The following is a 140000-nucleotide window of genomic DNA, read 5'->3' as shown; positions in this document are numbered from 1 at the left end:
GTCTATCTCATAGCCCGGAAGGACATTTGTATACGTATTTCTGTTTTTTAGGTGGTGGGTGTGGTTATGGTTAAGGTTAAGGTAAAGGGGTAGGTTTATGAACAACTCTAGCTGAAAATTACGATGAGTTATGGCTTTAAAGCTATAGGTAAAAAAGTGACAATTTCCATGGAAACGACCTTCTGGGGCTAAGGGAGACACTACCTTTTTGAACGGACTGAATGACTTGTATAATTTTTAACAAAATGAGATCCTAGAATGGGCGTTAAGATGTGACGAGGTGGTCTTTGTCTTGTGACAGGAGGCAGGTATACCAGAACCTGCGGAGTATCTACCCCAGTGTGGCCTGCAGCCAGTACCTAGACTCTCTGCAGCAGCTGGAGACAGAGTGCGGCTACGGAGAGGACAGCATCCCCCAGCTGAGAGACGTGTCTGCCTTCCTCAAAGGTGAGAGAGAGAGAGAGAGAGAGAGAGAGAGAGAGAGAGAGAGGCTGTCTATTGCCATTCTCTAAGACAAACTCTAACCTTAACCAGCTCCTTAACAGCGCCTAAACTTAACCCTTCTAACCTTAACCAACTCCGAAACAATGCCTAACCTTAACCTTAACCATGCCTAACCTTAACCTTAACCAACTCCGAAAGAATATTGCCATTCTCTAAGACAAACTCTAACCTTAACCAGCTCCTTAACAGCGCCTAAACTTAACCCTTCTAACCTTAACCAACTCCGAAACAATGCCTAACCTTAACCAACTCCGAAACAATGCCTAACCTTAACCTCAACAACCTTAAGTTAACATGCCTAAACTTAACCGGCGAAAGAATGCACGTTAAAAAAAAAAAAAAAAAATTGAAGGGATTCGAACTTGTCACCAACGGACCGCAGGACCGCAGCGCTGCCAGTTGAGCTAAGCGTCAAATGAAAAACATCAGGGATTACGGCTACATAATGCCGCAAGCTCTGCCGCTCCGCGGCGCTCTGTGGCTGCCGCGCTGCCGCGGGGCGTGTCGCAGCCAATCAGGGAAAACGCGGAAGCACTCGGCAGCACTCTTCCGCTGGGTATAAGCTATAGGCGACCAGGTCTGTCACTTGTGTGTGTGGTTGTGTCTGATCAGAGTAGGGTCTTGACAACGCTGCTTCCCTCTCTCTCTCTCTCTCCCTCTCTTTGTGCCCCCCCCCCCAGAGAAAACAGGCTTCCAGCTGCGTCCAGTGGCAGGACTGTTGTCATCCAGAGACTTCCTGGCTAGCCTGGCCTTCCGGGTCTTCCAGTGTACCCAGTACATCCGTCACAGCTCTGCGCCCATGCACTCCCCAGAACCGTAAGGCCTCTTCAATCTCAACCGCATGTAATTTCCCCTGTTCTGTCTGTCTTCCTGAAATTGTGACCCTGTCTTTTACTTACTGTACCTTTCCTACCAACAGGGATTGCTGTCATGAGCTACTCGGCCATATTCCAATGCTTGCAGACAAAGAATTTGCCCAGTTTTCCCAGGTATATATATATATACCCCCCCCCCCCCCATTTAATTTCAACCTTTATTTAAAATTGTAAGTGTCGATAAAGCAGCAATATTTTTTTTTAAACAATATGTTTATTGTTTTTTTTTAGTTTAGTTTTGTTTTACAGCATCAGTCAACAGTTCAACAACCATACAAAAGGAAATGCTGCCAACTGCCCCCCCCTCCCCCCCTCCCCGAGTTACAGAAAAATAGATACAAAATAAAAATCAATATAAAAAAAAGAAAAAAAACTCTAGGCCAGACCCCCCTCCCCTCCCCCAGACTAGGACCTCAACTAGACTAGGACCTTTTTTTTTTTTTTCTCACATTTTGAGAATTTAGTAAACCCAGTTACACCCGTCTAACAGGTGCCCATACTTCTACACCAAACAAATAAATATCTACCGTTACATCTTTTCTCTTCAAAGAGCAACTAATAACATTTTACAGTATCATTCATTGCAATATATACCCATCAGAAAGACAAAAGGGAGCTTCAATAATAGCCTACATCGTCAACCTACTAATCTGTTCTAAGTATTGCCTAAACCCAGCCCAGCATTTGATAAAGCAGCAATATTCACAGACAATTAAACAACACAAAAAAGAGGTAGTCACACAACGGTCAGAAAGCATAATGCTTAAACATTCCAAGGGAAGAGAGAACCTCCAACTTCAGAGAGAGTTGGAGGACATTCCAACCCTATGAACCATCCAGTCATTAGACCAGAACATACTAAGAACCATCCAGTCATTAGATCAGAACATACTGGAGAAACCCTAAGAACCATCCAGTCATCAGAACATACTGGAGGAACCCTAAGAACCATCCAGTCATTAGATAGAATGGAATATTGGAACCTATTCGACTCAAACAGTGGACGGCTTTAAAAAATAAACAAAAACCAGTGTTTGTTGCGCCTTTTTTTTTTACTAATCAGAGGATATACACAGTATATGTATAGTTATTGAATACATTTATTTATATAACATTTATTCTTTAATTGATCTATTGATCAATTTCAGGAGATTGGACTTGCATCTCTTGGGGTCTCAGATGAGGATATTGAGAAACTCTCTACGGTAAGAGACTCATTTCTACTGTCAATATTAGCTCCACTGAGCTATCAATCAGGCTTTGTGAAAATTCCTAGCACAAGTTTAATTAAAATGGAATTCAAGTAAAAATTAATTAATTTAAAAAAGGTTGATTTGGATTAACATTGGAATTCCAGACAGAACTGATCTGATATCTAAGGGAAATACATGCGGTTGCTCGGTTTGTGAAAACAATGGGTCTTTGGTGCCATCTAGTGGCGAGCGTGAGTATCTGTTCATTGTGATGAACTACTTCATACTCTTTGTGAATAGAGTAGAACGTTGAACCTGATCACCCCCTTCCTGTCCTCCTCACAGTTGTACTGGTTCACCATTGAGTTTGGACTCTGTAAGCAAAATGGAACAGTGAAAGCCTACGGCGCCGGCCTCCTATCCTCTTATGGAGAACTGGTTGTACGTTTATTTCCTCTCTCTATTTTCTCCACTTCATACAACAGACAAATACTTTTCTTCTGTAGGCTATAGATCCTTTTCTTCTCCCCCATCAACATATCTCTGCTTCCGAATGTGAAAATGCATGTGTATCTTTCGATTTGTAATCCTCTCGAGAGGTGAACCGATCACGTGATTCAGTGTCATCTCCACGTGGTTCTCGTTCTCCGCTGCGGTGAGCGTTAGGGCTGGTCAGGATCTTTGGCGTTTAATGCCCTCGCATACCTGGTTTAGACCATCATTGCGCTCTACCGTCTTTCCGTGGGAGAGACTCCAGGGACATTCTGCGTGAAAGCTTTTGTCCAATGTGTTCGGCTACTCGAAGGTAGCCAAACGCACCGGAAAGGTCATCGGACGTTACGTTTCATCCAGACCATCTTGATGAATTGAAAATGGAGGACCCTGATGTAAACGAGACGAAAGTCTTTTTCTGGTCTGCATCCTCTTAGTTAGCAGTTGTGTGTATTGAGCCGTACTGTATTGTACCCATTCTGCAATCTGTTAATAAAGTTTTCAATCAATCAATCAATCAATCAAACCATCTTCCAGGGCCAAAATTACATCATTGTTTACAAACGGTAAAAAGAGTCTACATAAAGTTTACGCATATCTGGGTCTGATAATGACAATGGATCTGACCTTTTCTTTCAGTACGCTCTTTCCAATGAGCCGGAGTACAAGCCATTCAACCCAGAGGAGACCGCGGTCCAGCCCTACCAGGACCAAACCTACCAGCCGGTTTACTTTGTGTCTGAGAGTTTTGAGGATGCCAAGAATAAGTTGAGGTATAAACTTACCTCAACTTACCCCCCCCCCCCGTTAAAAAATATGAAAGATATGCGGAATAACTTTTTTGCTTGAGCACCTGCCAACCCAAAACCCCTGTGTGTGTGCGGCAGTCTCACATCTCTCGGTGTCCATATTATTCCATTACATCACAGTCATCATTATGGCATCTTGGTAGGCAAACAATAGGCGATTGTCATTGGGGTGATTGGAGGCGACAGGAGGTAGAGCAGCCATCCCGGTTCAATTCCCGCTCCTCCCGGGCAGCATGTCGAAGTGTCCTTGATCAAGACACACTTAACCCCTAACTGCTCCCGATGAGCAGGTTGGCACCTTGCATGGTGCCACACCTCTGCCGTCGGTGTGGAACAGAATTGTAAAGCGGTTTGGATAAAAGTCCATCAAATAACAGGTGATACTCATTCAATAACAACCATGTTGTGTTTGTGGCATTGCACCATATTGGTAGGAAGGGCATGACATGCTACGCTTGTGTGTGTGTGTGTGTGTGTGTGTGTGTGTGTGTGTGTGTGTGTGTGTGTGTAAACTAAGTAACCTACTGTGCATTCATGTGCTCCTCCCAGGATATACTCGGCGACCATCAAGCGTCCGTTCTCGGTGCGTTACGACCCGTTCACCTGCAGCATGGAGGTTCTGGACCGGCCCAGTAAGATCCAGAACATCCTGGGCCAGATGAAAGAGGACCTGAAGGTCGTTCAGGGCGCTCTGGAGAAGCTGGCCTTGTGACTCGTGTTCAGAGTGGAAGTTTGGATCAATTCACTTTCGGTTCAACCATTTGAAATGTAAACAAGTTGTTTTACTTTCTGATGATAGGATATCGCTTTCTACTTAGGTTGGGTGGTGCGACATTTTCACGCAAAAAGTGATTCAGTCATTCAATTAGAAAGGAAAGCCACTTCCTGAATGAATTGCATTGAAAGTGTATCGAACCCAACCCTGGATCAAAGACATGGAAGCCAGTTAAAGTGAAATACTTGCAACAAGCACAGTTGACCATATTATTCATACAACGGCCATTTTGCTCTTATGTCATGCTTGAGTGGGAACAGGGTGGAAAGGAACCCAACCTGAGCATGACATACTATAAGAGCAAAATGGCCACTGCGTGAATATGGTGAATACAGCTCGATAATGGAAATACACTTTGTAAAATGCACTATGAAAGTCACATGACTACTGTAATTATGAATGAGTTTCAAAGTGGAGTATTGGGGGCATTTGTTGGGTTTGTATAATGCAGATGAAATGTGAATGGAATGTAAAAAAAATATATATATATTTATTTTCCAAAACTATCTTCCAAGAGTATCAATATTAAACAGAGCCTTATTGTATAATTGTGGGGAATACCACCCAATTGTATGTTATTCCTATGGTCTGCGAGTGCGACCATTAATCAAATAAATATTTGCAAACTTGAATGTCAAGAAATCAGATCCAAGTCTTGAGTCTGTGATGGAATTGAAGTGTAAAATCTGGAGCTACTTCATAGGTAATGAAATTCCGTCAGAAGCAACGGTTGTAATTGGAGGATCAAGAAAAGAGGGCAGGGGTTGAGATTAGGTAAATTCTCCCTGGAGAAAGGTTATTCTTGACAATTGATGTGTTGACCAAAGACAATGGAAACTCAATCACTCACCAATTTAGGTTGTGTGGTCTGCGCAAAAAAAAAACGGGATGCAAGTTCCTTTTTTATGATGCATTTCGGGGGGAAATAAGAAAAACAGACAGATGTTTTGGCACCAGACTATCATCGAGAGAGGGTAGTGAGGTTTGAAAGTGAGCTTGTTACATCAAAAAGGAATCAGGTGTGCCGTTGAACTGTGTCGAACACAAGAAATAACACGTGACGTGTCAATCAATCATCCTCCATCTGTTAAGCCGTAAGGTCCCCCAATTGGGGGACCCTGCTTTTCTTTATCATAAATCGATCAATGGAGACCGTATTAGATCCCCAATTATCATACCATTGGAAAGCCACACTCATTTGCTACAACCCTGTCCAAGATTTTTCGAGATCACCAAATGATTGACGGAGCTAGAGCCCCCGGAAGTCGGGGGTGGTAATGTGTACTTTGGCGCACACCTCACATATCGGCATGTAACTCGAGAACCGCTGAACGAATTTTGTCACCTGAAGGGGCAATTGACAGGCAACAAATAGGGCTTTAATTTCATCCATATATTGTATTAAAAGAAATGCACCCCCGAGCCGCTAGAGGTCGGCAAAGTGGCGCGTCGTGAATCGTCCTCATGAGGGCCCACATGTGGGCCCTTGCATGTTAAGAGTTTTTTTTTCTTCTTTTTTTGCCAAGAGTAAAGACCATAACCCTATCAAAATAGCAGTCAAAGTGTATGTCAAGATATTACATATATATATTTTTTTAAAGTAGATTCAGGGCTTTTCAGAAAACATTCTGGGCTTGAGCCCAAGTAGCCACCCCCTAGCCCCGCCCCTGATACCAAGAACATGCTAATTGCCTTGTAGAAGTGGAGCAATCTTCCATTTACTTAGGCATGTACATTTGGGCGAAATTTCTGAAAATAGGGCTACAGCTTAACAGGTTAATGACTCGAATCCCATCCACCACTGTGGGCAGAGCAGCTAACCGCGGGAAGTACCGGCTACAGGCTTTCCGGTAATACTTCCTCGTTTAAGCCACTGCAACGGCTTTGCCTGAAGAATTTACTACATGACCGGAACGTTTGGTCCGTTCAGAGGCAGCTTCCAGGGGAAGTACATACACGGTAAATTCACACTTTCGGCCGTAGTGCTTTACCAGTCTTTATCTCACGGAGGAGATACAACTGGGAACGAGGTTAGTGAGTAAGGTGCTCCCAAACCAATATTTCCAATATTTCGAAATAAAACTGGTGTTTTTACTTCATGCAATGCGTGTTTGTCATTTCAGCACCACGCGCTGTCCACCTCATGAGCAAGCCTATACGGTACATTGCGTTACTTTTTCATGTTTATGTTACTACTATTTAAAAACGGAGCTCACTTTTGCTTGTACACACCTGTTGGTTGTCCCCTAAACTAAGATGGCGGCGGTCTTGTGACGTCAGAGAGTGTCCTTTTTTTTTTTAAGGTTTCTTTTTTGGTGTTTTATCGCTTTATTTCTACTGGGCAGTCCAGTAGATAGAGATAGAGGAGGAATGGGAGACAGAGTGGGGGGAAGACATTCGGCAAATAACGACGGGTTCGGGAATCGAACCCGGGTCGGCCGTGTCGCGGCTGAGCGTGCTATGTGGTTCGCCACTGGGGCGCCCCGTCAGAGAGTGTCTTTGAGAATTTAAGCACATTTCCAATAATGTTGGCGTGTTCCTGGTTAGAAGCCACTTGAATGCAAAAGTTGTAAGACTTATTATATACACAAAGTTAAACAATATAAGACACACCAATGAAATACTTCCCGAAGGTCAGTGAATTCCAAGACCACAACACCAGAGGGAGTTCCACAAATCATGTTCAACCCAGATTCGGCTCAAACAAGGGACTAAACACGTTTCGCAATTATGCCACAACAATGTGGAACGCCCTACCCACAGCCGTAAAATAACGTGAATCCCTACCCTCCTTCAAAACCGCTCTCAAAGAGCACCTACGGTTGGCTACAATTAGAAACTGGCCCCGGTAAATGTCCAAACCCCTCCCACCCAACACCCTCCAATGTACAGTTTCTTCCCCTTTAAATGTATATATTTTTTCTTATGATCTCTTTCTCTTAAACAGTACTGTATATTTGTATGTCTTGTATGTCATAAATGTCTTGATGAATTGAAAATGGGGGACCCTGATGTAAACAAGATTTTATTGTACCCATTCTGCATGTTAATAAAGTTTTCTTTCATTCAATCAATCAATCAAACCAGAGGCAAAAGCACTATAGGCTTTTATCCGTGCAGCTGGACATGCGTAGACAAAAGCAAAAAAAGAGGTACCAGCTGTTGCCACTCAGGCAGCATCAAGAGTGTCAATGTGGATTTGACCTACTGTATTTCAAACCCCGCCCTCTTTTCTTGATCCTCCAATCACAACTGTTGTTTTCGGGAAGCAACAGTTCTGATTCGAGGAACAAGAAAAGAGGGCAGGGTTGGAGATAGGTAAATAGGAAAAAGGGAAGAAATAAACCCTAGAAGATTTACTTTATTATCAATTTACAAAAGGCAATACATTTGTCTTTCCGCATTAACCCTCCGACTTATAAACACAGTTCACACATAATGTTTCTCAAGAGAGGTCACCGTGCAGGTCGATCGCAGCCCTTGCTCAAGGGCATGTTGGCAGAGCTGGTGGGCACTGTCTATATAATACCAGCCACCCTCCAGTTGGTGGGCACTGTCTATATAATACCAGCCACCCTCCAGCTGGTGGGCACTGTCTATATAATACCAGCCACCCTCTAGCTGGTGGGCACTGTCTATATAATACCAGCCACCCTCCAGTTGGTGGGCACTGTCTATATAATACCAGCCACCCTCCAGCTGGTGGGCACTGTCTATATAATACCAGCCACCCTCCAGTTGGTGGGCACTGTCTATATAATACCAGCCACCCTCCAGCTGGTGGGCACTGTCTATATAATACCAGCCACCCTCCAGTTGCTAGCTCGCTTCAGGAATACATCCTCCTGACGGGACCAGGGATCGAACCAGCAAACTGTTCTCTCATCCTGCTGCCACCCCGCCAAGTGATTATCGCATCCTGCGTTAAGTGAATTAACATATTTATTATTAAACAGAGTTGTATTCCTCCTTACGTGGACAGAAAGGTAGATCATCTGATGTTTGCACATTTATGAGGGGGTTCAGGGAGGGGGGGTCGGACCGCTACAATACAGGCCTATTGTAAGCCATCTCTCCCAGCTTCGTCTTATTCAAAATCAGCGATTTCCATTTGGAAAAATTCTTGGAACCCAACATTTGTCTTCACGTGTTATTAAGCAAAGGGAAGAAGCTAATTATGAATGATTTAAGTATCGTGTTCCCCCTGATCGGTGCCAGCGCTGAGGTCCAGCGGATCAGCTGGGCCAAGTCACTGTGACCTCACACTAGACCACGGCGGGTAGCGCTCCCTCAGTAGAGGTTATTTTGCTGGCAGATGCCCCCCCGCTCCCACCCCTCCCGTCTCTCCTCGTGTGGCACGTCCCATGTGGGTTTTTCGGCCATATGTTTTGAGGGATACGCCTGGCGCTCGATTTCCATTATGTGCGATGATCCTATTGCTACCCCGGTGCCATGGTTCACCTTCCACAGGCCGGACGCAAATCCCCCCCCCCCGCCCACCCCATCTGTAGGGCTCATAAAACATCAGGATGTACACGGTGGCTGGTGAAGGCCTCCGGTTGGCCACCTTGCGTGTGGGAAGCCTTCCCTTCCCCATAATTCCACTGTACAGTAAATCAAGCCTCCTTTGGCCTCTCAGGGAAACCCAAGCCTCTCCGTTTGCAGAGCAGAGAAAATGGTGCGTAGATAGAGAGAGGGAGGGAGGGAGAAAAGAGGGAGAGAGAAAGAGCGAGAGAGAAAAAAAAAAGAGCGAGGTGGTGGTTGAAGAGTGATCTACCACTTGACTGGAGTGAAGAAGTGCACACACACATCCACTTCCTGCCACCGAGAGTCAAACACTTAATAATTTCTAGCATCTCGTTCTACGTCCAGCACACTCAAGATTCATAAATCCCGGCTAAACCGCCGCTGGGATCCAAATCTGCTGAGCCCCTATAACAAAAGCGGGTTGCCACGGCAACAAGATGACTACTAAGGTCTCCAGCTGAATTCTTGTGCAGAGCGTACTCGCCGCAAATCCCAAACGCTGTATCATCCTGCCTCTAACCATAAGTGTTTCCTTTGTCGATGTCATGGCCATCATTACCGTGGCTTTGGATGCCCCCGCGCCAAGATGGAAAACAGGGTCAGGGGGTTCACTGTGTCCTCTGGGCTGAAGACGAACATGCGAGGGAAGATGCCATCAGTGGGTCCTAATTAAAACAGTAGGAACTGGCACAGATGAAGAGATTATTAATGTATTGTTTATCTAGCTACTGTAGAGCGATATTTTTTTTTTCTTTTTTTTCGGTCTTTTTCCCCCTCCTTTTTCCTCTGATTTTCTCCCATCCCAATGTTAGTCGTTATGCCAATTCCCAGTCCCTTCCTGGTCGCTGCGCACTTACCCCCCCACAGTCAGATCATCTGGGAGAGTGGAGGCTACCATGTGCTTCCTCCGACACACGTCCAGCCAATCACCGCTTCTTTTCACCTGGCAGCGCGGATTCTCATTGAGAGGGCGTAGCGTGTGGAAGGATCACACTATCCCCCTCACGTCCAATCCGCGCTTAGCAGGCGCCCCGACCGAACTGTAGGAGTCGCTGTTTACAACGACCCGGACCCACCCCGCCAGCTTCTCCCACCCTCTGATACAGCCAATTGTATCAGTGCAGACGGCCAGCCAAGCTGGTGACAACCCCGGAGCTGTGAGCTGGATTCGAACAGGCAAATCCAGCTCAGCTCCGGGGCTGGTGACGAACGCAATCTCCGCTCGGCCACCTAACCACCCTAGAGCGATATTTTTTTAAACTATGGGTCAGGACCCAGAAACGGGTCATGGGTTTGATTCCAACGGGGGTGACCCATGTGACAATAATACCAACATATCATGTGACCTGGAACCTTTTCCAATTGAATGAACCACCGAGCTAGAGTAGGCTATATCGAATGTTCAGATCATCCGAAAATATTCTATCCATATTCAAGTCCTCGGGTTTTAACGGAATCATTTTTGACCCGACTCCCTGCATCGAGATGAATATACTGTACATTAACGACTTCAGTCTCGAGATCACATCACGAAACAACCGGGAGATTAAATCAAAGTCTGGCATCAAGGAGCACTAATCCCCCTTCGTTTCCGTTCACATTACACTCCTCATTATTTCTATTGGCCCCTCCTCATCTTGAGCCCCTGGGTTTAGTTGGCAGGGCCGCGGAAGAATTAGCTCAAAAGAAGAGATTAGTAGAAACTAGGTGAGGAGTTTTAAAAGACCGAAGCCTGATCTGCACTATGAATTGAGCCGTACTGTATTGTACCCATTCTGCAATCTGTTAAATAAAGTTTTCATTCATTCATCTCGCTTTGATCCATTTCCTAAGTTTGTTATCACAGCAGCACCACCAAGGATTGAAACCGTGCGCCGAGCGCTGGCTGCTCAGAGACTTGGCTTCATACCGTCTCCATAAAAGCTAAACATGAAAGAAAGTGAGGGAAAATCACATTCGGAGGGGGTTGTTTCCTAAACAAAACCCAAGAAAAAGGGTTAAAAGTTAAGTTAAAAGGTGAAGGAGATGGAAACTTCCACAAAGGTTTGATGAAGCAGTGACGCTGTTGTTTCCCCAGGTAGAACCATCCATTATTCTCATGCCATTTCGTTCATTGACCATCAGGTGGTGGCCTTGAGTCGTCTTGATTCATAGTCACTATTGATCAGGAGATTCATTCAGTTACATTTCTGAGAAAACCTTGTCTCACATAGCAATTAATGCCCAATTTATTCATTTGTAAGGGACCATGTACAATATTAAACAATATTGTATTAAACAATAAACAAAACAATATTAAACGCAGCAGACATTGCGCTTGTCACCAACGCATGAGACACCGGTATCGAATCCGGCTGTCAGCGTTGCCTCCGGCTTGGGCCGGCCGTCATACTAACTCAATTGGCAGTTAGCGGGTGGGAAGTCGATGGGTGGTAATCTGGACGTTGTAAACAGCGACTCCTACAGGTCGGTTGGGGCGCCTGCACAGCAGAGACAGGAAAATGGCGGGGGCAGTGTGAGCCTCCTACACATTACTCCTCGCCAAATGAGAGTCCACGCTGGCAGGTGAAAAGATGCGACTGGCTGCCTACACATGTATCGGAGGGGACATGCGATGGGCTTCTATCCTCCCTACAACCGGCCAGTGGGGGGCACATGCAAGCAACGATCAAGACAGGGGAGGGGAGAATTGGCACGGCTAAATTGGGATGGGAGAAAAATAGAAAGGAGAAAAGGTGGATTAAAAAAAAAAGTGTTTTGTGCAGCGTATGCGCAAATCTCATGGCTGCTCGCTTGAAACCTATATTATTGCCAGGTCAAAGGTAAACACATGACCTTGTTTCTTCACAAAGCCGGGAGGGGGGGGGGTCGTATATCCGACGCTGTGTTCATATAAACGCATGTTTTATGATGGAGTTTCGGTAAAGTACACGTAAAATAGATGTTACCTTTGGTTTAGAAGTACTCCATTTCTCACCTCGAGTCCAAAAGTGTCCAATCAGAACAGGCTCAATACATATAACGTTAGGTAGCCCTCATCCGTCTTCTTCATCTGCTCGGGCCAGACTATAGACGGAGCCGAATAGGTTTCCTCATCGGTCCGTTTGATTATAGTTGTTTTAAGTTTTACCAGTAGTGCTTAGTCCAACAAACGCACCTTATCGTCCATAATCATCATCCATATAATCCATTTAGTCTTTTTCATAATATCCAACAGTTCGCTCTAGGCGATTGCGATTGTCGAACGTGTCCTGCTCACTGCTGCTCACAACAACTACCTAGTTGTTTGGGGGCTGGTACTAACACACTAATAGCTGGCCCATGATGTTCATAAGGTAGGCAATACTGCCACCTGGTGGATTTTAATCGTCATTGCAATTCCAACGTTGTGCCAGGGAGCTCTGGCTGGATGTTTAGAAAGGGGATCAAAGGAAAAATATCAAAGGATCCAAAAATGAGTATACTCGTTATTGGCACTCAACGCTTGGCGGTGAAACACGAGTATACTCGTTAATGGCACCCAATGAGTTAATAGATTATACTTCTTCAGTATATTACAGTGATGATACTGAGTGAGCTTTTTGTTCAGAATCTTTAAAGCATCTTTATATTGTGACTGCAGTGGCTTGATACCAGTTTATCCAGCAGTTGTACAGTATGCCATATTATGCCATAAAACCACAGCATGCATATAGATTTTGGGGGCATCAGTGGAAAAACAGTTTCGTATTAAGTTGTATTTGATTGTATTTGGGTGGTTGACGTGACATGGCCTTTTTGGAGTCCTTAGTGTCAAAGATAAGTAAATAATGAAAACATATATGAGAACTTTTTGTTATATTGCACAGAACATTTAGTATTATATGAATGCACAGAGCATTTTTGTGAATATTGTTCCAGTTATTAAAAAATGTCAGCCAAATGAATAAAAGCTCATATGGTGACTGTCCCACGAACATTTTACAAAGTTTGATTTTGAATAAAAACAAGAACATTTATGCATTTGTTATTTATGGACAACTTGGATGTCTACTTGTTAGTGTGATCTTCTAAAAGTCCAGGCATAATATTTGGAATGCTCCAGAAACAAAAAGATTTTGTCCCAAAATTGGATATCATATGGTGTGACACCATTTTCATATTTTTCAGTGGGCAATTGTTTGGAAACCTTTGGGGTGGAGTGGTCCTTCATCTTTTCAGGAAGTAGGACAACATCTTTGAAAAGTCATTACAAGGTTAGAAGGTGAGTTACCCCTCTTAGTTTTCTCAATATATAAGGTATATTTTGGCACTTCCACTTTTAGACCTTTCACACTGTCTTTTGGTGTGATGCATTTTACGCAAAAATGCCAAAAATAAGATACTTTTGAGTCAATACTAAACTTAAGGAAAACGCCAACATTTTGGGAAATTAGCTTATTTGCCATCTTCCCTGGAGTTAGACAAGAAGATACATACCCTTTTCTTCTCTGTGCGTGCAGTAGGCTTAGGGAACGCCCGCACCGTTAGCGTAGCTTAGCTTCATCACTGGAAGTGGGGCAGTCCTTTAGCCTGAAGTTCCCTACAGTCCCCTACAGTCACGAAATACACTCCAAATACAACTCCAAAACGTTCCTGTAACCATGTGACCTGTGTATTTACCACGTGGAGAAATAAAAAATTATTGAATTAGACAATTACGTTTTCTAAGCAGATATACCCGGATTTCTTTTTTGCCGAACCACTCCTCTCTGGGCTCAGTCAGTGATTTCACGCAACGCAGTGATACTTTCTAACGTGACGCCGTGTTTGTTTACATTCTCATTTCATTCAAAGGATCCGAACCGATTGAAGTTTAAGGATACCATGCCTTCAAATCCTCTTACCTTGATGATTAAAAGCCTCCACAATTTAGAAAACAGTATTCCCATGGCTGGTGTTGATATGCTGCTAGCTAACGAAAACCAACAACCGGACACTAAAGCAGATAACGAGGCATCATTTTTACTTCCGGTCGGGGGGTTTCAAAATAAAAGAGCGACGTCTAAACCACCGGAAATACGTTTATTTTATACATTATCTAATGTTAACACGAACCTAAACTAACTTTAGGTTAGTTGTAACGTTAGTTTAGGTTCGTGTTTCGTATTTCCGGTGCTTTAGACGTCGCTCTTTTATTTTCTGGTGCCCAAGAAATCGGGAGGTGTCAGACCTATACTGGACCTGTCTGCGTTCAATCGGCTGATTGTGGCGAGAAGGTTCAGAATGTTGACCGTCAAACACCTGTTAAGCGCCGTCAGAGTGGGAGACTGGTTCACCTCCATAGACCTGAAGGATGCATATTTTCACATCCCGATCTTCCCTCCTCACAGGAAGTTCCTACGGTTCCTGTTTTAGGGCGTAGCGTATGAGTACCAGAGGCTGCCGTTCGGCTACTCTCTGGCTCCCTGCACATTCACCAAGTGCGTGGAGACCACGCCGCTGGGACCTCTGCGTCGTCAGGGGATACGAATTTTATTCTACCTCGATGACATTCGGGTCCTCAGCCGGTCAGAGGAGATCGCCAGGTCTCATACCAGGCAGGTGGTGGAATTCCTCACCAGTCTGGGTTTTGCTGTGAACTGGAAGAAGAGTACCCCTCTTCCCAGTCAACAGATGGAGTACTTGGGCTTGGTTCTAAGCTCAAGGTCTATGAGGGCAACCCTCTCAGAGCGGCGGCGGGAGGATATTCTTGGTGCGCTCAGGAGGTTCCGTCCTGGCAGGACGGTTACGGCGCTGTCCATGATGCGCCTGCTCGGTATGATGGAATCTGCTCAACCTGTGGTCCCTCTTAGCCTCCTCTTCATGAGGACGTTACAGAGGTGGTTTTTCAGTATGAAAATAGACCCTGTGAGAGACAAGTGGAAGCGGCTGAAGGTTCCCGTGTCTGTACTGGGGGATCTCAACCACTGGGGGGGGCCTGGGGCCCTCTCCAGCGGGGTCCCCATGGGCAGCAGGTTATCACACGTCACGGTCTTCACCGATGCCTCCCTCGCGGGATGGGGGGGGACGTGTCGGGCCAACGCTGTAGGGGGCAGCTGGCAGGACCATGCTGCCCGGTCTGCACTACATATCAATGTGTTGGAATTGAAGGCGGTGCTTCTAGTCCTCAAGCGGCTCGGCCACCTTGTGGTGGGCGAGCATGTTTTGATCAGGATGGACAACACGACGTCAGCACCGGGCGGCGGTCGAGCTCTGGCTATTTGCGCAGCCTGAGGGCTCTCCACATCCCGGGCAGGGAGAATGTGGGTGCAGATGTGATGTCGCGGGGTGGTCCTCACCCCGACGAGTGGGGACTACGTCCAGACATAGTCAGACAGGTCTGGGACCGATTCGGGGAGGCACGGTGGACCCGTTTGCGAGCAGACAGTCCCACCAGTGCCCCTTGTGGTTCTCGGTCAGTCGGAGGGACAACCCCTCTCTGGGGGTGGATGCCTTCTCGATGTATCCGTGGCCGCCCGGGATTCTGTACGCGTTCCCCCCCATACACCCGATAGCTCAGCTGTTGGATCCTGATCGCGCCGGACCGGGGCACGGCTGTGTGGTTCCCGGCCCTGATTCAGCTCTTGGTGGCCCCGCCGTGGCCTGTTCCGTGGTCACCGCGGGCCCTCTCTCAGGCACACGGAACGATGTTTCTGAGTCCTGTTCTGGGGCAGCCATTGATGGTTTGGCTGCTGAAAGGGTGAATCTGGAGGGGATGTGTCTTAACCCTACTGTGGTTAACACCATCCGGAACACCCACGCTCCGTCCACTACCGCGGTTTACGCTGGGAAGTGGCGTATGTTTCAGGAGTGGTGTGAGGTTGGGGGCCTGGACCCAGTCATGCCCCTGGTTCTTTCCTTCCTCCAGTCTATCCTGGATAGGGTGTCGGCCTCGACAGTGAGGGTATACGCCGCGGCTATATATTCTTATCACGTGGGCTTTGAGGGCGGTACGCTGTTCAGCCACCCTCTCATGAAATGTTTCCTGCTTGGCGCTCGGCATCTCAAGCCTGTGGAATGTTCTCCGTCTCCGAGTTGGAACCTCCAACTGGTCCTGGGACGGTTGTCGGAGGCCCCGTTTGAGCCTCTTGAGCAGGCGCCATTGGATCAGCTGTCTTTTAAGACCGCGTTCCTTTTGGCCATCACCTCCGCTAAGCGCGTGGGTGAGCTGTGGGTGAGCTGTGTGCTCTCTCGGTGCGGCCTGAGTACCTGTCTATTCGGGCCGATAGCGGTGCGACTCTGAGGCCTAATCCGGTCTTCGTGCCAAAGAATATCCGGAGCTCTTTTCGCTCCAGGGATATTGTGATTCAGGCGTTTCACCCTCCTCCTCACACTAGTGGGTTGGAGGCGAGCCTTCACCGGTCGTGTCCTGTCCGTGCACTGAAGGTTTACCTTAGTCGCACGCGGGAACTCAGGGCTTCCGATCAACCGTTTGTTTGTTACGGTGGCCCTCGTGCGGGTAAGGCGCTGTCCAAGCAGCGCCTGTCACATTGGTTGTGCGAGGGCATTGCCCTTTGCTACACGTTGGCTGGACGGGTTCCCCCCGGGGGCGTCGAGGGGCACTCCACTCGTGGTGTGGCGGCCTCTGCTGCCCTGTTGGGGGGGTGGCTCGGTGGAGGACATCTGCGCTGCGGCCTCCTGGTCCTCCCAGAGTCCTTTTGTTAGGTTTTACCTCGTGGACATGACTGGGGGTTCTGTCTCCCAGGCGGTCCTGAGGTCCGGGACCTCTCCTGCATCCCGCCATCAGGTGAGCTAGCAGGAGTGTGTGGGTGTGGACCGCGGAGTGCTGTGTCACACGTGGTCCCGCTTGCGCTGTGCGTTCTGGGGTACCTGGTTCCCCTTTTTCGCACATTGGTTGTAGTTGACTGCCTCCCCCCCTTCGTTAGGACGGGCGGGTGGACGGGACTCCCCTCCTCCCTGGCAGGGGCTTACGGGCCCTCAGGGGGTGCATTTGACGTGGCCACGCGTCCACTCTGCCCTCCTCTACTCCCTGTACACACATGACTGCGTAGCACAGCGGAACAACAACACCATCATCAAATTTGCTGATGACACAGTAGTGGTGGGCCTGATCTCTGCCAACGACGAAAGGGCCTACCTGGAAGAGGTAGAGAACCTGTCACAGTGGTGTCAGGAGAACTGCCTCTCCCTGAACGTCAGCAAAACAAAAGAGATGATTGTGGACTTCAGGAGGTCGGGGGTCAAGGACTACAGCCCCCTCAGCATCGACGGGGCACCAGTTGAGAGAGTGAACAGTTTCAAGTACCTCGGAGCCCACATATCCGAGGACTTGACATGGACCACACACATTGACAGTGTTGTGAAGAAGGCACGACAACGCCTCTACTTCCTCAGGCGCCTAAGGAAGTTCCAAGTCAGTCAGAAGATCCTTAGGAACTTCTACTCATGTACAATAGAGAGCATCCTGACCGGCAACATCACCTCCTGGTTTGGGAATAGCACTGCACAAGACCGTAGCAGACTACAAAGAGTGACACGTTCAGCCGAACGCACAATTAGAGGGGGGCTTCCCACCCTCCAGAACATTTACAACAAGCGGTGCAAGGGGAAGGCTAAGAGAATTATTAAGGACTCGAGCCACCCGAACAACTGCCTCTTTGAACTGCTGCCGTCAGGCAAGCGATACCGGAGTCTTATGGCGAGCACAGAAAGACTCAGAAGGAGCTTCTATCCCCAGGCCATCAGGCTGCTAAACGAAAATAATCGCTAAACAAACAATAATCACTATGCAACAACCATCAAATGCACACAGCACACACACACACACGCACACACTCACTCAAACAAACAACACACTGCAGCACCCACTCTCCACACTTTAGATCACACAAACACACTTACACTTTATATTTATTGATAAAGGATTTGCACTACAACTCGTACACCTACTGTGAATTGTACCTAAACTGCACCTCGTCCATTTATGCCTTGCACTATATTGTATTGTATATTAGTACACTGCACAGTATTGTATATTGTATGGTAACTACGTCTACGAACATTGTACATATGTCAAAACTGAACACTGTGACCTCTTTTTTTACTTCTAATTTTTACTATGTTTTTATTTCATACTTATCTTGTCATGCACAGTCTCTGGAGCGCAACAGTAAGAAGCATTTTGTACAAAAGTATTCTGTACTTCTGTATGACAACTATTAAAGAAACTTGAAACTTGAAACTTGATCTCAGAAGGCAGAGCGAGACGCGATTGCCAGTATGAGATATAACGTAAGGTTATCCTATAACCCTAGTTATATGAATACTGGCTGAGCGTCTCGCTCTTCAGCACCCTGAGGTCCCTTGGATGTTTTCCGCATATGGAATTCGAACTTGGAAGGGTGTAAGCGTGACCACTTCCTGCCTATTGTAGAGGCACGCATGAGAGTGGCGTGGTCACGTGCAGGTGGGTGCATGTGTTTAGTTTCCACGGGCACAGTAGGTGCTGGAGATTATGATATCTCAGTAGGCAGAGCGAGACGCGTAGCCAGTATTCATATAACTAGGGTTATAGGATAACCTTACGTTATAGCTCTACAAACAAGGTGACGCACTCCTATCTTTTAAAGCGTAAGCATTGCTACGACGGGCCCCGTCTAATAGCTGGCAGTCAATGAGTTAAAAGATGGAGGCAGTAGTGTAGCCATCTTCAGCTAATTCCCCTAATACCCTAAGCTGTAGAGGTCATCATTAAATGGGGGTTATTATGCTCTCTGACAAATGCTTGGTGTGGTGCAGGGAACATGGCAGCTTCTCGCTGACGTCTCCGTGTTTTAATGCAGCTGTTCCAGCACCACTTGCTCCTCTCCTCAGCACAGCGAACACAGAGTGGAGAACCACATTGGACTCCTTCAAACCGAGTGGACCAGGAGAGCGGCAGCGTGTTATGCTTGCGGATGGTGGTTTGCGTGGCCCGTCCAAGAAATATACAGGGTTGTCGGGACGGGTTTTGAAAGAGTGGAGGTCCCTACACCCCTATACCTGCCCCCCAGTCCATCGTATACAGAGCAATCATCGCACAATAAAACCTAGTGTTTCAGTCCTCACATATACATTAATGGAGTACAATAAACAGCTGTGTTACGGTGCTGGACACACACACGCATATCTATTCAGCGCCGCGGCCTTCCAAGAGGAAGTCCATCTGTGGGAACAAGCGATCCGCTGTCACCTGGAATGATTCATGATCAAGTTAATTAAATGTGTTCCTTTTATAGTATGTTTGAGAGTGTAAACCCCGTTCGGAGATGGTTTTCTCATACGTGGGAAGTACAGCGAGTCCTTGTTTTTGGCATCGGGTCTTACGACCGTCTGAGCTCTCGCCAAGCGGTTCCTCGCTTTCGACGCTCCGCCCGCGGACCACCGGCGAGAACTCAAAACCTGCTGTAATGTGATGAGCAGCTCCTCTCTCGCGGTGTCCGCTTATTCTATTTAAAGGGGAATGCCACCCATTTTTTCTTCTTCTTCTTTAGAATCCATGTTATTCCCGTGCCAGTTCAGTCAATAGGTGTTTACACTTACAGATAGAAATGAGAGAGGACCCTCAAGTTTGTGATGTCAAAATGGGACAATGGGCTTTGTGGGTCTGTAAAACACCCCGAGGTTCACAGACTGCCTCCGACCCGTTTAATAGTAGTATGTTATAGGGGGCTGGGTGTGGCACAGTGCATATGATCAGATGTACCTCAGTAACAATACATTTAATTATAAAAAAAAAAAATCTCCTTTTATATATAAACATCAGCACACAAATACCACATTCTCAATCATGTTGATGCTCAACATGTTTAAAATGTTCGCCAACAGGTTTGTCTTTCAACATCGTGCGATATATACATTCAGTTGAATAGGTGTTTTTCAGTGGCATACTTTGCCATGCCAACGCAGGGTAAACATAGGCGTAGTTAATACGAGTCATTAGGGTTCCGTTCCATTCAGGTGTGCCAGAGCCACTTCAGTGAGACAAAAAGAGAGCACTTTTCAAAAAGAAACTCAAAGGAGCCATAATCCGGAAGGAAATTAATATATGTCATGCATGAGTGTAGCTGCAGCCATGTTATCCAAAACTTCTTCTGATTACTTTGTGTGTTTTTTTCTTTTCTTTTTAAAGGTATGGTGAAATTGATGTTTTAGTAACATTGATGAGCATTCTAAAAGCAATTCTTAAAAATATTCAATTTGAAAAACAATCTTAAATTGTATTTAACACTTTCAGTGCCACTCACGAGATTTCTCTGTTTTTTTTTTAGGTGGTTGCATGCCACTCATGAGATTTCTCTGAATTATTTATTATAATTTTTTTTTTGCGATCTGAAATTTTTTTGCATCACCCGAGCCTACCCGAGTATAGCCGAGGGGCGCCGGCGATCACTGTGGAAAAAAGCGCCCCCTGTCGTCTCCCAGATGACATAAGTGATTTTGGAATGGACTCAATGAAAATGAAATGGGGAAAAAAATCCGGTACTCCACATTTTCCAGTTCACTGATCCAGCCGGGGTTACTAGAGTTCATTCTGGAGCCTCAGATCCCCGCGGATCATGGAGTTCTACTGTATCGCGTTGGATCCATACACGTATCGATTTTTTCGAATGGTGATCAGGAATTGGAATATACCAGTTGGATACCATCTGATGTCAGGTAAGGACTCTATGTTATCAGTGGTAGGATAATCAGAGTAAGTTTGATGAAGTTATAAGCTGTTTTGTGAAATGTCCTCTTTCGGTTTCTATGTAAAAGTCCGTGAGGAAATCAACGGAGCGATCATCAGTGCGCGGCTGTAATGTGCGTGCGTGCACGTATAATATTGATCATCTAGCGTTTATTTGAAAACGATTCATAAAAAGGCAGACGAATATCAACGTTGTGGAATATTCCACTAAAAGACGATTTTCATAGAATGCTCCAGAATGAGCCGTTTTTTATATCAAAACGGGGGCTTTTCTAACTGCTCTGAAACGGCAACGACGCGATAAAAAAACAATCTGCCTTCACAGCACTGACTGGAAAATAGTATTTGATAATGCGATGGGCAGATTAGACACATAGCCATAATTTAAAACATAGATTAGGCGATATTAACGTTAACATTGGCGCCGATGGTGGCATTCAAGCGGTAAAATGGAAAACCAGGCGTGGCGCTGAAAGTGTTAACACTGTATTTTGTATTTTGTTTTGTTTTTTTGTTTTCCGTTTCTTTGCTTGCATGTAATTTTAGCCATCTTAATTGTTAGTTTCATTGTGTATTGTATGTTGAGTACTGGCTTTTAATAATAATTCTGTTTTGCAACAATTGTTTTTGTATGTTTTTTTGTGTGGACCCCAGGAAGACTAGCTGGTTGCCATGGCACCAGCTAATGGGGATCCGTAATAAAATAAAATCAAACATCATGCTGCACAACACCAGGGTGCAGAGGCTCCAGAGCCACTTCAGTGAGACATCATGCTGCACAACACCAGGGTGCAGAGGCTCCAGAGCCACTTCAGTGAGACATCATGCTGCACAACACCAGGGTGCAGAGGCTCCAGAGCCACTTCAGTGAGACATCATGCTGCACACAACACCAGGGTGCAGAGGCTCCAGAGCCACTTCAGTGAGACATCATGCTGCAGACAACACCAGGGTGCAGAGGCTCCAGAGCCACTTCAGTGAGACATCATGCTGCACAACACCAGGGTGCAGAGGCTCCAGAGCCACTTCAGTGAGACATCATGCACTTCAGTGTGAGAGTTTGGGCTTCGAACTTCGTCAGGGTTTTTCGAATGGACGTTCGAACCTTCGTTTTTAACAATAAAAAATAATCCAACGTTTTTTTTTTTTCATATCCTCAAACTAAATCCTCAATTTGAATAAAGTCATTAATCTGATTAAATTAGTCTTTAAATATTTTTTTTTTATCAATTAATGGATATAACTCATCAGTTTTAATACTATAATATTAGTGTAGCCTAATCTTTATCTGCAACTGTGAAGAAAAACCCCATTGGTTTAAACAGAATGAATAGACACAAAAAAAAAAATATATATAATTTTTTTTATTCTAATGTTGATTTAGAATTCGAATGCCAACGTAAGACTCACTTCTTCAACCATTATCTGAAATGATAATAATTAAAAAAAAATCTAACCCTGACTAACCTTACTGTCATGCACTTGTCCTAATAAACTAACCTACACTGTAACACTCAACACTTTGATGAACATTGTTACTCAGCTGAGTTGTACCCTTCTTGCTGTCTTGTTGTACAGAACTTGTAAGTCGCTTTGGATAAAAGCGTCAGCTAAATGACTAAATGTAAATGTAAATGTAAAGCACTTTTGATAAAAGCGCTATATAAAATGCACCATTTATACACATTGACCTGGGGGCACATGAATAATACGGGGTGGCACCCATAAAAAAATGGGTGGCATTCCCCTTTGAAAAATAAAAATAAAGGACTTAACTCCTTTCTGATGCAACCCGTTCCCAGAGCCCTTCCTATAATCACAACACAGCACTTCCTCTGCTCCCTGTCCTTCCCGCCGCCTGCTGCTCTCGTCTCGGGTGTTTATCCGGTAGCTGGAGCGGGTTCAGGCGCGGGGCTGCGAGTGTCTCTTTACCCCGAGCACTTCTGCTGAGTCTTCACTGACACACACACACACACACACACACACACACACACACACACACACACGCACACGCACACACACACGCACACACACACGTAAAGTATCTGTTGTGAACAGTGAGGAGGTAGAGGTAGCGTAGGGCTGGGCAGGGATAAATAAATACAAATATATGAAAACCAATGTTGATAATGCCGACACATGGTAAACTATAGATCGATAGATTGCCCTCCAATGCTGTGTGTGTGTGTGTGTGTGTGACACCTGTAGGGTGATGTTCGTGTTGACCAGCAGAGTGCTGCGCTGGCACCTGAGCTCACACATTCCCGTGAACTGTAGCTCACCCCGGAATCTCTTGGCAGGACATCACAACGGACTACGGATACGACCGGCACTTTTCTGAGAAAAACTGGGGGCTGGTTCACACAGAAGGCAAAGGCTGACCACTTGTTTATTATCCGCAATCTGACCCAGAGGGCCGGTCAAACAGAAGAGAACAAAAGTCAAGGATCAATGTGACCGATTTTCATTCATTTCAAGTCCACACAAACTTTTATTGGCGAAAAATACTTTATTGAAAGTTATCGGAACAGAAATAGGAGGGCCCTGCGTCAAAATATATTTACAATAAAATAAAAAATTTCTCATTTGCAGTGTAAAGTGCTGCAAGGAGCTACATTTCGGTCATCCAAAAGGAAAGCTTCCGGTCTCCACCAATCACACAGAGTGGGAGGGTCCTGTGCCAGCTTAGCCCCGCCCCCACCGTGGCCGATCCAATCATCACCGGCTGTAACGACATCAGTATATTACATGAGTATGATATATGGTGTTTAAGATGATCCGACGATTAGGGATGGGTACCGAATTCGGTACTTTTGAGGCACCGAACCGAAACACGTCGGTACTACCGAGTATCGATTCAAGAGATAGAAAAAAAAAAAAAAAAAAAAAACATTTTTTTTTTACTTTTTTCTTTTCATGTCAACGTTCACACGCACAATATATGCTTACCTAGGATTTGACTTGATTCAACAACAAAGCAGTCGGAGCAATGACGAGCCGAAAACTGTCGAAATTGTAGTTATTTGAAGTTTGGATTTGGATTTTTTTTTCACGACTGAGGTAGGTAAATAAAATTTCTTGAGACTAAAGTACCGAAAAAAGGTACCGTTGGGTACCGGTATCGATTCACAGGTACCGGTACCGTATCGGTTCAAATGTGAAAGGTACCCATCCCTACCGACGATGAGTCATGCCCATCTAACTATAAAGAAAGGAATCTCTCGTCTGTATGTGCGTGTCTGTCCTTATCTGCATATCTCCAGAACCGCTCCACTGATCGACTCCACTCTCGGCAGGTGTATAGCGAACAGGTCTGTTGCCGTGTACCAAAGAAAGTGCAGATGTGTGAAGTTGATCGGATAAGCGGCTCTCCAAAACACTGCAAGCAGCCATACCGTGGTTCTTGTCGAGAAGCACTTCTGGGGCGCAATCACGCCCCTCTGAACAGGCAATGCACTAGTTAATATAATGTTTAAGGTCATAACAAGGCTTAAGGAGATTTAGGCTTTCATTATGCATTAAAAAAAGAAGCAATTATCAACTTTCTCCTCCTATTTTTCTGTATTTTCCTCCCATCCCAATTTTGTCGTTATGCCAATTCCCTCCTCCCCTTCCTGGTCGTTGTGCGCATGTGCCCCCCCACTGGTCGGTCTAGGGAGCCCTGAAGTCTATCACATGCTTCCTCCGATACATAGGAGACAGCCAGCAGCCTCTTTTCACCTGGCAGCGAGGACTGTCATTGGTGAAGTGTAACGCGTGGCAGGTCACACTACCCTCACCATCTCCCTCCCTCCCTCGCTGTGCAGGCGCCCTGACCGACCTGTAGGAGTCGCTGTTTACAACGACCAGATTACCACCCACCGGCTTCCCTCCCGCTGACGCCGCCAATTGTGCCAGTATGCCGACCGGCCAAGCCGGAGGCACCGCTGACAGCCGGATTCGATACCAGTGTCTCTGCGGTGGTAGACAGACGCTTAGTCCGCTGTGCTACCCGGCCGCCCTCATTATGCATTTTCATATGCCTTCTACCATTGTGCCCATATATATATATCATCATGGAAAACGGAACTCAAACAGACCGCAAAACCAAGCCATAAACGGGATAAGGTGTTTACATGCCTCAGTGTCCCGGCTAGTATCGACACATCCCAGAAGCAATCATAATCAGGTTTCTCAGAGTCGGAAGCAGGATATGGCCTTTACATCGACCATATAAGCTCCTTACAGTCTTGGAATGATCTCCAGCTCATCATGCTAAGAATCAATACTCCACATCCTATGGACAGTTTGAAAACATGACTACATCTCTCTGCTTCAGTTTGTAACTGTTTTTATTTTATTTGGATATTTCTTTGTTTCTTCATCGGTTTCTGTCCTACTTATTTAATGTTTAATTATTTAAATACAGATTTTCTTTTCCATTATAATTTTTATAATTATAATTTTTGTACCCGTTTTTATACGACTAATCAAATGAGGGTAACCTCAATGCATTTTCAAGAGTAAATAAAGGTTAGTTTGAATTAACGAATGAATGAATACGCCAACTCATAGGGAACACACAAGTATCTCAAATAATATTGTGAATATGAATGTAAATGTGACTGACGTTATGCAGTACTGTAGAACCTCATTCATCCAAACCGAGAGAGTTCCCTCCAGAGGGGTTCGGATAAATGAGGCGGTACCGTCCTGATGTTGTATGGCTGAAGATATACGGCTTATTTACCTGTGGATGACCGAGGTGGTGAACCAGCAACTGAGTGCTGATCTTCCCGGGACATCCTGTGGTGGAGAAGAGGTTCTCATTGGCTCGAGACCACCTGCGGGGGAACATGACATCACAACATTCCTTAAAGCCATAATGTGAACGGTATAGCCTCTGTGTTTTCAATACATTTCCTGTGAGCAGAAATGTTTACTCTGCTGTGTAGATGTGTGCTTTCTTTATCTGTGTGCTTTCTTTATCTGTGTGCCTTCTTTATCTGTGTGCTTTCTTTATCTGTGTGCTTTCTTTATCTGGTCGCACAAATTTGTTGTGCAAATTTGTTCTGTGAATATAATTAATCAATAGGAACATTACACATTGTCACTTTAAACTTTGAGTAAAGTTTAAGTAACTAGTTAACAACTAATTAAAAACGCAGAACTTAATTGTCAGTAAAGGAAGGAAACACAAAAAAAACCTATATATAAAATTATATTTAGTAGAGCCTGAGGCGCATTAGTGTACTGCAGAATGGTAGCACGCTTATTTAAAGTTTCCGAAAGTCTGTATTTCAGGATTTGCTTAGTCTAAATGACATCGTCAGTCCTCGGGAAAACAGTTAGGGGATGGTACTCTGTTGGCTTGCAGCCTACTCACCCCAGGATTGATCACATGTCATTTTAAAGCTGTGAATCCTGATATCCACTTATATAATATGTGCAGCGTTGCTTCTTCCAATTCCATAGTGCTGTATACACAATCTGTATACTGTGCATGTGTCTAAAACCCTATTCACATGGGATTAGTATTACGTGGGGACCCATGGTAATAGAATGACCCCTGACCTCCGATTTCTAGATGTGCATTCGCACAGGATAAGCTTTTACCGAGGTGTCCACGAGATTTAACTCGACACGCCCATAGTTGACTGTTGAGGTGCGTGATCAAACATTATCGTCTCAAATGGCACCTCAGACTAATTCATAACAACGCTAAATCACAGACTAATGCTAAATAATTAAATTGATCACGGTTACAGTATGTGAGCGCCTACTCAGGATGGAAATATATTTTTCAAGAAGGCACTGTGGGCCTATCGGTCTGCAGGCTGTGGTGAAGCAAATAGATTTTCAGTTTGCACTGAAAATGCATTTAAAACCTTCCACTATTGATTCTACTACCACCAAAAACAAATCACGACCCCCAAATTACCGAGATGCAGATTCGCGTGGGACTAATATTATTGGATGACCTCTGTGTTTGCCGAAATATGTAATGTGCGCTGGAATTCTTTTTTTATTTAAAGACACCATGTGACTCAATGAGACCTTCCGATAGCAGATGGTCACGAGACATTTTTGAAAGATTTGGAAAAATACTGCTACAGTAACTAGTTAACAGCTCGTTATAATCATCAGAAGTAGTCGTCGTATTAATCGTCTTACTTGAACAGTCGAGCTTTGTCAGCGTGGGCCGGCCTTTTCTCTTGTGGGTAACTGCAGAAGATGAACACACACACACACAGCGTTAGTGAATCCCTTTCAATTGACCATATTCTAGGGCTGACCCCTATTAATCGATTAGTCGACTAATCGGTCGAAAGGGGCCGTAGTCGACTGGCCAACCTCTTAGTCGAATATAATAAAAAAAAAAAAAATAGATTTTTTTAACTTTTTTTTTTATAATTTTTTTCAAAAGAAAAGAGGCATAGAAGCGTGGCTAACGCTGATGGCACGCATACCAGAGGCTAACTGCCTACGAAAACAGGCACAGAGGCACTGAAAGAGGATTTCACCCATTTAATGAACACACTATACTAGACAAATATCAAGATGTATCCATCAGTGGACCAATTGCATGCTTTTGCAGAGGACAAGAAGCCTTCAGTCGACTCCTTCAGACATTAAGCACCCCCCACAGCCCAAATGGAATGATAAAAAAAAAAAAAAAAAATTTAAATTAAAAATATTATATATCTTTTTTTTTAGGTCGACCAATATTCGACTAACGGCACATTTTTGCCAATCCTAGTCGACCATCCAAGTCCTTAGTCGGGGACAGCCCTACCATATTCACACGGTGGCCATTTTGCCCTTATGTCGTGCTCAGATCGTGATTCCTTTCCGCCCTGTTCCCTCCCATAGGGTGGAAAGGAATCCCAACCCGAGCGTGACATAAGGCGCAAAAAACGACCGCCATTTGAATACGGTCACTAGTAGTCTCCCTTCATTGACACACATCAATACACAGTTAGTATCACGAGACAGGGCGGCATCACAAACTTCACAGCAAGAAGGTCCTGGTTCCCACTTGGGGCACCAGGTTGCTGGGCCTTTCTGTGGGGAGTTTGCATGTTCTCTCTCGGTGCTCCCCATCATGGAAACAGAACAGATCGCTAACGCTGTCGCGTCCCTGGCAAAGATGGACAGGAGCACTTGGATTGGTCCTCGGGGCGTGGCCCACGCCGCAGCCCATGTCTATTCCCGGCTTCCCTTGGGGTGAAGGATGATGGGATGGGTCAAGTGCACAATGCATGTGTGTGTGTGTGTGTGTGTGTGTGTGTGTGTGTGACGCCCATCTTGCATGTGTGTGTTCATCTGCATGACAAATAAAGACTTCTCTTCTCTTAAATCAAGCCACAAAGCACGTCTCCACTGCAGTAAAATCTATTTGTGTGACGAAAGGAGACGAGCCATACGCTCAGAATCACCTCACACAACAGTGTGTCATTACTCATTTGACAGATTAATTCATAGTAACGCGTATCAAAACACAAAGTGGCCTTGCTTGCGCTCAGCAGTGGGGAAAGAGACATTTGCAAACTCAATTGCGCCGGTATGAATATTTCAGAATCTATTCACTTTTCTTCTCATGTTTTCTTTCTCTTTGAATATAATATAATACAATAGACTTTATTGTCATTATACAACGTCATATAACGGGATTAGGGACTCGAACTTAAGATGCCGGTTCACACAAGTAATAACAAAGAAACACAACATCACAATACTATACAGATAAAAAAGAAACAATGTCACAATAGTGACAATACTATACAATAATGTATTGGATTATATAGAGATACAGCGTTTATACATATAATTAACAATAGAATAAAATATTATAATTTGTGATGAATAGTTAAAAAAGGGTAGGAATAAAAAATAAAAAATAAAGCGTATACTTCTTCCTACTCCTTTTTTGATGATTTGTTATATCAGTTTCTCTTCTTGTTGTCTTTTTTATTATCTTTTGTATATATACGTATATATATGTCAAATGAACAGATATATTTTAGTTTTTATACTTGTTCGAAAATACACATTTTATTTCATTCATTCATCATCATACTATACAATACAGAATAATATACAACAATACAACAAGCACAGTGTCAAACCGTAGTGGTGGTCTATATGGCACAGTGTGGGAGGAGGGAGGGGGGAGAGGGGGTGGTACTGTGGACCCACCTGGAGCGGGTTATGTCCCAGATGAGCCAGTCGCTGCCGGCCACAGCGCCCACCTTGATGGTGTTGGTGAGGCACCAGTCTGCCGACATGAGGGGCGCCTGGCCGCAGTCCAGAGACAGGATGGCCTGCTGGGTCACCAGGTCGTAGAAGCGGATAGTGCCCCTCTTCTCCGCCACCATCAACTGGACGAGGAAAACAGTCTTTATTAGGGATGAAGGCCGTCAAAGGGTTAACGCTTTTAGAGAGAGAGAGAGAGAGAGACAGAGAGAGAGAGAGAGAGAGAGAGAGAGAGAGAGAGAGAGAGGGGATGAGAGAGAGAGAGGGGGGGATGAGAGAGAGAGAGAGAGGGGATGAGAGAGAGAGATAGAGAGAGAGGGGGGGGATGAGAGAGAGAGAGAGAGAGAGAGAGAGATAGAGAGGGGATGAGAGAGAGAGAGAGAGAGAGGATGAGAGAGAGATAGAGAGAGGGGGGGGGGATGAGAGAGGGAGAGAGATAGAGAGAGAGAGAGAGAGGGGGGGATGAGAGAGAGAGAGGAGAGAGAGAGGAGAGAGATAGAGAGAGAGAGAGAGAGAGAGAGAGAGAGGGGGATGAGATAGAGAGAGAGAGAGGGGGGGGATGAGAGAGAGAGAGAGAGAGAGGGGGGGATGAGAGAGAGAAAGAGAGAGGGGGGGATGAGAGAGAGAGAGGGGGGGATGAGAGAGAGAGAGAGAGAGAGGGGGGGGTGAGAGAGAGAGAGGGGGGGGATGAGAGAGAGAGAGATAGAGAGGGGGATGAGAGAGAGAGAGATAAAAAAAATGTGTTTTGGAAAATAGCTCTTTATTTGATTATCATAAAAAAGTGTTTTCTATACAGAGATATCGACATCGGTAAATATCGGTATCGGCCAGAACAGCAATATTAATATCGGTTATCGGTATCGGCCACAATTTTCACATCGGTGCATCACTACCTAGGTTCCAGTATATTGGCAACGTTTTAACACCTTAGCTACAGCACAGGGTGGATCCCACCTCCTAACATGGTCCCGTCTTATTATCCACATTTTTTTAAGTCTGCCGTTTTCATTTAAAACACAACCCGGGTGGATCGCAGCAGTGAACAGAGAGAGAGAGCTGGACCACTGTCGGCAAACTCCGGGCTCTGTAGCACATATTTCATCCATACCCGTGTCATAGCGGCTGTTTCCAAGGACCGAGTCATGCACGCCCATTATTATATTGTGTAATTGTTTGGAGACGACATTGAAAAGGTGGAGGTGATGAGGGACAACCTTGAACACCTCCTCTGGATGCCAGCACACACTGATGCCGGGGGAGCGCAGGCGGAGCGTGATGCTGGTGGTCTCACTGCCCTCCAGGTCCCAGACCCTGTAGAGAGGTGTGGGTGGAGATGAGAACAGACAATAATTAGTAACAAACGAAGACGAGACACGTGGGAGCAGAGTAATTGTTCAGGCAGGTGAACATTGTTATAATTTCAGTTCGGATATAAAAAAAAAAAAAAAAAAAAAGTGCTATATATTTTTATGTAGAATAAACTTTTTTTTTCTATTTTTACATTTTCTATAAATAATACATCCACAGAGCTTTACTCATTTTGTCATTTCTAAGGGTTGTGCTGGGCGTTTGAACGTGGGGGGAGCGGGGCAAAGTTGATGAAAACAGAAAGGGTACAATCAAAAGTGTACATCCTGTGAGATCTGTCATTACGCCGGTTATTTAGTAGGAAGAGTGCACAGAAGAGAACAAGGTCTGTTCTCAATGCATCAGCTTTATTGGGAAACTCATGGATGATTGAAATGATAATTTATTATGAAATATCCAAGATCAGGGAAGACCAACTTTCATATAAGCTTAAAAGTGTTGAGAGTGTGCTACACTAAAAACTATGTTTCTGTGAAAACCTCGAGATAGATTATTAGTTATTGTGAGCGGTTAACACATTGGGCGCCGGGGATTGTGCCCATCATTATACCCAGTCTGCCAGCACTGTAACCCTATGGAGATGTTTACCTTCTTTGCAGGGCTATAACTTTTTAAATATTATAGCTATATTGACATTACTATGGCCCATTCAACATAGATTATCTATCGTTCAGGATGTGGGAACGTTATATTTTTTCATTCATACATTGTTGTGTTAATACCTTCGAGAATATAAGTATGTTTTTAAGCTTTTCTGCTGTAATTCCAAAAACGCTAGTTATAGGCCCTGACGCATATGATAGCTTATCGGTTGGCGTTTCTTTCCTATACACGCTATATTAAAAAATTCAAATGTATATGATCGGTATACATTATGCTTCATCATGCGTGAAGGAAAGGGGGGGGGGGGGGTCGTTTATAATTCCTTGATCGTCAGTAACGGCTTTATTTAGTATGGGTTGATATATTGATCAGACTGATTGCAAACAAGGAAATGGACAATCGGGCTGAAAATAACGTTAGTGTCCTCTTACCGTTCGCCGATGAGACTGGAGGAAAAATATCCCAATTATTTGACGCCGATCTCCTAGATCCATTTCCGGTTTGTATGGCGCAATAAACGCCGAAATCATATCGATTATTGCGTTTCGAAAGCGATCCAAATGCACTTGAGTGTTTGTCTGGATCCACGTAACAAGATATGACTGCCGGAGGGATTTCCTCGATGCACCGAACGCCACTTCCGGTTTGAGTGTAACTCGCCCGACCATCCACCAGGCGGCGGTATTGAGGCATTGCAATCTCAGACAGGGTGCCGCTGCAGTCCGGAGGGAGGCTGGATGAATTATGAATGCCATGGCAAAAAAATGAAATATTGATCCCAAAAACGATTTACGCCATTGTTGGCGTTCAACACATGGCGGGCAATAACGACTTACGCCGTTTATGGTGCACAATGTGTTAACAGTGCTCACGTGTGCAGACCAAGAAGTTAGGACCAGTTCTCATAACAACAACAACAACAAGGTGATCTAGACTGATCCATCTTAACCCATTCACGGCCACTAGCTTTCGCCATCTGCACTGTTTGGGGCCAGCGTTAATGACCATTTTAGCTATGTTTGCAGACCCATCGTGTGTTCTGTATTATAGCTATGGAGACAATAGTATGGCTCATTTTACAGGCATTGTTCATTGCTCATTACTGACTAATCAGCTCATTTCTACACACTGTAGTTTGTTACATGCTACACAGCGCCCCATTTCCGGAATAATCCAGTCTTTTTCCATAGATCGCGAGATAGGACTCATTATATGCAATAGGCCTGAATCGTTGTGGTTAATTCCCTGAAACCCCAAATAAAAAAGGTATATAACATGTACATGTGTACCTTCACAAAATCATAAAGGGGCGGGGGGTTATCTTACCCGGAAAATATGATCGTTACAAACCGCTTGGTTTATGTCCGGTAAAGTAATACACTGTGATCGTTACATAAACAAGTTTCAGGTTCGGTAAAATAGACATAGGGGGTCCTTACCTTAGCCAGAAGGTAATCCAAAAAGAATAATTCCAATGATCCCATCGGCGATCGCAATTACTTGTTTATATGTAATTACACGTGTTTACGAGACACTATAGGTTTTGAGGCGAGCAGATCTGCTAGCGATTGCTTTGGAAGAGCTCCTCCCCCTCAGAGCGAGTCTCGATAGTCCGGTTCATTCATTGCATCTCGCCATGGGACTCATTTGTTGTATACCGTGTTCGAGTCAATCAGCAATACCAACTGAGTCACGTGACTAAGTTGCCTGAGACCTGCACGAGCTGCTGCGCTAGAGGAATAGAGGGGGCTCTATGGAGAAACCATGGCACTCCCCTGACTAAAAGTAGTTTCAAAACGAAAACGGCTGGATGTCATTTAGCCAAATGAGCATGGCTGTGAATGCGAGTCTTTCACCTTTACATATCTAGCTTTGGCATGGATTGATTGTTTAGCATGGCTAAACTCCCTTTTTTTTTTTTTATCCACTTTTTCTTCTTATTTTCTATTTTTCTCCCATCCCAATTTCGTGTTTCCAATTCTCCCCTCCCCTGTCTTGAACGTTGCTCGACTATGCCCCCCCCCCACTGGTCGGTTGTTGAGAGGATAGAAGCCTTGCATCACGTGTCCCCTCCGGTACACAAGGAGGCAGCCGGTCACATCTTTTCACCTGCCAGCGCGGACTCTGTGGCGAGGTGTAACGCATGGGAGGCTCACACTACCCCCGCTACTTCCTGTCTCTGCTGTGCAGGTGTCCCCCAACCGACCCACCCACCGGCTTCCCTCCCGCTGACTCTGCCAATTGAGCCAGTATGACGGCCGGCCCAAGCCGGAGGCAACGCCGACACCCGGATTCGATACCGGAGTCTCTTGCATTGGTGACGAGCGCAATATCCGCTGCGCCACCCAGCCGCCTCCGCTCTACTCCTTTTTTGAACACGACAACTAACTAACTAACTACATTGCTCTCGACTTTTTTTTGTTTATAATTTCTTTTTCATTATGATTGTTCCGTTTGACGGAGCTTTATATTGTGATTTGTTTGGAGGAACGTGGAGAATACATGTTCAAAAAGAAACTTTTTCATTCATTCATTCATTCATTCATGGCTAACAAATGCAAATATATTGTAGTCTGCCCCGCTGTCCTGACCAGGATTACGTTCCTTCCTGCCCTGGTGATGCGCGCCCTGAGTCTGACGTATACAGCGGACAGGTCTAGAGACGCGAAAACACAGGAGCGGCTGACCTCTGACAAAGCGCTGTAAATTGCGTAAACCCTACGTCAAGCAATAACACTCCGCTTCCAAGCACAACAGAGTCGAGAGGGGAGAGGAGGGCCTTGTGGAGGAGTCGCCCCGTATTGTAAAATCCCAGGCGAGAAAACAGCGGACTCGAGCGTTACGGTTTTGTCAATGTTTGGGAAACGTGGTTTAGAACCGTGTGATCCAACTTATTGCAGAGTCAATAATCACGGCGACTCTCCTGAGGAGCGGGAGCCACATGATGCAAGGGGGGGGAGGGGCTGAGGAGGGGGGGACGTGTGTGCTGAGGAGGGGGGGACGTCTGGGCTGAGGAGGGGGGACTTGTGGGCTGCGTTTATCCCACCACCTCCACCCATATCACCACCTCCACCCACATCAGCACCACCTCCACCACCCACATCAGCACCACCACCTCCACCCACATCACCACCACCACCTCCACCCACATCAGCACCACCACAACCTCCACCCACATCAGCACCACCACCACCACCTCCACCCACATCAGCACCACCTCCACCACCCACATCAGCACCACCACCACAACCTCCACCCACATCAGCACCACCACAACCTCCACCCACATCAGCACCACCACCACCACCTCCACCATCCACATCAGCACCACCACCACAACCTCCACCCACATCAGCACCACCACCACCACCTCCACCCACATCAGCACCACCACAACCTCCACCCACATCAGCACCACCACCACCACCTCCACCCACATCAGCACCACCACAACCTCCACCCACATCAGCACCACCACCACCACCTCCACCCACATCAGCACCACCACAGCATCCCTCTCGATTGGACTTCGCTCCAAGTGACCTCTTGAAGGATAACATTATCTTTACAAATCAAGACATTTGGGCTGTTGAAATAATTATTGAGGCCATTTGTCATTTTTATTGGATTGGCTACTTCCCCCTTATTACTTCTAGCCCGTGGGGGAAGGGGGGGGGGGGGGGTCTCCTCACACCGCTTAGAAAGAGAAAAAAGAAAAGAGGATCGCAGCGGCTGTGCCACGACTGGCTTCTTCTCTTCCAAAACATTACAAACATGTTTTAAAAGGAAGAGCCCTCTGTGGATTACATATAGCGGATTAACACCGAGGTGAGGACCAACATGTCCCCAGTATGTTGCCTCCCTAGTACACACAGGTCCCACGCGGAGGCGGGAGCAGGGGCACGCTTCTACCCGAGGTCACCGGAAAACTCAGTGAACCCCGGATCCCTTAAGGGTAACCTGCAGTACCCTTTAGTGGTCTCTAGGTGGCATGTTTACTACACACACACATCACCCCGCTACTACATCTACACACCGGCCCTTCCGACATGAAAACCGGGAGCCCTGCTCTCTCGCACACACAGACACACACACAGAAACAGACACACATATATATAACTGAATCTCAAGAGTAGAAACGCATTAAACAAGGAAAAGGTGAAGCACCCCAGAAGATTTGACAATAAGAGAGACGGGGAGGGAGAGAGAGCGAGAGAGGCTGAGGTCCTCTGGCCAGAAGCGGCAGGTTTCGTTGGCAGGGTGGCGTTCCCACGGCCGCAAAGGGGACGACACTGACATAGAGCTGAGTAGAGTTATAGCAGAACAACCTGCCAAACAAGAAAAGGAGTGATGGAAAAGGTCATGGACGTACACATGTATGTCTCTCTCTCTCTCTCTCTCACTCTCTCTCACTCTCTCCCTCTCACTCTCTCCCTCTCCCTCTCCCTCTCCCCCCTCTCTCTCCCTCTCACTCTCTCACCCTCTCTCTCTCCCTCCCTCGTATCAGACAGTTTGTGTGGGCCGGCTGGAAGGGCCCGCTCTCTCTCTGTTAACTTGATCTATCTCTCGTTCCGCCTCCTTCTCTCTCCCGCGTCCCATACTTTCCTCAACACGACGACAGGGTTTAAACCTTCCAGCAGATGGGAGCGTGTGTATACTATACTCCTGCTGTTTTCTCTGGCCAGGCCGGCAGAGGGAGGAGGGTGAGAGGAGGCGAGCGGGACGCGGCTAAAGTGTGGAAGAGGCTCTCGAGGAGGAGGAGCCACGCCCCCTGCCACCACCACCCGAGGTCGTCTCGTGACGCTCGGAAGGCCGACCGGTCCGCTGCCCGTCGTCCCCCACGTTGTTGTGGCGGCAGGGGGGGCGTGGCATGGGATGGCGAGTGGAGTTTGCGTTGTTGTTTGAAGTGCAGAATCGCCCCGAAACCACAGACTTCTGAAAAGGATGCGTCCAGGTGTCAGGTTGGTTTGAGGTGACCACCGCTGAAGGATGGGTCACGGCAGAGGGGGGGGCTGCTCAAGCTAATGATTACTTTTATTAAATAGATAATAGGCCTAACGGATATAAAGTGCTCCACTGCAATATTCAACAACAAGCTGGGTAGTTTTTTTTTTTTTTTTTTTATATATATTTTTCTTCCTCCTTTTTCTCCCCTCCCAATGTTAGTCGTTATGCCAATTCCCAATCCCCTTCCTGGTCGCTGCGCACTTACCCCCCACAGTCGGTCTGGGAGAGTGGAGGCTATCACGTGCTTCCTCCGACACACGTCTAGCCAATCAACCGCTTCTTTTCACCTGGCAGCGCGGACTCTCATTGAGAGGGCGTAGCGTGTGGAAGGATCACACTATCCCACTTAGATCCTATCCGCGCTTAGCAGGCGCCCCGACCGAACTGTAGGAGTCGCTGTTTACAATGACCCGGACCCACCCCGCCAGCTTCTCCCACCCTCTAATACAGCCAATTGTATTAGTGTGAACGGCCAGCCAAGCTGGTGACAACCCCGGAGCTGTGAGCTGGATTCGAACAGGCGAACCCAGTGTCTCCGGGGTTGGTGACGAACGCAATCTCCGCTACGCCACCTGACCGCCCTCAAGCTGGGTAGTATTAATAGTATTAATAAAAATATATATATATATTATATTATATATAAATTATAGATATTATAGATATATTTTTTATGTCATTTTCTGCTTTATTGTGGATAGGACAGTTTGGAAATTGGGAGAGAGAGAGATGGGGAGGACATGCAGGCTGCACATGCCGGAGTCGAACCCAGGACGCTGAGGTTACGCTGAGCGTATATATACACGTGGTGCGCCACCGGGGGGCGCCCCAGCTGGGTAGTATTTTCTGGAGGAAATGCTCGTATCTGCCATTTTTTGTTTGTTTGTTGGTTTATGCGTCGATTGATTTTTGTGAGGTTACCACTGGAGAGAAGTAAGGGCATCAGTGCAGGTTACCACTAGAGAGAAGTAAGGGCATCAGTGCAGGTTACCACTGGAGAGAAGTAAGGGCATCAGTGCAGGTTACCACTAGAGAGAAGTTAGGGCATCAGTGCAGGTTACCACTAGAGAGAAGTAAGGGCATCAGTGCAGGTTACCACTAGAGAGAAGTAAGGGCATCAGTGCAGGTTACCACTAGAGAGAAGTAAGGGCATCAGTGCAGGTTACCACTAGAGAGAAGTAAGGGCATCAGTGCAGGTTACCACTCGAGAGAAGTAAGGGCATCAGTGCAGGTTACCACTAGAGAGAAGTAAGGGCATCAGTGCAGGTCACCACTAGAGAGAAGTAAGGGCATCAGTGCAGGTTACCACTCGAGAGAAGTAAGGGCATCAGTGCAGGTTACCACTAGAGAGAAGTAAGGGCATCAGTGCAGGTTACCACTGGAGAGAAGTAAGGGCATCAGTGCAGGTTACCACTAGAGAGAAGTAAGGGCATCAGTGCAGGTTACCACTGGAGAGAAGTAAGGGCATCAGTGCAGGTCACCACTCGAGAGAAGTAAGGGCATCAGTGCAGGTTACCACTCGAGAGAAGTAAGGGCATCAGTGCAGGTTACCACTAGAGAGAAGTAAGGGCATCAGTGCAGGTTACCACTCGAGAGAAGTAAGGGCATCAGTGGCAGGATGCGTAATATTTACTGCAGTCGTGACTTGATAAATGTCACACTCACTACTCTCAATGTTAGTTTCCCCGACTTAAAAATGGTGCCACCATTACAGAGAGCATAGGAGAGGAGAGAAACTAGTGTGACCATACTGACTGCAAAACACAGTAGAGGCTCGCACACCAAGCTGAAATGAACCGAGTGCACATAAATTAGCGCCAGGGATTAGCCGGGTCCCGTTCTAGCTATGCCACGCTTTAAAGATAGGTGCGTCACCTTGTTTGTAGAGCTATATCTATATTCTATATTATAGCTATGGAGACACTACTATAGTCATTTGACAGTGACTTTCTTCCGTCGAACATGCTAAAAAGAGATACGTTTTTTTTTTTATTCCCCGATCATCAGTAAATGCTTTATGTAGGTTGGGTGATATATTGATCAGACTGATTACAAACAAGGAAACTCACAATTGGGTTGAAAATAACGTTATATTCCTCTTACCGTGGGTCAAAGAGACTGGCGGTGAAAGATCCCAGGTATACGACGCCGATCGCCTAGGTCCATTTCCGGTTTGTATGTCGCAATAAACGCCAAAATCATATCGATTATTACGTTTAGAAAGCGATCCATTATGTACATTGTGTCTGTCGGGAGTCATGCAACGATATCCGACGGCCGGATGAGTTTAATCGACGCACATCAGCCATATCCTGTAAGCGAGTGTAACTCGCCCGACCATCCACCAGGCGGCGGTATTGAGCCGTCGTTGCCGTCACCTATAGGTTCCAGCTGCAGCGTCGGGGGTGTATATATGAATTATGAATGCCATGGCGAAAAAATTAAATATTGATCTCAATAACGCTGTACAGCGAGGTCTGGCGCTCAACGAATGGCGGCCAATAACGCTGTAAAGCGATTTTGGTGGTCAATGTGTTAAGGTCGAATGGATGGACCATGGGTCCACTAACTTCCAGACATTGGATGATTGAGGAATCGGGAAACGGAGCATTTTTCTAACGTTTTGAAATGGATTTGTGCATGAGTGGACTCTGGGACACGTTGTTTGGGTAAGTTATTGATTGATTGATTGAAAACTTTATTAACAGATTGCAGAATGGGTACAGTACAGTACAGCTCAATACATACAATTGTTAAGGGGATGCAGACCAGAGAAAGACTTTCGTCTTGTTTACATCAGGGTCCCCCATTTTCAATTCATCGTAACATATATGACATACATGACATACAGATAGACAGTACTGCTACATCTATACATTTATGACATACCAGATTTGCAATTACAGTACTGTTTGTGATACAAAAAGAGTCAAAAAAAAAAAAAAAAAAAAGAGTATATACATTTGACGTAGAAACTGTACATTGGATTGGGTAGGTGGGGGTGGGGGGGGACTGTACATTGGAGGTGGTTGGGTGGGTGGGGGGGGGGGGGGGGGGGGGTTGGGTAGGAGTGGGGGGGGGTTGGGTAGGAGGGGTGGGTGGGGGACACTGTACAACTGTACAAACAAAACTGTACATTGGATTATTGACAAGACCATACTTGGTAATTTACTGTACATTGGAGGGGGTTGTGTTCGGACATTTACAGGGGCCAGTTTCGAGTTGCTTGTATGTTTGGTAAACCGCTCCAGTTCGACTGTGTGTGTGTGCGTATTGGCTTCGCGATTCACTACATGGGTTTAACGGCTTAAGCTGGGTTTTGATTATCACTTAATCAATGCAGAATACATTTTATGCGTCAAATGTATAATCAAATGTATATAATAGGTATTATGTTTCATCATGTTTCATCATGAATGCATGAAAGGGGGGGGGGGGGGGGGGTTTTTTATGCTTTGATGGCCAGTAACGGCATTCGTTTTGAACACTACAGACGCTGATCTTGATGGATATGAAAACATTGTTGGATCAAGCTTAAATTTATGTCAGATAGTCCTTACCTGTGGTCGGGGGTATTCCAAAAAGAATATTCCAATTGTCTGATCGCGATTTCCAGTATTGGTGTCCATCTGGTCCCGGACATAATTTGGCACAACTTATGGATCAAGTGTGCCAGATGCATTTTGAAGTGGTCGGATGAAGCGATTTACTCGGCTCCGTCTAAATTCAGCGCCCGGAGGGATTTAAAACGTAACACGCGGTCTAGAACAGGGTTTACTGCACTCTTGATACTGCCACCTAGCCGGATCTGGCCGGTACTGCACCCTCGGGGTCCCAGTATGCCTTTTAACGGCAACATACAGGTCTGTGACATTGAATAGAATATTAAAAATCGAAAAAAAGAAAAACGGACCAAATAACGAGTTTACTCGTTGTTGGCGCAGAAAGTGTTAAGGTAAATTACATAAAATAAAATATTTTGTTTCTTTATTTCTTTTCTTTTCAGTCCCCCCCCCCCCCCCCCCCCCCCCATAAGGCAATGGTCGGGGGGGGAGAAACTGGGTACGGTCCCAGTAATACAAAACAGGTGTATGTAGCAGGAAAATGAGCCCAGTGTTATAGCGCGGGTTGTCCCTGAAGTGACCCTGGCTACTGACAAACTCTTTCCCTCCTCAACCCCTGATTGAAAAGACACATTTGGGGACCTCGTTATAAAGGGCAGCCCCTCAGGGTGGAAAATCCTCAGGCGGCTAATTGGATTTCCACATTTAACCAATTAGCTAGAAAAGCTGCGAAGCTGGCCGTGTGCTTACGGCCGCATGGCAACACCGGGGCGTGTTGCGCTTAGCGTCGGGTTTCACTGTGGAAACACGGTCGAAGACTTTCTGCACCATTAACAAAGAACAGAACTCAGAACTCGGAACACGCACACACACACACACACACACACGGACAAACACACACAGGCACACTGTATTTATTAACAGGAAGGGAGGTTTGAACCTGCAAGTGTGGTCATCGCTGACGGACGCCACTTGTCTCCCGTCCGTGGGCTCGAACACCAGCTGATTGATGTAGCTGGTGTGGCCCTCCAGCACCTGTGGACAGTGGGCACAGGTCCAACGTGTAAACACAAGAGCGAGAGGCACGTGGTCAACGTTTATTCAAGTGGTGACAGGGGGGGGGGGGGACAACGACCCACCATGAGTTAAACCCGGGGCTTATCACCCCCCCCCGGCCGGTGTGTGTTGCTCGACGCCGTGTTGCTCGGCTAACATTTCCCGCACCGCCGCCGCCTTGCACACAGAGTGTCAGTGTTGCGGAGCGGGGGGGGTCGACGCAGACTTGACGAGGGCGACGGCGGCTAATGTGGTCCAGATGTTCCACTTACCTTCACTTCGTGCTTCTCCTGGAGGTCGGACGTGAACAGCCGGAGTTTTCTGTCGGCGGCAGCGGTGCAGAACCTGGTAGGGAGGGAGGGAGAGAGGGAGAAAGAGAGAGAGAAAGAGAGACAGACAGACGTACATACAGAGAGAGAAAGACATAGAGAGAGAGAAAGACATAAAACATCTTATTATTTTGTCGTATTGACATTCATGCCAATAAAGCACCTTTTAATTTGAAACAGACATACAGAGACACAGACATAGAGATGGACAGATACAGAGAGATACATACAGCAAGAGATAGACAGATAGACATACAGAGAGACATATGGAGAGAGAGACAGACAGACAGAGAGAGAGAGAGACATATGGAGAGAGAGACATACAGACAGACAGAGAGAGACACACAGACAGACGTACCGTACATACAGAGAGACAGACAGACAGAGAGAGAGAGACATACAGAGACAGACAGAGAGAGACAGACAGACACAGACAGACAGATAAGGAGAGACAGACAGACAGAGATATATACAGAAAGAGATATACATACAGAGAGAGAGACAAATAGACACAGAGTGAGATAGACACACAGACAGATGTACATACAAAGAGATAGAGAGAGAGAAATCATCAAGGCCAGGCCACAGACAGACAGATGTAGCTGGTGTACATACAGAGAGAGAGAGAAAGAGAGAGAGAGAGAGAGAGAGACACACACACACACAGACGGATGTACATACAGAGAGAGACAGACAGATAGAGAGAGACAGACAGACTACAGAGAGTGAGACAGAGAGAAGTCATCAAGGCCAGGCCACAGACAGACAGACAGACAGATGTACAGACAAAGAGAGACAGACAGACAGAGAGAGAGAGAGAGGGACAGACAGACAGAGAGAGACAGACAGACAGACAGACAGACAGACAGACAGACAGACAGACAGACAGACAGACAGACAGACAGACAGACAGACAGACAGACAGACAGACAGACAGACAGACAGACAGACAGACAGACAGACAGACAGACAGACAGACAGACAGACAGGACAGACAGACAGACAGACAGACAGACAGAAATCATCAAGGCCAGACCATTAAAGCGATCAGCCCGGGGTTAGACCAATATGGGTTTTTCAGGTCCGATGCAGATCATTAGTAAATCAAGGAGGTATTGGTTTACCTGGCTGATATTCACAGCAGTAAATATGAACATTTTAGTGTACAGATTTACAGTAATACAAGCCCTAACATGATCCAAGAGTAATGACCCTTTTTGCTGCCCTTGTACTCAATATATCAATGCTGCTGCCTCGCCCCAATCTGTGATGTTAAGAGTACCTTTTTATTCCTAGACACAGCTGACCAAATACTGTACATACTAGGGGGCGAATTCACAAAGAATGGATTGCGGCCGGTAATAGCACCCTTAACTGCATGTGATTTGCGCCCGCTATGTGCTCCGTCTTAACACTTTCAGAGCCACCAGGGAGTGTCGTACTTACCTGGCTGAATGCCAGCACCCACTTCAATGATAGCGTTGTGAACGCATAATTCCTGTCTTAAATTATGGCTGTGTCTAATCTGCCCGTCGCTTATCAATGACTTGTTTGCAGTCAACATTGTCGAAACGGATTTTTTTTTTTTAATCGCTTCATTTCCGTTTTATAGCATTTTAAAAAGCCCTCGTTTTTCAGGAAAATATAAAGATTCTGTGATAAACGGCATTTACTGGCATACACAAAAACAGTAATTTTTCGGCCCATTTATGAATAGTTTTCAAATAAACGCTAGATTATCGATAGTATATGTGTACTTATGCACGCTATAGAAGCGGGCTGAAATATTGATTCTCTCATTTCCTGATCAGCGGCGCGGCAGACCGACCCCACCCACCCACCCACCCACCCCCACCCCCACACACACACACACACACACATCTGTGAAAAAAGCTCTGATTATCCCCAAGACTGGTAAAATAGATTCCTTACCTCAGATCAGATGTTACCCAAAAAGATTATTCCAATTCCTGATCGCCATTCCAAATATCGATTGCTTGACGGAAAAAGTAAAATGGAGGAAACTGGACCCCCCCCCCCCCCCCCACCAGTCTAAACTAATGGGGTGCAGTTACACAGAGAGAGACGATAGGGGGCGGTATCTTCCCAATTGAGCTCAGAGAGACTCTGCAGCACTAACCTGAGGCTCGATTGATGAAATATGAATTCAAATCGCCAAAAAAAAAGATACGACAAACAAACGCTATATAGCGTTGGTGGCATTCATAGGTCGGCATGAACTAACGACAAAACGCGTTGCTGGCATCCAAAGTGTTAAAGACCTATTCACTAAAGATATTGCGTGAATTATATACTAGCGCAAACACACCGCGGTGTTGCTCCGGATATCTGGCAGCGCAGTTGCCTCGTGGAGCAGCGGAGTGCAATTTGCTCCTGATATGGTCAAATAGTATAAATAATACTGCGCCTGCAACAAGTGTCCTAGGACAATGGCAGACAGAAAACTAAAGCTTCGATTCTCTGATCACGAATTGGAAGTCCTGTTGGACGAGGTCCGAAAGTATGTATCACAACTAAATGCAAAAAAAACATCACTTACAGCGAAAAACCATATTTGGGATTTAATAGCCCAGTCTGTGAGTGCAGTTCAGGTGTTTTCAAACGTTGAGGTATGGATTGCAAACGGAGGTGGGAATGATTTGAAAATAAACTCGAAATGAGGGAGAGGTAATCAATAGCTCTACGTTTCTATAGATAGACATACAGTATTTTTCACCATTTGTATTTAGTTTATTGCATAATGTATAGAGCTTTCTTAATTTGTATTTTCATGACACAATTGCATCCTGTTTTTGTCACCATCTTTTGTCATTGCATTCGTTTGTCATGTCATCCCAAAATAAATTAGTTTGAGCAGACCTGTCCATGGTGCTGAATCTTTAGGCCGAAATTAGGCACTGTGCCAGTGAAAATATTTTCTGATTTAGGAATATTTTTAGAGTGAGAAATTAAGTTTAGTTAAGAGAATAGAACCCGCATTCTCATATACTCCAGAATAAACTTTTCATTGACCGTGTTTCCCGTGTCTACTCCTCATGGACCTGACGAAAAGTTTTAAATTAAAAGTTTATTCTGGAGCATAATAGTGTACGGGTTCTATTCTCTTTATTGTGATAATTACCTAACCCACTGGATCACCGGAGACGCTGGCCATGCCACCCCTTAGAAATGTGCTTAGTTACCACAAGTGTTTTTGTAACAAGGCTCATTTGCATAGAAAAAGGCACAGTTCCCACCATATTACCCAATTTAAATACCCGCAAATAGCACGGACGCACAGAGACGCAATGATGATGGCAACGCAGTTAGCACTGTATTTCACCCTTTGCGAGTGCTTTGTGAATAGCAATGTTTGTTTTGGGGTTAGTTGCACAGGCATAGCATCAGAAAAAGCAGCGCAATCCCTTTGTGAATTCGCCCCTAATAGTGCTCACCAAACACTATTCTCAATAAACTCCAATATGTCCAAAACTCTGCTGCCCGCATGCTCACCTCCACCCATCGCTCTGATCACATCACCCCTGTCCTCCACGACCTCCACTGGCTTCCAATCAAATACAGGATACATTTTAAAATACTACCCATCACATTTAAAGCCCTCAACAACCTTGCCCCTCCCTACCTGTCCGACCTCCTCCACCGTCACACGCCCACCCGTCGCCTTAGGTCTGCAGATGCCAACCTCCTAACACCTCCCACGACCAAGCTCCGGACCTGGGGCGACAGGGCCTTTGCTGCTGCTGCCCCCTCCCTCTGGAATGCCCTCCCCAGCCATATCCGTGATGCAAACACCCTGACATCTTTTAAATCAGCCCTCAAAACTCACCTTTTCAATCTTGCTTTTGACCTCTAATTCTGTCGGTTTTATTTTATTTTGTCATGTATTATTTTTGTTCTGTTTTGTTCTGTTTTTTTGTTTCGCCATAGTTTGTCTCTCCTGCCCATGTGAAGCGTCTTTGAGCACCTGGAAAAGCGCTATATAAAATAGATGTATTATTATTATTATTATTATTATTTTCAGTATGTGTTCTTGTTATTGTGCGAAAGGTTAAAGATTTATATGGAGCAGGCGGCTGGGTGGCACAGCGGACATTGCGCTCGTCACCAACGCAAGAGACACCGGGTTCGACTCCGGCTGTCTGCGTTGCCTCCGGCTTGGGCCAGGCGTCATACTAACTCAATTGGCAGAGTTAGCGGGTGGAAGTCGATGGGTGGTAATCTGGACGTTGTGGACAGCGACTCCTACAGGTCGGTTGGGGGACACCTGCACAGCAGAGACAGGAAACGGCGGGGGTAGTGTGAGCCTCCCACACGTTACACCTCGCCACTGAGAGTCGGCACTGGCAGGTGAAAAGATGTGACAGGCTGCCTCCTCGTGTATCGGAGGGGACACGTGATGCAAGGCTTCCATCCTCCCTACAACCGGCCAGTGGGGGGCATATGCGAGCAACGTTCAAGACAGGGGAGGGGAGAATTGGCACAGCGGGTAATTGGGATGGGAGAAAAATAGAAAAAGAGGAGAAAAAGTGAAAAAAATATTTATATGGAGCAGACAGCAATCCCACAATTCCTTTGTGCTGGGTCATTTCCCAAAAAGTATCAAAAGTTTCCCAAAACAAACGTGAAAAACAACAACATGCCGGTCACTGAAGCACCATTTGTGTGTTCTCTTGGAAAAGTTTAACGTATAGCCTCCTGACTGCTGAACATATAACCTCCTGACCGCTGAACATATAACCTCCTGACTGCTGAACATATAACCTCCTGACCGCTGAACATATAACCTCCTGACCGCTGAACATATAACCTCCTGACCGCTGAACATATAACCTCCTGACTGCTGAACATATAACCTCCTGACCGCTGAACATATAACCTCCTGACTGCTGAACATATAACCTCCTGACTGCTGAACATATAACCTCCTGACTGCTGAACATATAACCTCCTGACTGCTGAACATATAACCTCCTGACTGCTGAACATATAACCTCCTGACTGCTGAACATATAACCTCCTGACCGCTGAACATATAACCTCCTGACCGCTGAACATATAACCTCCTGACTGCTGAACATATAACCTCCTGACCGCTGAACATATAACCTCCTGACTGCTGAACATATAACCTCCTTCCATTTGAATTCTCTTGCAAACAGAGGCCTCTTGCAGGTTCCAGCTGATAGGTATGACCTGGAAACCACAATGGGTCCATACTTAGCCTAAAGCCTTATCTAGTACAGGTTAAAAACGAGGCCAAAGTGCCGCAAGTGCAAAATGTCCCATATAGGTGCCGGTAACAGTTAAGTGGTTAGCTTAATTTACAAAACTTATTGGTTTGTTTTCTAGTTATATCAAGCTATTGGGGCTGTTGTGAAAAGACATAACTTTGCTTTCAAATAAATCTTCGGATCTCTACAATAGTTTTTGGACTGCAATTCGGAGCGTGTCTAACTGCAAACATCATGCCTGGAGCCTCAAGGCAACTTTGATCCATAGGATTGCCTATAATACACAATGCATTACCATGAGCGGAACAAATAGAAATTAAATGAAACGACTTACTGCTGTAGTGTATATGATGACCTCTAGAAAGCCTGCAACTTGAAATGCGTCATCATCATCATCATCATCATCATCATCAGTATTCAGCTGTGACTATGCTCGTCTGTAAATGACTCAGAGGTGGAATTAATATAATTAAATACCAGTTCAAACCAGCCTCAAATCATCGCGCTTGATGCAATTTCCTGATAGAGTTCAAGGAAAACGACCATTAAAGTTATTCATGTCAATCTCCAAGTGTCATAGCAGGTTCCTAATGATTCAGGGTTGTTTTGACAACTCAAGAGCCTTATTTATTTACACTCATTGAGCCAGACGTACTAATTACATACTGCCTCTTGAGTTGAATTCAAGGTCTAGTCTCACATAGTAAAACCTCTCTCCACACCATGTTTAAATGGTAAATGGCTGCATTTATATAGTGCTTTTATCCAAAGCGCTTTACAATTTGTTCCTCACATTTTACCCATTCACTCACACATTCACACACCGATGGCGGAGGCGACCATGCAAGATGCTGCCAACCTGCTCATCGGGAGCAGTTAGGGGTTAAGTGTCTTGCTCAAGGACACTTCGACACGCTGCCCGGGAGGAGTGGGAATCGAACCGGGAACCTCTGGATTACCAGACGACTGCTCTACCTCCTGAACCATTGTCGCCCCTTGTTCATATTTCCAACCACGTCGAAGGTCGGATATCCAAGATCATAGGTCAGGAGAAAAGACATCCAAATGAATGCAGCAGCAGCATAAGAACACAAACTACAGATGTGAACGACACGGTTTTTCCGCTAGTCAACATGTCGGGAGGCATTTATCAACAAGTAGTCTGTTTTTTGTGTGCGTTTTTTAAGATTCTATGGACTTAAAAAATTCACTATATGTTACACTATATATATTCACCACAAAATGTATCTCAATGAAAGGTTATTTTCCCATATCTTCAATCAACAAGGTACAGGCTTTTCCATTCCTTATTCTAGGGGAGCAGCTAGCAGTGACGGGCTGAACAGCAACCTCCATTACAGTGCTCCGTAAAATTGGTAAACTTCCACCTTGTTGTTTCAATGGTTTACTAAATGAAAAAACTACTTTGGAAAACAGTACAGTTAGTTTTTATTTAATTTTGAATGTTATGTACGATTTCCCATTACTACTATTACTGTCGACACGGAAAACAGGTCGAGGACAGGTCATTAAGTCGACACGTTATCACATCCTTAACACAGACCCATATATACGGTCTATTGATATTTTCTGCCCATATTGGATGGCTTAGAAGAAAAATGGTCCGACACATGGCATTCTACCAATTTGGTGTTGATAGGTCAAACCTTGACTAAGTAGTCCTAAATACATCAACAACAGTATATAAAGTTTATAAACAGGCTCGATCGGATAAAACAATATGCCCATAATTAATCAATGAGCTTCAGAAAAGGTATGGCTTGGGCGGCTAGGTGGTGTAGTGGGCAAGGCGCTCGCCACCAACGCAGGAGACGCTGGGTTCGAGCCCAGCTCTCCGCATTGCTATCTGCTTGGCTGGTCGTTCATACTAATACAATTGGCAGTATTAGGGGGTGGGAAGCTGGTGGGTGGGGATCAGATGTTGTGGACAGCGACTCCTACAGGTCGGTTGGTGCGCCTGCGCAGCAGAATCAGGAAGCGACGGGGGCGGCGTGTCCCTCCCACGCAGACCCCCGCCGCTGAGAGATCACACTGTTCAGGTGAACAGATGCGACGGCTGCCTCCTCGAGTACCGGAGGGGACACGTGAGGCTTCGTCCACATTGCAGCCGGCTTGTGGGAGGCAAGGTCTAGCAGCGTTCGAGACAGGGGAGGGGAGAATTGGACGATACGAAATTGGGGACGGGAGAAGAATTGAAAAATGGGAGAAAAAAGTAGATAAAAAAAAAAAAAAAAAAGTATGGCTTTGCAGAGAGGATGGCTATACCTACACGCTTTTTGGTTCAGTTAGTGTAAAACTAGGTATGCGTGTCGTCACATTGAGAGAGCGTGTGGCTTAACGAGAATATCCATACCTCCAAGTAGGGCTGGGCGATATAACGATAACGATAAATATCGTTTTTTTTTTTTTTTTACCTGCAACAGGGCAGTTTTAAAACCAGAGACAGTGGACAGACTTGTCTTTCTTGCCTGCAACTTAAAGTAATGGCTTTGCTTGTCCAAATGACAATACTGACCAAATTGAGATTTATTTTTCTCTTGTCCATTTATTTTGTTTGCTTTCTAATTTAAAATACAGTTTGATACCGTCTGTACACAGTAGGCTATGTGTGCTAGCAGAGCTAGACTCCAGTCACGAGTCACGGTGCACATGTGCGGTGGTTTGTCCACCAAAAAAGCGCCAAAAGATAGAAAATAAACGAGCAGAGCCAGAACTGTTCAACTCCCCTGGAGCCACAGCCAGCAGAGAAGCCGGTTTACTTTCGCTTTTAAACCAGCTGCAGCCTGAGAACTGGAGTGTGAGGGGATGTAACACTAAAGATGGCGGCAACAACAAAGAATTGCTGCAAAATAAACATACATCTGTTGTTTATATAAAAAAAAGAAAAAAAAATTATACTTATAACAATTCGATAATTATCGATAGAGAAATAAAATAAAATTATCATATCGTTATCGCGATATGATTTTTTTCCATATCGCCCAGCCCTACCTCCACGACTGTTGCTCCAATCACCATAGAACTGGGTGCCTATGTCACATAAAAGATTAGGAAACGCGCAAAATATTTAATGCTAATCCATCAAAGGGGGCCACCCGGCCACATGATGACACTTAACATGTTTCACTATTTACAATCAAGTTAATTAATCAATAGATGCATAAAGAGACTGGCTTTAACAGTACTATGTTTATATACCATGTATAAAAGCCAACAATGAGACTGGCTTTAACAGCGTGCTATGTTTATACCACATACAGGGTTTCCCATTAATTACCTAGACTGTGGCGGCCCGCCACAGTTGTATAATGAACCAAAAAAAATGTATAATTTTTTTTAAAGAACAATTAATTAATTTTCTTTTTTTTTTACAATTTTTTTTAATATAAAGTTTGCCAATAGGGATGTATCAGTAGTATTGGCAGTGGTAGTAGTTGTAATAGTAATCCACAATATTATTTTTTTTTCAAAAAAAAATAAACCAGTTCAACCAGGTAACCACTTTTGTTTCATTTCTTTGACGGCTCAAATGTATGGCCAGTGGTTCCCAATCCTCTCCTCGAGACACCCCAGCCGTTCCATGTATTTGTTAAATTCCACCACCAGCACACCTGATTCAACTAATAAAGGGCTAGTTAAGTTGAATCAGGTGTGCTGGTGGTGGAATTTAACAAATACATGGAACGACTGGGGTGCTTCGAGGAGAGAATTGGGAAGCACTAGTCTAGTCGATATTGTGTTTTGAGCACAAAGTTCATCATAGATCTAGCCTCTTTATTTTGCTCTCAAAGTGCACCAGATTGATGCATTTAACTTTAAAATGTACAAAAAAAAGAAAAAGTTACGGGGGGGCATTCCCCCGGACCGCCCTAGAGGGTCGGAGGTTCACCCCCCAGTCTCTGAAAATCCTGTGGGAAACACTGCACATATACAAGCCAAAAAGGAGGAAGAAGAAGAAGTAGTCTCCTTTAGTGCAGGCCACTCTATGTTTTTATTTATTTTTAACTACATAACTTACAATAACAACTTCATGAACATAATATTAAATCTGTCCCAATACTTTCGAGCAGCTTGAAACCAGGTGGCAGGCTGCGATTGTCGGCGACCGCAAATCAAAATAACCCGACCGTTATAACTATTATAACATCCGAGAATAGTACAGCCATTCAATATGTCTCAATCAGGGTGCAAACTCTGTGATGTCCATCAATCTGTGAACGTCTTAGTTCCCAGAGAGCTGGCGAGGGAGGCAGCACTGTGTTTACAGGGGAGGTATTTATACACTTTAGGAATGACATAATAGTTCTTTTTACCTCTGCAGCCCGGTCACACGAAATTAACACGAGCACCGTTGATTTGAGAGAGCAAAGAGACACGTGGTGAATTCACCGTGGCAACCATAACCATAATGCCATCAAGGCCTAACCCAGTGCCACGGTGGTTTCTAGGGATGCGTTGGTTAAGCGCAGAGACGAATCGCATCGGCGATCCTACAAGAGACAATGCATGCGTGTGTGTTCCGGTGTGTGTGTGTGTGCTAACCGCGTGTCCTAACCACTAAAACATTGAGGATAATTGCATTCCAATTAAAGACCTCTGAACAGGTCCTGCATTATTATCTATATTCTATACCGCTATTGGCATGGGATATGGGGTTTGATACCAGGCTACAATAGGTATCAGTTAGTGATGCACCAATGTGAAAATTGTGGCCGATACCGATAACCGATATTAATATTGCTGTTCTGGCCGATACCGATATTTACCGATGTCGATATCTCTGTATAGAAAACAATTTTTTATGATAATCAAATAAAGAGCTATTTTCATAAAAAAAAAAATTGTTTTTTTTACTTTTGTAACTTATTTTCAGAAATGACTGATATTTTTTTAACTATTTAAGGCCAAAACATGTTATTTTTTTAATCAGCCCAATCTTGATATCGGACCGATACCGATGTGTAGTCGGTCGATATATCGTGCATCACTAGTATCAGTATCGGATAATTTTCCCAATATTGAAATCTGATACCTGGAGCCAAATGTAACATGCCAGAAGTCACAGCAAATGTACTTGATTTGCCGCATTTATGACACATAGAAGCATGTTTTATCTCTCTTAATGGAGGAAAATGGATTATGTATCAATACATTTGCCCAATGACCCAAAACAGATTCTCTCTCAGGTCTATACTGTCGAGTTAAAAAAAAGAAAAAGAAAGGGGATCAGAACTTGGCATCAGCCGATACTTAAATTTTTTTTTTTTTATCCACTTTTTCTCCCATTTTCTATATTTTTCTCCCATCCCAATTTCGTATCATCCAATTCAACCCTCCCCTGTCACGGACACTGTTTCTTGCCTCCCACAAGCCGGCTGCAATGTGGACTAAGTCATACACAGCACAAGTCCCCTCCGGTACTTGAGGTAACAGCAGTCGCATCTTTTCACCTGCGCAGCTCGATCTCTCAGTGGTGAGCAGTAACGCGTGAGAGGCTCACGCTGCCCCCGACACTTCCTGATTCTACTGCGCAGGCGCACCAACCGACCTGTAGGAGTCGCTGTCCACAACGCCCGATCCCCACCCATCAGTTTCCCTCCCCGTAATACGGCCAATGTGTATTACTGTGGACGACCAGCTAAACTGAAAGCAAATGTGGAGCGCTGGGCTCGAACTGACGAGCCCAGCGTCTCCAGCATTTCGTGGCAAGTGCCTTGCCGACTACGCCACGTAGCCGCCCCCGATACTTAAATGTTAAGGACTCAGGTATCGGTGGTGAAAAAGCGCCATCGGTGCGGCGCTGGTGGTTTATTATGATGATGACCGATCGCAATCAGAATTCCATGATCGCCACACACGACACACCCAACGCAGCCCAACAGTCAAAAAAGGGTATGAAGCAGAACAACATCAAACAATGTGTTGCTGTACAAATACCTTTGGAGTTCCCACTGTTCATGTAAGCGCCTGGGCTGACACCTTTGTGTATGTGTGTGTGTGTGTGTGTGTGTGTGTGTGTGTGTGTGTGTGTGTGTGTGTGTGTGTGTGTGTGTGTGTGTTAGAAACTTGGAAATCAATCAACAGAAATGGTGCCTGGCTGATTCTAATTGCACACTAAGAAGATAATAAACATGGAGAAAAACAAGATTCCTCCTCACGCCATTCACGCCTCCCTCCGTTCAAAGCCCACGCGAAGCCAGGGACGGGCCTTTCCCCCCCTCTAATCAACCACTGCCTGCAATTATTCACACAATTTACACTAAGTCACTTATGACAAGAAAAACACACGCATATAACCAGGATAAACAGACAGCCGGGCTGCGAGTTTACAGTTGCAGGCACAGGCAGATTTGGCATGTCACTACAAACACCCTTATTAGTCTCCAGGGTATTACTGGTGCAGCAGTAGATTAGATTATATAAGCTAGCATGTCCAGTTCACCCGCACATTCACCTCTCACATCGGAGTGAGGCATGGGACAAATCTGTCTTTTTTCTTTTTGGTGGGGGAGCTCGTTGCCAAAGCTCTTACTGTGGCTCTTAAAAAGGTGCTGTAAGTGATATTGGCATTTTGGCTAACTTCCTGTCAAGCTAGGTGCTGCAGATAAAATATGAATTAAGATCCAGCAGTTGCATATATCCTATTTCTCCCCTAGAACGGTGCCAGAAACATATTTTAGTGAACCATTTAGTTGGAAAAAGAGAGTTTACGAGTGCAAGCCGCGGCCCTATACAACGCTGCAGTTGCCGCGCCCCGGCTCACGAAATTCAGATCAAGCTGTCAAACTAGGCGGCGTCGCAGGTCAAATATGAATTAAGATCCAGCAATTGCATATCCCATTTCTCGCCTAAAATGTTTGTCAGAAACATATTTCAGTGAACCGTTTAGGTGGAAAAAGAGAATGTTTACGATCAAGCCATCACGTTTTTCCTGCAACCTTGATCTTTCGTAGTCCTGAATGAGACCTAAGACTTGCTCTTAAAAAAGGGGGAAGATCCCGTGTCGGTCTCCCACGGCCATGAATGAGAAAAAGAGTTTATCTAGTGTTTCTTTTACATCGTGGTCAACGGAGTGGCAGCCAGCAGGTACATTTGCTTTCTTGACTTATTGTCAGTCAGAGATTGGAGACTAATTTCTCTAGTTTCTGGCCCTGAGCGAGAGAGAGAGAGGTATTCATGTCCTAGATCGGACTATGCTGAATAATGAGAATTCTTAAACTGAGTGATACTCCCCTTCAAACCTTGAATAGCTTTCAGCTAATATCTAGGCCACAGGTGCTAAGGAAAGCTCACTCTTCAAAAAGGTCCGCCTTTTAAAAAGTATATATTTAATATTTAATAACAATTTATATTAATAAAAAAAAATGTACCACTGAATTGTTCGATAAACTGCTGAAAATGGCGTCACAGCATTTATACACCTTTGCCCTCGTGAATATGCAAAATGGCAACAAGCAGCCATTGATATTTAGGAAGTCGGCAGCTTGTGTTCTTTTCAAGACGTGTCAATATCTACTCACCTTTCTATGTGTGCTCAAACTAAAGTTACGACATATTGGTCCATGACAGATTCTACCTCTTTTTTCTTTTTTATGTTTTTGGTTTATTTTTATATATTTTTTTACTACCGGGCAGTCCGGTAGAGAGAGAGAGAGAGGAATAACGGGAGATAGACGGGGAGAAAACATTCGGCAAAGGTCGCCGGGTCCGGGAGTCGAACCCGGGACGGCCGTGTTGCGACACAGTGCAGTACGTGGTGTGCTACTTGAGCACCCCCAGATTCTACCTCTTAGTGACCCAATCACACATGCAAATTTTTTTCCAATAATACATCAACAGAGCTTTTCGGAAATTTGCAGAATAGAAGTATTGCTTTTCCCCCCAAATTTTTTGGATTAAAGAATTTATCATTCAAAATATTTGTGCGGGTCCAAAATGAATGTTGTTGTTTACATGTTGCTGCATGTATCCCCTCCCTCCTACTTCCCATTTCCCGACGTGGAATGCACCCGATTGGATAAAAGACATGCTGGTGCTCTAGTGCGACATCTAGTGGCTGAATATAATCTATAGCCCCTTTAACCCTAAAAACAAAAACATGTTTTTGAGTGGAGGGGAACTTTACAGGACCAACAACCTGCACCGTTGTCGGCAAGACAAATTCTTGTATTTGGCAAAGTGTTCTACACAAGAATCTACAGTGAACCCAACAGCGATACCTGGTTTTTGGTCTGGCATCATCCTGATTCCCTTTAGCAGTATCAATACATGCAAGCAAACAAGCTATTGGTAGGGATGATGGAACGTTATGCACACGATGGGGTTCAGGATTTGACAAACCCACAATACGAAGAGGTTTGACGTCAACGTTTTTAATGTTACATTGAGCAAAGCGATCGCACCCTCTGCTGTACAAACGCCGTAATGGGCAACGGAGAGCTTGTAAAAGTCATCGGCAAGTCATCTAAATTCGTCATGACTAGATAGATACTACGCCAGAATAAAATGTAGCCGATAATTATTTTTGTATCGCGATATATTGAACTTTGATATAGTTTCCCCGTCCCCTTGTGTGAGTGGGTCTTACTCTTCCAAGCTCCTGAGCTGATGATGTTGGAAAGATGGGCAGAACTGCAGCATATAGGACAGACTTCCAGCTCACACACACTGCTGTGCTGACTGGGCATCGACACGCTGGCCTGGTAGAACATGGCAGACGACTCCCTTTGATTCTTTTCCCTTCCTCTCTCCCTCTCTCCCTCTCCTTCTCGGGGCCCCCCTCTCCCAGGCCTCGGCCTCCAGGCACGCCCGTGAGAACATTGTACTTTTCCTGGAAGGCACGACTACGTGCAAAACGAGGGGAGGAGGGATGGAACCCGAGCGGGCGAGCCATCAGCGCAATAACATGTGTGCACGTCACAGGGCTGCCCCTGGGGGCCAGCAGAGTTAACCACAGAAGGCCAGGAAGTATCGCTGCCTTTCCCTTTCAATTACAGCAAGTTGAAACACCTCCAGAGGGACCAGAGCGGCCTTCCCATCCACTATTCCAATTACGGAGGAAAGCCCTTTGCTTTCTAACAACCTACAGGCAAGGCTGCTTCCCTCCTGGCCAGCGCCACCTGAAATAACTTGGGTTCGTATTCTGGCAGCGGCGGTGTGTGCGACACACTGGTGTTGTACTTTCTTTACCACGGCCCCTTGTCTAGGTCACGGTGAGAATGTTATTAGACAATTATCCAGTTGTGTTCCAAAACGACGAATGACAGGTTACTAATGAAGGGATTAATTAAATGATGCTTTGATACCTTTCTAAATCCTATTTAAACAGCGGTGCCACCCATTGAGTTGTTGCAGGGAGGAGGAGTGGGACACTTTCGTATTAAATGGGAATGGGAACAAAAAGATCCATGAACATGTGTGTGTGCAGCCACCATTGAGCCACTGGCCCAAATAAATGATGTAAAACCATCTTCCTGGTCTCCAGGAATGAGAATGCAACACACTTGATGACATTCGCTTTCAATTGACCCATCTCTCAAACCCTGCTGCCCTCTTTTCTTGATCCTCCAATCACAACTGTCACATACCCTCGGAAAAACTAAAGTCTGTTGGAAAGCGACAGTTGCGTTTGGAGGATCAACAAAAGAGGGCAGGGTCTGAGATGGGTCAATGCACATGGACGGCAGCGCGACAGCCACTCCCAACTTCAGGCCAAATAGTGAAGGCGATTACTGACATCCCTGGTGATACCCTTACATAATAATTAGTGATGCACCGATGTGAAAATTGTGGCCGATACCGATAACCGATATTAATATTGCTGTTCTGGCCGATACCGATATTTACCGATGTCGATATCTCTGTATAGAAAACACTTTTTTATGATAATCAAATAAAGAGCTATTTTCCAAAACGCATAATTTTTTAACTTTTGTAACTTATTTTCAGAAATGACTGATATTTTGAAACTATTTAAGGCCAAAACATGTAAAAAAAAAAAAAAAAAATTATATGGCAGTTTTTTTTATTTTTATTTTTTTTAAATATCGGCCCTATCTTGATATCGGACCGATACCGATGTGTAAAAAAACTGCCATATCGGCCGATATTATATCGGCGGCCGATATATCGTGCATCACTAATAATAATACCATACAATAGGGTGTTGTTCACGTGGCAAAACCTAGTCGCTGTTGGCAAATGCCACAAGATAAAAGTTTAGAAAGAAAACCTATTCTGTGGCATGTCCTATCTTCGCAAAATTGACCGTTTCTGAGCCTCTGGTGAAGCTACACCTTATGATATGACACAATCAAATGTAAATCTGATCCTAACACCCTACATACGTTACTGGGTACAGTCAGGTACACGTTGAAACTAAGGTGCAAGTTGAAACTAAGCCTGTCCTAAATAACATTGTCTGGTATTCAAAGCTTCCGTAGTAATAATGAATAATCAAAGATGGGAATAATCAAATAATCAAAGACCACAACACAAATATGGGAAATGTAATATCTAACCCTGGCCGAAATGATATGAAAACGGTACCTGATTGTTGGTATCCTGTCCAGCCTAGACTCGGGGCTCCAGGCGAGAGCGTCGACGCGCAATTCATGATGGAAAGCACGAAGCACTGTGAACTCCACCCCCGTCACCTCCATGTCCTCGTCCTGTGGGGACAATGGTCACATAAGTCATCTGCAAGTCGTCTAGATTCGTGATGACTAGCTACTACGCCAGAATAAAATGTAGCCGATACCATTATACATTCTTCTGGGAACTCTTGGAATTCATTCTGGGAAGTAAGGCTGTTGATGGGGATGACATATCCCGTTCCTCTCAGCACAACGCTGTTTGAGTCAGACGGTCTTCTTCCACAACATGTGATTGACTGTTCTCTCATATATAATATATATATATATATATATATATATATATATATATATATATATCCCGTTTCTATATAATCATTGGAGATCTTCCCCCTTATATCACTTCATTATTGGATGGGACCTCTGGACCTTATCGTACTCGGCTCGCTCCCATTATTGGCTTCACACACACATCATTATGAATTGAAAATGAGGGACCCTGATGGCTGTGGCTCTCTTGGTCGTTTATTTTACTGAAAGGGAACATATTTGATTCAATCTACTTATTCTAAGGATATACCGATACCAGTGTTTTCACTGCCAATAGTGAACTACCGGTATATCGGCCGATACAGAGTACCGATCTGATCGATTACTTTTACTTATAATTATCTACTTGGACCATTTCATTGGGGGTAATTTTACTAAAATGATTGATATTATATAATCCATTTTTCTCTGTTAGAGAGAGCTAACATGCGTCCATGTGTCAAAGGTGCAACGGTGCAGCTTACTTTGCTTTGATTTCCGACATGTCAGACATGTTTCTTGGGATCATAATAACGACATGGTATCGGACAAATATCCAATACCAGTATCAGTGCATCTTTAATTTATTCCAGGTAAGCCTATCTGCCCAATATCCGACAGTATCGGTATCAGTACATCCCTAGTTGCTGAAGGTTGGTATGTGACGTCACGTCTCACCTGGAAGAGGCAGGTGGCCACCACCACCACGTACTGGTTCCCCCCGTAGGCCAGGAGGGAGCCAGGCGTAGGGCTGGGCGATATAACGATAACGATAGATATCGCAATATATTTTAATAATCGATATCGAATATCAAAATAAAAAAAATCAGAGACAGTGGACAGACTTGTCTTTCTTGCCTGCAACTTAAAAGTAATGGCTTTGCTTGTCCAAATGACAATACTGACCAAATTGAGATTTATTTTTCTCTTGTCCATTTATTTTGTTTGCTTTCTAATTTAAAATACAGTTTGAAACCGTCTGTACACAGTAGGCTATGTGTGCTAGCAGAACTAGACTCCAGTCACGAGTCACGGTGCACATGTGCGGTGGTTTGTCCACCGAAAAAGCGCCAAAAGATAGAAAATAAACTAGCAGAGCCAGAACTGTTCAACTCCCCTGGAGCCACAGCCAGCAGAGAAGCCGGTTTACTTTCGCTTTTAAACCAGCTGCAGCCTGAGAACTGGAGTGTGAGGGGATGTAACACTAAAGATGGCGGCAATGACAAAGAATTGCTGCAAAATAAACATACATCTGTTGTTTAAAAAGATTTTTTTTTATATACTTATAACAATTTCGATATGATTTTTTTCCATATCGCCCAGCCCTAGCCAGGCGCACCACAGTCATGTCTCACCTGGAAGAGGCAGGTGGCCACCACCACGTACTGGTTCCCCCCGTAGGCCAGCAGGGAGCCCGGCGCACCACAGTCAAAGGGGCTGAACTCCACCACGTTGACATAGTCCTCGCAGGCCACGGTGTACCTGGCACTTCGACTCACGTCCTCCAGCATTTCCTTTGGTAGAGCCGCGTTCACGTCAACTATCTGCGTTGGGGATGAAAGAGGAAGATGGCAGAGGACTATTGTTTATCTCGTGTTCCAATATGATCACACAATTAAAGCTGCACTGTGTGTAAGATTGCCACATAAAAAAAAGGTTGCTCACATTTTATGCTCTAAAAACTAAACCTTTTATAGATTATTTTGTGGCACTGGTCGTGACAGGCCGGAAGAGCTCGTATGGAAAATGTCACTGTGCTTCATGTATTTCAGTTGGGAGGCTTTTCACTTGTTCAGCCCATCTATGTGATTTTATACCTTTGTTAGGCTACAGAGAGTGCAGGTTTAATTAAGCAAGGCATCACCATCTGGGATAGTAAAAGTACAGTGTATACTATATTACATACATGGTATCATCAGATATTGTGAATAGTAGGCTATCAATAGGGATGGGTACCGAATTCGGTACTTTTAAGGTACCGAACCGAAACACGTCGGTACTACCGAGTATCGATTCAAGTGAGATACCGATTTTTTTTTTTTTTACCTTTTTTATTTTCATGTCAACATTCACACGAACAATATATGCTTACCTAGGATTTGACTTGATTCAACAACAAAGCAGTCGGAGCAATGGCAAGCCGAAAACTGTCGAAATTGTAGTTATTTGAAGTTTGGATAAAAAAAAATTACGACTGAGGTAGGTAAATAAAGATTTGAGACTAAAGTACCGAAAAAAGGTACCGTTGGGTACCGGTATCGATTCACAGGTACCGATACCGGTACCGATACCGGTACCGTATCGGTTCAAATGTGAAAGGTACCCATCCCTAGCTATCAATCATCTTATTTTGGTCCTTAGGTAATTATTGCAACCTGATTGATGGGTGCTGAATGTAACCAATAATCAGCTAAGATGAGCCGCCCATCTATTGGGATAGACCTACATTCAAAATAGAGAAAGGCCTAGGTAGCCTATAATCTCTGGATTTCAACTTGATGTAGCGTAGGCCAGACAGAAATGAAGAAAAACAAGTCCCGTTTCTTTCCAGACAGTTAGCCTACAGTGCAAGAAAACGTTCACTACCTAATCCCATAATAAGGATGCAAGCTTTATAAAACCTTAAAAACACCCTAAAGTTTATATATTTTTTTAACTATCCAAATAAGCTTTATTCTATAGTAGTGGTCTCAGTTCTGAACCAGAACATGTACCCATGAACTCAGAACATTCCCCTCTGTGTTATCTATACAATCATTCCCAATTCATTGTCTATGGGGCAGCTTCAGACTTTAATTTACACTTGACGACGTCACAAGTTTGAGTTTTAGCAATCTAGTTCTTTGGATTTGGGAGAGAGAGTTGCACATTTTCACTAATAACTTTGTACCGCCATAGACCAGAGGGATGACGCGTACGAGCTCGGAAATTGGGGCGTAGTTCCCCTGTAAGCTCATTTGCTTCAGTAGTGCCTGAGACACTGAATTGTTCCAGCTGATGAAATATCAGGAAGGCAGATCATTGTGAAGCTACAGGTTGCAGAGCATCCTACATCTAAACAGCCCATGGGTCCATCCATAGGACTATCTCAGGCAAGCTTAAGGACAGCTTTTACGATGCCCTCCATCTGTGAATCATATTGGTACGATAGTGATTTATGCATGGCCACCTTCCAATGTTAAATGGTGGAATTAAATGGAAAAACCATGAATGTGTATTTGTTCCAAGTGGATCGGTCTGTGACTTGTTTCACCACTATTTGGTTTAGGCTACCTAGTTCAACATTACATGACACAATACTATGCTGATAATGGCTTATCCAAGTTTCCTGGTGGCATCGCTCCCTATGTTGGGTACCGAACTCTGTACTTTTAAAAAGGTACCGACCGAATGACATCGGTACTACCGAGTATGGTATATCAATCTGTACCAACTTTCAGTACCTTTAGCCTACCTACATGTTTAGTATAGGAGTGTAATATTGTAAGAAGCTATCTAAATAAAAGACAACAATTTGTGACAATGAGAGATTATAAATCTGAATGTTTGGACATTGCTTGTGGTGTCCCCCAGGGGTCAGTGTTGGGTCCAAAACTGTTCATCTTGTACATTAACGAGATATGTAAAGTATCCAATATATTTAAATGTATTTTATTTGCGGATGACACTAATCTTTTTTTTTCTGGTGAGAATGTCCAGCAGCTTTTAGAGGTCATCACATCTGAAATGAAGAAATTGAAGGAATGGTTTGATAGAAACAAATTATCATTGAACTTGAGCAAAACTAAAATTATGTTGTTTGGAAACTGTAGATTGGATACTCAGGTACAAGTTAAAATAAATGATGTGATTATTGAAAGAGTTTATGAAAATAAATTCCTAGGTGTAATAATAGACCATAAAATCTGTTGGAAACCTCACATAAAACATGTCCAATCTAAACTCTCACGAAGCATTTCAGTCATGAGTAAAGTAAAGCACATCCTGGATAGAAAATCACTCTACATTCTCTACTGTTCACTAGTTTTACCATATTTAAATTACTGTGCTGAAGTCTGGGGAAACAATTATAAGTCTACACTACAACCACTTTTTATACTCCAAAAAAGGGCCATAAGGATAGTTCACATTGCAGGTTATCGTGATCACACTAACATATTGTTTCTGGAGTCAAAGACATTGAAGTTAAATGATCTTGTGGAATTTAAAACGGCACAATTAATGTATAAAGCAAAAAGTCATGCACTTCCAAGAAACATTCAAGAATTGTTCTTTGATAGGGAGGGGGGTTATAATCTGAGGGGAGAACACAATTTAAAGGTGCTAAACGTACGCACTACCATGAGAAAACACTGCATCTCAATATGTGGAGTGAAACTGTGGAACAGTCTTAATGTGGTGTTAAAGCAATGTCCAAACATGAGACAATTCAAACTGATGTATAAGTAAATTATGTTCACAAGGTACAGGGATGAAGAAGGGACTTGATATTCACAGGTGTTTACATTTTTATTTTGTTTCTATTTTATTTTATTTTATACATATATAGTTTTTGTTTTTTTGTTTTGCATATATATATATATATTTTTTTTTTCTTTTCTTTTCTTTTTTATGTTTAAAATAGTACACTCATTTGAGTAGTGGAAAAGGGGTAGGATTAAATAAGTGTATACTTCTTCCTACTCCTTTTCGAACATGCAGATTGAGTTGTTTTTCTTTTTTGTTATTGTTTGTTGTATTCATTGCATGTTCGAAATAAAGACTTCAAAAAATATTACTAGACAAGAGGGAGCCTTTTCCACAAATATATAATATCACTGTCCCGTCTCTTGGGTCTTTGGAAAGACCAGATGAGGTCAGAGGAGTTTGATCATATTTACTGAGGTTGGCCAGATTGATATTTAAACATTTAAAAACATAATACATGATCATTCGATTTATTTTGTGTGATGTGTTACAACAATAAATAACTAAATGTTCTAAATAAATAACAATGTTGAAATTGAGAAGTAATTTTTTTACAACTAAAATTACAACCTCTTTAGCCCGACGGACCGCAAATGACATCACGCCATAAAATGTCCATCTCTACAGACTGTATGAATTAATGTTGCGTTTTCGCCCCCAAATGTAGCCAGGAGTAAAGACCCTAACCCCGTCAAAACAGCAGTCAGTGTATTTTCAGCAATAAGTTTGTTTACCAATAGGTTAGTGTTATTAGTGAAATGAGTTTTGGAAATGTATTCAGAAACTAGCGAATATCGACGGAAAGAAATGCGCGCCGCCATTTTGTTTGTAGTCATTATGAGGAGAGGAGACCCAGGGCTTTCGAATGGCGTTGGAATTTCAAAAAACTACACTACCCAGCTCATTGAAGCCAGCTCCTGTCTATCAAATGACTTGTTGTGGATTCACTTTTTTATTTATCTTATTTTTCAGGATTATCTACCACAAAACTGAACGTTATTGGCATAAATTAGAACGCAGTTAGTTTATCTACCCTTCTGTGAACGTCTAGCAAAAACGGCATTGCAATCCGTTAAAAAATGGTGGAGGAATCTACATAATAAAAAAGTAACTGTACTTACGAGTAGATTTCATTCACGGTTATTGCTGCACGCCTGGTGATAATAAATCCAGATTGAACTCTGCCATTGGAAAGAGGAGATTTGGCCGGATCCATAGATGTGCGACTTGGCTATAATAAGGTCATTTATAGGACCTATATTGTATAATAATATTTCAAATTGCATGTGTCCGGATGGCAGAAATCAGTACTGTATCTACAAAACCTTCTGTTTAATCATCTTCCCTTTATTAATTTGCTTAGATTTCTTGTACATGTGATCTCAAGAAGGTGCCGTCTGGTCATTTTTAGCATGGTGTTATTCACCGTCAAAGATGAAACATTTAAATAAAGAAAATAGAATCGATATTCTCCTTTGGTTCACTATAATTTACTCAAGCCTAGTAACACACAATATTTCTGACACTGGGAATACATTCCCTGAGATCCATAGATGTCCCTAGATACCAAGAGCATGCAAATGGACCTTGTAGAAGTGGAGCAATCTTCCATTTACTTAGGTGTGTATTTTTAGGCGGATTTTCAGAAAATAGGGCTAGAGGTGCTAGGGCTCAAGAGTTTAAGTACCGAAAAAGGTACCAATACCGAATTCCAGGAACTGGTACCGGTATCGGTTCAAATGTGAACGGTACCCAACCCTAACAGGCACTCACGGAAGTCAGGATGCTTCAAAGAAAAAGCTCTACTCGGATGAGAGAGAAAAAACTGTGAGAGAGAATCGTGTATCAGACTCGATAACCCACCAAGCTTTTATTTTTTGACATTACGACATCTTGGTATTATGCCACAAAAGTTCCTATTGTGGAAAAACTAGACTATTAAATCGCCTAATTACAATTAAGCCGTAATAGTACACAAAGTAGTAGTCATTTCACAGCAGGTTAGAGCGACCCCTACAGACGCCGCAACGAACGGCCTAACGAGCGCCACATGTGAGCTAGCTAAATCAATGACAGTGGCACTGGCTTTGGAATATTAGCGTCTGTCCAAAAATACCCAAACACCATGTCCAAAGCCACGGTAAGGGATGACGGTGAGCCGGCATAGAGACAAGTCGGACAACTCTAACCATATTTCTTCATGAAGAAAACTTGTGGTAGAAAATCAAACCATAACGGTTATGAAATGTGCTTGTGAATAATAACATGAATACTCTGGTTTAATTAACTGATGATATGATATAGCCTAGTTACCCTAGTCTATGTGTAAATATACTGTAGGCTTGTTAATATGTGTTCATCTGTAACCACATCGCATCATCTGTTGGAGGAGGGTGGTGGTATGATTTGGTTAAAGTCATGATGTGTACATGCTACATGGTAAATAGGATGGGAGCCACCAACCAATGACAGAGAGGAAGGTAGCATTGTGACGTATTGTCACAGATTAGGGATGCACCGATCAAACTTTTTTAGTCCCGATGCAGATATAGAGTACCGATCCGATACATTACTTTTAATGAACAGTATAGACTTTGACTGTCATTTTGGGATCAATGAATGAAAACAATTATTGAGATGTGTTTTTTTTTTCTCAACAAAAAAATGCAGCAAATCAAGTCACTTTGCTTTGATTTCTGGCACATTGGACGTGTTTCTTGGTATGAAATTCTCTGATACCAATATTCTACTTTAGTATGGTACTGGACCGATATCCAATACCAGTATCGGTGCATCCCTCTCACAGATGATGTGTATAAAAGTTGTGATAATTCAGGGTGATTCTTGCCAGATATGACTTCAGTATGTATTGCATGTAATCAATAAAGTATTGTGTTCATTTTGGAAACCTTTCATCCATTTATTTCATTCTACTTATAGCTTTCCCCCCCCCCAATTTGACAGGCACTGCATTACTTCAAGACGATCAGTACTATTTTCATTAGGGTTTATCAATATATCGGCAGACGATATTAAAAGGCATTATAAAGCAATCTGTATTAGTCCAATTTTACTTTTACAGTCAATATTTAGCCAATTGTAGAATAGGGGTTTTATTTACCTTTATAGATCAACTCTGCCAATCAACTACAAAAAGAAATGTCTCCTATCCTATTTTATTTGGAATAAGGATTGGTCCTTTAAACATTTGCCATTTTGGGTTTAGCCCTAGATGACCTCCAACCAGATTATGTCTACAACAGATTTGAAATAGAAGCTGAAAAAAAGCTGTTACAATTATACCGTAAATTAAACTGGTTAAAGACTCTGGCAGGAGCACTCATTCAAGGGTACTACGACTATGCTTGCACCTCATGGTACCAAAGCACCTCAAAGGCGCTAAAAACAAGATTACAAACATCACAAAACAAACTGGTCAGACTACTGCTTGACCTTACCCCTAGAACCCACCTCACCCCTGCCCACTTTGACTACCTAGGATGGCTTAGAGTAGATGACAGAGTACAGCAACTTGCAATGGGCCTGGTCTACAAGATACACTACACGACTAAGTAAATTAAGGTGAATGAATTGGATTTGGATTGGGTTTGGACATTTACGGTGGCCAGTTTCGAATTGCAGCCTCCCGTAGGTGTTCTTTGAGAGCGGTTTTGAATGTGGGTAGGGATTCACATTCCTTTACAGCTTTGGGTAGGGCGTTCCACATTGATGTGGCATAATTGCGAAACGTGTTTAGTCCCTTGTTTGAGCCGAATCTAGGTTTAACATGATTGTTGAGCTTCCTCTGGTGTTGTGGTCGTGGTATTCACTGACCTTTGGTACCCATGGTACCCATGTACATGTCAAAATACTTCCCAAAGGTCAGTGAATACCATGATCACAACACCAGAGGGAGTTCCATAAATCATGTTAAACCCAGATTCGGCTCAAACAAGGGACTAAACACATTTAGCAATTATGCCACATCAATGTGGAACGCCCTACCCAAAGCTGTAAAGGAATGTGAATCACTACCCACTTTCAAAACCACTCTCAAGGAGCACCTACGGGAGACTGCAATTCAAAACTGGCCCCTGTAAATACCCTAACCCAACCCCCCCTCCAATGTACAGTAAATGTCCTAACCAAGTAATACACGAGACCCTCTTCTTGGACCTTAGTAAGGTTGTCGATAATCCAATAGTTACCCCCCCACCCAACCACCTCCAATGTACAGCCCCCCCCCCCCCCCCCCCACCTCCTACAATGTAGTTTCTTCATCAAATGTATATACTCTCTTCTTTTCTTTTTTACTCTTCTTGTATCACAAACAGTACTGTATCTGTAAATCTGGTATGTCATAATAAATGTATAGATGTAGCAGTACTGTCTATCTGTATGTCGTGTATGTCATATATGTTATGATGAATTGAAAATGGGGGACCCTGATGTAAACAAGACGAAAGTCTTTCTCTGGTCTGCATCCCCTTAAAAATTGTGTGTATTGAGCTGTACTGTATTGTACCCATACTGCAATCTGTTAATAAAAATGTTCTAATCAATCAAACTGATGTAGCTAAACGAAAACATCTATGCACAATTACGCAGAGGTGTGCTATAAAATAATGCCATCCAACTGCAGTCTAACGTTATTAAGACTCTAAAGTCACCAACTTCATACTGTGTGCTATTCAAAGGTTTATTGATTGATTGATTGATTGATTGAAAATGTTATTACCAGATTGCAGAATGGGTACAATACAGTAAGGCTCAATACACACAATTGTTATGGGGATGCAGACCAGAGAAAGACTTTCGTCTTGTTTACATCAGGGTCCCCCATTTTCAATTAATCATACATGACATACAGATAGACAGTACTGCTACATCTATACATGACATACCAGATCTACAAATACAGTACTGTTTGTGATACAATGCAGCAAATGCAACGCTATTACGCTAGTCAGTAATATCACATACAACTGTATGTCATGCGGTCGGGTAATACATTACTATCTCAGATACAGTAGACATCTGCGTGTTGTATATATTTACCAGATACAGATAGCTCCACACACAGCCCACGGTGCGCGCGCGCCTTTTCGATGTCTCCAATCTCTTCCGGGTAGGAAGTGGACCGGTCCATTTAGGGGAAACGGCCGGGGGTGCTCGCACACGACGTACGTGAGGAAATACAATTATATTTCAATATTATTACCAAGCGTCGTTGAGTTAATTATTTCACAATTATTACAAGTTAAAGTTACGTTTGTATATGTATGAAAGTTACATTTTATTGGCCGAAAGACACATTTTGGTTTTAGGGACGACGGCCCATGGTTTGGCTGTTGCGATAAATACTTCTCTCCTATTGGTCAGGGGAGTACACGTTACTTTTTCAAATCGTTTCAGCTGTGTTCCTGCTGGCTGCTGCTGCATTGTCGTGTTTTTTCCTGTGTTATTGATTCTAGGTTTGTTTTAAATGATTCGCGAATGTTTTCTGTGATACATTGTTGTAGCCATCGTAAGTACACTGTTGCATTTAAATGATGGCTAGTGTGTTCAGTCTAGTTGGTTGGGACTTGGGAGCTACAATGTTTTGTTTGATTGATTGATTGATTGAAAACTTTAACAGATTGCAGAATGGGTACAATACAGTGCGGCTCAATACATACAATTGTTAAGGGGATGCAGACCAGAGAAAGACTTCCGTCTTGTTTACATCAGGGTCCCCCATTTTCAATTAATCATGACACACACGACATACAGATAGACAGTACTGCTACATCTATACATGACATACCAGATTTGCAAATACAGTACTGTTTGTGATACAAAAAGAGTCCAGAAAAGAGAGTATATACTATTGTCTTTATACATGTATACGATTTAACCGTTGCCACTCTGCTTGAAATAAAACATTGTTCCTGTATATAGGAAGATGTCGACTTTAGAAGACAGTCTGAAGACAATGGTGAGGATCTTCCGAAGAGAATGCCACAGGGTTCTTCAGTCTGAGAGAACCACCATTCATGGGGCTGATGGCATGCTGATGGTTCTACAACTGGCCATAGCAGAAGTTAATAAACAGGTAACTATTGGAATTCCCACGGACTCAAATATTAGCCCCACTCCTAAAGAGCTTGGGGTCAAGGCATGGCCCACGTTGGGCCCCCTGATATTAAAATGGTGTCCCTACAAAAATAGATAATATCTAAAATTACTTAAAAATGATAATGCCATTCATTACTACACGGGAGCCACTGTGAAAGCCAGGCATGCAGCCATACAGCATAGCTACATTATATACAGTTAGTTCCCCCTTGGGCAATGGAACATGGTTAATTGGCTCATTATGACGTGAACACCTAATTCTCATGTTTCTTAAATGTAGTTGGGGGTCCCAGAAAGTATCTCGACTTCAATGTGGGGTCACCTGCCATAATAAAAGGTTGGGGGAAACCATTGCTCCTTCACGGCTGTATGTGTACTGCTATACGCTTTGCTTGCTTCATATCACAGCCGGGCAAATGAACATGGGCTGAAATGACCTTTTAGATCTCCCGGATGTGTGTCATTTTATTTTACATTTTATATGACAAATGTAAAGTGCCACTTATTTGTCAACACTTACCCCAAAGTTGTTGAAATGATTCAACATTTCAATGGAGAATTTCTGTTTACTGGAGGCTGACATCTTGATTATAACGTAAAATGAGTTATTTTCACTCATGTTTCATTCGATTCATTATGGCAGCATCCAGTAAACGGGACACTCTCAGAAGTTGAACCATTTTGAACAACTTCGGGGTAAGCGTTTGACAAATCAGTGGTTTGGATGTTATCTTTAGGTCGTATAAAATGCTTCTGAGTAAATAAAATTACATAACATGGTGTCGCCCAGGATATCGGAAGTTTATTTTGATCCATGTTCATTTGTCTGGCTGTGATATGAAGCGAGCAAAGCGTGGTGTAATTATACAGCCAGGTACCGGGGGAGAGGAGAGAGACCCTCCTGTGTCATCAAGACAACTCAAATACATGAGCTTTATTAGCCATATCCACATCACCGATTGGCTATATATTTCACTGAAGCATTTTTTTTTGGCTTTGGGGAGATCAGTAGGCCAACTGCCATGTTCATAACCAATTACATTACCACAGATTTCCTCTGGAGACTGCTCACGTCCCATAACACTGTGTAGGTGGAGAGGAAGAAGGGTCTTCCCTTGAGCTGCGATTGGTTCCAGGCAGCCAATAATTGTTGTCGCTGCCTCCGTCCTCTGCTTTCCCTCTCTTGTGCGACAGGAGAGAGGCGAGTTCAAAGTGGCTCTGAGTGATGTGCTGCTGGCCTGGAAACACCTACTGCTAGACAGACTTCACCTGCCCCTGAGCGACTCCCCGCGTCCGGACAATTATGACCTCATCCGCGAGGCGTACGGGTCCTTCCTGAAACGCTCCAACACCATGGACCTGGTCGATATCCACTCCATGTACAAACAGCTGAGAGTCGACCCAGACCCAGAGCAGCCCTTGAGCCCGGTGAGTAGTGGTGGTGGTAGTAGTAGGGGCCCTGATTGAACCCCCAGACTGATTACTTTGATTTGTGGATGATCAGATAAAGCTACTGTGTTTAAAGAGAGATGAGGCCAGCCGGTTTTATCGCCGGATCTGTGTTTTTATTCTGTTGCCAAGGTCCAGCTGTTTGAGTTTCTGTCAGGAAGCACGGAGGTCTCCAGGCTAAGTGACTCCCCAGTCCCCTCAACGCCGTCCAGCAAACCCAGCCCCTGCAGCTCCCAGGTAGTCCCATTTTCCAGTCTTCCATAAATTAATAAAACAGTATGAATAATTTCCTAATGGTCCATAAGAAACCATTTACCCTTTCTCCACTCATGAGTGGTTTGTTAGGAATATGAACTGCCTCATTGGCTCTCGCCATAGTACAACAGGACCCCTCTTGGTTCTTTTTTTCTCTTTTTTTTTCTCCCTCTGGCAAGAGTTTGTTACTTCTTTCTTCTTCTTCACAGCACTCATTTACTCTCTGGAATCCGCCTCGCTCATATTAACAGGACCTTTAAATCATATCACTCGGATTTAAGAGTGCAATGTGAATTCAATGACCAGGCTGATGTTTTAAAACACAACACAATGCGAGCCTGGAGGAAGGGCTCCTGTGACAGGGCCGTCTCCTGCAGCTGCTCTCGTCACACGCTGATGTGTTAGTGGTTGGTAGGTAGTGGCTCGCTACTGTTCTACCAGCTAGCCTGATGAGCGTCGTCATGACATGTGGGTTCAAACGCATATAAGCTGTTGACTATGTACACTGCAGTTTGCTGGCCATTTTCAATCATTTTAATTTTATTTGGTTATTGTGAGTAAATTAGTCTGAATATGGCCACCGCCGGTGATGTCATCGGGGACATTGAATCCTTGTGTTGTGTTGATTACAGGTGTAGAAGGAAAGAATGGCAAATACCTTGACTTTTAGTGGCTGCTACTTGATCACATTGGGCTGTAATTAACGCAACACAAGGATTCAATGTCCCCCCCCCCCCCTGATGACATCACTGGCGGCCAGCAGCCATATTCAAAGTAATTTACTCTTAACTGAAATTAACTTCTCCCGGGCGATGGTATGCAATTTTATTTTACTTACTCTGAAGCATTTCATATGACCTAAAAGTAATATCTGGGCCACTTTTTTTTTGTCAAATACTTACCCCAAAGTTATTGAAATGGTTCAACATCAACATTTCAATGGAGAATTTCTGTTTACTGGTGGCTGACATCTTGATTATATCGTAAAATAAATGAGTTATTTTCACTCTCATGTCTCATGTAAACGGACGGACTCTCAGAAGTGGAACCATTTGAACAACTTCGGGGTTGGCGTTGACGACATCAGTGGTTTGGATCTTGTGTTTAGGTCGTATAAAAGGCTTCAGAGTAAGTCAAATGAAATGACTTCGGAAGTTCATTTCTGTCTAGTTAATTTGCCCAGCTATGATATGAAGCGAGCAAAGCGTGGTGTAATTATACAGCTGGGGACCAGTGGGGGGGGAAACCCGTGTCATCATCGGACAACTCAAATACATGAGCTTTATTAGCCTTATCCACATCAAGTAACACACAGATTAAATGTCCCCCCCGATGACATCACTGCATGGTGGCCAGCCATATTCAACAACAAATGTATTCCTAATAACTGTCTAACTAAATTAACATGTGCAAAACTGTTTAGAGTGTTACACACTGTTGTGTGTGTGTGTGAGATTATGTGCAAAATATATCTGCATTGTTTTCTGGTGAAGTGCCCCTAGTGTTGGTTGAAGGTTGTGACTTATAGCCTCTAATGAAAGATTATATCGATCCATTGTTCTGTTTCTGTTCCACCCTGACTGACATGGTTATATATTGGATAATTCCATAACTTTTTTGAATAGGTAAAGAGGGCAGTGAGGAGGGTTTTCTGTTCCTATTTGGATTTGCTGGTGAACTCTAAGAACGACATGGCCCTAGCCCATACCCTCGACATGCCTAGTCGCTCTCTTGGACAAACTGCTTTCACTGACCTGAAGCATGCTGCTCGCAACAGTGGCACTTCACTTTTTCTGGTAAGAATGTATATACGCTTTCCTATTATGTAACATGAATATCAAAGTGATGGGATCTTGGCGTTTTGAAATGAAAGACCCCCCCTCCCCTCCCCATGTGTTTTGAACGCGTTAGAAATGTTGTATATTAAATAACAATTAGTTTTACACAAACATTTCAATGAAGTACCAAAAAAAATAAAAATCACAGCATCCCTAGCTTACACAAACTTGTTATAGCTAAGAGTTTTGCTGCGGGAAATCTTTTTTCCATGCGTAGATTCCCAGCTGTGCAATGGCGACCATGATGGGCTCACAGGATTAGTTGTGTCACACAGGCAGCTCAGATTTTGAGGAAGTACAGAGAAGCCCCTCCCCCTTCAGTAAAAAATAAATAAATAATAATAATACCAAAAATGTCCATCTTTTCTCCTCTCTTCCTAACAGGCCGTTACGTCGTTTGTGAGGGTCATCCACCTAGGAGGGAAAGGCTATGCACCCGCTCTGTCTGACCCCCTGAGGAAACATATCAAAGGCCTCTCTGACTTTGTCCAGTTTGTAGATGACCTGGAGGAGGTACTGGGAGAGACCCCTGACCCCAGGTACACGGTGCACGTTGAATCTGTGATCTGTGTAAAACTCTCCTTTTCCCCCCGTACCATAGCAGCTTATGATGTCACCACCTCAATCTCCTGGCAAAGAATTAACTACAAAGAATCAATGCATGTAGGCCAGCTGGTGGTAGCGATATTATACCTATTGTTTTGAAGGCCACGTCAAAATCCCAGATGAGTCGTGACCTGCTTAACCTTTGCATCAAATCCCACCTGCCTCAATCCCCATAGCGGTGTACAGATCTTTATCTCTCCGCCTTCAAACCCCACTAATGATGTCTCGACTCGGGGATCTCTCGATAGCATTTGGATTGCTAAAGCATGTTTATCCTTGCTACATCAAAGCCCATTTTTCTTCTATGTCAAATGATAAATTGCTCCTTCCTTGCTACGCTTACCAAGTTGAATTATCATCAAACTTTAAGCTTCTCAGATCACCATCCCAATCTGCTATTGCAGACAGTTTGGTATGTTCTCCATCATGCTTTTGGCAATGCAACAAAGTTGGTTATCGGAAACCGTTTGGCCATTCAATGATTTGAAGACTTGACAGCTTGGCTTTGATGTAAAGCTCGCGAAAAAGACGTCATCTTTTTCTATCGGCCACAGTAGCGACCATATTCTTTTTACTAAGTCGGAGCTGTAGCACATTGTTACGAGGCTGTATAATACAATGGATTTTGAGTTCTATTGTTGGGGGGTTTTCTCTGCAGCGGGGTGTTTACGGCCGAGGGTTTCCTCCCGGCGCCGCCCGCGACACGGTATGATCTGAACCAGAGCAGCCTGCGCCCTCCGCTTCCCCTTCTCTTTCCACCCTCAGCGCAGTTCTGTGTTTCCACACATAAACCCCCTGCTATGGAGGGTTCAGGGCCCCTTGTTCAGCTAACATCTGTTCTCCCAGATGATTCTGTTACAGAGCTAGGTCAGGGTTGGACTCATGCCTCCGCACCTTACTTTATATTCGCTGATATTCGCTTTTTCTTTTTTTTTTCTAACATTGAGCCTTGCAGTGCACTGCACGATCGGATAAAGTTCTCGGGTTAAGCAATCCAAAAGCGACTCAATTGAATTAGTTCTAGTTCTGTGGATGAGGAAGTAATTCGTTTTGCTAGGCATATGGTGGATTGACTTTTGGATTGCAACAATGACTTGACTAAATGTTTTTGAACGCGTTGGGACCCAGGGAGGTTTTTGTTATAGGGTCTTATAATCTCCCTGTTAATGGGGGTCTACATTATCGAGATCTAAGGGAGAATCCATTCTGAAACAAAAACTTGTGCTATTCCCATGACCGTGGAGTGTAGTCGGTAATTTGGGACATGGAACGGATTCCTCCCGAAGGTAGAATAGAACAGTGAAGACACTTTGTGGTCATGAGATCATTCCTGGAGACTCTCGTAGACCAACGTGGTGCATACAGCGACGGCGCTCGAGTTGATTTCACATTGTTATTATTGGGACATCTTCTGGTTAATTTTGAACGTGTTAGAGTAGTCTTCCCCCAACATTGTCTTTTTAAAAGATTAAACTCAAGTTTCAAGTTTCTTTAATAGTTGTCATACAGAAGTACAGAATACTTTTATACAAAATGCTTCTTACTGTTACGCTCCAGAGACTGTGCAAGACAAGATAAGATAAGTATGTAAATTAGAAGTAAAAAAAATGTGTACAATGTTCAATGCAGAATAGACGTAACTGAGTTACCATATAATATACAATACACAATACTATGCAGTGTACTAATATACAATACTATATAGTGCAAGGCAGAAATGGGATGAGGTGCAATTTAGGTACAATTTACAGTAGGTGTACGGACTCAGAGAAGTCTTTATTCGTAGGCTAGCACACATTGCAACGTAGTCATGTGCAGCGAACGCACACATGCAATGGGTGACACATGGGAACCCCCCCCCCATGTGCAGCCGGGAGCAGACATGGGTTGTGGCGTGGGGCCCCTGGGCCACACCCAGGGACCGATCCCAAGTGCTCCTGTCCATCTTCATCGTGGACGTGACTGCGCTATAGCGATCTGTTCCGCATGTTTTTCCATTGGATTTATCTTTTTCTGGAGGGGAAACCCTTACGAGCACGGGGAGAACATGCAGACTCCACACAGAAAGGCCCGGGAGATACCCCACCTGGTCCCCAAGTGGGACTCGGAGCCAGGACCTTCTTGCTGTGAGGCGACACCACCACCATGCCGCCTTTTACACAGCCAATATCCATTGTCCTACGTTTCACTACAGTTCTTTAACTTCTATGATCTCAATTTCAGTCACTCTTTTTGTGACCGACTGACGGGTCACGGGATTTAACTTATAGATGTTCTTCAGAGGAATCCCGTTGCCAGGGAAGGGAACGGCTTGAGCCCGTTTAGAATGTTTATGTTGTCAAGTTTGATATGATCTATTCTGGTTGCAGCTAGGGTTGGGTACCGTTCACATTTGAACCGATACCAGTACCAGTTCCTGTAAATCAGTATCTGTAAATCATTATATATTTTTCTTCTGTACTTTACTCTCTTCTGTTATAACCTTTTTCTCTTTTTTTTTTTTTTTTTACAACATTATTTATTTAGAACATTTTATTATTTATTGTTGTAACACACCACAAGATAAATCTCTCGATTTTGTTTAAATATCAACATTATCTGGCCTCACCTGGTCTTTCCAAAGACCCAAGAGATGGGACACTCAGTAATATATATATATAATTTGTGGAAAAGGCTCCCTCTTGTCTAGTATATTACACTCCTATACTAAACGTGTAAAGGTGCTGAAATTGGCTACAGACTGATCTAGCGTGAATCGGTACTCCGTAGTACTGATGTAATTTGGTCGGTACTCTGTACCCTTAAAAGTACAGAGTTTAGGGGCGCCCCCGAGTGGCGAACCACAACACGGCCGTCCCGGGTTCGACTCCCGGACCCGGCGACCTTTGCCGAATGTCTTCCCCCGTCTCTCTCTCTCTCTCTCTCTCTCTCTACCGGACTGCCCGGTAGTAAAAAAAAAAAAACGATCTACCAATTTTTTTTTAAGTACAGAGTTTGGTACCCAACCCTATTATATTCCAAAATGTGTAATTGTGCCTTTTCTGCAGCTCTGCTAAAGGCCTTGATCCAATCGTCCCTTTACGTTACCCGTCTTGTGTTCAGTGTGTGTGGAGCGCGGCTAGTGGCCAGCATCAGAGCAGCGCTGGTGAAGGGACGCGGCAGTCATGAGGAGGTGTGTGTAGCGGCCGGGGAAGCCACCAAAGACCTGAAGGAGAGGATCTCCCAGCTCCACCACAGCCTCAGCCACACTGCTGGTGGTACCGGGATCAGCCCAGCCAGGGTAATGTACCTCAGCCTTTTGGGTAAATTTAACCCTTTCACTACCACGCTACAGAAGGTTAACCCTTTCACTACCGCCCAGTGTGGTTTAGAGAAGGGGTTAACCTTCTGTAGTGTGGTTGTGAAAGGGTTAACCCTTTGTCGTGTGGCAGTGAAAAGGGTTACCCTTCTGTATTGTCGCAGTGAAAGGGTTAAGGAGCAATTCTGTTTCACAGTATCGTGTAGGTCGACCAGGGTTTGGCCAGCCAACGTGGCCGATCGGATTCAAATTTACCGGCCAAATGTAGAATGTTAACGCCCTGTATCGTGTAATACGCATTGCTGTCATAAATAAATGCATGAAAACATGGTTAGGGAAAGTAATCATAAGTGCTTATCGGTCACGGAGGTCTTCAATAACGTTGAATGGTTAACCATTTTGTGAATAAAATAATTCTCTGTAACAATATCTTTTGTTGGCACACGACTCCTTTTCAGACGATCCTTTCATTGACATAATTAGCAGGCGGCGCATTGTAGCTCATCCTGTGTACCTCGTACTTGTTGCCTCGCTGAAACATCGGTTTGTTTTAAGTGTAGCTGCTGGTACCGCCTCGACGCTTTCCACATGCTCCTCTTCATTGTTAACGTTAGTAGTGGGAATTTCATATAAAGGGACGTCTGTTGGCCGTTACTGTAGCCTACCGCGACGGAGGGCTTTGTGTGATTTGTTGTTTAACTTGCGAATACGTGTTGCCAGAAGTTGATGTCACTGCCAGATATCGGCTATCTGCCTTTTCCTACTCCCAACTATCGTTATTATATTGGCCTTTTTATCATCCATCAGTCAACCACTAGTAGTATCAAGTTTCTTTAATAGTTGTCATACAGAAGTACAGAATACTTTTATACAAAATGCTTCTTACTGTTACGCTCCAGAGACTGTGCAAGATAATATACAATACTATACTATATAATACTATCAAGTATCATGCTGCAAATGGTTATGTTCTGTATATAAAAGAAAATATATATATATTTGGGCCACACTATCTACAATTGAAAACAAATCGTTCCAATTTGTCTACAATGAAGTAAACTTTCGTTTTTCTGAGCAGTAGCACCTTTTAAGGAGTTATGCATGACAAGACCATATTAATGAATGTGCAAAACATATTTACCCTTACTATCTTCTATATATACACTTCTTTCCCCAGCCCAAAGCGCATACTATCAATCATGCTACTGCTTTGGGAGGTCGGGAGACCGTGAAGGTGTTGATGGCCTTGCTGGATGAGGAAGCCTTGACTCCGCCCTCCAGGAACAAGGCGGACCTTCTGTCCGAGGAGCAGCTCGTCCTCAGTGAGGCTGAGGGAACCTGCAGCCTCCTCACGCTGTTCAGGTCGGCACAGTCGCTCGCCTCTATACCAACCCAACTCTTTGTCATTGTCATACAACGCAACCTAATTTCCAACTCTTACTTTATATCTTATTTTGTATTTACATTTTTTTTCTTTACTTGTTAATGTGTTGGTCCTCTGTTTTAAGTTGTATATTTATATATTGTCTTTTTTCTCGGTTTTGTGTTTGTTTATATATTCCCATGTCTTTCTAAAATTCTATAAATGTCGACCGGAAAAAGAAAAAAAACATCCTCGCCTCCGTTTGTGGTTCCGTGTCCAGGTCCCCCGCGGTGCCCACTGGATCTTCTCCAGAACCCCTGAAGAACCGGGTCCAGAGCCGGCAAGAGCTGCCGAAACCCAAGGTAACGTGGGCCCCTTGGTCCGAGAGACCAAATCCAAAACATCAGTTTTCACCAAATTGAATCAGATGTACAAACATTGAAAAATAATGTCTTAACATCCTGTAATTTCTCCCCGGTATCGTATTATTTATTTACGTAGCCGAAAGCCCTCGTCTTAACTGCCTACACGCGGTTTACGTTTGCACAGCTGTGTTTTCTACCCCAGGTGTTAGTTTCAGTGTGTTGTTTGAATCCATGGTTTAAAGATACTCATCTATAGGGGATTCAAACCATCAACCTCCTGATGATGACAGAGCTCCACCACCCACGTACAGAGCTCCACCACCCACGTTACGCACAGCTCCACCACCCACGTACAGAGCTCCACCACCCACGCACAGAGCTCCACCACCCACGCACAGAGCTCCACCACCCACGCACAGAGCTCCACCACCCACGTACAGAGAGCTCCACCACCCTCGCACAGAGCTCCACCACCCACGTACAATGACTTGGCATGTCTGTGATTTACCCGCTTCCTCTTCTGGGTCCTGTCGTGTCCTGTCGCTATCTTGACGTTTGCATGGGTCAATATGAGATGCGGATGTGGTCACATTATGGTCGCGTGGGTTCGCTTACCAAATGGAGCGGGGTGTACGGCCTCGACTCTGCGAGCTCCACTGTAGCCTGTATCGGTGGAGGAGAATAATTTCATTTAAATCTGTGTTTTATAAAAACCCAAGTGCCACTAAAATGTTCTTTATCACACATACTATTCGTATAAATAACCATTAACGCCAGCGTTAGATTTAAGGTAAGGGCTGATCTTTAATAAACATGGAAGTAAACCGTTTGAACTCTTTTTCAAACGTGTATGCTAAACGCATTGTCTTGAAAATGGCTCCCTTTTATTTGATTGCCCTAGCAGATGGCGCTTCAGCTCCCCACACACAATCTGGCCGCCTTCCTGTTTGAGTGCGCCGTAATGGTCCCCGGGCAGTTCACCGCTTCCTGAACTCGGCGGGCGGAAGCGCTCCGCATCCATTTCACTTTGAAGAACGCCATGTCGGACGCGTAACTCGGGACGAGCGGGAGAAACTTGAAAGGTTATCGTTTCCTGTTGTCTGCCGAACGACTCCATCCCCGGGTCGCTCCTTCCAGCGGTGTCGTCATGCGCCGCCGACGTAAACTTGCACGGCGACGCGGACACACACGTTCGCCCCCCCCCCCCCCCCCCCCCCAACGCTTAGGAAAAACACGGCCAAAAAACTACAGACGCAAACTGTGTTTTGATGACGATATTTATGATCAGTGCTGGTGTGGCTCGATAACTGTATGATCTATATTGGTCTTCAAAGGAACATGCGCTGACATTATGGGGAATGCGCTTACCGGCGTCTTCCCCGGAGTCGGGAGTAAGGCCAGTGTTTTCCACGTGGGGTCTTTATTGGAAGAGTGGCTGCTTCTCCGGACACGGACATCTTGATCCAAACATTCAAATAGTTTTTCGCTCGGCCACGTCATCCTGAGAAGTAGACGGGACTCTCCCCGTGGGAAATCTTGGACAAGTTAGGTCATTTTAACAACTTTTGAGGTGACAAATAAGTGGCCAGAATTGTATATTTAGGTACTGTTATAGAATGCGTTGAGTTAGAGAAATGTAATTATGATATACCAATGTGAATCAATATGTGGGTCCTCGACACAGAAAAGGTTGAACTACTGTTTTTAGACTATCCTTCTAAGATGCCACACCATCTCCGGTCCATCGTCTGGCTTGGGTGTGCCGTGCGTGTGGACCCGCCCATATTCGCCCAGCGTTTTAAAACGCTGAATGGGAGAAACCTCTTGCCCCTACTGTTGGAAGTGTTATCCGTCTTAACAGGTGTCTCCGGCAGCATGGGGTTGAGCGCCGTGCAGAGGTTACGCCGGGACAGTCTCTCTCTCTCTCTCTCTCTTCTCCCTGGTGGAATGAGGCCCCTCTGACCACACGGTGCCACCTCCGGCGCTCCACCTGTTGTAATTGGATTAGATGTTCTCCCTCTGGGTCAGTCGTAGTTTGGCGATACCCCCCCACCCCACTCCCGTCCATTGTTAGAGGCCTTCCAGATATGTTTTATTAGCACGCGGCCCACATTTTAGCTCCCATTATTGTAGTACGCCTTTAGTCTCGGGGTTGGTGTTTTTCTAGGTGCTCTTTTTTTAAGAAGTTCTTTCTGAAAAGCCCCCTCTTCCCAGGCTTTGATCCCTTTGTGCCGTGCCGACCCACCCAGCTTTGCGCGCCGTGTTTTTTTCCCCCCATCGGATTCCTCTTCCCTACTGCGGCCCGGAAGGGTGAAATCCTCGAATCCTTGATAATCCGGAGCAGGCGTGGATCAAAACAAGGGATGAAAGCGGGTGGATCCCCAGTGGCCGCGGCTGAGGCCCACAGATATCACTGGCTTCATTAGATCTTCATTCCCACCCCATTCTAACCTTGGACTTTAAATTCTGTGATTGTAAGGATACTCCAAAGCAAAAAAGGTAGTTTTTAAAGGTTTTAATGGCTTTATTTAATTTTATTTTATTTTAATACTCCAGGCCAGAGAGCGTGGCGTCCGCTCCCAGTTTGCCTGCACGTACCAGGAGGACGACCTGCCCCTCAGCCGTGTGCTGGAGTTCCCGAGTGCCAGCCAGGTGCCCACCTGTGTGCATCCGGCCCCCAAACGCAACGCCGTCCCAGCCGCGGGCGAGGGCCCGGGGCCAGAGCGCGCCTCCCCTGTACAGGACCCGGACGCAGGTATGGACCTCTTAAGCTGCGTTACATCCAATTGCATGTACTCTGCTGCACGTCGCTTGAGAACGGCTCCAGATTTCATTACAAGTAGTGGAGTGTACGCAACTCTCCCAGAGCCCCCCCTTCTGCTGGGAAAAGGCTTCTTATTCCCTCTGTGACGCCACACAGCTGGGCCCGGTGCCCAGCCCCGCCTCCCTCGGCCCCGGCCTCGAACCCTGCCCAGTCCCAGCCCAGGGACTGGTACTTACCATCAACCTTTAAATGATTCCCCATTCTATAAAACCTCACCCCCACATCTGTAGTAAAAAACCTAAAGGCACGCACGCACACACATGCACTTTTCCCCTTGTTCTCCCATCACCCCCTCCCTTTCCCTCCCTTTCCCTCTCTTTCCGTGGGAATTCAGGCTCTACTCCATCAGGTTACATGACAAATGTTCAATTTCAAACTCTGTAGAATAAACACACTGGCTGTTAAACTGCAGGCGAACGTCAGCAATTTCATCATACCCCCCCCTCCCCCTCCCTCTCTCTTCTTCCTCACTTTTAATTTTTTAATATTATATTTTTTTTAGTGATTGTTAAGCCTACTGTTACACTCCGTTCCCATCTTCTCCAGCAGAACTGAACACGGAGTCGGAGAATCGGAGAGTTCCACACCCGGGAGCCGCTCTCGGGCCAAGATGTGGAAATGCCCCGAGCGGTGGAGCCGGTCATGGCACCAGGAGGAAGACCGGCATCCGGCCGGCGGTCAAGAGAAAGCAGGTGGATGAGGACCAACAACACGGTGGATCAGAAAACCAGCCCCCACACAAAAAGCCTCCTGCTACTAGTCTCTCAAGCAAAATGACTGGAAAAAAGGTCAAGGCCCAGAGTAAGAAGCTAATCGCCGGACAGGGCAAGCTAACCAGCTTCTTCAGAGTCTGATCACTCCCACTACATACGCATCTTATATTGGTGGTGAAAAGCAGTCATCACTTTTCAATCCTTTTTAACATTTTTATTATTATTATATTTTTTTTTAGTACGAGACATTCAGCGTTGAAGGACGCACTTTTCTAGTCATTGACAAAAATTGCATGAGTGAGATATATATATATACAGTTGTGTAAGAGCTGTAGTGTTACCCATGAGGCATTGTGGAAAATATGAGTGCAGAGTGCTTGAAATCTAAGTGGATCTGTTTGGTAGCAGATCAGTGGGAGTTTGGATTCAGTTCAGTGCAGTTTATCTTGCTCCAAGATGGGCTGCCAGCCACCTCTCTTTGCTGGGTTCAAACATATCTCATCACTTGGTCTCCTCTGGATCTATAGTTTAATCCTCTCAACCCATCAAATGACAACAAATTTGATCATTGCATGTCCTGTAGATTTTTCATTTTAATAAACTTTTATTGTTTAGTTTTTTTGTCTTGTTTAGTCTTTTTTTTTCCTACCGTACAACACATTTAGAATTGGAACACATTTATAGATGTTTTACAGCAGATGAGCGAGGCCGGTGGACTCTTCCTGTCATGCATCACAGCACTGTGCAGAGAGACCGCAAAGACGATGTGAGAAACACTGGAATAAATGCTTTTCTGGTAGAAGTCTCTTATGATCAACAGTGATCCTATGTACATTAAAGACCCCATATATAATTAAATTTGTTATTCCCTTCCCTGATTGAATACCACACAAAAAATATTTTACATAACTCTGCAGTTGATTAGTTCCTGACTCCAAAAAGGAACTATGATAGCGAATCAATTGGTATGACATCATAAAGTGAAATGCTGTACTTCTGATTGGCTTTTTTTAATTATGTGAAGGCATTCCACGTACTGACCCCGGCCAAACGCCAAGGAGTAGGGGAGAGTGGGGTAACTAGTGCCAATTTTTACTTAACACTTTGTATGCCACTCACGGCTTTTCTCGGGTTTACGCCCCGACCGTTGAATGCCACGTCACGAGTATTCTCGGGTATTTATTAGCGATCTGAAATCGTATTGCATCACGCGAGCCTACCGTTGGAGATCCAGGGACCGCCGGCGCTCGGATGTGAAAAAAGCGCCCCTATCATCTCTCAGATGGTAAATCACCCTTTTGGAATGGACTCAATGAAAGTGAATGGGAGAACGGCTTTCTGACTCCACATTTTACTTCTCACTGATGCAGCCGGGGTCTACCAAAGTTCATTCTGGAGCCTCTGAGCCACGCGGATCATGTGTTATACTGTACACACGATGGATAAATACATTTATCGGAAATTGGAATAAACCATTTGGATACCATCTGACCTCGGGTAAGGAATCTATGTTATCAGTGTTAGGATAATCAGACTAAAAAAGCATCCTGCTGATCTTCATCTCCTTTCCAACCTCATGTATAGTCTTCCCCTGGTGCACCTCTTTCACTGCTCTTTCCAACTTCTCAAAAGGAAACCCTGTCTGTCTTCCGTTTGTATCTCAGTTCAGAGTATTTATTTGCCACATGGAATCATACAATCAGAGTTTCTTCATTACACAATCATAAATATCATTCCATGGACAAAAGGAGCAGGAAGAAGAATAAATCTTATAGTTACCTGCCCCTTATTCCTAAACTAAACAAGTATTTACTTAATGGTCGGTGTACAACCTAATTTACACAAATAATCATTTATACCATTATACAAGAAACACCCAATCCACAGTTAAACAAGAAAAAATTAAATAATAAAGAATAGAAAAAAGAAAAGATCTCACTATTCAGATCACATGCGTGGCATGATCGATTTTGGTCTAAATCTGTCATGATATGCGAGAGGTACAATATTAGGACCTCTGTATACATCAACTAAACCGGCCACCAGTCTCATACCTTAATAAAAGCGTGGGGCAGCACGAATAACTTGGCTCTGCTAATATATCGTGCTTCCATTTAAACAGACGGCAACAAACATGAAGTCAAGTCTCACTCGCGTGAGACTTCCGTCTACACCCTGGCCAGGGTACTCCTGGGTCCTAGTGCCCACCCATGTTACACTATGTCATGCACATGTATTTTATGTTAATAAAAATGCATTTATCTATAGTCCTCCTAATTCTGTCACTGTTTGATGTCACAAAGAAGGGTGTATCCGAAAGCTGTCTACAACATTTGTAACGGGTGATGAAAAAGTAAACAAATTAACTATTAGACATTTGTTAACACTTTCACTGCCACACACGAGATATCTCGGGTTTCCGATAGTTATGTTGAAAGCCACTCACGAGATTTCTCTGATTTTTTATTTTTATTTTTTTTAGCGATCTGAAATCATATTTCATCACCCGAGTATACCTGAGCGCCGCCGGCGATCATATGTGGAAAAAAGCACCCCCTATCGTCTCCCAGATGACATAAGGGATTTTGGAATGGACTCAATGAAAATGGATGGGGAAAAAAATCCGGTACTCCACATTTTCCAGTCCACTGATCCAGCCGGGGTTACCACAGTTCATTCTGGAGCCTCTCAGCCCCGCGGAATCATGTGTACTACTGTATCACGTTGGATCCATACACTTATCGATTTTTTCGAATGGTGATCAGGAATTGGAATATACCAGTTGGATACCATCTGATGTCAGGTAAGGAATCTATGTTATCAGTGTTAGGATAATCAGACTAATTTTGATGAAGATATAGGCTGTTTTGTGAAATGGGCTCTTTCGGTTTCACTGTAAAAGTCCAAGAGGAAATGAACACAGCGATTATCCGTGCGCGACTCGAATGTGCTTGCGTGCACGTATAATATTGATGATCTAGCGTTTATTTGAAAACTATTCATAAATAGGCCGACGAATATCAACGTTCTGGAATATTCCAGTAAAAGACGATTATCATAGAATGGTCCAGAATGAACTGTTTTTACCTCAAAACGGGTGCTTTTCTAAATGCTCTCAAACGGAAATGAAGCGATAAAAAACCAATCTGCCTTGACAGCACTGACTGGAAAAGGATTCTTTGATAAGCGACGGGCAGATTAGACACATAGCCATAATTTAAAACATAGATTAGGCGATATTAAGCGTAACATTGGCGCCGATGGTGGCATTGAAGCGCTACCTCTGGCGCCACCTCGTGGCATTCAAAGTGTTAATGATGAATAGGCTTCACTTCAGATTAGGGCACACAATAGCATCTGCAAATGATTTATAGATGTTTTATTAATGTCTTAACAAATCATTTGTTGAACATGAACAAATAAATGGAGGTACAGTATAGTCGTTTTTCATATCCATTTTTCAAAGCATCTACAAATGTGTTACTACACATTAAACAACATTATTTAATGATGAACAAATCAAGTACAAACAATGTTGATAATGAGTTATAAATAATGTTGAACTAATTTGTAAATGTTATGCAAATATAGTTATAAATGATTTAATAATAATTTACGAATGTATATAAATGATTTGTTCATGATAAGTTCATTATCTACAAATACCTTATAAAGGGCTTATAACTGAGTGTTATTATAAAGTGTTACCAAAGTTGGTAGTAATTTGTAGAATAAATAAAATCCTAACAATTGAGCACCTCAGACGAACCATTCGACTGATGTTTTCGGAGGAACAATGGGTCTCATTCTCCAACATTTTCCAAAGACTTCTCTTAGGGTAACCATCTTGGAACCGACTGAGACAGAATCGATGACAAGTTCACTCTGAAACGCGTGGGGAAGATGTCTTAAGTGGCTCAAACGATCACAGCTGGGATACCGGCGATGAGGAATGTTGCCATTCAGAAACATGAACGCGCGTTCCTGTCTAGGTCATTTGCATACAAACCACACCTCCGAAGCTCCTTATAAGGCAGCCAATAGGGCAGTGTGCAACTGAAATTGCAAAAAGTCGAGACTTTAGACACACCTGTCCAGCTCATTAAATGCAACTGAAGCGATGCAGACATGTAAAAATGGTGGCGGAAGCGCTTTGCGACCGATCAAAATGAGATTATATTAATGTATTGTCGTCATATATACAGGCTACTACAGCTCGTGGCCACCTGCCGCAGTGCCCACGCAAACACACGCACGCTCGCAGTACTGTATAGTCTACGTGCGTAATGAATGAACGCAGTAGGCTTATATTATTCGAATGACTTGTTTTATTAGGAAATCACAGATACTGCGCTGCTTAGTAGTACAGTCCACCAGTCCGCTGCCAGACTCTGGCAGCCTTAACTCATTCCCTGCCAACAACGATTTTATACGTGTTTGTCCGCCAATCGTTGAACGCCAACCACAAACAAATGTCTGTCCTATTGTACCAAACAATGGGATATATTACATGTTGGCTATAATTCTTTAAGGAAGTATACATTCTTTCAAATGTATAATTAATCAATAAAACGGATATCTAACAAATAAGAAATACAAATGCCATGACAGAAGGCATTAAAGGTCCCATGTCTTGCTATTCCTTGCACTATTTGGGCAACTTTACACAATTCCTGTGAGTCTATGGAACACATCTATGGACCCAACTCTGACCACTAATAAAAACGTAACTACACTAGCGTTATAAGAGCTAACATTGCTGCCTACCGTACAAGTGCATTGGTTTAGTGCATTTCCTACTTCCGGTTGCTACTGAGCGGACATGTTTGTGCGGACCTGTTCTCCCAAACTGGTAAGCAAATGACTGTTTTCATGTTTTCATTTTTACGTTATTTTCATTTTTACGTTATTATTATTATTATTATTATTATTATTATTTTTTTAAACATTGATCTTAACTGATCACTGTGACTTTATTGCTTTTATCGTTATATATGCCTATGTTTGTGTACAGCACTTTGAGCTACATGACATGTATGAAAGGTGCTTTATAAATACTTACTTACATCTGTAAAGTATTTTTTCGAAAAAAGTCTGTTTTGTATTTCTAATGAAGTACTCAAAATCATAATTTTTCTACTTCAGGATTTCAGGCTGTTTTGACCTGGCTCCGCCCATAAGAGCTTTGAGTGACAGTCACCCACACAGCGTGATACATATGAGCGAGAGAGAGAACGAGAGAGAGGAGAGATGCGTCCCGAAAACACACACACGCAGTCGAGTTTGTGTGTAAATGCTCCCGTTGCTCCGTATCCCTCTCTCTGTCGGCACCCGCGCAACCCGTTTGGGGAAGTAATTCCACTCGCTCTGTTGTTGAACGAATTTGACAACTTGGCGGTGACCAGGGCTTGACATTAACTTTTCGGCTCACCAGCCACTGGCTAGTGGTTTTCCAAACTAGCCACTCAGCATTTTCACCAGCCAAAAATCCCCACACTCGCGCCCCACCCAAAAAGTGTCAGTAGTGTGGTGTGTGATAAAATAACATCTAATCCAATAACGTCTGTCCCCACTCGAACATCCCACCCACCCAGACAGTCACACTTTACATTCTCTGTTCCTGTGTAGCTAAAATTGTGTGTAATGACAGTATAACAAGTATTGTACTTAAGTCATTGTTGCAATGTACTTACTGCATTGAATTGACTCAATACCTATAGGAATAAGGTCAGGGTTAGGATTAGGAATATAGTTAGGGTTATTGTTAATGTTAAGGAAGTGTAATGCGGTAAGTACACTGTATAACAATGAGTATGTAATTACAAAAACTAAGTACAAACTTAATTAATTAAATTGTAGAGCACTGTGATATATTGTTACCAATATTTGCTTTGTCTAGTCCTCTATTCAGTGTGTGTGGGGGCAGAGAGAGAGGGGCAGCTGTCCATGGTGCTGAGAGATCAACTAAGCGACCAACAGTGGCTAGACCGCGCACAGTGATAATGTGCAGCATATTGCGAGTGCTCTCTTGACTGAGAGGGTGGCCAGTACAGTACCACGGGAATTTGTATAGTGTCCCATGTAGAGCCATATGGAATCCGCGATCACGGAATCGCGGAATTGAGCAATAAAAATGGAATAGACTATAAAAAAAAATTACATTATTTTTTTTTTACTTTTTTTTTATGTTGTGGGACTTGTACAGCACTTTGTTCAACTTTGTCAGTGCTGTAAAGTTTAAACCTTTTTTTATATCTTATATATGACAATTAACTAAAATGTGATCTCATTGGATGTGCTCTGACAATTAATGCTTGTATATCTTATCGTGTGTTGTCATGTTTGTTTATGTGTTTGTTTAAAAAATAATAAAAAAATAAAATACAAAAAAAAAAGTTTAAACCTTTTTAAATCTTAGACAAACAAAACACTTTGCTTTCATGAAATATTGTAAGCCGTCATTTGAGGCTTTATAAAAGCAGCACAATGAACACAAATCTGTCGGTGCCGAGTCCGACCTCATCTTAAATAACAAACAGCATTGCTTGTTGTAGTTAACAAAGAGAGGCAGAGTTGATTTTGCAAAAATATATATAATTTTTTTATTTTATTTTTAATAATCGAATTTTATTTTCATATTCAAATCCCATGCCCATCGAACGAAGCTTCGAAGTATTTAAGACAGCCCTATTAAATGGACTGTTATATCTTATTAAATTGTGGACATTTATTCATTCCCACTTATTAGACACTATTTCTGATGGTAAAATGAGCGTACAAAGCAAAATACAGAATTCTGAAATATTAAAACTGAAAAAACGGAATTTGGAAAAAAATAAAATGGAATTTGGAAAAAAATTAAACGGATTTCATATGGCTCTAGTCCCATGCCACTGTCAACTAAGATACAGTCGGCTCAATTGACATCTCCGCTTGCGTGCCAGGTAGGATTTCTGTTCGTCCCAAATACATATAGATGACGGGACACATCCACAAATAGTCGGTGAAGGGTCCGCCTTTCTTCCCGATTGCGTGAACGCTGCGGAACATTGTAACGTTAGCTAACTGTCTTGCTAGTGTAAACTATGGATGAGTCGGTCGCACTAACCAGTTGAGCTAACGGGTCCTCCTAGTCCAGGGGTCGGCAACCTGCGGCTCTTTAGCCAATCAGCTGCGGCTCCCTGGCCCAAGTATTTATTTTCTTTTCTTTTTAAAAATTGAAATTGTCCTTATTTTGGAGATCGATGTCATACTGTGACACTGAAATGAAAAAATATTTCATCAACTAAGATATTTAGTCAACAAAAATATTTCATCAACTAAAATATACAGTACGTCACACCCCACGCCTCTCCCTGCCGTCTGCAAGTGGCTAATCTTGAGTTTCCGACCCCCCAGTAAGCTAACCATGGATAAATCCAAAAAAAGGAAAATCTGAGGAAAATAGAGGGTTTAATTCAGCGTGGACAGATTAATTTGCTTTCACGACTAACGATGCAGGCTTACCTGTATCTATCTATCTATTACCTGCCTGATATGTGGTGCGAAATTTGCGAACAACGAAACATTTTCTTTTTATTTTATAGATTTTCCACAAATAAGGGAAGGACTCTAATAGAGCTGCATAGTTCAGGGTTTTATTTCAAAGTAGGTCTACACATGGTGGTCTTTTTTCAAAGTGGACTACTTTTTATTTTATAAATGTTCCACAAATAAGGGAAGGACTCAAATATACCTGAATAGTTCAGGGTTTTATTTCAAAGTCGGTCTACAGACACCAGTGTTTTGTCTCCTCTTCTGTGTTTTATTTAAAAATATGTCTACACAGCCAGTATTTTTTCTCTTTCATACGAGTTTGAGGGTTTCCTTTGTTATAACAGGTAAAAACGGAAAATAAAAAGTCAAAATTTTTCTTTTTGTTGCTTTATAATCCCATTAACACTTTGAGTGCCAGCAGGGTGCGCCAGAAATAGCGCTTGAGTGCCAGCGCTGTAGTCAATGGGAGGGTGAGCACATTTGCGAACGCATAAACTATATCTTAAATTATGCCTGTGTCTAATACGCCCATCGCTTATCAATGACTTGTTTGCAGTCAACATTGTCAAAACGGATAGTTTTTTAATCGTTACATTTTCGTTTTATACCATTTTGAAAAACGCTCGTTTTTTTAAACTTCCACGAAAAAAAAAGATTCTGCAGGGATCGCGCTTTACTGGAATACACAAAACACGTTGTCATTTTTCTGCCTATTTATGAATCGTTTTCAAATAAATGCTAGATTATCGATAGTATGTGTACTTATGCACGCTAGAGAAACGGGCTGAAAAATCGATTATCTTATTTCCTGATCAGCACACACACACTCACAGCCACACACACACATATGGACATGCTGAGTGTAACTGAGGGGTACAATTCCCTGACTGTATTAATCAAGTATTAGTATCATTAAACTACTACCGTCTATGTACATTACTGGCCAACACCGTACACAGGTGTATGATGAGAACTTCTCCACAATAACACGGTTTCCACTCAAATACTCGTTTAGAATATTTATTACATCAAAGGGTATAATTACATTTATCATTTGAATGCACTTGTAAGGCAAAGAATGTGCGTAGGCAAGTCAATACTGAATATTAGGAATTAGATCTGGTACTCTGGGGAGGGGGGGGTACTACCGGTTGTAAGCCAGCAGGGGGAGGCAATGCTCTATGAAGGTCAATGGGTCCACGGAGGCGATCTTGCTCCCTGGAGCAGCGGAGAAAGGCAGCCTCTGTACTCTCAACGTGCGCGCCGCGCAGATGAAATCCGTGGAGCCTCTGGTACGACAGAGACGGGCTCGAGTGATGTCGTCACGGGCATGTAGATCCCACAGCAGTGGGTGTAGACGGTTCTCTGCTCCGGCAGCTTGGTGAAGAATGAAGAATAATAATCCTTGCCGGAAAGTGGCTCTGCTGGTCCGGTGTAGGTATCCTCCGTGGTGCGCGGTGGTCCACGGTTGAACTTGACGTTACTATCCTTATTAGCACGCGGCAATAAGTGCTCTTATGTAGACACACAATTACCCACTTCACGTGGTCTTTGACTCGTAATGAAGGCTTTTACTAGTAAGGAGCGAACGATACGTTAAACAAACGTAGTAGAATAAACACGACTCTATTTGAGGCAATACGAGCCCTGCTGTACCGCACGTTGCGTAGTGGGTAAGGCTTTACTTGGTAACTGAACCAGACTGAACTGAAGGCGAACTGAAAGGGAAGTTCTGTATTCGCTGGTCATATTTATACGTACGGTGGACAAATAGTGCCGCTCTGCTTTCGGTAGCCGTATTCATGGGCAGAAGCGGGCATGTTAAGACAAGTCATGTCGGTAGCTTTCAAGTCAGCTCTAGGGGGTAAGTCACTGGCGCCTAGGGGATCGCTTCCAATAGGAGAACGAATATTATGGTCTGTCCTGTACCAGGTAAAGGGATATTCCGTGTATATGTACAAAGAATATACAAGGGATATCAAACGATATACAAATATTATACATGGGATCTCAGGCAATAAATATATATATTCGGTTTAATCTGACCCTTTGTAACACTGAGATATAGGTGAAAAGAGCTCTGATTATCCCAAGACTGGTAAAATAGATTCCTTACCTCAGATCAGATGTTCTACAAAAATATTATTCCAATTCCATTCCAAATATCGATCGCGTTTATTGATCCAACGCTGGGTACTGGAAACACTTATTCCACACTGTTCTGCGGCTCGGCAATGAATGGGATCGTCTCCGGTTACATGCCTGACGAGTAAAATGTGGATTCCGGACTCTTTTTTTCCCCATCCATTTCATTCAGTCCAATCCAATGGGTGCAATACCATCCGGAGAGACGATAGGGGGCGGTATTTTCCCTGTTCGAGCTCAGATGGATCCCCACTGGTAACGTGAGGCTAGATTGATTAAAAATGTATGGAAATCGATTATAAAAAAAAATAACAATTAAATAACGAGATTTCTCGTTCTTGGCACTCAACGCATGGCATGTACTAATGAGATTTTTCGTGGCTGGCACTCAAAGTGTTAATGCAAAAAACTGTGTGCTATAAGTATAAAGTATAATAAATCGCAAATTACTTTGGGTATGCAATTGTCAGGTGTTTTATGCTAAATATGGGGTATGCTTGGGGATATATAAAACGTTATACACTGTGGTATCTTCATTTTAAGGGTAAATAGGTTGTGCGGCTCCCTGAGCATTTTATTTTGTGGGACGGGGGAAAAGTTGCTCTTTTGATAGTAAAGGTTGCTGACCCCTGTCCTAGTCTAATGTGAGCTATTAACGTTAACAGCATTTGTTCAGCTGTCGGCTGTCACACACGGAGGCAACACGACACACGCAACAGAGCAAAGTGGATGGGCCAATGGAATGAGCACACTGTGCGCACCCAGTCCTCGTGGGAGTTGTAGTATTATGTAATATCACCTGGATTGACGTAATTATTGCAGATGCCTTTTGTAAACTACAATGATTCATAGAGAAAAAGTCACCCGCCACTTTAGAGTGACAGAGTTACCCGCCACTGCCGAATACTACCGAATTCCCTAACCAGTGCCTTATTCACATCAGCAAAACAGTCAAATCAGAACGGCTTAGTTGAGTGAGGGAGGATCTCGTGAACTCGAGACTAGACTGATGAGTCAAAATGAGGATTAGCGACACAGACCACATTGATATTAACCCACATTGCTAGGAAACAATGCTAAACACTGGAAAAGGCCATTTATAAGACACGGGACCTTTAAATAATTATTACTTTCAATAATTTCACAATAATTGCATAATTGTGTTTGAATATCTGAGTAATTAAGTAATTATACATTTGTCAAAAATAGCTGGTTCAGATATGGTTAATCCAGCTGCCCTGTGATCAGATGAAGCCATATTATAAATGTTTTCTTTATCGTACAAATATTGTCATATTTATTTAAATTATGATTCATTCCAAGGAGGCCTGTAGGGTTGACATGAAGGAAACACTATGATTCCTCCCAAATAAAGCCATTAACAACACGGAGCACACTAGTCTGTCAAGTTAAGTGTGCTCCTCAGCACTCGTAAATCCTGCTCTCAGTCACGGCCAAATCCAATCTTAGGGACGGTTGGGGAATCCCACAACCGGCCCTAAGATGTCTCAAATGGCCCTGAGAGCAAATTTCTCGTCGTAAGTCTGTTGGAGAATGAGACCCAATGTTTTCAAACTTTATTATCTGAAGATTGTAAGTTAGTGTTATGTTCATTCATTGTTAAAGACACTAGATGCTGATTACTTTCTGGTGATATATCACATTCAAGTGATTCACTGATTTTACAACTGCAAATTCGTGGCCTGTCCAAATCATGACTTCAAAACTGACATATGGTTCTTCAGTGCAAGAGTTCAATTAATGCATTATTATGATGCGTTCACTGAAGATGATCCGCAACTGCCTCAAACTGGATTGTTTTCTTTATGTAATAACTAACTATAGCCACTAAAAAAGCATGAACATTTGCATGGTGTACCTTTCTGTGCGTATTCATCCACAATATATAGCTCAACATGAAAATATTCGCAATTAATCGTAAAAGAAAATCGCCGAATTTTATTTCAACCAAAAATGCTTAAACAATAATGTTAGTGATGGAACTCATTTTGTGCAAAAATGGAAAGCTTTTCATGAGGCACAATTGTTACAATAGCCGATAATCCATTTTCCCTCGCGGGCGGTCCAAAGTGACGTCGGACTACGCCTCCCTATAAACACTGTCCACACTCAAGAAAATGAAGTTGAATCTTTCAATATAAAGCCACTTACTGAGAGGACGATGATCTTTTGGGTCCCGTCTTCATTGAGTTTGTTTTCCACAATGGGGCTTTGTCTGTACAACGCACCTGCCACGGTTTCACCGATCCCCTCGACGGCTCATATGGAACCCAGTCTTCCCTGCCCTGTCATGCCCTGGTCTAGTTTACCAGCAGCTATGGCCAGAGTGACGGATTGGCCGCAAAACTCCACTGATGTAAATAAGATGGAATACAAGGAGATCATGATACTATTTTTTTTTTTTTTTTTTATTATCTTTTCCCCCCTCCTTTTTCCTCCGACTTTTCTCCCATCCCAATGTTAGTCGTTATGCCAATTCCCAGTCCCTTCCTGGTCGCTGCGCACTTACCCCCCACAGTCGGTCTGGGAGAGTGGAGGCTACCACGTGCTTCCTCGGACACACGTCCAGCCAATCAACCGCTTCTTTTCACCTGGCAGTGTGGATTCTCACTGAGAGGGCGTAGCGTGTGGAAGGATCACACTATCCCACTTAGATCCTATCCGCGCTTAGCAGGCGCCCGACCGAACTGTAGGAGTCGCTGTTTACAACGACCCGGACCCACCCCGCCAGCTTCTCCCACCCTCTAATACTGCCAATTGTATTAGTGTGAACGGCCAGCCAAGCTGGTGACAACCTCCGAGCTGTGAGCTGGATTCGAACAGGCGAATCCAGCCGCTCCGGGGTTGGTGACGAACGCAATCTCTGTTACGCCACCTGACCGCCTTGATCATGATACTATTTTAAACTATTTAGACCTCTAGGTCTTGGAGATGGAAAAGGAATTGTGGATGGAGTGATGATCTCGGCTCGCCTGTTAACTGTTGTCGGCTTCGCGTCAGCCTTTTTTTTATATCGGTGCATTTTATGGACAATGTGTTCTTCTGACACCTTGAAGTGACTGGACATGGATACGTCATAAAGCCTCCAGCAGAGACGACATCGACTCTCATTGTCAAGGGGGGGGGGGGGGGGGGGGGGCACAGGTGAGTTCGGAGGTCAGATCAAATCCGTTGAGCGACTTCAGATTCCCCTCTGTGACTGTTTTCAATAGTGGGGGAAGTACTCTCTATAGAGGCGTAATGAATTCATGGGAATGAGGATAATAACATTGTCGGCAGTAATCCACGCTGTGCTACAGAGGAGGGTCTTCGGGGGCCCTGGGCAGGTCATAGGGCTGGGATTGAAGACATGTCATGTTCTCTCAAAATCCACACACTGAATAGAATCCAGCGGGGGAGACGGGGCGCAGGCCCCACTGTGCCACACATTGAAGGGACTTGTTTTCTCTCGGGTGAGCGGTATCAACAGCTGCACATGGTGGGGTCTTTGGCCAGAGCAAATACACAACTTACCACGCACCGACCCCTCTGTGTTGAGGCCGCTCACACCCATGGGTGATGTTTTACACCCTGAAACGCGTCCAATAAGAGGATTGACTAAGATTCAATGAAGCAGTGGTGATGAATGATGATAGTAGTGGTGGTGATGATGATGAGGGTGGTACTGATGATAGTGGTGATGAAGATGACGATGGATGGGTAAGTTGTATCAGAACCTGACGTGCTGAGCCACCATGGACCTGCTGCTGAGCAATTCTGTGACACGTGCTTGATCACCATGCGTCCACGGCTCACGCAGCAGGCATAGCGGTCATCAGTTGGGGCGGGAAATGAGGGCGTAGGAGTTTTACAAACGAAAGTGAAGGGCCTTGTTGACATAGCGTCTCCCCGGGCTTCGGCTCAGGAAAACAGAGGAGGGCTTACCTTATTAACATCACAGAAGCCACAGTAGTGCAGCGATGGAGAAACGTGGGACATGAATAATAGTCATTGAACCCTGCAGCTGAAGTGATTTTGCTTGGAGCGGTCATCCTTTTATTTTGTAAGTATTTTCGTTGGAGGGCGAGGACCTCGACTGAAGGACTGAACTGGTCCACAGGGGCACAACTGGACTTCTGAGCTCCGTGCTGTGTTGTTCTAACCTCTCTCGCTTTCTCTCACTCCGAGAATCTCCCTTCTCCCTCCCACAACTCTCTCCCTGTCCTCCCCTCATCTTTCAGTTTCCGTATGTCTACTCCATTTCGTGTGAATTGTGATTCTGTGCGACGCGATGTTATTGAGTTTGTATGTTTTTGTTCAAGTCTCCCGAAGGTGTTCCTGAAAAAAAAATGTCCCCCGGTGTGTCTCTCTTGTATCTGTGTTTTCTCCTCCGTTCAGATCTATTTCAAGTTTCAACCCCATCTCTGGTTCTCCGAGAGCCCGCAGCCCCCGGAGCAACGGGTTCTCCCGTTCCATGAGCTTTTCCTGAGATCCAATGAACTCCACGCCGGGGTGAAGGTCTTTATCTGGTAATTCTGTAATTTTCCCTGGTTTCAATTTCTTGGACTACATTTCCAATTCCTCTGAATACATTTCCATAATTTCTGCAACAAAGAACATTAGCATTAAGGCCAAGAGTCAATTAATCCTCAGGACGAGGAACCATGAGAGTCCGTTTTAAGTTTCGTAAGAGTGTTGTTTACGTTCGCTGTTACAGTCAGACAGTAGAGGTTGAGCAATTTTCGGCAGAAGCAAAGCAGATGTATGTGGTTCCTCAGTTCAAGGGTTCAAATAAACTTACAAGGATCAGATGTGTTTCCACGGGTGTCCTTGGACATCATTTATTGGATTCCCCTTTGAAGTGAGAGGGGGAACATTTCAACATGTTCATTAAATATCTTTATATGTTTGTTTATTCACAGAAAGAAGCTCTGTGGGCTCCAGACGCAGCGCTGTCATCAATACTATCGTTTAGTCTGTAGGGGCCCATATGCAGAATATGTATACAAATCCTTTTTCATATATTATATATATATATATTTATATGGTATGCCAAAAGAATTGTAAGTAAAGACACGGATATGGCAGTAAATCCACATATACAATTCTTAGAAGGAATTGAGAGATTCTGCCATAATGTCTGGGCAACAACCAGTAATCCAACGTATAATGGTATAAAAACACAGATGAGATGAGTAAAGTAATGATGTCTGAAGGCAGAAACTATATGTTTCCTATAAAAACGTTCTGAAGGCAGAAACTATGTTTCTTGTAATCCTTTTCCGTACGGGGAGTCAAATATCATTCCAAGATTGTATTCTGTCCCATTTTCATGTCCTACCATAACAGGAGAACAGGCTGCGGAATAGTATTTTTTTCCCTTCTCAATCACCTCTTCCCACTGGTCTAATCACCTGCCAGGGGAGCCAATGTTATGATTCAAACACGTAGCCTACACCTCTCAGTCAGCCGAAAAACCAAAGTTGTGCCCATATGACATCAGTAGCAGCATTGTTTAATAGCCCTCCGTAGACCAACTCATTATTTCCTAATCCTTTGTTAACATACTGCCTTTCATCACCGAAGCTCAGCTTCCAGGGGGCTGGTGGGGGTGGGGGGGGGGTACTCTGTGTAGGATGCTCCCTGTGTTCTGTCTTACCTTGGGGTGCATGCTAGGGGGCTTGAGTTGGGTGGGACCCAGCATGGATGTTTTTTGGGGGGTTGGGGGGGGGGGCAGTTGGGCAGGTCTTCTTTTTTTTTTTGCCCAGAGACCAGACCATGGTTTCCTGGAACAATGCATTTGATGAGAGGCTCTCCAAGGAAAATAAGGCTCTGACATCATGGGTTCTTAAAGCAGACAGCTGAGCCAACACGCTCTCCAGCTATAATCAAGGCTCAGTGAATTTCCACTGTCGACTGAAATTGGGGAAAGAAGAAGAGGGAAAATCTCCTCAGATCGGCACAGACATGTATTTTTTTTGGTGTCTTAACCTTTAATCTATAGGTGCAGGCGTAAAAAGGTTACATTTACACGTAAAAAAAAAAAAATAAGCGGATTGATTGAAAAGTTGAGTGGGGGGCTCATCCTGTGCACAGGGGACTCAGCAATGTGGCGGATTTATAAACACAAAACCCCAGACGACACATCTGTTGACGTGAGGTAGCTGGTTCGATTCTCTCCAGCCCTGGTAAACAGTGATGCCAGTAACTAGTTACTCTAATCTGATAACTTTTTCAGTAAATAGTCATCTAACTTACTTACTTTTTACAAGCCAGTAATCTGATTACAGTTACTTTTCCAAGTGGCTGTGCGTTACTATTTAGTTACTATCTCATAATGCTGATGATAAGAGAGCCAGGGGTACAGTCATGTTTACGTCTATAGCTGATTTTAGAATGGCTTCAGCATGAAGTTAAATCAACTATCCAGTTCGTTTTATAGTGTAATGTGGCTACTTGAGGGAGAGTGAGAGAGATTCATGTTACGCGCGACTTGCGGAGTACGCACTCAGTCCGTTGTCTCAGAATGGATTTGAGCGAGAGAGAGAGACATTCATTCTTATGTTGGGGGACGACGACGACGACTTCGTAACCTAGTTACTTTCAAAGTAACTAAGTTACTTTGATAATCAAGTAATCAGTAAAGTAACTAGATTACTTTTGAAAGTAATCAGATTATTTTTACAAGTAATCTGTGGCATCACTGCTGGTAAATAGGGCACTAAAAAACAATCCCAGTTTTGAAGTGCTTGGTAATGCTCCTGACCAGATTTTGATTGTGATTGGACCAACAAGGTATAGGAGGAGCCTAAATATGTTTTTAATGAATAAATGTTTTACCTATATTTAACAAGGCTTCCGGTTCACTGAGCATGGATGCTCTTTCTCAGCAACGCTCTGCTTCACACACACACATACGGCTACAAGACATTCACACCTGGGAACTGCCCAGTATAACCAACCAAAGCACGTCATTAACTGTTGGCCACTGAGCAGCTCCAATAGAGCAGTTGGGGGGAGGTGCCTTGCTCAAGGGCATGTCAACAGTGGGAATTAACGGTTTGGACATGTTTCCAAACTTTTATCTAGTATACATACTAAGTTCTACAACCAACAGGCATAACAGTCATACTCTGGTCCCTTTCTTAAGTTCACTGGGTGATTGATTGATTGATTGATTGATTGATTGATTGATTGATTGAAAATGTTATTAACAGATTGCAGAATGGGTACAATTCAATACACACAATTGTTAAGGGGATGCAGACCAGAGAAAGACTTTCGTCTTGTTTACATCAGGGTCCCCCATTTTCAATTCATCATAACATATATGACATACACGACATACAGATAGACAGTACTGCTACATCTATACATTTATGGCATACCAGATTTACAAATACAGTACTGTTTGTGATACAAAAAGAGTCTAAAAAAGAGAGTATATACATTTGACGTAGAAACTGTACATTGGAGTAGGTGGGGGAGGCAGGGGTTGGGTAGGTGTGGGGGGGAGGGAGACTGTACATTGGAGGTGGGGGTAATAGCGGCCATGTTGTTGAACCAATTAAGCCAGTTGGTCTACTTTGGCTTTCAACCAAATTTGGTGTTGCTAGGTCATGATCCATACTCTAGGCGTGCACACACATGCACACACACACACAAAATATATATAGCCTAGTTTCTTTCAGTGCTGCTTGACTACCATTGAGGTGGGAGAATAGCCAGAATTAGAGACAGCAGTGAATATCAATAATGCTGAGTTGACAATACATTAACTATATACAGTTCACTATAGTGTAGTGTAGGTAATTGAAATACGATAATATCAAGATAAGAACTTTTTTGTCCCCGTGGGGGAAATCACTTGCTTCTAACAGTAGAGCACGGCAAGGAATGCAAACGGAGAGCAAATATAAAAGGTAATTCTGTAATTCAGTCCGTTAATTAAAGGTGCTATAGATAAAAGTAAAAAAACACCCACAGAGCTTTTAGAAAGGTGCAGAATAAAAGTATTGTTGGTTGCAGGTCCAAAATGAACGTTGTTGTTTGCATGTTGCGTGCATGTATTGTATCCCCTCCCTACTTCTCATTTCCCCACGTGGAATGCACCTGATTGGATAAATGAGATGTTGCTGCTCTAGTGGGACATTTTAGTTGGGTTCAGATCCTCAATTCTGTGACCATTCTCTGGATAACATATTTTGATTAGTGCTGTCAGGCGATTAAAAAAATTTATCTAATTAATTACAGGATTTGTAATTAATTAATCTAATTAATCGCATTTTAATCACATAACCATTTTATGCCTGATATTCTATATTCTATAATCATATTTCAAATTGCATGTGTCCGGATGGCAGAATTCAGTACTGTATGTACAAAACCTTCTGTTTAATCATCTTCCATCTATTAATTTGCTTAGATTTTTCAGGTCTGGTCAATTTGAGCATAGTGTTATTCACAGTCAAAGATAAAAAAATAAATTTATTGATATTCTCATTTGGTTCATTACAATTTACTCAAGCCTAGTAACAGATACAGTATTTCTGACACTGGGAATACATTCCCTGAGATCCATATATGTCCCTAGAATCAGATACCAAGAACATGCAAATGGACCATATAAAAAAAAGTCTGTAATGTGTATTCTACGTTCTTATGGAATGAATGAGATAAATAAAAAAAAAAAAAAAAAAATTGTGTAATTAATTTTGAGTTAATTTTCATAACGCGATAATTTGCTGTGTAATTAATTAATCTAATTAACGCGATAAACTGACAGCCCTAATTTTGATATCTATAGACCTTTTACACCCCTCCCAAAAATCCGTTTTCCCCTAGGCCTAGACCAAATCCAAGATAGCCACTTCTTGAAAAATCATGAAAACTTTACTTTTGATCATGTATGAAGACACTTTTTTGTGTAAGTCGGCCATGAGGATTCTGTATTTTACACCTAAGCCTTCAGTGCTATCAATTAAGCAATTTACTGTCTTTGAATAACCTCACCATAGGGCGGCTAAGTGGCGCAGTGGGCAAGGCGCTCGCCACTAACGCAGGAGATGCTGGGTTCGAGCCCAGCTCTCTGCGTTGCTTCCGGCTTGGCTGGTCGTTCATACTAATACAATTGGCAGTATTAGGGGGTGGGAACGCCGGTGGGTGGGGATCGGACGTTGTGGACAGCGACTCCTACAGGTCGGTTGGTGCGCCTGTACAGCAGAATCAGGAAGTATCGGGGGCAGCGTGAGCCTGTTACTGTCCGTCTGCAACACTACTATCACCAACATCTAAGAAGGGAGATCCCCCCTTGAATGGCCCTTCTAAGGTTTCTCTCCTCCACACTGCCTGTGGAGCTTTTTTCCCTATTGTTAGGTTTTAGTGAGTTTTTCCTTACCTTCGCGTGGGGTATGTCTGGGAGTGCTTGCATTCTTTCATTTATTTGCATTCATATAAAAATGTTTGGACCTTATGGTGTTCTTGTTCTGTTCTTGACTTATTGTTATGTTTTCTTCTTGACTTGTTTAAAGAAGACCTGTACGGCCCATGGGGACATTAACGTGTGTTGTCGGGCCCTATAAATAAATTTGATTTGATTTGATTTGATTTACTCCTCACCACTGAGAGATCGCGCTGTACAGGTGAAAAGATGCAACGGCTGCCTCCTCGTGTACCGGAGGGGACACGTGATTTTTTGAACGGCATTGCAGGATATAAGCAGTAAACACACAAGCTGTGGCCGCCGGAAATAGATGACGCAATGCGGCCATCTTGAAAAAAATTAGTAATCATGCATGTAAATGCCCATAAAGGGGCCTAGATGATTTTTATTTTATTTTTTTCTCAATCTGCAATGGTGTCGTTTTCAAAAAAGCAAGTTTAACATGGGAGTCAATAGGGACGTGTTTTGACCAAAGGGGTAAAGGTGTGCAGTGTTTTATACACTGTGTCACTGCACAAAACTTTTTTATGTATCAAACTTGTTTTTTTTGCCAATCTTCGACACTCCAGGCTCTCATAATCCCACCCCCAAAAAAATGACATTAGCATTTATAGGATGGAAAATAATTAACCCTTAGTGTTTTTTGTCTTGAAAATAAGCCACGCTTCAATCACACAAACTGGTATTTAAGGGGTTAAAATCCTGAAAATGAATGAATATTTTATATGTATGTTGAGGACTGAAGTTAATAATGGTATTCATAAATTTGTTTTTTTAAAGAAATTCATAAGTAAATATATATATATTACATGTAAAGTACATGGGACAGAAAACGTCCCAAGGGGGTAAAGGTGTGCAGTGTTTTAGTGGGGTGCAGGAAGGTTACACCACTATTACACAGTATGACAGGATGCTGCATCACAAACAGACATTGCATAACCCAAACCAATGTCATTACCGAGAAATAAGAACAAACAACGAGTTATACCGAGCAAGCAAAAACACAACACAATCATAATTCAACGGGCTTCCCCACAGATTCCACATAAACCGCTGGGCTTAAACACACACATGCTGCCACACACAGCCAGGCCACTGAATCTGAACATAATTCATACCATGCTATAAGATCTAGGCCCCGTTCCCCGTACCTGGATAACTGAGTTAGCCGGATAACTTTCGATGAAGTCTGATTTAAGCCGGACTTTCCGGCTCCCCGTACCTGGATTGTCCAAATCACCATGACAACAGATCCAAAAGTTTGAGCCTGGTCGAAAGCAGGGTTTAAGTTCAAGTTAGCCGGATCAACCATCGCCACGCCCCGCAAAGAAGTGACAGCCCGTTTCCTGAAATTATTCCCACAGTCTACGATCTGCATTATACCATTCTGAATTACGTTTTTGTGCTCCATTCTTCCAGAGGGGGCTTTTGAAATGTAAAATAGACCCAAAATGCTGATACTAAATTCACTTTGTCCTAAATAATGCACGTTATATATACCGTGGCGCTCGCTCGGTGCGATGTACACATTATGTGGTTATTTTAATTGTAACTGGGATTAAGATGTCTGATGAGATGCGCTGTTTGACGGATTTGAGAAATTGAATGAGCCGTTGACGTCACATTAATGAATGAGGATAAAGAAATAAAACTTCATTCAAAATAAAGAATATTCTAAACACGGGTCTCTCGTTCATTAATGTATAAACAATGAATTTATCCCATCTGGCACAGTGGCGCAGCGGTAGTGCTAAATCCTGCCAACCCAGCGACCGGTGTTTGAAACCCCGTGTTTCCAATATACATTTTTGGAATATAATATTAATGATTATACGCCAAAGTAGCCTGGTTTTAAGTTAAAATATTATAAATCTACATGCATTGAGGATGTCATTCTTTATATAGCTCTCAACGTGCACCAAATTGAATTATTCCTATATTGCAAAAAGAAGGAAAAGACTAGGGTTTCGAACCCCGGTCGTCTGCGTGAAAGTCAAAAGAACAACCCGTTAGACCACAGTGGAGATAAGTAAAAGATCGACCACACATCAATCAATGGGTAAGAGAGCCGTATCGTAATTCTGTATAACAGTTTAACTAATTATTTTCGCTAGCAAGATCTCATTTGATTATTCAATCCAGCAGGCAAGTTTAAAGAAATATAATCTGATTGATTGAGGTAATGAGGGACTTAAAATTAGCCTATAGATAACGCATTTAACTTGTCGGCGAGGCGATTGAGCCTACTGCAATATGTTACTAAAGTTTTAAATCAATTAATCAATCAATGCCGCTAGAGAATCAGGATCTCTGCTCTCGACACTTGCTGCCTTCTCGGCTGAGGCGGGCACGCGCACTTATCCTGGGTCTCAAGTCTGGCTTGAGTTAACGAGACTGAATCCACCTTCGAGGAACAGGAAAATCCCGGCTTCAAACATCGTGTTAACTGAATCTGGATAATGACATCTTGATCGACTTAGTTGAACCAGGTACGGGGCTGTCGGAGCACCATAACAGATGTAAACTGTAAACACATTCGCTGACGGCGCACCTTGACGAATGAAAACATGTGATTCGGTGATGCACCTGACCAGACACGGATTTAAAAAAAAAAATGTATCCACTTTTTCTCCCATTTTTCTATATTTTCTCCCATCCCAATTTCGTATCATCCAATTCAACCCTCCCCTGTTACAAACGCTGTTTCTTGCCTCCCACAAGCCGGCTGCAATGTGGACTAAGTCATACATAGCACAAGTCCCCTCCGGTACTTGAGGTAACAGCAGTCGCATCTTTTCACCTGCGCAGCTCGATCTCTCAGTGGCGAGGAGTAACGCGTGGGAGGCTCACGCTGCCCCCGACACTTCCTGATTCTACTGCGCAGGCGCACCAACCGACCTGTAGGAGTCGCTGTCCACAACGCCCGATCCCCACCCATCAGTTTCCCACCCCCTAATACGGCCAATGTGTATTAGTACGGACGATCAGCTAAACTGAAACCAATGTAGAGCGCTGGGCTCGAACAGGCGAGCCCAGCGTCTCTGCATTCGTGGCGAGCGCCTTGCCCACTACGCCACGTAGCCGCCCTACACAGATTTACATTTAGTAATTTAGCTGACGTTTTTAATCCAAAGCGACTTACAAGTTCTGTACGACAAGTCATCAGGAAGGGCACAACTCTATCAGCTGAGTAACAATGTTCATCAAGGTGTTGAGTGCTACAGTGTAGGTTAGTATATTAGGACAAGTGCATGATCGTAAGGTTAGTTAGGGTTATATATTTTTTATTATTATTATAATTGTTTTTTAGATACCGGTTGAAGAAGTGCTTCGCCGTCTTTAGTCGATGGCGAGAGATTGGACGGGTTTCGGCTGTCCTAACTGGGGTGGTTAGTTCATTCCAGATGAACAGATGAAAACATATTCAGTGATGTTACACCTTACCACAGATTAAAGATCATTTGTTGCATACAGGGGCAGGTGTAGACGGCGGAGGAGGGGAGGACAGTAGTTCCACTAATGCAGAGGTCCATTCCCTGCAGGGGAGTTCCTTTATCCACGATGTAAAATGTAGCAGGGACCATGACATTGTCTCTCCTCACCTGCCCCTGTGATGGCTACTACTGTCACAGTAGTTTTATTTACTCCGTTTTCCCGTGATAACGAGTTAATTTAATTTGTTTTCTCATGATAATGGGATAATTTTCGAGATAACAAAGTCCGTTTCCTCGTGATAACGACTTATTATCTCATTATCACGAGATAACGAAGTCCGTTTTCTCGTGATAACGGATTAATTTATTTCAGGGGGGTACATGACATCAGGTATACACAGTACCATTACATTTGTGACATACAAGATATGCAAATATACAGTACTGTTAAACAGAGATCCCAACAGAAAATATACATACGAGGGGGAGGAAACTGTACATTTGGAGGGGGTGGGTGGCGTTTGGACATACAGGGGCCAGTTTCGAGTTGCAGCCTCCCGTAGCCAGGTGCTCTTTGAGAGCTCACTTTGATTGCACTTTGACGCACACTAATGTGTATATATATATTATCTGTAACAGCAAGGCATAAAGCTATTTCAGCCTGTGTCAGGCCTTGATTGAAGAAATATGTGACGCGGTGATCAATATCCTCCTGCTCCTTTAGCCCCTTTCGTGACTGTGATGCTACCTGCTCCTCTGACATTTTGACACTGAATGATGTTTCCTGCAGTGATTTAATATATACTAGACTATCGTTTCGTTTTCTCGAGATCTCGAGAAAATGATCCCGTTATCACGAGAAAACAAATTAAATTAACTCGTTATCACGGGGAAACGGAGTAAATAAAATGTATGAATGTACGGCCTCTTAGGGCTTCTGTAGTTACAACATCTCCCCATCACATTTGTTTCAACAGCAGAGGGGATTCATGTCAAAACCCAGTTTACCTGTATTTTCAAACCACTTCTTCCTTACTCCGCCCACCACTGGGTCCATCATTACTAGCACAGATTTCACAGCCAATTCTAGTGAGGTTAACAAGTTTTCCAAAGACACCAAAATGTCTATAAAATGTTTATGAAGTGATACACAAACATTGATTTTCTTTCCATTTGATGAAATGGTGCAGCGATAAAAACATTGCATTCAAATATTTCATTCAATAAAGCCTCAACAAAGAGTTGGAACAACAGATACAGAATATGGAAGTGATCTGAGTCTGACTCAGAGCATTCTGCTTCACTTAATTCTGATCATCAAATTCCGATGAATCCCAAATTGTGAAAACGGGAGTAGTCACCAACATCCCCATCTTCTCTTGTTACCCCTGAACTTTCTAGTTGACTCATGACTTCTCAGCAGAGCCCAGACAAAACTTTCCTTTTCTTATAAACTCTGCTAATACCGTTGAGTCACTGAGTGAGTCACTTGTCAGAATGTTTCAAGCCCAAACTCAGAACATGTATTATTCTTCGTTGCCCTGTTCAGTGTTTCACACGTTGAGAATTTACTTGTGCTGGTGAGTGGTGTGGTGTATTGATGTCACAATATGAGATTTTGATTATATACTATACTTTCTTTTTAAGATTATAAAAATATTATATATTAATATTATTATGATATGTTAAAGATAGCTAGCCTAATCCATGTCAAAAAGAGACAGAGCGAGCGGGAGAATGGTTTATGATTTTAGAATATTTCAGCTAATGAAGTGAGAGGGTGTAGTACAGGTAAAATGGGTTTTGACATTAACATCTTTGCCATTACTAAATATTTTTGTAGGCATAGATTCGTAACTGCCATAACTATAGTTTACCATTGTTAATCTGTCTCCTTCCTTACATATTATAAAAATGGCAAACTCCAAACACCCAGCTTCCCACTCAAATGTTAAGTTTTCAATCTACTGGATGTCATAACCTGAATCAGAATTCTCGTGGTAAACTTACATGAAAGGCTTTGGACATTAAAGGGTTAATATCTGAAAATGCTCAAGGAATACCACCAGGCACCCTCCTGTATTTTGAAGAGGTTCCCCCAAGCAACAAGAATCAGCAGAGAAAAATTGTTTCCTCGCAAAACCAGGTTCAACACCATGGCTTCCTCCCAGACTACAATGCCTTCAGTGTACCAACCAAGTTATATTTGTTTTAACCTCTGTGTACTATACATCATTTTAAATGTAATGTCATGATCTACCAAAATAAATGGTCAAATATAGTTAAAAGTCAAATGAAGCTGTCTTTTATAGACAAGTTTTCACTCTCTTGTTGTATTTCTGGGTAGAAATGATGTAAAAATTTGGAAATGATGTCAGAATCTGAATCCTTGTGCTTCACAGCACGGAGGAACATTGCAAACTGTATTGCTGGGAATGCCTGTTATTTGCAACCAACAGATTTGATGACGACGACAGAACATCACCAATCACAGTGGTCACTTGTCACAGAATTAATTTAACAAAGTTCTTGTGAGGTTCGCCTCTTCCCTGGACCTTTAATTCCTGTTCCCTGTACTTTAATTCCCTGTCTCCTCACCTCTCCAGCCCCCACCCTCGCGTTCGTTTAGTCTCGTCTGCTCTTCAGCAGCCCACACCCTTGGACTATCTTCATTATCTGTTTGATTGGTCCGTGCCGAACACACACTTCTAGTTCAAGTATCAATTACCATCACGCACCTGATGTGAGTTCTAATTAGCGCCCCAGTGGGCTTTAAATACCTCGCTCTTCCCCCCAGTCCTGGTCGGGTCGTTCCGTATCATATCTCAATCTGTAAACTCCTACGGGAGTTTCCCTATCTGTCTGAATGCTGTTCCATCTCCGGCGTTAGACGAGGTGCAAGCCTTCGCCACCTGTCGCCGTTTGCCTGGAGTGGGACACAGTACTGCGCTCTCTAATACTCTACGGGAGGTATTCCAGTGTTCCACTCCAGACTCCGCGCCAGACGCGCTCTTCACTCCAGACGCGCATCCAGACGCGCATCCAGACGCACTCCAGACTCCGCGCCAGACGCGCTCTTCACTCCAGACGCGCATCCAGACGCACTCCAGACCTCCGCGCCAGATGCGCTCTCCGAACCGGCGCGTTCTCCAAGCAGACGCGCACCACTCAGACCTCCGCGCCAGATGCGCTCTTCGAACCGGCGCGTTCTCCAAGCAGACGCGCACCACTCAGACCTCCGTGCCAGATGCGCTCTTCGAACCGGCGCGTTCTCCAAGCAGACGCACACTCCGAACCGGCGCGTTCTCCAAGCAGACGCACACTCCGAACCGGCGCGTTCTCCAAGCAGACGCACACCCCGAACCGGCGCGTTCTCCAAGCAGACGCACACTCCGAACCGGCGCGTTCTCCAAGCAGACGCACACCCCGAACCGGCGCGTTCTCCAAGCAGACGCACACTCCGAACCGGCGCGTTCTCCAAGCAGACGCACACTCCGAACCGGCGCGTTCTCCAAGCAGACGCACACCCCGAACCGGCGCGTTCTCCAAGCAGACGCACACTCCGAACCGGCGCGTTCTCCAAGCAGACGCACACCCCGAACCGGCGCGTTCTCCAAGCAGACGCACACTCCGAACCGGCGCGTTCTCCAAGCAGACGCACACCCCGAACCGGCGCGTTCTCCAAGCAGACGCACACTCCGAACCGGCGCGTTCTCCAAGCAGACGCACACCCCGAACCGGCGCGTTCTCCAAGCAGACGCACACTCCGAACCGGCGCGTTCTCCAAGCAGACGCACACTCCGAACCGGCGCGTTCTCCAAGCAGACGCACACCCCGAACCGGCGCGTTCTCCAAGCAGACGCACACTCCGAACCGGCGCGTTCTCCAAGCAGACGCACACCCCGAACCGGCACGTTCTCCAAGCAGACGCACACTCCGAACCGGCGCGTTCTCCAAGCAGACGCACACCCCGAACCGGCGCGTTCTCCAAGCAGACGCACACTCCGAACCGGCGCGTTCTCCAAGCAGACGCACACTCCTAACCGGCGCGTTCTCCAAGCAGACGCCTCTGTCCCTGTTTCCCCTTTCTAGTCCTCCTAGTCCTCCCTGTCCAGTCCTTCTAGTCCTCCTAGTCCTCCCTGTCCAGTCCTTCTAGTCCTCCTAGTCCTCCCTGTCCAGTCCTTCTAGTCCTCCTAGTCCTCCTTGTCCAGTCCTCCTAGTCCTCCCTGTCCAGTCCTCTCTAGTCCTCCTAGTCCTCCCTGTCCTAGTCCTCCTAGTCATCCCTGTCCAGTCCTCCTAGTCCTCCCTGTTCCTGCCCTGTCCCTTGCCCTGGCCCTGTCCGTTAGCCTTTCCCTTAGCCTTCCCCTTAGCCAGCTCGCCTCTTAAAGGCACATTGCCCTTTTTCCCTAGTTCTTGTTTTCCAGTGTTTTGTGTTCCCCCTTAAAGGCACAGTGCCTATTTTCCCAAGTTCTTGTTTTCCAGTATTTTGTGTTTTCCCTTAAAGGGACAGTGCCGCTTTTCTGTTGTTTCAATAAATGCCCAGTTCTTGGCTTACCCTCATACCTGTCTTGTGTTGTGCGATTGGGGTCGGTTACAAACCATAACAGTTCTGAAAGATTTGAATCGAAAATATATATATTTTTTTATTGATATTTTCCCCCCTCCTTTTTCCTCCAATTTTCTCCCATCCCAATGTTAGTCATTATGCCAATTCCCAATCCCCTTCCTGGTCGCTGCGCGCTTACCCCCCACAGTCGGTCTGGGAGAGTGGAGGCTACCACATGCTTCCTCCGACACACGTCCAGCCAATCAACCGCTTCTTTTCACCTGGCAGCACGGATTCTCACTGAGAGGGCGTAGCGTGTGGAAGGATCACACTATCCCACTCAGGTCCTATCCGCGCTTAGCAGGCGGCCCGACCGAACTGTAGGAGTCGCTGTTTACAACGACCCGGACCCACCCCGCCAGCTTCTCCCACCCTCTAATACAGCCAATTGTATTAGTGTGAACGGCCAGCCAAGCTGGTGACAACCCCGGAGCTGTGAGCTGGATTCGAACAGGCGAATCCAGCCGCTCCGGGGTTGGTGACAAACGCAATCTCCGTTACGCCACCTGACCGTGAATCGAAAATATATTTAAACATTTCTTCACAGCAGCGGCAAGCTAGGCTTTGACAACGTTTTTTCCCAGTAGGAGTTAAGCGTCTCTAGGGGATACAGAAGAGAGGAAATTACTTATTTACTGCTCACTTTCAGCATTTGGCAACGTGTCACATAGGGATATACCACCTCCAACCAATACAAACACCTTGTCACAAAGGCTTGCCAACAAGTAACATTAATCCTGCTAACCATAATACAGTATGTCACGATTGTGTTCAGAGTTGAAGGCTTGAGTCACTGTTAAGGAGGCAGTTATGAGAAAAACAGGGTAAGCCTATTGATGAGGTATCGATCATGAAGGATTATGTAACGTAACCCTAGTCATATGAATGCATCTTGCGTCGCTTATTGGATCTCCTGTGCACCTGCTGCACACTCATGATGAAAGAATATAACATGCACCAGGACTCCCCCTTTCTCCTGCTATCAAGTTCAAGTTTCAAGTTTCTTTATTAGTTGTCATACAGAAATACAGAATACTTTTATATGAAATGCTTTTTTCTGTTCTGCTCCTGAGAGTGTGCGAGATAAAAAATAAAAATAGATAAGTATAAGATAGAAAGTCAAAAGTACGTAAACGAGTGTAAGCAAAAGTGTTCAATATACATATATACAATATACAACAAATATATGTACAATATAGAAAAAAATAAAAATGAGTAACCCGAGTTACAATACAATATACAGCTCACCCTCCCAGGTTCCTTTCATGAAACTCAGAGGGACAAAAAAAAAGCATTCATAAATAGGGTAACCATATATAACCCTCATTATATTTCATTCAGGCTTTGCATCTTCCTTCGCCTATTGATGGTGCATAGCTTCACAGTACAATACAATTCACAGACACAGTGTTGAGGTGTTCTAGCTCAGCAGGATAAGACACACTGCTCTTAGGGCTGTCCCCGACTAAGGATTTGGATGGTCGACTAGGATTGGCCCAAATTTGCCGTTAGTCGACTATTGGTCGACTTTAAAAAAAAAGTATAATGTTTTTACATTTCTTTTTATTTTTTTTTCATTTGGGCTGTGTGGGGTGCTTAATGTCTGAAGGAGTCGACTGAAGGCTTCTTGTCCTCTGCAAAAGCATGCAATTGGTCCACTGATGGATACATCTTGATATTTGTCTAGTCTAGTGTGTTCATTAGATGGGTGAAATCCTCTTTCAGTGCCTCTGTGCCTGTTTTCATAGGCAGTTAGCCTCTGGTATGCGTGCCATTAGCGTTAGCCACACTTCTAGGCCTCTTTTCTTTTGGAAAGAATGATAAAAAAAAGAGGTTGGCCAGTCGACTACGGCCCCTTTCGACCGATTAGTCGACTAATCGATTAATAGGGGTCAGCCCTATGCTCTACAGCGGTGAGGTGTTCTAGATCAGCAGGATAAGACACACTGCTCTACAGCGGTGAGGTGTTCTAGATCAGCAGGATAAGACACACTGCTCTACAGTGGTGAGGTGTTCTAGATCAGGCAGGATAAGACACACTGCTCTACAGCGGTGAGGTGTTCTAGATCAGCAGGATAAGACACTCTGCTCTACAGTGGTGAGGTGTTCTAGATCAGGGGTTCCCAAACTTTTCAGGCCAGGACCCAGAAAATAAGGCGTCAGAGAGCCGCGGCCCAATGCACATCGTCAGGCTTTTCTTTTTTTTTTTTTTTTTACCAGGCGACCGATTTTTTAAGCCAAATATCACTTCAATCCTATTAAGTTAGTTCAAGTTAGTTATTCATATGTGCTATTTATGAGAGGGCTAACTTGTTGCAAAATAATAATGATAATAATAATAATAGCCTCATTAAAATACTATTGTTGCTTCGGTTGTTTTCAGCGTTTTATGTGCATAATCTGTTATTTAGTTTGAAATGTTCGTTGAAATAAGTAGATTTTTCGTTTTAGTTTATTTATTAAGTTAATATAAAACCATATAGTCACATTTTAAAATACAATAGAATAGAATTTTAGAATACAACTAGAAACACTGTCCTGGCCTGCTTCTAAGTTCAGTGGCCTGGAAAAAAAATATATTGCCTTTTTTTTTTTTTTTTTTAATCATATCGCGGCCCTCCCGTGGCTGCTCGCGGCCTACCTTTGGGTCGTGACCCCGACTTTGGGAACCACTGTTCTAGCTCAGCAGGATAAGACACACTGCTCTACAGGGCACCGGGAGGAGGACGCCCTTCGAGACCCACTGCAGCCCTGCTATAAGCCACAGACCTAGCCGAGTGACGTCAGTGACGTCGGCAGCTTCCCCCCCTGGATGGAAACAGTGGGGCCCAAAGCACCTCCTCCTCTTCATCATCCTCCTCATCCGAATCTGGCAGCTCGCCCACGGGCATTGCAGATCTGCACTGTTGGCACCGTTTACAGCAGGAGACGGGCGGAGTCCTGAGAGGTGATTGGTGCACGACGTCAAGTTCTTTCAGCGAGAGTGTGCGTGCGTACAGGAGGTCCAATAGGCAAAGCGAGATACGATACAATACGTAACATTCATTATTGATACCCCATCAATAGGCTTATCCTGTTTTCCTTATTCAAGATTCAAGATGGTTTAAACTTTATTGTCATGTGCACACAGTTAAACAGACAGTGTGCCATACAATGAAAAGGGCTAGTCCGCCCTTCACGCAAAATCACACGATACTTAACTTAAACATATTTAAATACAAGCGAGTGCTAGAAAATAAGGTGAAAAATAGATAAATATAATATATACAAGGCACAGTGAGTAACATTGCACATTCCGATCAGTATTTACATATAAATGGAGGTGACAGTGGGTCACCGCAGCAGTTAAAAAGTGTCTTTAGCTCTTATAACTGCCTTCTTAACGATGACTCAGCTCTGAACACAACGATGACATACATGATTAGCTGGATTACCTGTTGGCAGGCTTTTTTTAAATGCGCAAAAAGGGTCTAATAGGCGAAGCAAAATGTGAAGCCTGCATGAAATATAAAATGTATTTCATTAACGGGGCGGCTACGTGGCGTAGTGGGCAAGGTGCTCGCCACGAATGACGGAGACGCTGGGCTTGCCTGTTCGAGCCCAGCGCTCCACATTGCTTTCAGTTTAGCTGGTCGTTCATACTAATACACATTGGCCGTATTAGGGGGTGGGAAACTGATGGGTGGGGATCGGGCGTTGTGGACAGCGACTCCTACAGGTCGGTTGGTGCGCCTGCACAGTAGAATCAGAAAGTGTCGGGGGCAGCGTGAGCCTCCCACGCGTTACTCCTCGACACTGAGAGATCGAGCTGCGCAGGTGAAAAGATGCGACTGCTGTTACCTCAAGTACCGGAGGGGACTTGTGCTATGTATGACTTAGTCCACATTGCAGCCGGCTTGTGGGAGAAACAACGTTCGTGACAGGGGAGGGTTGAATTGGATGATACGAAATTGGGATGGGAGAAAATATAGAAAAATGGGAGAAAAAGTGGATAAAAAAAAAAACATTTATTTCATTAACTTGACCCTAAATTATTTGGACATTGAGGCATTTCTACATCTTAGGTACACAATTCTCAATAGCCTGTTCTTGGTAAATACAGTTTGGAACTGGTGAACGTCTTAATTAATAGCATTTCCAGGAGGTCAAATTGAATCTATGTATGCATTTAACTTCACTTGTCTGATTCGGAGAAGATAATATTGGTATGTTACCAAGAGTTCTAAGATGTCTACAGTGTATCTCCCACTCCGTAACCATTAAGGCTTATGTTCCAAACTGTTACGATGCCCGCAAGGTAGTTGAGGCTGATTGAATTTTTTTTTGTTTACATTAGATATATTTGAGATATAATATAGAAGCAAACAGGAAATGTTATGACAAATGGAGATTGTGAAACAATTGTCTTCTCTATATTAACCCAGGAGACAGTTGTGTTTTTAAAACCAATGTCTAAGTAGCCAAAGGCCAAAAATGAAATAGAATTTAAAAGGCAAACTGAAATCTCCATGTTTCACTCTGTGCTGTGTTTGAACTTTAAATAGTTTAAAAAAAAACGATTGTTTTAACTCATATGCTGCGTCAAGGTTGCCTGCTTTCACCAATCTTGTTTCTAATCTTGTTGGAGCCTTTAGCTCAAGTGACCACAAGGTCATTCAAAAGACAAATTGTGGAGTTGTGGAGTGTAGAGGGATTGCATTTCACTGGCGGGTCATCATGTCCTCGGATGCACCCTGAGTGCAAAGAAATCAATATGAAAAGATTGTGTTCCTTCCAGAACCCTTCCTGGTTTGTTGAGTTTATCGTACCGCACTTCATGCCGCGAATCACAGCAATCTCACCATACAATCCCAAATTAACCATCAGAGCTCGGAAGAAAAAGAGACTGTTTTTTAACCTATCCCGAGGTTAGCGTTTTGTAATGATTGTAATTCGACGACGGATCTGTATTTGCATTATGGCTCGGCTATACCCGTCGTGGGCCATACCCACCCATCCCCCTCCCGATCTCTTGTAATCGACCGCATGAAATAACATCCAGGGTGGTTGGAGGGGCCCCTGCCAGCCTCTCTGCCCCCTGCTGAACTTTCCAGAGGGCCGATCTATCGGTGAGGAGGACTTGATTGTGCCTCTGTATGTCCGTTCTAAAGTGCTGACAGTGAGTGAAAAGCTCTGTCCTGTCACCCAGCGCATCCTCCAAAGGGCTGAACAGGCAGCCCTCCCCTCATGAGCCCCCCCCCCCCCCCCCCCACGCCCCTCTCCTCTCTTGTTTGCCTTGGCATAATACAGCATCCCAAATTATAACTGATCAGACCTCCAGAAGAAAAAGAGACTGTTCTTAACCTATCCACGAGGTTAGCATTTTGTGATGATTGTAATTTGATGATGGGTCTGTATTTGCATTGATAATTGGTTTATTTGTTATGGCTTGGTTATACCCATCGTGGCCTGACTTCCCCCCCGGCCACACAGCCTCTCGTAATCTACAGTAGCACGCAATTCCTTGGAATGTTGTTTCTTTGGGATTTAGCCAGGCTCCTGGGCATCTGCTCCGAGGTGGTGGGTCACTCTGTGGAAAACTCCTTCCTAAACAGCTGCCCCTAAGAAGCGTATAGCCCTCAGACTGGCTGACAGAATCTTCCCCCCCCCCCCCCCCCCCCCCCTCTGACCCTTCTTCATGTCCTACATGAAGAGTACCAGCTTCTGCCCTCTGGGAGGCGCTCTAGGGTGCCAGGCTGCAAGAGGAATAAGTACAAGCACTCTTTTGTTCCTTACTCTGTAACACCGCTCAACCAAGAGAGGAGCGCAAGGAGGTGATCAACACCCCACCCCCAAATACACGCACTGTGATCATACACCCCACCCCCAAATACACGCACTGTGATCCACACCCCACCCCCAAATACATGCACTGTGATCAACACCCCACCACCAAATACATGCACTGTGATCAACACCCAACCCCCAAATACACGCACTGTGATCATACACCCCACCCCCAAATACACGCACTGTGATCATACACCCCACCCCCAAATACATGCACTGTGATCATACACCCCACCCCCAAATACATGCACTGTGATCAACACCCCACCCCCAAATACATGCACTGTGATCAACACCCCACCCCCAAATACACTCACTGTGATCCACACCCCACCCCCAAATACATGCACTGTGATCAACACCCCACCCCCAAATACATGCACTGTGATCAACACCCCACCCCCAAATACATGCACTGTGATCAACACCCCACCCCCAAATACATGCACTGTGATCCACACCCCACCCCCAAATACACGCACTGTGATCAACACCCCACCCCCAAATACATGCACTGTGATCATACACCCCACCCCCAAATACATGCACTGTGATCAACACCCCACCCCCAAATACATGCACTGTGATCAACACCCCACCCCCAAATACATGCACTGTGATCCACACCCCACCCCCAAATACACGCACTGTGATCAACACCCCACCCCCAAATACATGCACTGTGATCATACACCCCACCCCCAAATACATGCACTGTGATCAACACCCCACCCCCAAATACACGCACTGTGATCAACACCCCACCCCCAAATACACGCACTGTGATCATACACCCCACCCACACACATAGACAATGCAATCACACACATACACACATGAATGGTGCGCGTGTCTATGTACACATGGTCCTCACACAAGGCCAAGCTCTTTCTGCTTTCGGCTCACAATAATATAACATTTTGTGACAGGTGAAGGACTCTGTGTTTTCTCAGATGCTGCTTATACCTTGTATCGTGTCATTTCGATGATCGCTGGAGGGTGATACAAACGTCCTTTTACGTTGTATCGTGTTCATCTGATGATTGCTGGAGCGTGAGACAAATGTCTGTGTGAACGAACAATAAAGTTTTATCTTATGCTATAGGAAGTATCACGGAGTGTGTGTGTTTAGTTTCACTCTGAGCAGACCGCCAGAGTTATAGCCTAACTTGCTGCCAAACGGTCATCCATCCCTTGCACATGCTCAGTGAGACAAGAGTCTGCCCTGTAATCGCCCACGGTTTATGTGTCCGAGTCCACTGGGTTCCTCATAAAGCATGATATTGTGCCATAGGGAGGATAATGTCTTACCAAGATTAATTGCATTTCCCCACAGGGACCAATACGAGGGGGTGGGGTGTGTGCGTGTGCGTGTGTGTGTGTGCGTGTGTGTGTGTGTGAATTTGCATGTAATAACTGACCAGACATTTTCATAATGTTGACAAGTGGTTTATTCAGCAGGAATGGTGGACAATCTGTCAGTATTTTAAACATGTTCTACAGAAGGCAATCAAGCACCATAAATAACAGCGCTTTAATCAGTCTCTTTGACAGTGAGCGTCGTTGTACACTTGACACAGTGACGTGAGTGTTACGATTCACACTCACATTTTGACGTTTTAAGATTTTGATCCAATTCGTGACTGTCGATTAATCGTTTGGGATAGGGGTGTACAAAGCTGTTTGGACAATTCTAGGTCAGATCATTCGAAGTTGGTCTCTGTAGCTTTCTTCTTGCTACTTCAAAGATGTCAAATGTATAAAGGAACTTCCACTTGGCTCGCTTCAGTGACTATTTATTCCACAAGCAGTGTTCCGGGGACCAGAGACGAGGTCCGACAGGCGTACTGGAGCTACAGTGCAGGTCAAACGGACACGACACCACTTAATACAGTGTCTAATAAACCGGTGTACCAGGTCAGTCGAAAAACACTCATACAAGGTTGACAATATTATCATAAAGTTGAGTTTTCATCAAAACAATTTTCTTTGGTATGATTTGTTATAAATCTGAAGACATGGAAGGACCAGAGTTATTCGTATGGGCCTGGGGTTGCGGGTGGGCATTTCAGCTGTCAACTGATAAGAAGATCTGTACCTATTTGGAAAAGAAAACTAAGAGAAAATAAAAAATAAAACATGCACAAATTCCAATTTGACAAACGTTGTTCATAAGTAATAGACAAAGCACTTAAAAAAAATGGATAAGTGAAAACAGGTTTGAATCGACCATGTCACTAAATAATGCATGGGGTGGACAAAACAAATCAAACTTCTTCAGTTGTCGATACCTTGGCTTTCAGAGCCACGAGGTGCATGTCCACGTAACACGTCTCAGCATAGACAAAAGCACACTATGTCTTTGAACAATCTTAATACAATTGGAAGATCACAGTTCACAGTACTTTTGTCAAGTTATTTGGCATAGGGATCTATATTGAGAAATAATAATTTAAAAACAGTAGAAAAAATTGCATTTTTGCCTTTCTTGGGACCACAACTTGATCATTTTCTTTTTTTTTCTTCCATGCATTCACAGATTTCACACAAATACATTTGCTCGCTTACACTACTACCTTTACCGAGACGGCTTACAAATAAAAACACTATTAAAATGGTGGCCACAAGGCTGTGCAAAAGGGGAGGACCATCCAATAGTAAGATCTGCCATCTCTCTGTCTTTTTTAGCCAACCCTCGCAAGTAACAAACTACAAAATAGCACCATTATACAGTGGATAGGATTTTCTTAATACAGGTTTGTTATATGACACCATCATGTACAATGATGGTAAAAGAATGCATAGGTTAACATAAATGGGAGTATTGTTTGATTATACACAGACAGAGGAGGCAATGCCAGAGATTGGATGTCTTGGGAGGCTTATTGGGACACTCTGACCGCCGGCATCCACATCGATGGTTGTGCAAACAGCCGTCAATTCTGAAGCAAGGACTTCTCAGAACTGTCTTTTCATGGACCTTGTATGCGTGCGTGTGTGTGTGTGTGGCGTGTGTGCGCGCATGTGTGTGATTTGTGTGTGTACTGTATGTGTGCGTGCCCGTGTGTTGCCTGGACCTCGCTCCCAGTTGCAAAACTCCGATTTGCACGGTCCGCTTGTGTGAGTACAGTATGTGTTTATACTGTGTTTGCAATATTTCAGAGCCTCAGCTTACTTGTATGGTATTGTGAGTAGAATTGATATTTTTAGTGTCATTTTGGGTTTGCACTATTCATTTAGGATTAAATGTAATTGTATATGTATTCTGTGTGATCTGAGTGTACTTTGGTTTGGATGCTGTAGAGTTGACGGAAGGTTGTGTGGTCTGTGTTATTCCTGAGGCAAAGGTCTCTGCCTCCCTAAGCTAACAAATAAAATAATGCAGGCCAAGATAAATGAATCATTAATCATCTGCCAGACTATTGTTAAGAGCTCCTCTGTCCTCCGCTTTAAGCCTCCATTTTGACAAGGTTTGAGAAATTATATCGCAATTTTCAAGAATTCTTCTTCTTGTTTTTTTTTTACCATCAGTTCTACAAATGTTTTTTTTTATTCAAGATGGATTCCCAGTTATTTTAGTCGTCTGTGATCAGCGTTGGAGCACTCTAGTCAAGGAATTAGGCTAGTGACTTAATTGGACAAAATGTTCAAGAATTTGGACGTTTGACGGCAGATTACTTGGGACACTGGTTTGAACATTATTGACTCGTGACTGGATTTGTGACTTGAATCAGATCTTGGCATGAGAGGGCGACGAGCGAAAAGGATGCTGACAAAATAGGTTTTTTACATCAATGTCATTACCTTTTCCACTCATGGTTGCCCAATCCATCCTGTATCCATTCTCTCTCTCTCTCTCTTCTTCTAACGACCATAACAAGAGCACTATTTGCTCTTTTGCTGTAGTTAACCACCCCAGCTGGTTTATTACTTTTGTTTGACAAAGATTGACAAAGTTGGGTATTGATAATAATAACATTGCTAGTTACTGTACCAGTGCTAGTACTCCACCACCGTCCCTTAAAGTCCCTTCCTATAGTGCTGGACCGCTTTGTGTTTTGGTCCCTGAGCAGAACGTGACGACCTCTCAGTGGCACGTCGACACGGGAGGGAGGGACTTGAATTGAACGCAAACCGTTTAAGAGAAACATTCCTCTTGTGTATTGGACTTGGACTGAATCGCAGAGAGGAGTCAAGGACTTTGATTTAACGTCGGATGACTCGACAGTAACACTCTTAATCTGATGATCGAACAACCTGGCCGGCTGCCCATAATATACCGCGCGTCCTCTTCGGGGCCAAAGAAAAGATTTAATGCATAATGTATTACTACTCTTTTTGGCCACAGCTGCAAGAATTCTCATTAATATGAGGCTAATCAGATTTAATTGGAACAGAACAGTGATTGCTATATTATGTGACGATGTGAGAAATGCATCCTGCTCATAGACCAACAAAGAAGTCTAATCTTTCCAAAACAAGGCCAAACCTCTCAGCGTAATTTTAACCTCCTCGAAGTTCAGAAAGGGGGTGGGGGGGGGGGCGGGGGGTGGACCAATAATTCCCCACACATGCACACACAGCCGGCTGCTCTCTGATTGGCCGAGACCCCGACGCGTTCCAACAGTCCGCGGGAGCCAGGGGACGCTGTGGGAGGTGTGAGACGCTCTGGAGCTTGTGTGCATCGGCAGCAGCTATACTAGTCTTAGTTACATTGCATGAATGTAGAATCCCTCCCAGTATGGAATGGTGCAGTGTATAAAATAATCAGAAATATTACCTCCATCAACCCATAAAACAGCAACATCTCCCCCCAGGTTTCTAACCCATCACACAGCTTACTGTACCGTTATTAAGCATCCACCTTGTTTGTTTGTGTTTACAGTGAACCATTCCACCAGGTGAGGCCACGCCCCCTTATCTCTCCCCCAGGTTGCTGCACATTTTGTCCATTAGTTTCTCTACATTCGGTAATTTCTTCCCCCTGCGTTCCCGCGACTCGAGTTCTTCTGATGCACCTCCTGGAAAGGGGAAAAAAGAGAAACAGCTCCTTTTAGACGGACCCACCAGAGATAAGGAGAGAGAGAGAGAGAGAGAGAGAGAGAGAGAGAGAGAGAGAGAGAGAGAGAGAGAGAGGGTTGGCTCAAGCAATATACGGTCTGAGAGATCATTGCATCACAGGGAGCATGATAGTCAGATAGAGAGAGAGAAAGAGAGAGATGAGAGAGATAAGATAGATGAGAGAAAGAGAGATGAGAGAGAGATGAGAGAAAGAGAGAGATGATGTGAGAGAGATAAGAGAGATATGAGAGAAATGAGAAAGAGAGAGAGGGGGGGGGGGGGGGGGGGGGAACCAGCGTTTGGGCCTGAAATCGGTACCTGAGCCTAAAGCAACACAGCTGTACGGTCGGGGGGGAGAAATGATTTCATGAGACGGTGGAAATAAAACCTTGCGTTGGAAAAGAGACGGCGGCCTATACTCTCTTAAGAGAGAGAGAACTTTTAAGAGAGAGGATTCGTACATCGGTACCGCGGCGTTTACAGCGCACCGCAATCCGCAGGCTTAATGAATGGATGAGTGATGGCGGGGAAGCCACCGCGCACATCGATACGTGGCGAATGCGATACGCGCGCCTCGTTCCTCTGAGCCCTCGCGTGCATCAATCTATTAGCACATGGTGCGGAGTCGGGGGGGGGAGTGAAGGACCCCGGCCTGAGGGGGAGGGGGAGGGGGCCGGGCAGGTCTACCGCAAAAACCACTTAGTTCCTCCTCTTGCTAATGGTTTTCTTTTTTGGGAGAAGGGTAATGAATGAATGAATGACTTTATTTGACAATATAAAAATAAACATGTGACAGAAGAGCACAGTCAGGATATACTGCCAAGGATGAAACACAAAAAAGCTCAGAGCTTATTTCCATTGTGGTCCTTGTAGGGTAAAAAGCATAGGGACCTATTTAAAAAAAAAAGGGATCACACAGGGTGACGGCTAGAGCTAGCAGTTTTCAACGTGGGGTCCGGGGGGGGGGGGGGGGGTCTCCAGAAGAATGGGGGAGTAGTTTAAATTCAGGCTACGGGGTGTAGGTTTGATTTGAGCTTTGGTAGGAACACTTAATATAGAAAATGTGTTTGCACTAAATAATAGTCGGTCAACATATTTGATTCCCTATTATTCGAGAACTAACAAGCTTACTAATCAAAATGATCTCTGTCAGTGACGAACCTCTCATGAGAGTGAGTAACCAATCAGTGGGCGGCTGTGACTGAGCTTGTCAGGCACTCGCCGGGACAGAGGCGAGGGCGGGAGGGAGGAGAGTCCAGGTTGTTGATTGGATATTGCAGATAATAGGATAGCTCGCTGATTGGTTCTTGATGCAGCTGTCAACCGACACGTTCATAACAGATAGAAAAGGCGCCGTTTTGCAAGACCACGATGTTGTGAATTATGATCTGCAATCTTTGGTGGTTTTGGTAGTGTGACATGTTCCTAGCGTCCCTGTATAAAACTACGCACACTAGATCCAACGAGAGAGTTTCTCCACTGTTATTATCTCCCCAACTACAGTATAGAGAGTTATAGAATTCTGGACTTAATCATATTTATGTGTGTCGTCATGTGTATCATTTCGGGGGTCCTTGATGTAAAAAAAAAATCTACTGAAGTATAAGGATGAGAAGAGGTGTGTATCAAAGGGGCCCTTCACCAAAAAACTATGCTGACTGTAACGTTCGGGGTTCTGTCTTAGGAACCCAACTGTCATTCTGGAGTTATGTCCCCTGGTGGTTGGCATCTGCACTCACTGTTGGTCACGAGCCCCATTCCTGATGTGTCACTCCTTGTTCTGTCACCACTGGTCGCTGTCACTTTGCTGTCAATGTCGCTGTCACTCATTGACACATTGGAGTGTTGGTGTTTGACTATATATTCACTTGTTGTCCTCTCTATCCCTGTCGAGGCTTCAGACCGTGTTTCGTGTGGAAGGAGCTGGAGATGCTGCTGACCTTCTCGCTCTTGATTATTCTCATGTATCTACCTCGCTCTCAAGTTGACGCCCGGATTCCCTGTGCTCTGTGTTCTTACATTAAAAAGGCACCACTAAGGAAGAGCAATCATTCTCCGACTCGTATTATTTCCTCCTCTACTGGACTCACAGTTGCTTACCTGCACTCACTGCAACCGTAACAGCTGACAGTTGTAATGTTAGACAACACCAGCGATGCCACTGGGGACACGGAATCCTTGTGTTGTTGTACAGCACCATGAAATGATGTAGATGAAAGAATAGCAATAGCTTGTCTTATAGGGACAGGCTGCTACCTTATCATTTCCTTGAGCTGTAATTAACACAACACAAGGATTCAATGTCTCCAGGTGACATCACTGGTGGCCATATTCAAACTAATTTACTCTCAATAACTTGTCAAACTAAATGAATGTGTGCAAAAGTGCCCCTTTAGGATCCCACCTTTACTTGGCTGAGTTCCAGTGCTCAATGCATCGTGGGTTTTGTAATAATTTCTCTCCCATCTCAAAGTAAATAATAATAATAATAAATAATAATAATTTAGGACCTGCTCAGAGGTCATCAATCGGCACACATGCGATGCATGCATGCAATTCGTATATGCGATTAACCCATCCCGTCGTCCTTCCCCCCCAAGGGCAGCCGGGAGCAGACAGGCGTCAACGTGAGCCGCGCCAGGGGACCAATCCAAGTGCTCCTGTCCGTCTTTGTCAAGGACGCCACAGCGTTAGCGATCTGTTGTTGTGCATGTTTTTCCATTGGGTTTATCTTATCGGGGGGGAAACCCTTGCGAGCACGGGGAGAACATGCAAACTCCACACAGAAAGGCCTGGGAGATACCCCACCTGGGTAACTGGCATCATGGAAACCTGGTCCCCAAGCGGGAATCGAACCCTGGACCTTCTTGCTGTGATGTAGTGTTAACCACTACACCACCGTGCCGCTATAATTGCACGCTCCTTGTTAAGCTCTGCAAACGACGCAGTCATTGTTTCTCTCTGACAAAGTAGAGGACTTGAGATCTTTTTGGGATATATTTGCATGGTGGGACAATGTGAAGAAACGATACAGGGTAACGCTACATATAACTCTGTATGATAACATGCACAATAATGCTGTATATTTACCGTATATATATATATATATATTTCCATATATAATCCTTTCTATATACCTATTTATACACCTGCATATAATACTGTATACCTGCATATAATCCTTGTCTTTATACCTTTATCACTGTACATAATAATACTATAACACTGTACATACATCTGATTAGCACTATTACTAAGTAGTACTCATTTATACTCCAGTTTAATCATCTGTACATTGTATATTGCTATTGCACTTTACTGTTTTACATTTGCACTCTGGTTAGACACCAAACTTCTTTTCATTGTACTGTACTTGTGCTGTATAATGACGATACATTTGAATCAAATGTAATGTAATGTAATGAAATATAATATAATATAATATAATGGCAGGCATGAGGTTCAAGTGATGGGCTCATATGGCAGCACGGTGTGACCAAACAAAACCCCTGTTACTGCAGACATACCTTGCAGGATGAGTGACTGTGTCCAGACAACGGTCTCTGTGAAAGGAAATGAAACCATTTAGTTTGGGATGAGATGAATCGCTTTATTCTGCTACCATTTGAGAGATAAAAAAAAACACCATCTGAACAACCGATAAAGCCTATTATTGATACTTTAGCCTTAACATGTATGTACTGTATGTATATTAATGTGTGTGTATTACTGTATGCATGCTCTGGTGGCTTTCCTTACAGTAAGCCTTGAGGGTTTTACAGTTAAGTATCACATGATCCTCTGTGTTTTCCTGATTCCCTGACAAGTGAGCTTGTTTCTTAAAGAACACTCCACCGAGATAAGATAAAGCCTATTTATTATGTCTATAATCTCACACAACTCCCAACACTACAAACTGTCTTGTACAAATTAATTTGGTTTGAGAAATATTTCGAGTGAAAGAGTTGGAATGTGTGAGATGTCATTATGATTTCACATATTCCAGTAAGTATTGGTGAAAAGAACTAAACAAAAATCTATGATATACTTATTTTTTTTTTACTTTCATAATTGTACAGCTCGATCACTTTGTTCCTTTAACTCGGTTCAAGTTCAAGCAAATCGTGTGCAAAATGTTTGCTACCGTTTCCCAACTGTGACTTGTGATATAGCGATAATACAACATTTTGATATATGCAATATGACATTTTTACTGTAAGCTATTTATTTTTACCACTTTGTATTTCTACTTTGTATTCTACTTTATATTTCTACTTTGTATTTCTACTGTATCGTGTGCTTCATGGTTCATTGTGTAACCGCCGCTGCTATGTTTGCTCAGGTCTCTCTCGGAAAAGAGATGTTGAATCTCAATGGGACTTTCCTGGTAAAAACAAAGGCGAAATAAAACAAATGACGTGACACGATCACACATTCCGCTCAATAGCTCTCGAACCAAACTTAATCTGTACAAAACAGTTTATGGTTTCGCAGGGGATACGTGGGTGTGGGATTATAGGGCGGAATAAATCAACCGAGTGTTGTTCCCTTGAGGAGGTGCTGTAAGTCTGTTTGGTTGCAGGGCCGCTCACCTTCTTGTTGTTAGTCTTGTCTGGCTGCTGCGCCGTCATGCGCTCTGTGCCTCTGTCCTCCCTGTGCCCCGAGGTACTAACCTTAGGTGTTCTTGGCATGTCTGTGTGGCGCTGCGCGCGGACAGACCGTGCTGCCTTGCTAGTTTTGGCAGGGGCACAGTACATCTCCAGCCGACGCAGCTCGCAGCTCTTGAAGCAGCACTCGTCCACAATGCCGCGGTTATTTGACCGCCGTTCTTTGGCGCCATAGCCTATTGGTTTACCTGGGGAGGGACGACAGGAAGAGGAGCAGGGATTCATTCGTTGTCAGTGGTTAAAATGGTAAAAGGTGCCATTTATATATATCGCTTTTATCCAAAGAGCTTTGCAATTTGTTCCCTCACATTTTACCCACTCACTCACACATATACACACACGATGGCGGAGGCGACCATGCAAGGTGCCTCATCATCGGGAGCAGTTAGGGGGTTAAGTGTCTTTGCTCAAGGACACTTTGACACGCTGCCTGGGAGGGGCGGGAATCCAACCGGGAACCTCCAGATTACCAGACGACTGCTCTACCTCCTGAGCCACTGTCGCCCCCAGTGGTATTGCTTTAACCCGGAGAGTTCTGCCCCCCCCCCCCATCCGCGTTAGTGATGAATCGCTGGAGGATTTCGGTGTCACAAATTCACTTACCGATTCGTCTGAGTGGTAATCAAGAATGGACAGTCACACGCGGGACATTTAAGTCTTGGACAGACGCCAAGTGCTATAAAAACAGATTTCCCCCTCCAAGGTCTTATACCTATATGTGCAGAATTAATCAGAAGTCTGTAACAAGTCGTGGCCGGCGGCCAGGCTCTAACAGCGGACTGCTAATGGCCAGGTCGTGGGCCTGATTATGGTGATATATGGACAGCCTTAATGACATGCCTTTTCTTCTGTGTAAAATGTACAGTGTTTCACATTACACAGCATGGACCCTTCCTGGCAGCCATCCATCCCCCCTGTAAAGAGAGGGTCCTAGTCACCCAAAAGTTGAGAATATCACGTACGGCCGTTCCTTGCCCAGGTATCTTTTACCCCCGAAGCCCTGCCAGTGGGGCCAAGCCACAGGCCCCCTGGGCCTAATTAACCTGCTGAAACACCACCAGGCCTCGAGCCCCCCCTCCCCCCCCCCCCTCCCACAGTGGCTACACTCCGCTTTTCATTCACATTTAAATTCTGGCAAAAATGTGAGAGGCCCTTACTGCTCATTCACAATCAAGTGGGATGAGTTGAGATGGGGAACGAGGCAGCTTTGATGATGATGATGTATCGTGCTTTTGCACAAGGTTTCTGAACAGATAAAAGGGCTAAAGGAGTAGCCTAACAATAAAAATGTTACGTTGGTGAGTGCGAGATTCTCAATGGCCATTTGATCCAACAACAACATCAAGTTGGCATGACAACTGTAAGCATGAAGCTCCCCTTACACGTACCCACAGTGCTGCAGTAATTTTCCCACAAAAAAAATAATCCACCTTCTTTTGGTGGCTATCGCTACGCAAAATGTTTAGAAAAAAGAAAGAAAAAATCCCGTTCTCCATTTATAACTCCCTACTCACCTTGGGCAATATAGGCCCGATAGGCCTTTCCCTGTTACCAAATGAAATAATAATAATTTAATATGGCATTTACAAGGAGGAAATGCCTTTCCCTCTCAGAGTTAATAGCTCTTGGCTCGGAAGCCTGCCAGTGCTGACAAAGTGCATTAACTTCTGCTCTCCCCCTGCCTTGTGCTGACAACGAGAGCAGCTTCTCTCGTTCAGAAACAGAAGCATCTTCCTGAACACATAGACACATATAGGCTACATAAGGTCACGGGGGACGTGAACGAGATGGATTCAAACGACTCTGTAAGACTCATGTGCATTTCAAAATGCAAATTGGACCGCGACGCATGTAACGCCTACATATGCATGTTTCATATTCTCAAATTGCCGTGCGCCGGGATGTTTCTTGGCAGACACGTGTGTCAGACGTTACCACACAATACATTTAAAGCTTCTACAAATGTCACGAGTTTATGTTCGAGCCATAGTTTTTGTACTTATTGCATTACTGTTCATATTTCTTAAAGGGGAACTATTTTACTATTTCTTTCACTATTTGGGCACTTTTACACAATTCCTGTGAGTTTATGGAACACCTCTGTAATTATAATTTTTTTTAATTCATTGTTTTGTATTTCTAATCAAGTCCTCAAAAACAGCATTTTTCTACCTCAATATCTCGAGCCGTTTTGAGGCTGGGCTCCTAAACCACTGTGTGGCCTGGTGGCATCTGCCACATTATCATGCAGCGGAGTCTCTCTGACATCACAGATCAGCACATTTTCAGATGATTCAGTTCAGTGAGGGTGAATATTGTGAGAGGAGAATTGGAAGAATGCGCCAATATGAGAATTAGAGACATAGATCATATTAATATAAGTCCACATAGCTAGGAAACAATGCTAAACACTGAAAAAGGCCATTTATAAGATAGTTCCCCTTTAAGGATTGAGAGACAAGAGGTTGTGTACTTCTCAGCTAACGTATATAAGATGCACATTCTCAATACTATATGGACCGGCTAAAACGACTCCAAATATATATGTTGTTGCCCGTTCAACAAGATTTTTAAACGGACGTAAAGTGGTTCTCAGACGGGGGTCCCCGTCATATCGACTGTCCTTGACGTCGCGCGAGAAACTCAACAACAAGCGTGACGTTGAGCCCGCTGGCTTTTGATTATAACGGCCACGGTGAGCCGCGAGGCCCGTGCGTAGCTGCCTGGCCCCTTTTCAAATCCTCACAAATTAACATCCGTTGTTATGCCGAAAATAGCCTGCAACTCTGCGGCACAAACAGCTGGACAGAGGGGAGGAATCGGCTGGCACAGGTTGTGAGACGTGGAGTAATCAGTGGAGGCAGGTCGGGGGAAGGAACGCAGACGGTAATCAGGTGGAAAAGGATCGGGGGCGGGGGGGGGGGGGTTTAAGTGCCACAAATTCAAGGAATCATCACCGTAATCCCCGCTCGTAAACAATGACTTGTTGTCTGTGAGCTGTTTTAAACAAACAGGGTAAACAACAATTTACGCCAAGGCCACCCACGCCACCTGCCCACTGGCTCCCGACCTTTGACCCTGAATTGTGGGGACTGTGGGAGATCTAGGGATCCGCGATGAATGAATGACAACTTTATTTAACAGATTGCAGAATGGGTACAATACAGTACGGCTCAATACACACAATTGTTAAGGGGATGCAGACCTGAGAAAGACGTTTGTCTTGTTTACATCAGGGTCCCCCATTTTCAATTCATTTTTTTTTATTCACTTTTTCTCCCATTTTTCTATATTTTTCTCCCATCCCAATTTCGTATCATCCAATTCAACCCTCCCCTGTCACGAACACTGTTTCTTGCCTCCCACAAGCCGGCTGCAATGTGGACTAAGTCATACATAGCACAAGTCCCCTCCGGTACTTGAGGTAACAGCAGTCGCATCTTTTCACCTGCGCAGCTCGATCTCTCAGTGGCGAGGAGTAACGCGTGGGAGGCTCACGCTGCCCCCGACACTTCCTGATTCTACTGCGCAGGCGCACCAACCGACCTGTAGGAGTCGCTGTCCACAACGCCCAATCCCCACCCATCAGTTTCCCACCCCCTAATACGGCCAATGTGTATTAGTACGGACGACCAGCTAAACTGAAAGCAAATGTGGAGCGCTGGGCTCGAACTGACAAGCCCAGCGTCTCCAGCATTTCGTGGCGAGCGCCTTGCCCACTACGCCACGTAGCCGCCCCCATTTTCAATTCATATAGACATTTATGACATACACAACATACATGACATTTATGGCATAGGGACATACAGGTATTTAGTACTGATACATTTGTGACATAAACGGTATTCAAATATACAGTACTGTTACCCCTAGATCCTGACAGAGTATATACATATGATGGGGAGGGGACTGTACATTAGGAGGGGGTGGGTGGGTGGGAGAGAAATATACATACGGCGGGGAGGGAATATATACATGCGGTGGGGAGGAGACTGTCTATTAGGAGGTGGTGGGGGTTTTGGGCATTTACGGTGGCCAGTTTCGAATTGCAGCCTCCCGTAGGTGCTCTTTAAGAGCGGTTTTGAATGTGGGTAGGGATTCACATTCCGTTACAGCTTTGGGTAGGGCGTTCCACATTGATGTGGCATAATTGCGAAACGTGTTTAGTCCCTTGTTTGAGCCGAATCTGGGTTTAACATGATTTGTTGAGCTTCCTCTGGTGTAGTGGTTGTGGTATTCACTGACCTTTGGGAAGTAATTTGACATGTACATGGGTACCTTAGTCGTATAGTGTATCTTGTAGACCAGGCCCATTGCAAGTTGCTGTACTCTGTCGTCTACTCTAAGCCATCCTAGGTTGTCAAAGTGGGCAGGGGTGAGGTGGGTTCTGGGGGTAAGGTCAAGTAGTAGTCTGACCAGTTTGTTTTGTGATGTTTGTAATTTTGTTTTTAGCGCCTTTGAGGTGCTTTGGTACCATGAGGTGCAAGCATAGTCGTAGTACCCTTGAATGAGTGCTCCTGCCAGAGTCTTCAGGGTATTCTTGTTTACCAGAGAGGAGATCCGGTACAAGAATCTAGTTCGTTGGTTGACTTTTTTTTATTACATTGGATGCCATTTTGTCACAGGAAAGATTTGCCTCTAGGATGGAACCCAGGTAGGTAATTTCGTCTTTCCTTGTGACAATATTGTCACCCACTGTAACTGAGAAGCCGTCGGTCTTGCTGAGTTTGTTATTTGAACCGAAGAGAATGGACTCTGTTTTGCCCATGTGTAATGATAGTTTGTTATCAGCGAGCCATATTCAGATTTTGCCTAGTTCCGAGCTGAGGGTTTTTTCAACCTGCAACTTGTTCTTGTCAGAGACCAGCAGGGCTGAGTCGTCCGCAAACAGGAACAAGTTGCAGTCACAGGCTGACGACATGTCATTTGCATAAATTAGGAAGAGTAGCGGTCCTAGTATGCTTCCTTGTGCAACACCACAGCTCACTGTGAGTGGGGCGGGGATAGAGTACCGTTTACCTCTACCATCTGTTCTCTCCCCTCCAGGTAAGATTGCATCCAGCTCACTGATAAACTATCAAAACCAATTGCTTTTAGCTTGTCAATCAGAATGGAGTGATTGACAGTGTCGAAGGCCTTTTGTAGGTCCAGCATGACCATGCCGCAGTATTTGCCCGCGTCCACCTCTTGTTTGATGTGGTCGTTCAAATAGAGGAGGCATGTGTCAGTGGAGTGGGACGTTCTGAAGCCAGATTGGAATTCGTAGATTAGATTTTTTTCCGCCAGGTACTTTTCGACCTGTTCGTAGACTATTTTCTCCATGACTTTCGAGATGGAGGTAAGAATAGAAACAGGGCGGTAGTTGCCTGGGTCTAATTTGCTGCCCTTTTTGTGCAGAGGGGTCACTCTCGCAATTTTGAAGTCCTTGGGGACGTGTCCCTGTTTTATAGAGAGGTTTATTATGTGTGTGATGACTGGGGTGATGGCGGCTGCTGAGTCTCTGAGGAATTTGGAGGGGATGTTGTCATGGCCAGTGGCCTTGTTAGGTTGGAGGGCGCTAAATTACCTCATTGGTTGTTACCATTTCAAGTTTGAAGTCGTCTTTGTGGACCCCTAGGTTTTTGTAGTATGCTACTATGTGTTCTACCCCATAATGCCCTGAGTGGGAGGGTAGTTTGTTTACCAGTGTTGTGGCGTTTGTGAAGAAGATGTTTAAGTAATTGGCTACATCCAGCTTGTCTGTGATGAGCGTGTTGTCCGTCTTTATGTTTATGTTTGAGAATCTGGTTTTAAGTTTTTTACTGCAGCCTAGTTGATTATTGAGTAATTTCCAAAGTTCGCAGGGTTTGTTTTTGTTTTCCTCAGTTTTGTCGTTGATGAAATTTCTTTTTGCGGTTTTGATCATGGTGTTTATGTCATTTCTTAGTCTGTTTCTTTGAATTTTTAGTTCAACCACGTGGGCTTGGAGTTCACTGTTTGGGCTTTTGGAAAGCTTTGTCTGACTTTTATGAAGTTCAGAGCATTTTTTTTCTCTGGTTTTCATAGCGGCCAGTATTTCAGTGTGCATCCATGGCTCAGCGCGATTTTTAACCCTGGTGGTTCTTAGGGGTGCCATGTTGAATCCAAGCCATGTTTCTTCAACCTGTGTACCACTGAGTTCATCTGACCAGTCCAAGCTCCCCAGTTCTAGGTTAAAGGCCTCTCTAGAGTAAGTTTTGAGGTCTCTAGATGTGACTGTTTTGTGACAGCCGGCCTTCTGTTTTAGCTTTTTGCGCGTACAGAAAATCATATAATGATCACTTAACCCACATGCTATCACCCCTTTATTGGAGATCATGGACTTGTCAGAGGTCAAAATGAGGTCAATGGTGGTTTGTGTCGAATCACATACCCTTGTGGGTTGGGGTCGGGGTCTCGCACTAGCTTGGTTTAAATCCTATCTAACCGATAGAACACACTGCATGGTCTATAATGATTTAACATCTGAGACCCTCCCAGTGCAATGTGGTGTCCCACAAGGCTCTGTCCTGGGCCCTTTGCTATTTTCGATTTACATGCTACCCCTCGGCAATATCATAAGCAAATTTGGCATAAACTTTCATTTTTACGCTGATGACACCCAATTATATATACCTATTAAGCCAAATGATTCCTCCCAACTACAAAACCTTGAGGCCTGCTTGCTTGCCGTCAAAAAATGGATGTCGCAAAACTTTCTACTCCTTAATGCAGATAAAACTGAGATGTTAATTGTTGGCCCCCCAAACCACAGAGGCCTGTTTCAGGTCATCTCCCTCAACTTTGATACCTGTCATGTATCCCAGAGCTCCACCATAAAAAACCTCTGAGTCATTTTTGATTCCTCCCTCTCATTTAATGCACATATAAAAAATTTCACCAAAATTGCATTCTTCCATCTTCGTAATATCGCAAAAATACGCCCCATTGTAAAAAAGGCTTTTTTACATACAGCTACGACTTTGTATGAGATCTCACGGTGTTCCATTACACATACCAATTGAACACCACAGATACCACAAATTTTTCTATGACAGAGATACATTGGGAGGTTTTGTATCAGGTTTTTATTCACAATTACTAACGTCCTCGTACGAAACCCTTCAACTAGACAATGTCTGGAGGAGGGATATACCAGACCTGGAAAATGACTTTGATTGGCAAGGAGCCTGGGCAAATGTCCGACTTACATCAAGGAACCCGGATCATCAACAAATCAATCTGAACTATATTCACAGGACATACTTGACTCCTATAAGGCTGTGCAAAATGGGGCTTATACAAGACTCCAAATGCTCCCAATGTACAAATGGGGACGAAGGAACATTTATGCACATGTATTGGGACTGCCCACCAGTTAAGGCATTCTGGGAAGATGTGTCCCAACAATTATCAATACTCGTATTTTGGAATATACCTGTACACCCCGCGGTATTGCTATTGAATGATGTTTTTGAGTTTGCAGTGAACCCTCAACTAAAAAGATTGGTTTTATCGGGTATCACAGTAGCTAAAAAACTGATTGCATCACGTTGGTTTCAACCGGAAAAAATGTGCCGGAAAGTGTGGTTTCTTACATATCTTGATGTGATATATCAAGAAATATCAACAGCAAGAATTCTAGGGCTCAATGAATCCAAAATGTTAATGTGGTTAGAAGTGGTGGAGAGAATAAAAGCTAGCCTATAATGGTGATGTCTGGTTAGGAGTGAGGGATAATGGAGGTACTATCCAAGAGGGGGTCCGGGAGGGGGGGATTTGAGCTGGAGCATATGTGTGTAGGGTTTTAGAAAATAGGTATTCGGGGTATATTATATACTAACATTTATATAATTGTAACTTCGCTGGATATACACGGTATACGGTTAAAATGTTATTATTGACTATTTTTGTTTTATCCTGTTTCTGTACTTGCATATATTTTAACCACCTTTACTGAAAGTTTCATTATACATTGTGTGTTGAGTACTGACTTTTAATAAGTTTTGTTTTGCAATAATAAAAAAAATTTAAAAAAAAAAAAAAATACGCCCCATTTTAACTCTGGCTGATGCTGAAACCCTGATTCATGCTTTTGTCTCATCACGTCTGGACTACTGTAATGCACTTTTTTCAGGCCTACCTAATTCAAGCATCAAAAATCTTCAACTCGTGCAAAATGCGGCTGCACGGATACTAACTAGAACTAGAAAATTTGATCACATCACACCAGTTTTGTCCACGCTACATTGGCTTCCTATCCAAGCCCGCTCTGACTTTAAAGTGCTACTCCTCACCTACAAAATTTTAAATGGGCTTGCACCGCTCTATCTATCCGATCTCATCTCCCGATACTCGCCCGCTCGTGCTCTGCGCTCACAAAATGCGGGGCTTCTATCGACCCCTAGGGTTAAAAAGAAATCCGCCGGCCACAGAGCCTTTGTCTACCGCGCTCCCTACCTGTGGAACAAATTACCTGCCGTCATCAGGGGCGCCTGCTCTGTCGAAGCTTTTAAATCCCTGCTTAAGACTCATCTTTTCTCTCTCTCCTTCAACCTACCTTGATCTCACCTGGTCGGGGACTGACCTTTAGATTAATCTGTGTAGTTTAGTTATGGTACAGGGTACTACATGGTACCACTGGGTAGTTTACTATAGGGTAGTTTAGTTAGGGTACAGGGTACTACATGGTACCACATAGCTCTACATGGCACTACATGGAACTACATGGCACTACGGGGTACTACATGGTACCACAAGGCACCACAGGGTACTACATGGCACTACAGGGTAGTACAGGATACTACATGGCACTATGGGGTACTATAGGATACTACATGGCACTACGGGGTACTACATGGCACTACAGGGTACTGCATGTCTGCTCCTTTGCAGCACCACAAACATGGGAACTCTCTAACTCTCTAACCAGACGGAGGTCTCGTAGTGGTGACCGGAGTGCCGGATGTCCCGCGATGATGTCGGGGAGTTCGCGACCCTCTCTGCGCCACCCCCTATCTCCCTGTCTCCGGCTGTCCCTGAGCAACGACCGGAGTGTTGAATGTCCCGTGACTAAGACGGGGAGGACGTGACCCTCTTTGCGCCGCCCCTGTGCCTCAAATAGATCCGCTATCAACTCTATCTTTAATCTTTCAAAATGTTCAGTTGCTATCGCTATTAGCTCTATCTTTAATTTTTCAAAATTTACAGTTGCTATTGCATGCACTCATCTGTGTTTCACCACACACATGAGTGCATGCTTACCAACTGTCCGTCTGCAACACTACTATCACCAACATCTAAGAAGGGAGATCCCCCCTTGAATGGCCCTTCTAAGGTTTCTCTCCTCCACACTGCCTGTGGAGCTTTTTTCCCTATTGTTAGGTTTTAGTGAGTTTTTCCTTACCTTCGCGTGGGGTATGTCTGGGAGTGCTTGCATTCTTTCATTTATTTGCATTCATCTAAAAAAAATTTGGACCTTATGGTGTTCTTGTTCTGTTCTTGACTTATTGTTATGTTGTCTTCTTGACTTGTTTAAAGAAGACCTGTACGGCCCATGGGGACATTAACGTGTGTTGTCGGGCCCTATAAATAAATTTGATTTGATTTAAATTTGATTTGATTAGCTGGCTGAAACCGTGCAGATCAGAAAATCTACTGAAGGCCTTGAAGACGGGTGCTGCTTTACGCAGCATATCCGTGTTCCAGTCCCCAATAAGAATTTTTTCTACCCCCTCCACCCCAGCTAAACATCCATCAAGTGTGTCATAGAAGCCACTCTGTTCTGGCGGTCTATAGATTGTGCCTACTAGTACTGGTTGATGACATGTTTTTTGGAGTTTTGTTGTGGTGTTCTACAATAAATCACTGGGTAACATTATCACGTCTCATGGCTTCTCGTATCATTGTTATGCCGATGATACTCAACTCTTCATCTCCTTCCCTCCCTCAGATATCCACGTCTCCGAGCGGATCTCTGCCTGTCTGTCCGACATCTCCGCCCTGGATGACGACCAACCACCTCAAACTGAACCTAAGCAAAACAGAATTGCTTCACTTGCCGGCCAAATCCTCCCCCGACAGACCTTTCCATCACAGTCGAGAATGCAGCTGTGACCGCGTCCCCGACCGCCAAGAACCTTGGTGTTGTCCTCGACGACCAGTTGAACTTCTCTGCTCACATCGCAGCGACAACCAGAACCTGCCGATTCCTCCTGAGCAACGTCAGAAGGATCCGCCCCTTCCTGACAAAAGAAGCCACCCAACTCCTCGTCCAATCAACAGTCATCTCCCGCCTCGACTACTGCAACCCACTGCTCGCTGGCCTCCCGGCCACTGCCACTAAGCCTCTTCAACTCATTCAGAACGCAGCGGCCCGCCTGATCTCAAACCTACCGAAGTCGGCCCATGTCACCCCACTTCTTAGGGACCTGCACTGGCTCCCCATTGCTGCACGAATCCACTTCAAGGCCCTCGACCTGGCATACCGTGCGGCAAAGGGAACCGCTCCCGCCTACTTCCGGTCAATGGTCTCTAACTACACACCCTCAAGACCCCTACGCTCTGCATCTTCTGGCCGCCTCAGACCTACTCCTATCCGAGCTCCGGGAGGGTCATCAAAGAGAAGTCGCCTATTCTCAGTCCTTGCCCCACAATGGTGGAATGAACTACCCACCCCAGTTAGGACAGCCGAAACACGTCCAATCTTTCGCCGTCGACTTCGTCGACGCACTTCTTCAACCATTATCTGAATAAAAAAATAAATAAAAAATCTAACCCTAACTAACCTTACTGTCATGCACTTGTCCTAATAAACTAACCTACACTGTAGCACTCAACACTTTGATGAACATTGTTACTCAGCTGATAGAGTTGTGCCCTTCCTGATGACTTGTCGTACAGAACTTGTAAGTCGCTTTGGATAAAAGCGTCAGCTAAATGACTAAATGTAAATGTAAATGTGTTGCCTGGGTGGATCTATTAGGTGGGAGAGAGGTCACCGTCTCAATGTCTAGGGTCTTAGTGGGCACCTGTAACCCAGAGGTCATCAAAGGTTGGACGCAGATGGAGTGGAATATGGGGAGTCGTGGATTTGGACGCTGCGAGGTGCACAGCACGGTTACGTGAAGCCGGTGTAAATTATACCAAAGGAGGAATACTTTTGGTAGACACGTAATCATTGGCTATCGTCTGCTAAACATGGAAAAGGAGCACATGGCAGAGGTTTAGACCCTTTAATCACTAAGGAGGAATAGCTTCCCGTCTTCCCTCAGCACACTTTGCAGGCTACTATAGCAACCGCTCCGATCACAAAATTAACTAGAAAGGTGTGCTCTGTAGAGCTCAAATCTCCACCAGGTGGCAGCCGCCCATTTCTTTTCTAGTAGCCTACATGTTGGGGTGGGGCTTAAGTGTAGAGGGCAGGGGAAACATAGACCAATGAAAGCAGATTTCCCTGCATTATTCCTATTACAATATTACAACTATGACTGAATACTACTACTATAGACACTGAGTACTACTATATACTATACACACTGAGTACTACTGTATACTATTTACCAGGGATTCCGTTAGCTGGTAAATACCGGCCAATGGCCATCTATAATTTGAATTGGCCAACAAATATAAATCTTGACAGCCATCGTGGCTGGTAAAAATCTATATATTATTATTATTATTATTATTATTATTATTATTATTATTATTATTATATATATAACGTTACATCTATTGTGGACTCAGATGGACACCTCTATTGTGTCCATCTGTGTACGTCGGTTTTTAATAAATTTTCAATGAGGAGTATCAGGGTTGACAATGTGTCCATCTCCGCCAGATTTGTGTCCGTTTTGACGGAAAGAAAAGTTCAGAGAGGATGATCTTTTGGAAGTGACTGACCCCGTTACCATTAGGGGTGTAAAGGTACACGTATACGTACCGAACCGTTTCAGTGTGTACCGCACCGTACCGTACGGAACGGCTGTGTACCGAACGAATAAAACGGTATGTTAACCACTAACATAAAATCTAATATAATTGTGGCGGGTGGCATTAATGAGAAAGGAGGAGGGGCCTCAATGAGCCAGGTTCCGTTATAGGGGGCTACCTGCGGGAGGAACGGTAGTTGGAATTGTTTGTTGCGGCCGGTGCAGTGAGGTAGGGGCACACCTCACTCCGGCATGCAGGAACAAGCATTACACACTAAGGTAGGCATTGGTAGTATTATGGTTTAGGAATAGCGGGTTTCAATATGTGCTGTGCAATAGGTGTGACATGGAGTGTTTGTTCCAGATCACTTGCCTGGTTCCCAGCGGGATTGAAGGTAGTCGGTAGGATAATAGGACCACCGACGGACCAGGTAGTTTAATGTAGCACTTTGTTTTAGCATGTAATGTTGTCTAATAATTATGTGTGTTATTGTTTTAATAATAAAGTGTTTTAATACTGTTGTGTTTGTTTCCCGGCAGAGCACCAGTGGTCCAGCTGCTCTTGTCGTGAAACGCGTTTTTAGTTATTGTTTGGTAGTCATGATTATGTCTAATCCGCCCGGGCCAGTGGGCCGGTAGACGGGCAAAAATAATTGGGTCTTGCCCTTGGGGCGGATTAGTTTTCTTTATCTACCGAACCTTGACTTCAAAACCGAGGTAGGTACCAAACCGTGGTTTTTGTGTACCGTTACACCCCTAGTTACCATCCGCAAAGCTGTTGTTTCTGCAAAGGCACGGTTACGTTAGGTTCTAATTTCAAAATGAAGAAACTGACAGTAATACCTTCCGTAAAAGTTTTTTTACTTTGAACTCTGCTGCCTATACTAGATTTATACCTACCTACTGATGTCAGCCCGTATGCAACGTTTCATCCATATCGGCCCTGTCGTTTAGGAGATTAGCTGCACAGACTCACAGGCACAACCAGACGCATAATCCCACCCAGGCTACCGCCTGCTGGGGGTTAATAATGCACAGTCAGTCTGACTGTTTCCATCTGATGATGCTACTGCTGTGGTCAGGCCGGGAGAGGCCATTGCTCCCTCCAGCTTCTTTGGGGTCGGTGCTGCTTGACAGAGATGTCTCACACATAGCGGTCATTCCTCCTCCGAGGACCGGAGCTGGAAGGAAGGACGGCTGGATCCCGCCCCACCCCCCCCACCCCCCCCTTCCAGAGTGGTACAGCGAGGATCCGAATTTCACTGCTAGTCGTGGTCAATAAAAAAAATAGTGGATTCTTGGAGCCGGTGCAGCGCCGCACTGCCTGCAGAGTGTCAGGCAGTTACGGCTGGACTGGGACCTGTAAAGCACCTCTTTATCACCGGTACCACAAAGGGTTTATGGCAAAACTCAACCAACCACCCCCCCCCCCCCCCCCCACCTCACATTTTCAACTGAGTTTCGTCTCCTTTTGTTACGCAATTAAAAACCTTTTTCCCCTCTCTTTTTCTTTTTTTTCCGAGAGAACCCACGTCACGGTTGGAAGGAATGTGCCAGAAAGGCCCCGGTATTTCAACTGTAAATCACTGGACACGAGTGCTTGGCGAGCTTTAAGAAAATGCAATCAGACATTATATCCTTATTCTCAGCCCTCGGAGGGAGAGAGGGCATGCGTTACGTGACTGGATTAAGGGCAGTGAATGGGTGGCGACCGCGGTGGGGGCTTCAAAGGTAAAGTACTGTTTAGTACAGCGACGCAGACACACGCCTCCTGAGATCCCTCGTGTCTCGCCCCGCGCCCCCAGTGTACACACATCGAAATCTGGGGAGAGACGCCCGCGTCGCGTCCCTTCTCCTCGTCAGACGCCTCTTTGTTCCACCGTGCGGTAATAATTCAAAGAGGGGTCAGAGTTTTTTTTTTTTTTTTTTTTTTTTTTGCTCGGAGCTTCAGTGGGAAAACGACACCTTTCTTGCATGGATGGCGAGGACAACAGGGGGTCTTTCTTCGTAAGCTCGGTGCCTTCCGCCGTGGTGCGCCCCGGGTCCAGTGCAAAAGCAAGGAGGGCGGGTGTGGAGGGGGGGGTCCTGATCATCCTCTAATAATCCACACATAATCCCCTGCTGCTTGGGGACAAGGCCTAGCTCTGTGTGTGTGTGCATGTGTGTGTGTGTGTGTGTGTGTGTGTGTGTGTGTGTGTGTGTGTGTGTGCGCGTGTGTGCGTGTGTGTGTGTGTGTGTGTGTGTGTGCTCGCGCCAGGCTGTTCACACGTCCGCGCTGCTGCTGCGCTCTGTGGCTGCTGCTTTGAATGAAATTTACAAACGACGCTGAGAAAAGGAAGCCTCGTCGATGGCTAAAGGCATTATCCTTTCTCTCTTCTCCTCTTTTTTTTTTTTTTTATTGATCTCCTTTTTCATCCGATTTTCTCCCATCCCAATGTTAGTCGTTATGCCAATTCCCAATCCCCTTCCTGGTCGCTGCGCACTTACCCCCCACAGCCGGTCTGGGAGAGTGGAGGCTATCACATGCTTCCTCCGACACACGTCCAGCCAATCAACCGCTTCTTTTCACCTGGCAGCGCGGACTCTCACTGAGAGGGCGTAACGTGTTGGAGGACCACACTATCCACTCAAGTCCTATCCGCGCTTAGCAGGCGCCCCGACCGAACTGTAGGAGTCGCTGTTTACAACGACCCGGACCCACCCCGCCAGCTTCTCCCACCCTCTAATACTGCCAATTGTATTAGTGTGAACGGCCAGCCAAGGCTGGTGACAACCCCGGAGCTGTGAGCTGGATTCGAACAGGCGAATTCTCTCTTCTCCTCTTGTTCTTTTCACACGCCATTCCTCGAGGAGGACGGACGGCACGGGCCCAACAAGTAACGCACGTCCGCGACAACAACAAAAACAAACGACAACGACGGTCGAACGTCCAGCCGACGCTCGTCTTCTTTGCAGCAGAACGGTAGCACTGACTCAGGTCCATAAAAAAAATACAACGCTATTCGTTTAAAAAACGTATGGACGAGCCAAAATGGGGATGACTAATGTTCCCCTGCCATTTGAACACGGTCCCTTGTTATTATTAGGCTACTAGACGGACTGGTGGCACGTGAAGAGGTCAGTGGCTGAACAGTCATGCCTCGTTTTTATTCTGTTGTAATTCCTCATATTAGGGAATTACAGTGGGTGTATCATCATCATACACCAGGGGGGGGGGGTGGGGGGGGGGGGGTGCAGAGAGTGGAGGGGGAGACTGAATGATCTCAGGTTCTCTCTCTCTCTCTCTCTCTCTCTCTCTCTCTCTCTCTCTCTCTCTCTCTCTGAATGAATGAATGAATGAAAACTTTATTTAACAGATTGCAGAATGGGTACAATACAGTACGGCTCAATACATACAATTGTTAAGGGGATGCAGACCTGAGAAAGACGTTTGTCTTGTTTCCATCAGGGTCCCCCCATTTTTCAATTCATATAGACATTTATGACATACACAACATACATGACATTTATGCATAGGGACATATAGGTATTTAGTACTGATACATTTGTGACATAGGCGGTATTCAAATATACAGTACTGTTACCCCTAGATCCTGACAGAGTATATACATATGATGGGGAGGGGACTGTACATTAGGAGGGGGTGGGTGGGTGGGAGGGAAATATACATACGGCAGGGAGGGAAATATACATGCGGTGGGGAGGAGACTGTCTATTAGGAGGTGGTGGGGGTTTTGGGCATTTACGGTGGCCAGTTTCGAATTGCAGCCTCCCGTAGGTGCTCTTTAAGGGCGGTTTTGAATGTGGGCAGGGATTCACATTCCTTTACAGCTTTGGGTAGGGCGTTCCACATTGTTGTGGCATAATTGCGAAACGTGTTTAGTCCCTTGTTTGAGCCGAATCTGGGTTTAACATGATTTGTTGAGCTTCCTCTGGTGTAGTGGTTGTGGTATTCACTGACCTTTGGGAAGTATTTTGACATGTACATGGGCACCCCGGTCGTATAGTGTATCTTGTAGACCAGGCCCATTGCAAGTTGCTGTACTCTGTCGTCTACTCTAAGCCATCCTAGGTTGGCAAAGTGGGCAGGGGTGAGGTGGGTTCTGGGGTTCAGGTCAAGTAGTAGTCTGACCAGTTTGTTTTGTGATGTTTGTAATTTTGTTTTAAGCGCCTTTGAGGTGCTTTGGTACCATGAGGTGCACGCATAGTCATAGTACCCTTGAATGAGTGCTCCTGCCAGAGTCTTCAGGGTATTCTTGTTTACCAGAGAGGAGATCCGGTACAAGAATCTAGTTCGTTGGTTGACTTTTTTTATTACATTGGATGCCATTTTGTCACAGGAAAGATTTGCCTCTAGGATGGAACCCAGGTAGGTAATTTCGTCTTTCCTTGTGACAATATTGTCACCCACTGTAACTGAGAATCCGTCGGTCTTGCTGAGTTTGTTATTTGAACCGAAGAGAATGGACTCTGTTTTGCCCATGTGTAATGATAGTTTGTTATCAGCGAGCCATATGCAGATTTTGCCTAGTTCCGTGCTGAGGGTTTTTTCAACCTGCAATTTGTTCTTGTCAGAGACCAGCAGGGCTGAGTCGTCCGCAAACAGGAACAAGTTGCAGTCACAGGCTGACGACATGTCATTTGCATAAATTAGGAAGAGTAGCGGTCCTAGTATGCTTCCTTGTGGAACACCACAGCTCACTGTGAGGGGGGGGGATAGAGTACCGTTTACCTCTACCATCTGTTCTCTCCCCTCCAGGTAGGATTGCATCCAGCTCACTGATAAGCTATCAAAACCAATTGCTTTTATCTTGTCCATTAGAATGGAGTGATTGACAGTGTCGAAGGCCTTTTGTAGGTCC

The 140000-nt window shown here is 44.3% G+C and overlaps 3 protein-coding genes across 6 annotated transcripts in view; 2 read left to right on the top strand and 1 right to left on the bottom strand.

Annotated features, from left to right (window-relative positions):
- th2 (tyrosine hydroxylase 2) overlaps nucleotides 1-4585 on the top strand; it is a gene marked incomplete at both ends in the record, with an annotated part of 8829 nt that extends 4244 nt beyond the window's left edge. The window contains 7 exons of the mRNA XM_084330508.1: nucleotides 302-447; nucleotides 1185-1320; nucleotides 1424-1493; nucleotides 2528-2584; nucleotides 2918-3013; nucleotides 3704-3837; nucleotides 4423-4585. Of these exons, the coding sequence (XP_084186634.1) occupies nucleotides 302-447; nucleotides 1185-1320; nucleotides 1424-1493; nucleotides 2528-2584; nucleotides 2918-3013; nucleotides 3704-3837; nucleotides 4423-4585 (802 nt within the window). The remainder of the gene's footprint in view (nucleotides 1-301; nucleotides 448-1184; nucleotides 1321-1423; nucleotides 1494-2527; nucleotides 2585-2917; nucleotides 3014-3703; nucleotides 3838-4422) is intronic.
- An 18774-nt stretch (nucleotides 4586-23359) lies between these two features.
- Nucleotides 23360-66772, bottom strand: nup37 (nucleoporin 37). The gene is made up of 10 exons (XM_084330326.1): nucleotides 66722-66772; nucleotides 58552-58740; nucleotides 56844-56965; nucleotides 40966-41038; nucleotides 40578-40672; nucleotides 30314-30410; nucleotides 29043-29224; nucleotides 27018-27068; nucleotides 25594-25687; nucleotides 23360-23589 (listed from the first exon to the last, which is right to left on the bottom strand). Exons 2-10 carry the CDS (start codon nucleotides 58705-58707, stop codon nucleotides 23476-23478), a joined length of 984 nt encoding a protein of 327 aa, XP_084186452.1. The 5' UTR covers nucleotides 58708-58740; nucleotides 66722-66772; the 3' UTR covers nucleotides 23360-23475.
- Nucleotides 66773-67107: 335 nt separating this feature from the next.
- parpbp (PARP1 binding protein) lies at nucleotides 67108-81024 on the top strand (the record flags this gene model as incomplete). 4 transcript variants are annotated; one of them, XM_084330657.1, is made up of 11 exons in its annotated part: nucleotides 67108-67137; nucleotides 67621-67757; nucleotides 68975-69208; nucleotides 69362-69466; nucleotides 71110-71280; nucleotides 71707-71861; nucleotides 75031-75208; nucleotides 76404-76588; nucleotides 76870-76951; nucleotides 79511-79709; nucleotides 80325-81024. In XM_084330657.1, 10 exons carry the CDS (start codon nucleotides 67638-67640, stop codon nucleotides 80630-80632), a joined length of 1737 nt encoding a protein of 578 aa, XP_084186783.1. In that variant the 3' UTR covers nucleotides 80633-81024. The 4 variants fall into 4 exon arrangements, with proteins under 4 accessions (XP_084186783.1, XP_084186782.1, XP_084186781.1 ...); XM_084330656.1 differs by lacking the exon at nucleotides 67108-67137 and having other exon boundaries at nucleotides 67608-67757; nucleotides 69368-69466; XM_084330655.1 differs by lacking the exon at nucleotides 67108-67137 and having other exon boundaries at nucleotides 67608-67757; nucleotides 80328-81024.
- Between the last annotated feature and the right edge of the window lie 58976 nt (nucleotides 81025-140000).

Source organism: Notolepis coatsorum, assembly GCF_963971535.1.
Source record: "Notolepis coatsorum genome assembly, chromosome: 15".
NCBI classification, from domain to species: domain Eukaryota; kingdom Metazoa; phylum Chordata; class Actinopteri; order Aulopiformes; family Paralepididae; genus Notolepis; species Notolepis coatsorum.
Note: the sequence above shows the minus strand (reverse complement) of the source record. Positions and strands in the feature narration are given on the sequence as shown.

Coding starts and splice junctions, on each gene's coding strand:
- nup37 (XM_084330326.1), bottom strand. CDS start 58,707: ATGCTGGAGGACGTGAGTCGAAGTGCCAGGTACACCGTGGCCTGCGAG. Junction 41,039..56,843: donor GACAGGATACCAACAATCAG/GTACCGTTTTCA, acceptor CCTCCCTACCAG/GTTCTGCACCGCTGCCGCCG. Junction 23,590..25,593: donor ACCACCTCGGTCATCCACAG/GTAAATAAGCCG, acceptor ATGTCGTTACAG/CCGGTGATGATTGGATCGGC.